General features: G+C 41.3%; 2 protein-coding genes across 6 annotated transcripts; both read right to left on the reverse strand.

Annotated features, from left to right (window-relative positions):
- Positions 1-10,267: 10,267 nt before the first annotated feature.
- PLEKHO1 (pleckstrin homology domain containing O1) lies at positions 10,268-18,703 on the reverse strand. Of its 3 annotated transcripts, XM_040461316.1 has the most exons (6): positions 18,561-18,703; positions 17,836-17,982; positions 13,507-13,647; positions 12,656-12,760; positions 12,186-12,287; positions 10,294-11,082 (listed from the first exon to the last, which is right to left on the reverse strand). In XM_040461316.1, exons 1-6 carry the CDS (start codon positions 18,585-18,587, stop codon positions 10,378-10,380), a joined length of 1,227 nt encoding a protein of 408 aa, XP_040317250.1. In that variant the 5' UTR covers positions 18,588-18,703; the 3' UTR covers positions 10,294-10,377. The 3 variants fall into 3 exon arrangements, with proteins under 3 accessions (XP_040317251.1, XP_040317252.1, XP_040317250.1); XM_040461317.1 differs by lacking the exons at positions 13,507-13,647; positions 17,836-17,982; positions 18,561-18,703 and having other exon boundaries at positions 10,268-11,082; positions 12,186-12,371; positions 12,656-12,759; XM_040461318.1 differs by lacking the exons at positions 13,507-13,647; positions 17,836-17,982; positions 18,561-18,703 and having other exon boundaries at positions 10,268-11,082; positions 12,186-12,366; positions 12,656-12,757.
- A 5,474-nt stretch (positions 18,704-24,177) lies between these two features.
- VPS45 (vacuolar protein sorting 45 homolog) lies at positions 24,178-91,299 on the reverse strand. 3 transcript variants are annotated; one of them, XM_040461226.1, is made up of 15 exons: positions 91,103-91,296; positions 90,330-90,464; positions 87,357-87,417; positions 84,344-84,423; positions 82,740-82,808; positions 82,485-82,622; positions 81,943-82,053; positions 79,525-79,659; positions 78,836-78,949; positions 78,272-78,439; positions 68,879-69,037; positions 68,568-68,675; positions 67,628-67,749; positions 50,699-50,830; positions 24,178-24,832 (listed from the first exon to the last, which is right to left on the reverse strand). In XM_040461226.1, the coding sequence occupies exons 1-15, from the start codon at positions 91,193-91,195 to the stop codon at positions 24,745-24,747; spliced, it is 1,713 nt and encodes a 570-aa protein (XP_040317160.1). In that variant the 5' UTR covers positions 91,196-91,296; the 3' UTR covers positions 24,178-24,744. The 3 variants fall into 3 exon arrangements, with proteins under 3 accessions (XP_040317160.1, XP_040317162.1, XP_040317161.1); XM_040461228.1 differs by lacking the exon at positions 24,178-24,832 and adding an exon at positions 34,945-35,859 and having other exon boundaries at positions 91,103-91,298; XM_040461227.1 differs by lacking the exon at positions 24,178-24,832 and adding an exon at positions 38,147-40,375 and having other exon boundaries at positions 91,103-91,299.
- Positions 91,300-104,831: the final 13,532 nt, after the last annotated feature.

The raw sequence follows: 104,831 nt of genomic DNA on the forward strand, positions 1-104,831 counted from the left end.
TGTGTGTGTGTGTGTGTGTGTGTGTGTGTGTGTGTGTGTGTGTGTGTGTTTATCCTTAATTTGGGTATCATCTCTGTTCTATTTTCCACACAGGGTTAATTCTTAAGATCAATAAATAAAGTATGTAAAAGAATATGCTATTTAAAAACTGATGGGCTGTCAAGATATAGCAACATCATTACAATGGAAGTAAATGGTGTGGATGAATATAGCAGAGGTTTGCGTGGGACTTTAATCATTCATTCGTTGCACAAATGTTGCATTAAATATTGTGTGCAGCGCACTGGGAGAGAACAGTGAACAAGTCAAGATCCTAGGCAAAAGAGGCAAATAATTAGACTGTGGTAATTGTTGAAGGAATTGAAGGGAGCAAATAGTAATGTGACATGCTCCATGGAGCAAGTCGTCTGAAGGGGTGCTCCCCCTGGAAGAGACAGAGTGACCAGTAAAGAGATCTCAGGGGAGCTGACATTTGAATAAAGATTTTAAGGAAGAGAACTAAAATGTTTTCTAAGTAGAAGGAATAGCAGGGGCAAAGGGCCTGAGGTGGGAAGAAGATTGGTGTGTTTGATGAATAGGAAGGAGCTCTGTGCGGCTGGATCAGGATAACATAAGGTGGGAGGTGTGCATGGGTCAGATGACAAAGGGCTTTATTTTCCAGGGAAAGGAGTTTGGATTCTTATTGGATTTTCATTTTAAGAGTGTTGTGAAGCTTGGACGATTTTAAGTAGGCAAATTACAAGAATTGCAGGGGCGCCTGGGTGGCTTAGTCGGTTAAACATCTGACTTTGGCTCAGGTCACGATCTCACAGTTTTGTGAGTTCCAGCCTGGCATTTGGCTCACTGCTGTCAGTGCAGAGTCTGCTTCGGATCCTCTCTCTCCCCCTCTCTCTGCCCCTGCCCTGCTTGTTCTCTCCCTCTCTCAAAAACAAATAAATAAACATTTAAAAATAAGTAAGTAAATAAAAGCCTTCCTTTAAAAAAAAGTTACAAGGGTTGCTTCCCCAGTTTCTGAATGGGGAAGAGTCGAAGCAGAGACAGAGGTCATCAGGAGACCATGCAGTTATTTGGACGATGACGGCCTGGCAGGGGAGAGATAGAGAAATGGTCAAATACTAGATATGCTTTTAAGGTAGAGCCAAAAGACTTGCACATAGATTGTTGCACATGTTGCACATGTTGGCGCTGGGGAGGTCAAGAGGAAGAAAGGTATGTTGGTTGGGTCCTCTAGGAAGTAGATGCTGAGGAGTGGGGAGTGTAAGAGCTGTAAGGAGGGGGTGTGCCTATGATAGGAAAGGGGAGAGGAAGCAGGCTTGGCAGGGAGAGCCTTGGTCTGAAATGCAGATGAAAGCTTGGGCAACCCACTGGGAACCCCAGAGCAAAGATTCTCAAGAGAGGAGTTCCCATTGGGCAGAAATGTTCAGGCCCTCACCACCCCTCACTCTGCTGTTAGTCATGGGGGGGGGGGGTGTGCCAGGAGGGGCGTGCCCTGGCTTGAAAACTGAGACCAAGCCTGAAGCTTCCAGCAGCTGAGGGCTGATAGCTGACTGCCCTTCCTGCAGCTGCTCAGCAAGCTCTTTCCTGAAGGCACATCTAAGCAGGGCACCTCCATGGCCACCACAGTCCATCCCTTGTACTGTGTGGACCCACTTTCCAGACACATACGAGGGGTAGTCCTTCATCCTAGTGAGCTCTCTTCCTAAAGGGACCTAGAAAAGGATGGCTTAACCAGAGGCTGTTGCTGTGGTGGGTCTTGGGCTGCAGCTGGTAATTTATTATCTTTCTCCTCCATTATCCACCGTCATCTCGGCTGGTGTTGATGGCTTACCTGGTGGAGTCACCCTAACCCTGATTCTCGAGGCGGTCTGAGCCCCTGATAACCTCACCCTTCATGCGCTGTGCTGTGCTTGCCATTCACATCACAATTAGACAACAGAGCGCCAAGAGGTGCCCATGTGGATCACCTGAGTTCCATAGGTATTCCCGCCCCAGGTGTCGCAGCATTCCACCTCCTTCTGCTGATCAGTCTTGATATCCCTGTCTCAGTTCCCACTCAAAGCCACAACCTTGTGTGTCACCCAGGATATAGACTGGAGCAGTATTCCTAAGTGTCGAACATGTTGTTTCCAGAACGAAGAGGTCCACCAGGTACCGGGCATGTAAGATGCAGCAGTTTCTTTATAGGGGATGTCCTAGCATGCCTCTGACCACTGGATCCCCCAAACTACTGATGGGGGAGACCCCTAGAATCCTCATAGAGTTTATACCCCACCCTCTTGAGTGAATGTGTCTTACCAAGGCCTCCAGGTGTTAACCACCTGTTGCCCGTTCTCTACAATCAGCACAATGTTATTGATGCAGTGGATCAATGTGATGTTCTCTAGGATGTCCACGTGGTCCAGATCTTTCCTGAATAGATCATGACATAGATTGGGAGAGCTGTTACAGCCTGGGGGAAAAACTAAATGAATGTTGTTGTTCAGTCTGTGCGAGGGCTGTTTCTGGTCCTCTTTCCTGACTGAGATGAAGAAGAACGCAGATGTTAAATCCCTGGCCACATGTCTTGTGCTTTGAAGCCATGTTTATATGCTCTAGCAATGAGACCACATCCAGCACAGTGGCTGCAATCAGGGCTTGAATTGAGTTGGCTGTAGTCTACTGTCACTCTCCAGGATCCATTTCTTTTCTGCAGGAGCCAGACTGGCAAATTAACCAGAGGTATGATAGAGACCACTATCCTTTGAGATCCTTACGGGTGGTGCTGATCTGTCTTTCCTCTCTAACGGGATATATATTTTTTAAATTGAAGTATAGTTGACACACAATGTTATATTAGTTCCAGTGTACGACATGGTGATTTGAATGTATGCTATGCTTACTACAAGTGTAGCTACCATCTCTTACCATACAACACTATTATAATACATACCATTGACTACATTCCCTATGCATACCTTTCATCCTTGTGAGCTATTCATTCATAATTGGAAGCCTGTACCCACCCACCCCCACTCCCCTTCACCCATTTTGCCCATCTCCCCCACTCTCTTCCTCTGTGGTAACCACCAGTTTGTTCTGGGATATTGTTTTTTATTTGCCATCATGCTTTGAAAGTATGTGAGTGGGGAGAGAGGCACAATTTCAGAAGCTTCCCCACTGTGATAGCTCTTACAGTTTATTTTGAGAGAGAGAGTGTGCATGAGCTGGGGAGGGGCAAGGAGAGAGAGAGAGAATCCCAAGCAGGCTCTGCACTGCCAGCGTGGAGCCTGATGCAGGGCTGATGTAGGGCTTGACTGTGAGATCCTGCTCTGAGCCAGATCATGGCCTGAGCTGAAATCGAGAGTTGGATGCTTAATGGACTGAGCCACCCAGGCCTCCCCCCTCATCCCACCCCCCGTGACAGCTCTTACAGAAACCAATGACCCAATAATGTAGGGGCTTTCCTAACAGCCAAATATATCAATTGCAGTTACACATTCAGAAACTGGGGCAATGACCACCAGGTGGGGCCATGGGCCCACGGAGCACCTTGAGATGGATGTCAGCCAGGACTCCATTTTGACTGGGCCCATAGTCCATCACTCTAGTGAGGGTCCACAATGACATTTCAGGTCTCGAAATACCAGTATCATTTCAGACCTTATGTTGTACTGGATATTCCCTCTCCCCTAGTTTACAGTCACTGAAGTAAATGCCTGTAAGTCCCTTTGAGAGAAGGACTGGTGGAATTAGCACAATACATACTTGCTGTAGGGTCCTTCCTCCTGGGGTGGGGGTGGGGGGGTGGTGTGTGTGTGTTCAGCCACTTTTTCATTCAATAGATTTCAGGTCTGAAAACTATTTCAGGTGTAGGAACTGGGCAAGAGATCATGGCATTTTTAAAGTGTCTTTAAAAATTTTTATATTTAACTGAGGTTAACATATATAATAAATATATAATAAAATTTATCATCCATTTTTAAGCGTGCAGTTCAGTAGTGTTAAGCATATTCACAATGTTGTGCAACCCAGCTCTAGAACTTTTTCTTCTTGCAATACTGAAACTCTGTCCCCATCAAACAACTCCCCATTTCCCCCTTCCCCCAGCCCCTGGAAACCACCAGTCTACTTTCTGTTTCTATGAATTTGACTACTTTAGATACCTCATGTAAGGGGAATCATACGGTATTTTTTTTTGTCTGACTTAGCTCATGTAGCATAATGTCCTCGAGGTTCATTCATGTAAGTATATGACAGATTTCCTTCCATTTTAAGGCGGAATACTATTTCATTATATGTATATAGCACATTTTGCTTAGCCATTCATCCTTTGATGGACACTTGAGTTACTTCTATCTCTGACCCATTGTGAATAATGCTACTATAAATGTGGGTGAGCAGATATCTCTTCAATATCTAGCTTCAGTTCTTTTCGATATATATCAGGAGTGGGATTGCTAGATCATGTGATAATTCTTTTTTTTTTTTTTTTTTAAGGAACCGCCATATTGTTTTCTATAGTCGGACACACCATTTTACATTCTTACCAACAGTGCACAGGGTTTCAATTCCTCCAGTTTCTTCTGGCTGGAGACTGTTCCTGTCTCTTTATGATTTCCCCCTCAAAATTTGCTTGAAAACTGGTTCCTTTGTTAGTTCCTTTCTCTTTCAATACCTTATCATTTACAGCTAAGAAAAGCATATTGGTATTGTCAACATTCTCCTTGGAAATCCCCTTAGCCACCTCCAACAACTTCATTAGGTACATTTTCTATTTTCCAAGTACCACAGATGATGGTTTCATAAATTATTCCACCACTACATAACACAGGTGACCCTTTCTCAGAGCATCCAACAACAATTTCATCCCTGTTCATCCAGCCTCTACTAATAGTCTTTTTGCTGCCTGCCCTTATAGCCTCTGTCTGTTCCCTGGTCCCAATGCCAATGCCATGTGTTTTAGGTTTTAATTATGATGGTATCCCACTTCTGCATACCAATTTCTGTTTCCATATCTACTGCTGAATAACAAACCACTTCCAAACTTAGTGGCTTCAGACAACAATGATTTATCAACTTCTCACAATTCTGTGGATTGACTGGAAGGTTGGCCGTCTGGTCTTGCATCATGTGCTACATTTAGCCAGTGTTTGTGTGGAGGCTTGGATGTTGGGATGATTCCATGTGGTTTCAGGACCTCTTTCCCCATTGGTCTCACATCCTTGAGCTAGCCCAAGCTTCTTGCATGCAGCTGAATTTTAAGAAGCCCAGGCTTCTTACATGCAGTGAGGGAACTGCAAGACTCTTAGGGTCTAAGCTTTGGAACTTACACAATGGCACATTCCATCGGTGAGATCAAGGCAAACCCAGATTCAAATGGCAGTTGGAGAAATCTTGAGCGGAGGATGGTAAACTCACATTGCAAAAGAGCATGGAGGAAGGCTGATTCACCAAGAACCATTGTTTAAAGATCTTCCACATTTATGTTAAGTTTAAGATGCCTGTAGACACTGAAGTAGAGATGTCAGATGGGCACGTGGCTGTAAGTGCCTTTATTTCAGAGGCGGGTTCGGGCCTGGAAGGTAAATCTGGGAGTCCTCCACATATAGACATGCTGCTTCTGTGGGTTGTCCTGCCCACCAAGTACCTGGTTCCTGCATAAATCTGGACTGTAGATGAGGCGGGGTGTGAGCCGAGTGTAGCCCACTGCAGCCAAAGCTGGGTGGAGGCTGGGGGAAGAGACACCTGTTCTTGAAGTGACTCCAAGTCCCCTTACCACTTGGGCAGAGCCTTGTCCTTCCCTTCCCATCTCAACAGAGCCACAAGTGCCAGGGATGGGGTTGGGACAACTGGCCCGCATGCAGAGGACATAGGACAGGGAACCTTCCTACTGCCCTGTTTTGCCACCTAAAGAAAGGAACCCAGGGAACGAGGGCCACATTGCCCTCCATCTTTTTTCCTGTGGTGCTGAGGTTGCTGCCAGGTCGGAAAGCTGCAAAAGCAACCGGATTCTACCACTTCTATTTCTTCTTATTCTTCCTCTAGAAGACAGTAAGTTGGGCATCATCGCCATACTTCGTTAACCCAAACCTGATCGCCTTTGTTTTACCCTATTCCGTGTTTCTTGGGAGGAAGGAACTGTTTGCTCTCATTGTTTTCATATCTGGAAGAAGGAGCAAGAGTGAGGTGGAATCTAGCATTTCTGAAAGAAAGAGGGGATTTCAGAGTTACTGCAAACCAGCAGGAAAGATAGGGGAGACAACCCCAACTTGTCCGAAGTAAAGAGGAAGAGGGATGATGAGTTGGAGATGGGTGCAGGCCCAAGATTCCAGTGCTACCCGCCCTTCTGAGTTCCTGGGCTCCGTATTGTCTTTCAGAGAAAGAAAACTGCCAACTGCCTGCCGTATGGCCCTGCACCAACCTCCACCCTACTGATCACTTAAGAGGAGATGGGAATCTGTATTCTTCCCAACTTCAATGCAGTTTTCTGCACGTTTGTCAACTCTCCAAGATCCTATTTTTAAACTGGTCCTGCTAATCTTTGCCTTCTCCCCTGCCTGCTTCCAAAGCCAGGGTTGAGTTGGGGTGGGGGTGAGGCGCCTACAAGAGTTTCTGGCTCCACCCCTCATTTCCTGGGCTGAGCTGGGTTGCACTAATTGACCTCAAGGGTCTCAGCTGTGCTAAGCTGGGTGTTTGTTATATCTCGTTAGGCTTGTAATTAGTGCAGAAAATCTAGGTCAGAGGCAACTGGTTGGAGTGATGGTCTCAGGGGGGTGTGAATAAAGGCGGGGAATAGCAAACAGGTTCCTCCTTCTGTGTGTGTGTGTGTGGGGGGGGTGGTGGGTGAGCCGGGGACAGAGAGCCGTAGGGCTGGTGTCATCCACACGGAAGAAGGGACACAGGGTCTTGTGCAGAAAGGTGCTCAAACTCTAGGGTGTGTGCGTGTGCTGGTGTGTGTGTGTGTGTGTGTGTGTGTGTTTGCTCCCGCATTTACTTGGGTTTCTTTCCAACCTCTCCTTATATGGTGTGGCTCCAGAGCAGGCTGGAGATTGGCTGTCGCGGTTAGGAGCCTGGGAGCTGGGAAGAAAGGAGGAAGAGAAGCGAGCCGATCGGGGGGAATGGAGTGAGAAGGGGAGGAGGCTGGAGCCAAGCTTGGGGGTTACAGACTGGGGCTAGGTCTGCTTGCCTGAGAGGTGTAGAAAAGGGAGAGATCTGGGGTGGGGGGACTGGTTTTTAGGGGAGGCTGAGGGGTAACATACTGTTGACACAGGGGCTGGGAGAGAGGGCAAGAGCTGTTTCCCTGGGGTCAGAGCTCCAGGCTGGGCATGGCATGGTTTCCAAAGGCTTGGAGTAGGAGTTAGAGAAACTCATGGGGTGGTCTCTTCTCACCCTAAACATCCTATAGCTATGTGAAAGAGCATGCACAGGAACCCATCAACTCTTCAGGTGGACACCTCAGACGTTTTCCTCCTGTTCCCCAAATCCCTACTTAAGTGAATGGAGAAGAACAGGCAGAGTTGAGGGGAATGTCACCGAAATATGAAATGGCATTTGGTTCTTCGCCTGTCTTTACTCCTTACTCGGCTTCGACACTGTCCTGGATTTCCTCACCGCCCCATCCTAGGACATCCCAAAAGATTCTCCCTTTTCCAGTTCATTTGTGCAAGAAAAGATGTAGCACACTTGATGGAGGAGAGAAGGGGAGGAACAAGAAATACACATCCTGGAGAATGTTGGCGACCGTGTAACGAGCAAGTTGGCTCACATCCCCTACTCCGTCTACCCGGTTACCCCAGAACCCAGCAATTGGGAGGGAATGGGAGCAATTCGGCAGGCAAAGAAGTTGGGATGACGGAATGAATGAGGGGAGAGAGGTCCTGGGAGAGGGGGAGCTAGGGTCCCAGCTGTTGTCCTCCTGTCCTTCTGCCTGTGCTCGCTCTGGGTTAAGAGACCTTGCTAGTGCCCACCTTCAGGGTGTGCTTTAAGCTGGTTTTCTAATGGGAAGGCCAGCTTGATGCCAATCTCTGCAGTTCCTGAAGACAGGAGGTCTAGCTTTCCCCCTCTTATCTCCAGCCTTACACAGTCCCTGGCACTCTCCCCTTGAAGAAAGGGTGTGGGCACCGTGTGTGGACTCAGCTGATTTACTAGAACAAAGTGACAGTGATCCACCCCATGCCCCAGGCCTCGTTCCAACTGTCTGCTAGCCCTCGTGTGCATAGCCTGAGGAGTCGTTTCACTAATAGCAGCAGCTGCAGCCACAGTGACCATTTGCTCAGGGCCAGTGGCCTACAGGCATTTTCCACGTAATGTGCGGTCTTTGCCTGTCCCACAATAACTCTCCATTTTGCAGATGAGGAAACTGACCCTCAGAAAGTTTAATGCCTTGCCCAGGGCATCATGACTGAAAAGTCAGAATTGGAACCCCAGATCTGTCTGGTTCCAAAGCTGGGCTTGATTTTACTACCTTGTGGCCTGGAGACCGCAGGAGCCCAGTGTCTGGCTCTTAGTCTCCTGGGGGCCCTGATCTTTCTTTTCTGCTCTCCTCACCTGTCATTCTCCTCCCAGTGTCCCCCTCTGTGCTCTAGCCCCCCTGGGAGCCACAGGTAATTGGCATGTTGGGATATACATGTCCTTCTCGCTCTTGTCTTTTTCTTCATTATGAGGGAGCAATAAGGAAGAAAAAGAGGAAAAATACTGGTAAGATAAAATTAATACAAAGGTGGGACCTACACAAAGAAAGTAAATTTTCCTGATTTGACAATCGGTAGGTCTGCTGAGTTTAGGAGAGGAAGGCCTGTTTGGAGGAAGGCAGGTCCGCAGACGGATTTCCTCCCATGCTATCCAGGGAGATCTTGGGGACGACATTCAGGTGGTGCTCTGGTGCACTGTCCCTCACTCAAGTAGGATACACGTTCCTCAGGGAAGAGACTGGTTGAGAGATGTACAGGCTAGATCTAGGGAAAATCTTCAGGATCACATGGTGCAGGGCTAGAAGCAAGAACTTCTCTTCCACAGAGACCATTTAACTTGGAGACAGTCCCCCATCATGCTTACTTGGGATATAGGAGGAACAAATCCCAGAGCAGAAGAATGGGAATTGAAGGGTCTGTGTTCCACCCAGAGGACTCTCCTTTTCTCCTTCCTACCCCATTTTCCTGAATGTCCCAACGGGGCAGACTCATCGCCAAGACCGACAGGCAGTCTGTCCCCGTGTTACCCCGTCTTCCTTCTCACCCCCAGAGAGGCTCTAGGTCTTGGAGGCCAGAGATGTAGGGAAGAGGGGCTAGCAAGGGGCACATATACCTCAAAGTGGTTTCTAACCCCTCTACTTGATTCATGAAGCTCTGTCCCCTTCTTGTCAAAAACCACTCTTGCCTTCCCAAGTCTTCTCTGGACCCAGTCACTGTTGCTAACTTGATCTTAGGGACTTGAAAAGGAAAGCAGCAAAATACAAGGAGCGTGTGGAATCTACCATTAAGAATGCAGGGGGGCCTGGCCAGGAGGGTGGTGGCATGAGCATAAAGATGTTTTGCCAAAGTTGGGGCTTGATGAGTGTTGGAAGACAGGTTTGAGGAAGGAGAGGGAGAGGCTACGGAAGCCCTAGCTTGGCCAAAAAGAGGAACACGGGCATGCTTTTGGTTTTCCCCTCAATCCTGCCCAGCTCGCATTGCAAATCAGTTTCATTCTTAGTGGGGTTCTTCTGTGGGGTCAGCTGTCCCTAGTTCCCCTGAACTGGGCCCCCCTCACCAAAAGGCCAAACCAATGCCATCTGCCCAGCACTGGATCTTTGAGTCAGTAGTGGGAAGGCTGTGGGAGATTAAAAGGAGAAACCCGGCAAGAGATCCAGACAGCTCAATGTCATTCAGAGGCTATGAGGCAAGAAGCTGGTGTCTGGCGGGATCCCCCACACCCTGATCAGGGCTGGGGCAGATGTCACTTCTGTGTGCACACACAGGTGGCAATGGCTTCCCTATCCCTAGGGCTAGAGCTGGGTAGCTGACATGCCACCCTCCGATAGAAAACTGGGAATGGGACATAGGAGAAAAACCCTTCCCCCAAACTCAGGTGCTTACACATGTCCTCGGGAGCAGGCATTCCCCTCCATGCCTCAGAGGGGTGGTGTGTGTGGATGGCCAGACTATGCCCGTATCCCCCTCTATCTCTCCTCTAGGTGAAAGCTTTTTAACATTGCTGTAGGGGTCACCTCCTCAAACCTGAGGCAATTTAGGTGTCAGAGAGACAGGGACAGGGAAGGAAAGGAGGGTGGGAAGAGGACTGGGCATCAGCATGCGCAACGAGTTTCTTTTTTTCAACTGAGGTAAATAAAAAAGCTTTATCCTGCAACACTCGGAGATGAGTCTGTGCACCCCCCAAGTCCCAGCCACCGTCCCCCTGCCTTCACATCAGGCTCTTGCGGTACTGACTGTGCTGAGTGGCTGGTGTGAGGTGGGGGCCGGGGGCCTGAAGGTCCATCTGTCTGTACAGGTCCCTCAGCTCCCTGACCTCCTGCAGCACCCTCTTCGCCTGGCTCCAATTGGACGAGGCCTCTCCAAGCAGCCGCTCGGTCTCCAGCAGCCTCTGCTCGGACTCCGAATCGGGAGGGGACCGAGGGGGGTCCTTGGCCTTTCGCTTTCCATCTCCCAGTCCCTGAACCTCTGCCAGCAGCTCCTGAGTCTTCTCCAGTTTCCTGGCTACCAGGTCCTGGATCCGGGACAGCTGCCCCGGATGGGGTGGAATGAAGGCCGGGGGTTCCTCGGCCCACAGCTGGGGGGTGCGGGCGGGGGCGGCGTCCCGCTGAGACAGGATCTCCTCCAAAGAAGCGCAGCGGCCTTTCTCCGTGGGGGTCAACTTCTTGGGTGCCTGGGGGGTGTAGGTGGCCCCTCTGTCTGGCTTGTCCCAAGCTCGGGGTAGGCCGCTTGCTCGGTCTGAGGAGGGCTGGATACGGTCAGAGTCTGCTCTCCGCCGGCTGCCTGCCAGCGGGGCCACAGACTTGTCCAGGTCAACCCGGAAGCTCTCGGCACAAGAGGTGGGTTCCTCGGGAGAAGGGTCTTCCTCCTGGATCAGGTCCAAGGTCAGCATCCCATCCGAGGTAGAGGTGGAAGCCTGGAGGGGAGAGGGCGGGAATGAAGGGGAAGAATTGCCAGCAGTGGGCCCTTCGGGACTGACTGGGAGAGAGATGCAAACTGGTCACTTCCCTCCTCGACATGCCTTCCCTGGATGAGAAGCACGCCATCCTCACCAAGCCCTTGGGCTTTTTTACTTTTTCTTACTCCCTTGATGGTGGTTTGAACCTTTCTCTCATTTTTCTGTGATCTAAAGTAGCTTCTGCTGGTTTCCCCTATTCTCCGCTTTACTATGAGTTTCCTGAAGAGTGTCTTTCTCCTCTGTCTAGCGGACTCTAAGCATCGAACTGGGTCTGACACACTCAGGATACTCCACACAGCAAGTTAACTGTCCTCCTCCACCTGTACCCTCAGAGCCACGCACCTCAACTGCTTCTGCTCCTGACAACTCTGAGCCCCTTGCCTTAAAACAAAACTTGTTCTATTTCCAGAATACTGTAATAAAAAAACTGACAGGGGTGTTCGGTACCTCACGTGAATTGATACATAAATTGCTTCAATCCTTCCTCACAGCGACCCTTCAAGGCGGGCACGATTACCGTTCCGCTTTACCGGCGGTGACGTGCAGCTTCAGGGAATCACACAGAGAGAGCAAAGCACAAAGATAGGCCCCAACCCAGTTCTGCCCGGTTCTACTATACCCGGCTGGCTCTCTCCCTAGAGACCGAAGGCTCAGACAGGGAAAGGAACCACACTTTGTGTGTTACAGTGGTTCACGGTGAGCCTTCCTCCTGGAGACGACTGCAGTGCTTAATGCTGTCACCCACCACAACAGCCAGCCGCTGAGTGGTCGCTTACATTCCCTGGAACAGCATTCACCTCTTCTACTCCTTCACTTTCCTTGTGGGTATATCTCATTTCCCCACAAAGGATGAAATGAGGGCAAGGACTTTTGAACTCACAGTAGGTGCTAAATATTTTTGATATGGAGGAATCAGGCAGGGGGATGGGTAGAGGGACTGCCCCAGCCTTTGACCTTGGTACCACAAATGCCTCTGGTGGGCGGTCTCAGGTACCATCATGTCTGACATAGATGTGGAACCGGCCCTTCCACAACTTTTACTTTCTTACAATCTTACGTACCACGGCCATTAGGTGTCCCCGCGTTGGGGGGCGGCGGGAGTGTTGGATTTTTGCCCTGTCTCGAGTGGGGTGGGCGAGATAGCTGTCTTCCTCGACGGTGACCTGAAGAGATGCACTGTGAGTCATGGGTGCTCTTCAGAGACTCTGTCCTGACCCAGCAGCCCCTGAGGCGGGCACCTGCCTGGACTGGGAAATAAACCCACCCCATTAACTGCTTCTGAGAAGATCCAAGGGCAAGGCATTTACCGCACATGCGGGGCCTCTGGGGCTGGCCCCATGCATCACAAAGCAGGGAAAGAGGAGTTGTGGCAGAGGGACTTAGAAGGTAGGAGAATGGGGTTTTTAAAGGGAGCTAAAGAAGTGTAGCTGGTGGGGGGAAACATGTAAGGGGGGGCCGCCCTGTAATCTCCCCCTTTAGTGAGTCATTGCCTCTGCGCCGGTGTTCCTCCCCTCCGGATGAGCCCCCTGACCTCATCCAAGATACGGTTCTTGGCTCGGGTGATAGCGGAGTTGAGGGCATTGATCCACAATTCCTTCTCTTCTGGACTAACTGCCAGGAAGATGAGGCTGGGAGCCTGTGGGGGGAGACATTCGTGGTTCAGCCAGGGCTTTGCGGTTGGTGCCTCACTATGACAGTGAAGAAGTTACTGTCTCATTCCCTCAGACCCAGCTCCTAGAAGGAGAGGCCTTCTGCTTCTGGAGTCATCCATAACCTAAGGAAACCGGCCTTTCTTCCTAGAAGGGGCCACAGCTTAGAGGTTGCTTTAGAAATGACCAGGGAAGAGTTAAGAAGGGTAATGGATACTAATATGGTGCTGGAGAGAATGAGAGGAGGTTCGGTAAAGCACAGGTACCAAAGTAAAGATCTTTAAAGGTTTGAGTAAACAGAATGTGACAGGAACTTCCCTGAGGTCCCTCAGACAAGAGAAACTAGATTCAGAACTTCAACCACCCATCAGGGTACAGGGAAAAGTGATTTTCTCCCAAGAGATGTATGCGTGTGCGTGTGTGCATGCATGCGTGTGTCTGTGTGAGAGAGAAAGAGGGGAGAGAGAGAGAGAGAGAGAGAGAGAGAGAGAGAGAGAGAATGAGAGGAGAGAGAGATATGATCTTTGTGGTCGGACAGTTTAAAGGCTGGCTTGCCTGGGGGGGAGGAAATGGCCAGGATATTCTGGGGTTAAATAACAAAAGTTGGCAGGAGAGCAAGTCCAGGCCTCTGAACCTGGAGTGGAGAGGGAGAACCCGCAGAGGGAAGGGTTTCTCCCCTGCCCCCTACACACAAGCGGGCTGAGGTTCCCGGGGCGGAACATACGGGACATACCGTGTTGCCGGGCTGCTTGGAGTGGGCAAGAGTAAACTTGCTATGATTTTTCTTGCTCCTGCTCTTGGATTTCCGGAGCTCTTCGCACTTCTCATAGTCACTCAGGTCAAATACCTCTTGAATATTTTTCTCATCTTTTACCTAGGGGAGGGTTAGAGGGGAGGTGCTGAGGAGAAAATTACTTGGTGCCTCCCCAGAGTGTTAGTTTAGCCCTAACTTGGGAAGCAGAAGCCTGAGGAGAAGGGAGGGATGACAGGACAGGGGGCTGTCCTACCCATGGCCCGCTCGAAGGCCTTGCCCCGACTCCTCAGGCGGGCTTCTGTTTAAACCCCTTATCGGCACTCTCTTCAGCTAAGCTACTGTTTCCGGAGCCCCACGATGTCTCTTTTCACTCTGACCCTGTTTTGTCCTTCAAGACACGGCTTAGACGGCTAGTAGGTTAATCCTATCATCCTGAAGAAAGCAAGACCTGGATAGACGTGGATGCTGATCATCCAGAGGGAGGAGAGACCAGCAGGGCCAGCATCAGGGCATGTCTGGAGGCAAAGGCCGCCTCTGGGCGCCCCCATCTTATTAAACATTTGCACTGCTGCTTTAGTACCTGACCTGACTCCCTCCTCAGATCTACACTATTCTAGAGTCATCTACCTCATTCCTTTCAGGAGCTTCAGCACCACAGAAACAGAGTTCCCCTGTGTTCAGTTTGTTGAGTTTGTTCAGACATGCTGAACAATACACCTGTAGTTAACCCTCCTTCTTCCCTCCAAGGTACTCTGACAACCCAACCTAGCCCCTGCAGGCCTCAAAAGCCATTTAAATCATCCACCTCTGGGCACCTGGGTGGCTCAGTCAGTTAAGCGTCTGATTTCGGCTCAAGTCATGATCTCATAGTTGCTGAGCTCTGTGCTGCCAGCTCGGAGGCTGGGGCCTGCTCCTGATTCTCTGTCTCCCTCTCTCTTTGCCCCTTTCCTCTGCTTATGTGCTCTCTCTCTCTCTCAAATTAAGTAAATAAGACATTAAAAAACAATCCTCTACCTCTCTCCAGACAAAGATGCACTTATACTGTCCCTGGAGGGTGAAATTTGACTTGTATTCTGCTACTTCTTGCCATGGTTCCAATTTGAGAGCCTAAGCCCCTTACTGCCAGGCAGTTCTTGTGTCTAAACGTAGCCTTTCCTGCATGTGGTATCTATCTGGCACCCTGGTTCTACCCTTAGCAGCTGTAGCCAGCATTTGGCTCTGAACTCTCTTGCGGAAGGTCTAATCAGAGACCACAATCCTATCCGTATCCTCTGACCCAACTAGCCTTTGCAGAGTGCCACAAATTCCAGTAACATTTCTGCCAAGGTCTGTTTTATTTTTTCATTATTAAAAAAAAATGTTTATTTATTTTGAGAGACAGCAAGTGAGCAGGGGAGGGGCAGAGAGAGAGAGGGAGAGAGAGATGTCAATGCAGGCCCTGAGCTGCCAGCACGGGAGCCCGACTTGGGCCTCAAACTTATGAATCGTGAGATCATGGCCTGAGCTAAAATCAAGAGTTGGGACACTTAACTGACTGACCCACCCAGGAGCCCCAAAGTCTGTTTTAAGACTTGCTGAAGGCTAAGCGGCTGACGCAGAGGAGGGGGGCTAATTGCACGGCCTCATTCGGGTCAGTGACTGCTCGAATATCCGTCTGTTTCCCCTGGCACAGGGCTGTCCCTTTCCCAGGGCTCCCTGGCTTTGGGCTGGGAAGTGATCAGAGGCCTGGGGGGTTGTGGATGGAAGTGAAGAAGATGTCAGCAAGGGGATCCGAGAACAATTCCCAGAAACACGGGGCGGGGAGGCAGGGTGATGCATCAGGTCACCTGCCCTCCCTCCTCAGATTGGAGGCTATCAGCAGAGACCAGAAGCCCTGGAGAGGAAAGTGCTGGGTGTGTACATGCAACCAGGGAAGGAGAGTTACTTGTTCTGTTTCCCTTACAGGAAGGGGAGAAGGGAAGGGCAGGAACACGGCCGACAAGGAGCTCCAGGAAGCAGGGGACAGTGACAGGGGTCGGGCCCTGACAAGGCAGGGGTTCCCAGGGAAGATGGGTAACTCCAAGGCCCTTGTTCTCTGCTGTACGGTTTTTCCTCTGTCAAGTTCCCAAAGCCTCATTTATAATTTCCCATCTTCCAGAGTGAACCTTTCTTTTCCCTGGAGCCTGCAGAAAGGGATTTTTCCCTTGCCAAAACAGATGCCCTGAACCCAGTCTCCTCTACCATGAGATCTCCTGAAGATCTAGTTCCTGTTGCTCTACATCAACCCCATGATCATAAGGTGCCCTTTGACTGAGAATGAGGAAAATGATTAATAACAACAAATACAGAAGGATTTCTTGGTGCAGGCAGTTGTGGGAGATCCTGCCTTTATGATAAGTAACGAAAAAAAAAAGACCACTGAAAAATCAAGAGGAGAGGGTTAAGAATATTTGTGCACTAACACATAGGTTACAAACATTATACTTTGCATTTCAAACACAAATCTTGAATCTCTTAGCTCCGGAGCTCATGGGAAGTGGACAGAATAGAGCCTAGAGTCCTGGGTCAGCTTCACCCTCAGCCCAGGCCCGTCGTGGCACGGACGGGCTCCCAAGAAGAGAGGTGACAGTTGGCTGGTTCCCACTTCTCCTGTGCCTTTCTCAGCAGGAGCAGTGGGCCCCGTGACCAGTCAGATGCTCCTGACTCACAGGACACCAGGCATGGGAGGCTGAGGTCATTCCATCCTTCCCCCTGTCTCCGTACTCCTTCCTCCACACACAAGAAACAAGTATGCTCTTTTCCCCCCAGACTCTGTTCTTGGGACGAACATAAACAAGAAAAAAAAATGTCTTCTTTCTTCTACCCCTTTCACTGGTCTCATGGTTCCCCTCTGACGTGTAGGAAGTTCTCTCTGACTGCTCACCAGAGTTTCCTGCCATTATGAAGTTTGAGGAAGACAGGAGATACACTTTGACACTTGCTTCTTAGTATTATTTTTTAAACTGGAAAGCCAGCCAATTGTGGAAAAACCTTCTATAGGATTTGGGATTGGGTAGAAGTGGCCCTTAAAAATAAATCCTGCAATCAAATTCTTCTCTCACCTCCCTCCATCACCAAGTTCCTGGCTTAGTGTAAACAGTAAGGCTGAAACACCCTGAAGGGGATGTCTCTCTCTGGCCCTGACACAGCTTCGTTCTTCCCTACTTGCCTAGGTAGATGTTCTGTTCGGATGAATACTTTCCCTAGGACTGTGCGTGTGGCTGTTTCAATACCATAAAAGGATTTATTTACCTAAATATAGTCTGCAGAAAGCAGAAGAGGTTAGAACTCAGGGTGGACTCCCAGGAGCCTCCGGGGGTTAGGGAACACAGGATTGGGGGAGAAAGGGCCCATCCTACCAGGGGCGCAGGGGACAGTCTCCCAGGCTAGGCTGACACAGTCTCAGAAGGTAGGGGCTGGAATGACTTCTAACTCATGGAGGGGCAATTCAGTTTCTCAAGTGGTACGGGTCTCTCGAATTATAGAGATAAAAAAGAGTCTGGATTCAATGATCTGGTCTCAGGTTCCGAATGTGGACTGTGGGCTTCATTTTAACTCTGCAGAGACTTACAGGAGTTCGTGACTCCATTTGTCTCCTTTCCGATACAAATGGGGGAAGTTGGGAATGGTGGAGAATACGTTCCTTGGTTCCTTGCCTTTTTTTCCCTTTAAATGGATTAGGAAGCATACTGGCTAGGAACCTTGGCTTCAACAGAAACAACTATACTCACAGATACTCTACCTGAGGTCATGTGAGGATGACCCAGGGCTGTGCATGTTTTCTGTGATTGGGACAGCTGCACTGGTGAGATGACCTGCGTAGACCTTCCTTCTAGAGACAGGAAAAGAGGAGGCTAGCTGGCTTAGGGTTGAGGGGGACAGGAAGGGGTGGAGGAGAAGCTGAATAGAGTTTTTCAGCAGCAATAGCAGAGAAAAAAAAAACCTACCTTCAGCCAGCTGCCAGGACGGGGTGGGGGCAACAGGGGACACTTAGAACTTTTGGGACCTCTTGCGAGGGGGGTTATTGTCATTGCCAGAAAGGTGTTTGCAAAGAAAATTCATTAAATAAGATGCACACTCAACTTCGAATTCCAACCCGGGTCTTCTAGAGAAGGGGTGACCTTTCTCTGCAGATCTGATGGGGGTAGAGACCAACCGAATTGCTGAACTTGCTTTTGGAACAAAATGGGGGTTGAGGGCAGGGGGAGGACGGAGATAGGGAAGTCCCCTGTGGAGGGACAAAACGGGGAATATGAGAAAACGGGGACAGAGGTGGTAAAGGGCACCTACCTCCTTCTCAGAGATGTACAGCTGGTCCCCCTTCAGCACCACATAGCGGTTTTTCCAAATCTCCCTGAAAATCCCTTTCCCGCAGAATTTCCGGACCCAGCCGACCTTCTCCGGAGGTGCGGACGGATGGTTTCCATCCTGAGGCCCCTGCCCCCGGGCAAGAGCAGAACCGTCCGGTTAGGGGGCTATCGCTTTTCCCTCCTCTCGTTCCGTCCCTCGCGACCCCCCTCGGCTCCCCTCGCCCCTTGTTTCCCGCGACCGCCCCCTCCCCCCACCCCCTCCCCAGGCTGGACTCAGGGCGCCCAACGTTCGCTCCCCACTTCTCGGCAGGTCTGCGCTCGGGGCAACTCTCTCCCCCACAGCCGCCCTCCCTCGTCCCCCAGATAAACAACTCCAAGTGCGAGAGCGGGGGGCCAGGGCCCAGCCTGGGCGGAGGGCGGCCTCGGGATCGCCGCCGGGCCCCCCGCCCCCGCCCGCAGCCTCGGGCCCCGCCGCGCGGGGAGAAACGGCGTTTCATTTTCTCTCTCATTGTCTCCTCGCCGCCGCAGAGCGCACGCAGGCGGCGGCCGGGAGCCCAGGGGAGGGGGCGCCGTGGGGGGGGGGGGGGGCGGCGGGAGGAAAGTGAGCCAAGTCCGCGCCCCCGAGCCGAGTCCCCGCACGGAAGCCCCCGGGGCGGCGGGGCCGGGGCCCTCGGGGCGGTGGGTGGCGGGCGCGGGCGCACTCACCCTCTTGGCGGAATTGTTCTTCTTCATCGTTCCGGGTGGGCGCGGGCGCGGGGGAAGGGGCGGCTGGCGGAGCTGCCCCCGGCGCCGCCGCCGCTCCGCCCTCCCTCTCCCGGACGCTCCCCTTCTTTGTAGCTCCGGTTACACTAGAGGCCGGCCTCCCTCGCACTCGCACACACACGCACGCCCGCTCCCCGCCCCCCGGCGCCCTCCATCCCGGCGCCCACGCGGCCCGGGCCCCCGCGCGCCCCCGCCGCCTGCTCCCCGGCCCGGCCCGCGCCCCGCCGTTCCATCCGCCGGCCCGCTGACGTTGCGAGTTCAGAATAAAGGGCGAATCGCGGAGCCGGAGATGGTGCGCTCCCCCACCCCCCCTCCTTTGTTTCTGACTCGCTGAGGGTGAAGAAGACGGACCCAAACCCAGCCGGAGAGCGGCTCCCCGGGGAGGGGGGGGGCGCGGGACCCACGCTCGCACCTGCGGCCCGAGCGAGAGGTGGGGCCCGGGAGACCCCCACCCGCACCCCCCACCCCGCCGGACCTGCCCGGACAGACCGCGGAGGCAGCCGGAGCGGATAATAGGGAGAGGTTTAGGAAGACCGAGATAACCCAGATCGAGATTGGCTCCCTCCCAAACATAAAACAAAAACAAGAGCGGGAACTGGCATCTGGAATTCACGCTCCTTAGGTGGCAGAGATAGTGGCCTGGGTAGGTCAGACGTTGGGGAAAAGTTTTACGTTCCGGGAGCACGGGGGTATCGATGTGTAGGGGGACGCGTTGGGAGTGGAATTAATATTAATGCACAATTCTGCCCGTTTACAAAGCCTCGGGCCTTCTTTGAGCCTAAGGATGAAGTGGATAGAATGATCTCCATTGCACACAGAGAAAAGTGAGACTCAGGATGGCTCAGGGATGTGCAGACACACATGCTAATTCCTGGCAGGAAGAGATTTCTCTGTCTCCAAAGCCATTGTCCAGAATATCATGTGGCTTTAAATGTAAGCTCCGGGGGAGGCTTAAACTTCCTACGACCCTGGGTATCTCTTCCCGCCGCACTGACATGTAAACATCCCATCAGAGTCCAGTGGAGGGAAGGGCTCAATGCCCAGAAGATGCTCTGATGACTGGGGGAATGGCTGCTGATGCCTCCTACACCAGATCTGCTTCAGAGCTTGCAGACCAACATCTTAGTAACTTCATTCCTCCCCACTCGCCCCCCCCCCCCCCACGTATTTAAGGGGAGGAGGCAAGTCAGGAGACCCAGGTTTGGGCACTAGTTTCATCATCACCAGTTTGTGGCCTTAGGTCAAGTGACCGAATTTCTTTAGGCCTCTGTGCCTCCATGTATTAAAAGGTGAGGGATGAACCGCCACTTCCATCAACAAGCAAAGGGGACTATCAGAGGTGACCTGTGAAAGTCCTATGAAAATATGCAAGTGTTGCCCTCTAGGGTCAATTATTGAATAATAACAAGCAGACACATCTCCTGGTGTAGGGTAGACACGCAATAACCACTAAATGAATACGAATCCCCGGCACACAGGAGCAGGGAAAAGGAAGAACTCTTTTTCCGGAGATGTCTCCAGATAAAAGGAAGTATTGGCCAATTTTGTGGTTTGAGGAATGGGGTGGGCTCAGCTTTTTCTGGCATCTGTCAAATGAACGGGCTTCTCTCTTTTTCTGGCACCCTCCTTTCCTCCTAATCCAACAATATTCCTCTTAACCTCTTTTCATTTACCATACTAATTGATTCCTCTATTTTAGGCTGATAAAGAAATTTATCCTTGCAAAATGCTCTTGTACATCATTTCTTTAAATCTTTAGTGCCACCTTGTGAGGTATATAGAATAAATATTATTCCCACTTGGAAAATGAGTAAACTGCTCAGCGAATCAATCGGCTTGCCCAAGTTTACCCAGCATGTTACTGGCTAAATGGATTAGAATCCAGGTTTTCTGACTCCAGCCTACCATTTAGGCTTTGTACACACACACACCACACCATATACACACACAGTCCCTCTCCCCTTCCCACCATCTGTATTTCTCAAGAATAAGAATCCAGGGGTGTCTTCATAATGAGGAAGCAAAATGTCCCAGCGTACTAGCCTGCACGATCGTTTAGGGCTTGCTGGCCAGATGGATCAGAGCAGTCTGAATTCAGAGTTTAAATAGATTCTGGTGTATGGGAAACATGTAATTCATGACTTTCCCTATCTTCCTTCTTTCCCCTCCTTTTAGTCAACAAATATTTGAGTGTCTTCTCTATGCACGGTAGCGGGGTCCTTGTGTATGGCATCAGGCAGGTGCTGGAGCCTTGTGGAACATCAGGCAGAGGGACTGCTCGGAAATCAAAACCCTCCAAAGTAATTTTCAGATTCCAGAACAGATGCATGTGGGCTGGAGAACCTTTCTTGCCTATTTGCTCCTTAAGATGTTACATAAATCTCTGGGCTTCTTCCCCCACCACTAACCTGCATTGCTGTACTGCCTCATGTTATCCTGCCCCTGCCTTCCCACAGTTTTGTCTCCCCTGGTCCTATTATGCACACCTCTTCCCCTGTGCCATACTCTTCCGGGGCCTGTTCTCCAACTGGCTTCTCTCCCACCAGGTGATCCTCATGCCACCTGAATTGGGATCTATTGGGATCTATGACTTAGGACTGTTTCCAAAGACCAGTTCTTAAGTGACAAATCTCAGAGTGAGAACTTATGGGCTCTTTTGCACATTTTCATAGCGCTGTGTCTTCAGTGAGCTTGACACCGCCATACACATAAACCACAAAAATACGTTAATTTCTCTTTTTGGAGATAAGATACTGGGAGGACCTGTGATGGGGTTACCCCACTAACAGCATCACCATGGATAAGATACAACTGCCAGTTTTTATTCTTCAGTTGACTTTTTTTTTTTAAGTTCATTTATTTTGAGAGAGAGAGAGAGAGAAAGTGTGGGTAGGGGCAGAGAGAGAGAGAGAGAGAGAGAGAGAGTGTCCCAAGCAAGGTCTGCACTGTCAGCCAGGAACCTAATGTGGGGATCAAACTCATGAACCATTAGATCATGACCTGAGCTGAAGTCGGATGCTTAACGGACTGAGCCACCCAGGCTTTGGTTGACTGTTTTATAAGCCAGTCCACTTGAGGGAGGAATAAAGGAGCTCTCACCAGTGAGGATTTGTGAGTTGCTGCCTGCAAGTTTACTGGGCAAAAACTGTCATCCAAACAGTTTTTCGCCTAAAAGCAGAGCCTCGTCTTTTGTAGAGTAACTGGGACATTTGACTAGGGCATTTCAATCTGTGGAGGAGAGGGCATCAAAAGCACATGAGACTTTAACTAAAATGCTGTTTTTTAAATGGTAAAAATGAAAGGCCACTAATAATGTGATCAGCTCTGTAAATCTTAAATAAAAATTTAAGTCTTTCATCCTCAATAAATACCAGGGGCGCCTGGGTGGCTCAGTTGGTTAAGCGTCCGACTTCGGCTCAGGTCATGATCTCGCGGTTCGTGGGTTCCAGCCCCGCGTCAGGCTCTGTGCTGACAGCTCAGAGCCTGGAGTCTGCTTTGGATTCTGTGTCTCCCTCTCTCTCTGCCCCTTCCCTGCTTGCACTCTCTCTCTCAAAAATAAACATTAAAAAAAAAAAGAAATGCCAACTTCTGGCATCAAACATCCTGAAGTTAAGGCTCTGTCTCTTTCTCTCTTTTTTAAAAATTGTTTATTTATTTATTTTTGAGAGAGAGATATCATGACCTGAGCCAAAGGCAGACGGTTAACCAACTGAGCCGCCCAGGAGCCCCTGTAAGGCTCTTTTCTTAGACTTGGCATTGTCAGCTGGGTAGCAGAATGGGAGCGGGCAAATACTCAGGGCAATGGTCTAAGAAAAGTCTCCGTTCTTACTCTTCTTATTCCAAAGAGTTATCTCGCCTCGAGGAAGGGAAGCACAGGTCTTCCAGCTTGGAGGGAGGGTTCTGTTTATTCGAAAAGACTGTGTAACTTGTAACATGCTGCATTTAAAATACTGTCTTCCCCAAATGTCATATGACTTCACTCATAGGAGGACTTTAAGACACAGAACAGATGAATACAAGGGAAGGGAAGCAAAAATAATATAAAGACAGGGAGGGGAACAAAACCTAAGACTCTTAAATATGGAGGACAGGGGCGCCTGGGTGGCGCAGTCGGTTAAGCGTCCGACTTCAGCCAGGTCACGATCTCGCAGTCCGTGAGTTCGAGCCCCGCGTCGGGCTCTGGGCTGATGGCTCAGAGCCTGGAGCCTGTTTCAGATTCTGTGTCTCCCTCTCTCTCTGCCCCTCCCCCGTTCATGCTCTCTCTCTGTCCCAAAAATAAAATAAAACGTTGAAAAAAAAAATTAAAAAAAAAAAAATGGAGGACAAACAGAGGGTTACTGGAGGGATTGTGGGAGGGGGGATGGGCTAAATGGGGAAGGGGCACTAAGGAATCTACTCTTGAAATCACTGTTGCACTATATGCTAATTTGGATGTAAATTAAAAAAAATAAAAAATAAAAAATAAAATAAAATACTGTCTCCCCAAGTGAAGGCTATCTCCCTTTTTTTAGGATTATAAAAATTGGAAAAGTAGAAAAAAGTACCTAAAGTGACCCACCAAAAAAAAAAAAAAAAAAAAAAAGAAAAGAAAAGAGAAGTAAGACCTAGCTCTGAGCTATACTACAGCCAAAAGCCTTAGGGCTTCACATGACTGGAAGTTAAAGAAACAATGATGAAAAGGGGGGAGGAGGAATGGGAAAAGGGGGATGGATGGAATGACCTTTATTTTTCCTTTTATTTCTTGAGTTGCTGATTAGTGCAGTGGGAGGGTTGACAGGAATCCAAACTTTTTATGTAGTGATTTTGTAGCCCCAAGTTGGAGATAGGAATCAGTCTTACTGTCCTATTCGTAGTCAAATTTCATTTAGTGTTTACAATGTTCTAAGTGCTTTATATGTATTATCTCATCTAATCCTCACGATCCTATGAGGTAGTTTATCACTTTTACATATATATCATATATATTTATATTTATATTTATATTTATATTTATATATCATCCCCAAAGTCTGATAATTGTGACAGATTTGAGCCTAGGGTATCTGAGGCTAGAGAATATTTTCGGTTCCACATGAAAGGTTAAAAAACATATAAAGGGCCTACAGAGAGCCAGAGAGGGATTGTGCTGTGTTTTTGCTATGATCTGAGGATGCCGTAATCTGGCATTAGTGACATCAGCTTCCACTGTTTTCAAGAGAACTGAAATTGACACCAGAAATTATGAATCTGCCTTGACATTAATTTTTGGAAGTTTATTTATTTAGAGAGAGAAACAGAGCATGCGTGCGGGGGAGGGGCAGAGAGAGAGGGGAGAGAGAATCCCAAGCAGGGTCCACACTGTCAGCGCAAGAGCCCGATGTGGGGCTTGAACCCACAAACTGTGAGATCATGACCTGAGCCAAAGCCAAGAGCTGGATACTTAATCACCTGAGCGTTGACATAGTTTAAATATCCTCTGGATAGAAGCGATGCCTTCTCTCTGTTTGGTGTAAAGCCAACTCATGCCTCATCTTGCGAATTCCCATAAACCCCATTAACCCCAAAGAAATAAAAACTTGTATCTTTTCACAAAATGGATTTTTATTGTAGTCATACATGGTTTCTCAGTGCCACAGAAAATTGCAGTGTAGGAACAATTTTTGGATGGCTTTCTACAGAAACATGATGAGTTTTCAAAAATGAGGTGTGCAGGAATGTGGTTAATGAAAAGTAAAAGGGGTCAAGAGAAGGGAGGATGTGTAGCGTGTGCATCAAATAGTTTACTTTTTAAACCCCTCTGAGCTCTGATAACCCTTTACTCAAGTGAGATCCCAACAAAATTCATCAGAAACCAAAGTGATTGTGCTGTCAAATACAAGGAATATATCTGTTTATTTGATAAGGAAACCATGGGAAAGGTGGGTCAGGACCGGCACAGAGTTCTTCTCAACTTGTCCCTGGGATGTGGGTGTCTGTGCCTACAGTTCAGGAGTGAGCAGGCTACCTGGAGGTGGGTTATAAGGACAAGCGTGAAACCCAAGGCTCTCCTCCAACACCTGCGGCCAGTGGGGAAAGCCTGCAGGGAGGTTGAGGGCGAGCTGCGCCGGCCTCCTCGCCCTGCGCCTCCTCTCCCCGCGCCGGTTCAGGTTCACCGTCTGCTTGTGGACCTCGCTGTAACTTGAGAGCTCTCCTTGCTTCTGCTGTGCAGTCCGGAAGCCAGAACTTCCTCTAGGAAACTGACCGGTAGACTTGAGGTTACTCAAAGGGGGAAAAGGAAAAGCATCTCCAAATTAGAAGATCTTGCCCGTGACTTGTGACTGGATGAAGGAGATCGTGAAGAGTATGCAAGGATTACTGTCCTGGTGTGCGGGGCACTCAGACATCCGGGCTAGGAGAGCCCTCCCTCGGTGCTCCTCCCCGGGGATCTCATGGGGTTTTTTAGCACTAAATCTGCAAGATCTGGTAAGGCTAAAACTTCCCGTTTGAAATTTCTAGTTAGGAACCCAGGAGTTTTAAGGGCAAGGCTACTGTATTAACTGAGAACCACGTTCCATCGAGCACCTCTTATCTGTACTCTCGAAATGGCTTCAGAACTTGGACTGTGTCCCTTCAGTCTCCTCCTCAGCCAGTGTCCTCTGCAAAGTGGCACTAGAATTCATTTTCTAAAATACAGACGATATCCTATTGCATATTTTTGCCTCTTCCACTTGAAGACCTTTCTTTTGCTTACAGAATGACACATAAGTTAAAACTTGAGGCCCTTCACATTGTGTCCTTGTGATAACTCATACTTGTATTTATTGTGTTCTGAGAACTGTTTTAAGCCATACGTGCATGTGTACGTATGTGTGAAATAGACGCTATTATCCTTATTTAAAAGATGACAAAATCAAGCTATGGAGAGGTGAAGTGATTTTCCAAGGTCACCACAGCCAGTAAGTGGCTTAGCTGTGACTCAAACCCAGGCTCTGGAACCTGCGCCCTCGGGCCCCACATATACTGCCACTGGATTGTTCCCTTGCTCGTCTGACTCCACTTCCCACCCTGCGGCCCCGGGAGCGCCCCAACACTTGCTGTCCCCTAAACACCTCATGTGCGTTCCCACCTGTTTGCTCTTAGGTCCTGTGTCCAAAATGCTAGACAGCCCTTCTCTGTCTGACGAAATCCTTTATATATTTTTTTAATGTTTATTTTTGAGAGAGGGAAAGAGAGAGACAGAGCACTAGTGGGGGAGGGGCAGAGAGAGAGGGAGACACAGAATCCGAAGCAGGCTCCAGGCTCCGGGCTGTCAGCACAGAGCCTGATGCGGGGCTCAAACCCACGAACCATGAGATCATGACCTGAGCTGAAGTCGCACACTCAACTGACTGAGCTACCCAGGTGCCCCTGATGAAATCCTTTAAGGCTAAGGATTAAAAGCCACCTTTTCTGTGAAGCCTTCTCAAACTCCTCCATGCTGGACGGATCCCTCCCACGGCTCTAATCACTTTCTGGTGCTATTTTAGCTCTGTATGATTATTCCGTAGGTACTCCTCGGTTATTTCTGTCACACTAGGCTGTGAGGTGCTTAGGGTGGGTCTGAGACTTCTTCGATCTCCAAGGTGGATCTCCAGCGCTCACTCAGCACAGATGCTGACTTCTAGCAGGGACCCAATAAAGGTATACTGAATAAGTGAATTCATCTGAATGGCTCCTGTTGGCAAAAGAGCCTTTGCTGTGATATAGGAGCTCTGGGGGCGGTATTTTTAAGTGCCACACTCACGCTCAGGAGACAGACCTGTAGCAGAGGGTTGGAGGGGTGATGGCCAGGTCCCTTATTATTACCAGTGTTTTGCAGTTTTAGACCTGGCAGATTTGGCACTTGGAGGATTTAAATGAAAACTCCTTTGCAAAAGAAAAAAAAAAAGATGAAGTAGAGGGAAAGGAGTAGAAGCTAAATTCATTTATTCCGCTACTGAAATATGGGCACGTCTGTCTGGACTGGTTTTCTGGCCAGTAGGACTGGAGACACGTGGAGGACAGAAAACAAGTGTCAGGAAACGAAGCAGCACTGCTTTCTTGAAAGACAGCACAAGAAGTCTTTGGTCAGTGATGGTTAAGAATGAAACAAACCTGCTGGGAAACCCTACGGGAATTCAGCGGTGACCTTTATTTGCTTCCCTTCAGACTCTGCTACCGGTGCAAAGAAAAGAAGTAACTTAACTGAAATTATACGTAATGATCCTCCTCTGCGTATCAATAAGACCCCACATTTTTGACTGCAAAGAGAAAATACTATTTATATTTGCCAAGTCTAATTTTATTTCCTAGGGCCATTGTGACTTTTAAAAAGTATCTATTTGAGGACTTTGATGAGTCACTGCGGAATGCTTAAAAAATTATGGGCGGTGAACATATTGGTATCTATACCCCAAATTTAGACTATGTTTATGAAAAACAACAAAAGAAGGATTTTTCTTTCCTAGCTTTGTTTTAAATCAATTTCGCTTACAAAGCAAACTAAAAAGTCCCCTTCTCCTGTGGTACTATAATCTAATTCAATTCAGCTCAGTTCAATTCAATTTAACAAGTGTTTTACTGAGCATCCGTTATGAGGTAGGTGTTGAGCTGGGTGTACAAAGGATCACTTGTTAGGGTTCTTTTTTTTTTTATTTATTTTTTTTATTTTTGAGACAGAGAGAGACAGAGCATGAACGGGGGAGGGTCAGAGAGAAAGGGAGACACAGAATCTGAAACAGGCTCCAGGCTCTGAGCGGTCAGCACAGAGCCTGACGCGGGGCTCGAACTCACGGACCGCGAGATCATGACCTGAGCCAAAGTCGGCCGCTTAACCGACTGAGCCACCCAGGCGCCCGTTTAACCGACTGAGCCACCCAAGCACCCCACTTGTTAGGATTCTTACCTTTAAGGGACTGTCCGAGACAGATACAGTCACAATTCAATGTGAGACAAGATATAAACAAAGAAGGTTCCAGAAGCTAACCCAGGAGGTTAATGCTACTGCTCGTCTTGGTTTGTGCTGTCATGATTCCCAACTCTATGGGAAGAAGCAAGGTGGGCAGTAAAAGGCCCCGATTTTAAAGTCAACCTCAAGAAAGGCTTGCATCGCACATTGAGAAAAGAGTTTCTTCACTTTCTAGTCTTTGGTAAGGAACTAAAGACTAACACTTATAGGATTTTAGATTTTCATTACTAAAGTAATTTCGTTGAACAACTGTGTTCTTAAAGCTATATAGCAAGACTATCACCTACATCTTCCTCTTTTTTCACTATATTCCACAGGTAGAAATTATATGGGATTTTTTTTTTCTTTTTCTTTTGAGAGAGAGAGAGAGAGAGCATGAGTAGGGGAGAGGGGCAGCGGGAGAGGGAGGGAGAGGGAGAGAGAGAGAGAGAGAGAGAGAGAGAGAGAGACTCTTAAGCAAGCTTCCACTCTCAGCCTGGAACCTGATGCGGGGGTCGATCCCATGACCTGAGCTGAACTCAAGCTCAAATGACTGAGCCACCAGGGTGCCCTTATATGAGTTTCTTAATAATAAGAAAACCAAAGACACCAAAGGAAGCTAGAATCAAATGTGAAGGGGAATAATGAAACAAAATGAATGGAATTTATGGGAAGCAGGAACCTAGAAAAGGACTTTCTGGAAAATAATGAGAAAAAAACTTGAAATGTTTGCCTTAATGGAGTAATAATCTTCTAATTACAGCCAAACACTAGAGATGCTGGAATATAGGAGTGGGTCAGAGAGAAGGATGTGACGGAGCATTTAATAGCCCAGAACACTGAAAAGTCTTCTCATTTTCCACTGCTTACAGCGCTCAGAGCTGCTCTGATATCTTGTACCTCTTTGCTTTTGCACATTCTATTCCCTCTGCCTGGAGGACTGCCCATCTGTGTCATACTTTATCTGAACTATGCATCTTTTACAACTCAACTCTCTTATTATCAATCCTCTAGGAATTCATTTGTCTACATGTCTTTTTTCCACTGAAGTCTATAAGCTTTTTGAGGACACGATACATGAACACATTCTTTTGGTAAAAGTTTTAAATGGTACACATAGAGCTCAGGTCTTCCTGGATTCATCTCTTCCCCATTACTCTTTCCAGAGGACAATTTGATTAGCAAATATTTGTTAAGTGCCTACTATATGCCAGGCCCTGTTGTGGAAGCTGTGAATATAGCAATAACCAAAGTAAAAAAGTTCTCTCATGGAATTTACATTCCAATAAGGGAAGGGGAAGATAAAGGAAGTTAATAAGTAAAATACAATAATAATAACACAACAAAAATAATCATGGTGAACTCCTAACACTGTAGGTGAGGTTCTGTTCTGATGAGATAAAAACTATCCCACTTTACAAAGCAACTGAGGCACAGAGAAGCCTAGGTCCTACATCTTGAGAGTGACAGAGTTGGGATACAAACCTAGGCAATCTGGCTTCAGAGTTTATTCTTGTAAGCAGGATGCAGTGGTCTGGGGTATGTCAGATCAAGAAAGCGCGATGGGGAAAAATAAAGCAGGTTTGAAAGAGAGGTGGAGGTGGTGTTGGTGGTGTGAGATCTTAAATCCTGTGGTCAAGGAAGGCCTCACTGAGAAACTGATATTTGAGCCATGACCTGAATGAAGCAACAGAGAAGATTATCTGGGGAAAGAGCAAGTGCAAAGGAACCAAGGCCGCGTGTGCTGGGGACCAGAGAGGAGGCCAGTGTGGCTGGAAGTCTGGGTAGTGAGAGAGGAGACAGGAGATGGATGGGAGTAGAAGATGAGATCACGTGAGGCCTGGTAGCTTGCTGTAAGGATTTTGATTTTTACTTTGAGTAAGAAAGAAAACATCTGGAAGTTGTTTATTTATTTATTTTGAGGGGGTGCGGGGGGGGGGGGAGATTCCTAAGGAGGCTCCACGCTGTCAGCGCACAGCCCGATGTGGGGCTCGAACTCATGCATGGTGAGATGGTGACCTGAGCCAAAATCAAGAGTTGGATGCTTAACCAACTGAGTCACTCAGGCACCTCACATCTGGAGGTTTTTGTGCAGAGATGTGACATGCCCTGAATTACGAATTTTCACAGGGTCACTCTAGTGATACAGAGAAGGTGAGGCAGTTGTAACAATCCAGGTAGAAAATGATGGTGGCATGGACCAGGGCAGTAGTAGTAAGAGCGTGTCAGATTCTAGACACACTTGGAAGCAAAGGATTGTAAGATTTACTGATGAATCAGGATGCAGGTGTGAGAGAAAGAGGGGAGTTGAGGAAACACCCAGGTTTTTGGCCTAAGCATACTAGTAGAAGGATGGTATACAATTAACTGAGGTGGCAAGTCTGAGGGAGGGTTAGGTTTAGAAAGATATATCAGAAGCGTGGTCTTGATCATGTTACATATGGATAATTAGACACTCAAACCGAAGTGTCAAGTAGACAGCTGAATATACAAATCTGGAGTTTGGGGAAGAAGTTCAGACTAGAAACAGTGGTTCTCAATGGGGAAGGGGGGGCAGAGAGGTGTCATTTTATCCCCAGGGGATATCTGGCAATGTTTGGAAACATTTTTGGTTGTCGTAACTGGTGCGCTCTGGCATCCAGAGGCTAGCGACATTGCTGAACATCCCACTGTGCACAGGACAGTTCACTACGACAAAGAATTATCTGGTCCCCAACATTGATAGTGCTGAGGCAGAAACTCTGGACTTGACATACACATTTGGGAGTCTGTAGCAGAGAGACTTTAAAGCCATGAGCCTGGAGAAGACTGCCAAGGGAGTGGGTACAGAGGAGAAGACTAAGGACATCTAAGCACTAAGGAAGTCTAAGAACAGTGTTCTAGGGGTTCCAAAAATAGGAAAAATGAACAAAACTGACAGAGCAGGAATGGCCAGCGAGACAGGAAGACCGGGAGACTACAGTTTCTGGAAGCTAAGGGATAAAGGTGTTTCCAAGTGAAGGGACTATTAACTGTGTCAAATGATGTTGACAGGTCAAGTAAAATGAGCGCTAAAAGTTGACTCTGGGTTTAGCCATGCGGAGGTCCCTAGAGACCACAGTGGGAGCAATTCTGGAGAGTGATGGGGGTGAAAAACTGAACAGAGTGAGGTTTAGAAGAATATGTGGGTTCAAGAGAATATGTCAGGAGAGGAATCAGGGACAGTGACTATAAAGAGTTCTTCAAGAATTGTGCTACAAAAGAGAACAGAGAAATGATACGGGACCTGGAAAGAGATAGGAGGCTACTGGAGGGTTTTTAAGGGTGGGGGAAAGTCAGTAAGTTTCTATGAATGATCCACTAGAGTGGGAAAAACTGATTGAGGAGAGAGGAGCCAGTTTCGAGTCATATCCTGGAGTAGGTGAGGGATAAGACCGGGTGCCTATGAGGGGGGCTGAGCTAGGCTAGGAACACTGGTCCCAGGGGACAGGACAGATGGAACTAGCGGGGGAGGGGCAGAGAGAGAGAGAGAGAGAGAGAGAGAGAATGAATCTGAAGCAGGCTCTGCGGCATGCCCAGTCAGTGTGAGCTTGACAATGCGGGGCTTGATCCCACAACCTGAGCAGAAATCAAGAGTGTGACGCTCAACTGACTGAGCCACCCAGGCGCCCTGGAGGCAGTATTTTCTTTAAAAATTTTACTGTTTATTTATTTTTGAAAGAGAGAGAGAGAGAGAGACAGAGACAGAGACAGAGAGACAGAGAGAGAGCATGCAGGAAGAGGTGGAGAGAGAGGGAGACACAGAATCTGGAGCAGGCTCCAGGCTCCGAGCTGACAGCACAGAGCCCGACACGGGGCTCAAACTCACAAACCATGAGATCGTGACCTGAGCTGAAGTTGGACACTTAACCTGTTGAGCCACCCAGGCGCCCAATAAACTAAGTTTATTTTCTAAACTTAGTTGGCTATAGAATCCTTTTTTAGTGGAATACCTATCAATACTAAACAAATGCCAAACACATTTTCTATAGGACAGACCTTGGGAAACACTGAATTAAGACAAAATATTTCCTTGATTATAACCACTTCCACTGAGGAATTGACACTTTCTTACAAACAATGTAACTGCCTATTAAAAAACAGCTTCTCCTTCCCAGTTCCCACCTTAGCACTAGACACCTGACTTATGGGGAAAAAGAACTAAAACCCTAAAAGCAAAGCAAAAGAAAACAAATAAACAGGAGCCCTTGGCTTTATTTTCTCACTGAGAAGAAAGAGGACAAAAGCCACCAGTGGGATTCTGCCTGTAGCCAGCATTGTGCGTATATCATTCACTGGAGGGCTGTGTGAGGAGAAAGGACTACCGTTGGAGTCCACAGGGCAGAAAACAGACTCCTCAGGGACACAACTGCCTGTAATATCAGTTATACAGGGGCCTGAAAGGAGGTTATCAACCGAAAACCAAAAGAGCTAGAGATACACTTTCTCACCACTGGGAACATTCAAAACCACATCAATTTCTCAAAGCAACCACAACTACAGGAGTAGAATGGTGACCACCACAAAAAAATACAAGAAGCAAAGCCCCAAATAACCTGCCTGCAGCAAGCATGGCTGTGGAAGGCTCTGTGCTGGCCTATTAATTACACAGGTGCTGACTCTGGGAGCCTCAAAGGGGACATTTTAAGTGAGCACAAACGGAACCTGAGCTACTAAACATTTTTGTCCTCACAGACCACAACACAAAGGTCATCTGGCAGCTGGGCTACTACCTTCATAGTAAATTTTATCACTGCCCTGGTGTATTCCTACTTGGGATAATAACAGAATTCTGCTCTTGAAGGGTTTCAAAACAAGTGATTGAAGTATGGGTGATGGCAGAGGTGGTTGATGATGAATATCCAGAGTTCCCCAAATAGAAGAGCAGTTAACAGTAGCAGCAGCAGCAAGTAACAGCTATTGACTGCTTCCCCCACGCCAGATTCTCCTGCAAGCATTTCATATATGTTCTATTATCCGTTCATCACCACAGTGATGTGAAAGAGCCATTATGGACCTCCATTTTACAGCTGAGACACTGAGGCACAAAAAGGTTAAATAATTTGCATAAAGTCATATAAGTGGACACATGGCAAAACTGGGATTTAAGAAGGTAGTCTTGGCACTGGAGTCCATGCTCTTAACTGCTAGGCGAAACTGCCTTTTTTTTTTTTTTTTTTTTTTTTTTTTTTAAGAGAGGGAGCATGCCTCAGTGGGGCAAAGGGGCAAAGGGAGAGACAGAATCTTAAGCAGGTTCCACGCTCAACGTGGAGCCCCACGCGGAGTCCAACTGGGATCATGACCTGAGCTGAAATCAAGAGTCTGAGTCACCCAGGAACCCCTGTACTGTCTTTTAAAAGATGATGGGGCGCCTGGGTGGCGCAGTCGGTTAAGCGTCCGACTTCAGCCAGGTCATGATCTCACGGTCCGTGAGTTCGAGCCCCGCGTCAGGCTCTGGACTGATGGCTCAGAGCCTGGAGCCTGTTTCCGATTCTGTGTCTCCCTCTCTCTCTGCCCCTCCCCCGTTCATGCTCTGTCTCTCTCTGTCCCAAAAAAAAAAAAACAAAAAACAAAAAACAAAAAAACGTTGGGAAAAAAAGATGAAAGGTACCAAAAAGTGATGTGTAAATCACAGGTCCCATTCAACCCCAGAGGCTCTAATGACAATCCCTGTGAAAGAACAGGTCTCTTGGTGGATACATCACTCAGCTGGGGAAGGTAACAGTTTTGGCAGAGGAAAGACAACTCAGGGCTGTGGTGACAATAATCAACTACTTGAGTATTTAATAATCTCAGTGACATCAAATTGATAACTTTTAAGAATCTGTAGAACATTTCAGGATTTTTTATCATAAAAAACAGAACTGTAGATCATAAGGGTGCCTGGGTGGCTCAGTCAGTTAAGCATCCGACTCTTGATCATGATCAAGGTCGTGATCTCACGGTTCTTGAGATCGAGCCCCACATCAAGATCTGCGCTGACAGCCTGGAGTCTGCCTGGGATTCTCTCTCTCCCTCTCTCTTTCTAAAAATGAATAAATAAACTTGAAAAAAAAGAAATGTAGATAATATATGAAGTAAACAGGTCACTTTTGTGTCACTACACAGAGTTAGAAGTTTTGAACTTTTCCTTCTATTTTTAACTTTCTATTGTTTAACCCAACAAATCCCGAAACAAATATGCAAATACAGATTGGGTCTTACACACTACACAAAAAGGCATATCCTATAGACTTGTAAATGACGAGAACATTTTTCTAAAATGCAACATCCTGACTATAAGAAACAGAAACTATTCAAACAAGCTTATGTAAAAGAAAAAGGTGTATTAGATGGCGTGGGGCTGGGGGTAAGCTGAAGCGATGGGAGGGAGAAGGGGGTCAGTATCTCCCTCTGACTCTCTTGTCTCTATTTGTGTCTCTCTCATTTATTGGTTTCTCAACTTCACAACGTTTATCTGCTTCTTTCTTCTTTCTCTGATTTGAGTTGAAGTTTTTTTTTTTAACCAACCTCCATACAAATTGATGATTTTTGATAGTTTTTTTTTTTTTTTTTTTCAAGCAGGCTCCTCATCCAACATGGGGCTTGAACTCCCGACCCTGAGATCGAGAGACTGAGCCAGCCAGGCATTCCAAGAATTGAAGATTTTTAAGTTTAGTTTTAAGAATCAAGTGCACCTAACCTCAGTGTTGCATGGACATGATGTGAAGGTTAAACTGGTAATAAAATCTTTGTGGCAGGAAAATTAGTAATTTAGCATCTTAAAAATATTTGGGGTGCCTGGGTGGCTCAGTCGGTTGGTCATCCGTCTTCATCTCAGGTCGTGATCTCATGGCCTGTGAATTTGAGCCCCATGATGGGGTCTGTGCTGACAGCCCAGAGCCTGGAGCCTGCTTCAGATTCTGTGTCTCCCTCTCTCTCTGCCCCTGCCCCTCTCACACACTTTCTCTCTCACTCTCAAAAATAAATAAGCACTAAAAAATTTTTTTTTAAAATATTTATGTTCTGTGACTCTTGATCTCAGGGTTGTGAATTCAAGCCCCATGGTGGGTGTACAGCTTACTAAAAAAAAAAGTAAAAACAAACAAAAAAAAAGTTTATGCTCTTGGAGGCAGTAATTTCACCTTAACATTGCTAGCAGTGCATGAATCTAGGATCACACAAATTTGAACTTGATTTACAGGTTTGCACTTCCTTGTTGTATGACCTAAGGCAAATTATTTCATTTCTCCATGTTCTTGTTTCTTCATTTTAAAATTGAAATCACAACACTGCCTCTTGGATCACAAAGATTAAATGAGATAATATATGTAATGAAGTCACCAGACTGTCTGGCATCTAGTATATGCTCAATTATTATCCCAAGTGAACGACTGGACAAGTATATAAGGATACATATAAAATAATGTTTATTATAGCATTAATATGATTGAAAAATTATAAACAATTAATACTAAACAATTTTATCCACCACTGTAACACAACACTGTAGTCTTAAGATAGCTCCTGGAATACAGTAGGCACTCAATAAGTGCTGAATGAACAAAAAAGGGTTGGTTGAATAAATTGGGGCAAAATCAGACAACAGAATACTATTCAGTCACTCTAAAAATGACATATGTTGGAATTTTCATTGAAAGTACATGTATAGTACAGTCCTTTTGTTTAAAAATATATGTGCGTACATTAATAGAAAAAGGTCCAAAAGGCTATACATACATCAAGATGTTGACATTTCCTATGGTGGGACTGTGGCAGTATGGATATTTTTATTATCTTATTTTTGCTTAGCTGTATTAAATTTTTTTCCTACGAGTATTATGCATTGATTTTGCAGTGAAAAGCTATTTTTAATTTTAAAAATATATGTTCCAAATGCACAAATAAATTGGAACCAAGAGACAGACCTAGATTTGAATCTTGGTTAAATCCAGTTTTTTCAAAAAGCATCTTATTATTCATTTATATGCTTATTTTTCCCATTGGACATCGAAATCCTTAAAAATATGGAACATGTCTCCATGTTTGTCTCTTTGTAGCGCCTTTCACAAAACCTTACACGTTATCAGTGCTCAATAAATGCTTGTCAGTGACAGGCAATACACCCCACCACAGCTCTTGCAATGGTGTTTAATGCGTTGGTCACAGCAGCAAAGTAACTCCCTCTAGAATCTCTACGGAGATGGTGATGGTTCCAACACTTTTAAAAAACTGATCCTGAAATGCCCATAAGTGAACAAGAGTGTCCTCTGGATTCCTCTTCCTTTGAAATGCAAATTCTGTTACAGGATCCTAATTTTTCTGTAAATAATTCAGAGATCGAACCAACTTGTGGTTACAGGAGAAGGTCCAAGTTTCTAGTGTTACTTGTTTAGGTAGAAATCTATAAAGTACCTGTTGAAGATATTAATCAGCCCCCTCCCAGCTTCACGTTTATTTACAGAAATCCAAAATGCCAAATGTTTTCTAGGCCCTAAAACGTACTCTCTGCAAAAAAAAGTACTCTCTGCACTGTAACTTACTTACTCTGTCAGGATTATATTATTACCAACCCTTAAATTATCATCTTAGGTAGTGATGAAACTAATAAGAGTTATAACTAGTTAATCAAGTTAACCATTTTTTATTCAAAGAGCAACACTGTCTTAAATCTCATTCTTAATTATTCCTCACTTTCGTACTATTTTTTCCCCTGCTTTGGTTTACAACATATCTTAGTAGGCAGAAAGCTTCACATATTTGTGAATTTGGTAAAAACAAATTCTGCCTACTTTATAAGTGATATTTATAAGCAAGGGATTAGAAAAATCATAGCTAGATAAATCTTAAAATATTATTTCAGCTGAGTGCTTAGTTGTCCAGACTGGAAACACACCATCTGAGTTCAATTCCAGCTTTGTCGCCTATTAGGTCTATATGACTTTGGATAAGGTTTTCACTTCTCTAAAACCTCAATCCCATCTGGAAAATGAAGTTGATGATAATAAAAATATCTATCTCGTTGGGTCGTTACGAGAATTAAACAAAACTGAATGGATAAAGCAGTACTATCCAACAGAAATGTAAAGCAAGTTACAAATGTGAACTGCTACGGGATTCTAAATGTTCTATGACTATATTAGAAAGGTAAAAAGGAAGGTGAGATTAATTTTAATAGCATATTTGGCTTAACCCATATATCCAAAACATTATCAACATCAAAACATTATTAATGAGATTATTTTACATTTCTTGTTTGGTATTAAGTCTTTGCAATTTGATGTATATTTCATATCGGCAGCACACCTCAAATCAGACCAGCCACATTTCAGGCGCTCAGTAGCTACATGTGACTAGTAGCTATCTTCCTGGATAGCACAGGTATAATGTGCTATCTAGCACATACTTTGGCTAAATAAATTTAATTCTTGGTATCATCATAACTCCCTTTTTAGGAATTGCTATGGATTTTTCTCCAAGTATGTGAATCATAACACTAGCTAATATTGGGTGGTTCCGGAACAATGGCGTTAAAAAACATTGAATTACATGGTCAGAAAACTATTCCTTCTAAAATTACTTTTTCATCTTTCTGACCATATCGAGAAAAAAGTGTCAGTTTGATACTACAAAACTTTGTTTTTAAAATTTAAATTTCTTATTGATATATAATTCACAGACACGAAATGTACCAATTTTTATTTTTTAATTTTTTTTTCAACGTTTATTTATTTTTGGGACAGAGAGAGACAGAGCATGAACGGGCGAGGGGCAGAGAGAGAGGGAGACACAGAATCGGAAACAGGCTCCAGGCCCTGAGCCATCAGCCCAGAGCCCGACGCGGGGCTCGAACTCACGGACCGCGAGATCGTGACCTGGCTGAAGTCGGACGCTTAACCGACTGCGCCACCCAGGCGCCCCAAAATGTACCAATTTTAAGGGTGTTGTTTGATGATTTTGACAAATGGATACAGTTGTGTAACCACTTCCCTAATCAAGATACAAAACATTTCTATCACCTGGGCCAGGGCTTCTTAAAAGCCAGGAAAACTAGTGCAACCTCAACAACAAGAGCCCTGCAGTCAACCCTGTATCTTTGAATACATACAGATTGCTTTCCGGAAAAGTTCTACCAATGTATATCTCTAAGCAATACTGAAACAGCCTCACTGCACACTTACCTTAAGGAAATAATCCGAGATGGGACAAGGGTTTCTCAATACACAAGATGTTTATTGCCATATTACTTATATCAAATAAAAATTGTAAACAATCTAAATATCTAATAGTAATGGTTAAAGATATATTCTTAAAACTGAAATTATATAGCCATTAAGATTATTTTAAATAATTTTTAATAACATGGGAAAGTGTTCTCAATATAATTAAAAGTAAGAAAACAAGTAGAAAACTGTATAGACAATATGGTCCTAATTATGTCAAAAACAAAACAAAACTCAAAGAACTTTAGGTAAAGAAAAAACCAAAGGGAATATGCCAAAATACTAACAGTGGTTAATTCTAACTGTGGTGTTATGAAAGGTTTTTACTTTAATACTTGAGTTTTTCATTATAATGAGAATGAACTACTTGGTGGAGGGAGCCTATTTTTATTTGTCTTTAATAGTTAGAAAATAGTTGAAAAATGGGACCATTAATTATTCTGCAGGCATATAGCTAATGAGGGTTTAACTGAATCCGGTAGCATTACAGAGAACCTACTATGTGTAGTCGTTATTATCAGATTGAAAGGGAATTTGGCTGTAAAGGGATTGTTGATCTGGGGTCACCTTCTAGCAGGATACGTCTTCCTCCTTGTTAAAATTCTTAAGTAGTAAACTGACAGCACTGGAGACTACCGTGCTCTCTTCACAGAAGTTCAAGTGGGGTTCAGGCAAGGGCAGCACTTTGGCTAATACATCTACGTAGCTTCCCCGTTCCCCTCCACTTCTATCCTGAATTCCGAGAAGACAAAGGGATTTCTTCTACTGAGAGAACAATTCCATCCGTATGGATCTGGTTCTTGGCCTCTCAGCTCACACGGCTAACTTAAAGTGTCAATTGCGGCCGGCAGGGACTAGAACTCTTTAATATTGATTGACTTGTGAAGTGATAAGGCAAGCCAGCTCAAATCCCTAACCAAGATGCTCATTTATTTGCAAGGTAGGATCATGTGCATTAGAAACACAAGAACAACAGATCAGTCTATTGTAGGTGAATAAATAATGGGTATGGTTCATTTAAATACACCTAGGAATTTGCATTTTTCTATTAACACATGTTTATTTTGAACATTTAAGAGAAATAATACCTCTCTTGAGCATATTAGCTTTTAAGCATATTAGCCAGGGTGATCCTGATAAAATATCAGATGTCACGGTTCTGCTTAAAAATCTACAAAACACATAAAAACTTGTACCTAAATGTTTATAGCAGCACTGTTTATAACAGCCAAAAGGTGGAAATAGCTCAAATGTTCATCACTGACAAACGGATAAACAAAATACAGTATAGGCATACAATGTAGTGTATGCAGCATTAAAAAGGAAGGAAGTATCAGTATAGGCTACAACATGGAAAACATTATACTAAGTAAAAGAAGCCAGTCGCAAAAGGCAATATATATTATATGGTTCCCTTTACATGAAAAGCTCAGAACAGGGAAATCTACAGAAACAGAAAGTAGATTAGTGGTTGCTTAGGCCTGGCGGGGAGAGGGGTTCTTTCTAAGGTCATGAAAATGTTCTAAAGTTGACTGTGGCTAATGGTTGCACATATCTGTGAATACACCCAAACGATTGAATTGTATACTTTAAAGGGATGAATTGTATGGTTCATACGTTATAGTTCAATAGAACTGTGAAGAAAACCCAAACCCTTCAATGCTAACTTACAGTGCAAACCAGTGCTCGAGACAGTGGACAAGACCTCCCCTGTCAGGTTCCAGATTCCTCTCTGACAGCACATTTCCTTCTCCTTTCCTCAGCCTCTCCTGTCTCCTCAGACACACTGCATGACTGTGCCTTAGGACACTAGCTCTGCTGTGCCCGAAATGTTCTTCCCTCCACCTATTTGGTTCACTCCCTCAACCCCTTCAAGTCTTTCCTCAAATCTCTTAATGTGGCCTTTTCTGACACCATGCTGAGGAGGGTAACTTACCTCCCACAGCCCCCATACAATACCAATTGCCCTTTACCTTGCTTTGCTTTTTTTCTCCCATAGTATTTGTCACCTGATTTACTATCAAGTTTACTTATTAAGTTTATTGTTTATTTCTGTCTCCCTCTGCATTAAAATGTAACTTTCACGAGGGCTAGGATCTTTATGTTATTCACGGAAGTATCTCCCATGCTCATTTACTGAGCTGAATTTATTTGCTGAATGAGTGAGTGAACTATGAACTTTATGCTGTTCTCATGTGTTCAATATATATTTATTTATGAATTCTAGAACTCTCAACTAGGGCAGTAAGACTTCTGACTGTTCCACACAGATGTTGGTGAAGATCTCGGTTGTGCTATGGAACAACTCATGTCATACACAATTCCTAGAAGTTGAAATTTTGACCCCCACCCACTCCCCGACCAGCAATTGAGGGTATATTAGGTCAGTATGACTAATGAGACAAATGAAGAAGGAAGTTGGTAGTGGTGGTGGTGGGGGGGGGGTATTAATTCCATAAGAAGGGAAAACACTGAGACAGGAGACCACAGTGTATACACTGCAAACCTGCATGGACCCCAGGGACACAACGGACTAACCATTCAGGAAAAGCACACCTGTGTGTGTTCAGATCTCTGCTAAATCCACTACCCAGATCCTTTTTAGGGCAGGTTCTCTGCAAAGAAGCATGAAAATTATGCCTTTAAAGAGGTCCCTGTGACCGGTTAGTATCTTTTTTTTTCTTTGTATTTCATTATGCACAAAAAAGAGAAGGGAAAGTAAATCAAAATTCATATTAAACTTCATATGGCTATGGAGAGGAGATAATATTGACTGCCTCTCTTTATCTGGAGGCAATTTTATTAAGAATGTTGCTAAGGAGATAATTAGCTTCTGCAAAATTCCTTGGTGTCTTAGCAGCAAATACACGCCTTCTATTTTAAATGGTGTTTAAATCAGGGCGCCTGGGTGGCTCAGTCAGTTAAGCAACCAACTCTTGATTTCAGTTCAGGCCATGATCTCACCATTCATGGGATAAAGCCTTGTGTGTTGGGCTCTGCACTGAATGTGGAGCCTGCTTGGGATTCTCTCTCTCCCATTTTCTCTGTCCTTCCCTGACTCTCACTCTCTCTCTCAAAGTAAATAGATAAACTTAACAAAAAGTTTGTTTAATCTTTTAAACAAGATTTAAATCTTGTTTAAACCCAGACAAAGATGATCACAATTACACTTAGAGCAGGACCTATAGAAACAAACCCTGTAACTACAGAAGGCTGTGGAACTCTGCTTCACTGTAACCAGTACTTGAATCATCGAAAAATGTTGTCACAAAAGAATTGTTTTAAAGAAAGAAGATGCTTATATACTACATTAACAAAATGAAAGATAAAAAATGATATGATCAGATCACTTCACTAGATACAGAAAAAGCATTTGACAAAATTCAACATCCATTTTAGATAAAAATTCTTAACAAAGTGGGTACAGTGGGAATGTACTTCAACATACATAGTAAAGGTCATCTATGACAAGCCCACACCCAACATCACAGTTAACGGCGAAAAGCTGAAAAGCTTTTCCTCTAAGATCAGGAACAAGACAAGGATGTCCACTTTCACCACTTTTATTCAATATAGTATTGGAAATCCCTGCCAGAACAATTAAGCAAGAAAAAAAAAAAAGGCATTCAAATTGGAAAGTCAGAAGTAAAACTGTCACTTTTTGCAGATGACATGATATTATTTACAGAAAACCTAAAGACTCTACCAAAAAAATATTAGAATAATTCAGTGAAGTTGTAGGTTACAAAATCAATAAAAAGAAATCTATTGCATATCTATTCACTAATAATGAACTATCAGAAAGAGAAATTAAAAAAACAATCCCATTTACAGTTATATCAAAAAGAATAAAATACCTAGGAATAAATTTAAGGAAGGAGGTGAAAAGACCTGTACATTGAAAACTATAAGACATTGATGAGAGAAAATGAAGACATAAATAAACGGAAAGATATTCCATACTCATGGATTAAAAGAATTAATATCATTAAAATATCTACACTACCCAAAGCAATCTACAGATTTAATGCAATCCTCATCAAAACTCCAATGACATTTTTCATAGAAATAGAATAAAAAAATTTGTAACCACAAAAGACCTTGAATAACCAAAGCAATCTTAGGAAAGAAAAGAGCTGGAGACAATGTGCTCCCTGATTTCAAAATATATTACAAGGCTATAGTAATCAAAATAGTATGGTAGTAACACAAATGGATCAATGGAACAGACCAGAGAGTCCAGAAATAAACTCTTGCATATATGGCCAATTAATTTATGGCAAAGGAGGCAAGAATATACAACGGGGAAAGGATAGTCTCTTCAGTAAATGCTGTTGGGAAAACTGGACAGCCACATGCAAAAGGATGAAACTAGACCACTATCTTATACCACACACAAAAATAAACTCAAAATGGATTAAAGACATGAATATAAGATCTAAAGCCATGGGGCACCAGGATGGCTCAGTTGGTTAAGTGTCCGACCCTTTTTTTTTTTTTTTTTTAACATTTATTTATTTTTTGAGAGACAGAGAAAGACAGAGCAGGAGCAGGGGAGGGGCAGAGAGAGAGGGAGACACAGAATCCAAAACAGGCTCCAGGCTCTGAATGTCAGCACAGAGCCCAATGTGGGACTTGAACTCATGAACTGTGAGATCATGACTTGAGCCGAAGTCGGACACTTAACCTACTGAACCACCCAGGTGCCCCAGTGTCCGACTCTTAATTTTGGCTCAGGTCATGATCTCATGGCCTCAGTCATGAGATGGAGCCCTGCATTTGGCTCTGTGCTGGGTGTGGAGCCTGCTTAAGATTCTCTCTCCTCTCCTTCTGCTCCTCCCCTGCCCACATGGACACATGCATGTGCACTCTATCTAAAAAAAAAAATAATAAAATAAAAAAATTTAAAAAAAGATCTGAAACCATAAAACTCCTATAAGAAAACATAAGCAGTAAGCTCCCTGACATTGGTCTTGATGATAATTTTTTGGATTTGATACCAAAAGCAAAGGCAAGAAAAAAAAAATAAACAAGTGAGACTGTATCAAACTAAAAAAGCTTCTATACAGCAAAGGAAGTCATCAACAAAATGAAAAACCTACTGAATTGAGAAAATATTTGCAAATCATACATCCAAAAAGGGGTTAATATCCAAAATTCATAAAGAACTCATATAACTCAATGAAAAAAACAAACAATTCAATTAGGGGTGCCTGGGTGACTCAGATTGGTTAAGCAATCTGACTGCAGCTCAGGTCATGATCCATGGTTCATGGGTTCAAGCCCATGTTGGGTTCTGTGCTGACAGCCCAGAGCCTTGAGCCTGCTTTGGATTCTGTGCCTCCCTCTCTCTCTGCCCCTATCCCACTCATTCATTCTCTCTCTCAAAAATAAATAAACATTAAAAAAAATAATTTGATTAAAAAATGGGCAGAGGATTTGAATAAACATATTTCCAAAGAAGTCATACTGAAGGCCAACAGGTACATGAAAAGATGTTCAACATCAGTAGTCATCAGGGAAATGCAAATCAAAACCAGGATGAGCCATTACCTCACACCTGTTAGAATGGCTATTATCAAAAAGGCAAAAAATAACCAGTGTTGGCAAGGATGTGGAGAAAAGGAATTCTTTTTTTTTTTTTTTTTTTTTTTTAATTTTTTTTTCAACGTTTATTTTATTTTTGGGACAGAGAGAGACAGAGCATGAACGGGGGAGGGGCAGAGAGAGAGGGAGACACAGAATTGGAAACAGGCTCCAGGCTCCGAGCCATCAGCCCAGAGCCCGATGCGGGGCTCGAACTCACGGACCGCGAGATCCTGACCTGGCTGAAGTCAGGCGCTTAACCGACTGCGCCACCCAGGCGCCCCGAAAAGGAATTCTTATGTACTGTTGAGGGAATGTAAACTGTTGTAGTCTCTATGGAATAGAATATGGAGGTTCCTCAAAAAATTCAAACTAGAACTACCATATGATCCAGCAATTCCACTTCTGGGTATTTATGTAAAGAAAACAAAAACACTAGCTCAAAAAGATATACACACCCCCACGTTTGTTGGAGAATTACTTTCTTTTTTAAAAAAATATTGATTTATTTTGAGAGAGAGAGCATGTGTGCAGGCAGAGACAGAGAGGGAAAGAGAGAATTCCAAGCAGGTTCCATGCTGTCAGCACAGAACCGGGCTTGGGGCTCGATCTCATGAACCATGAGATCATGACCTGAACCCAAATCAAGAGTCAGATGCTTAACCAACTGAGCCATCTAGGCACCCTGCAGAATTATTTTCAATAGCCAAGATAAGAAAACAACCTAAGGGTCCATCCATAGACGGATGGATAAAGAGAATGTGGTGCATATCTATACAATGAAATAATAGCCATAAAAAAAAAAGGAAACTTGCCATTTGTGAAAATATAGCTGGATCTTGAGGGCATTATGCTAAGTGAAATAAACCAGACAGAGAAAGACAAATGTTGTATGATCTCACTTATATGTAGACTCTAAACAAAGCAAAACAAAATAAAACAAAACCAAGCTCACAGATACAGAGAAAAGATTGGTAGTTGCCAGAGGCAGTGGGTGGAGGGGTGGGTGAGATGGGTGAAGGGAGTTGAAAGGTGCAAAACTCATTTTATAAAATAAGTAAATCAGGGGGATATAATGTAAAGTCTGGAAACTCTAGTTAATAATACTACATTGTATATTTGAAAGTTGCGAAGAGAGTAAACCTTAAATGTTTCCCATCACAACAAAAAGCATTTTTTGTAACTATATATGCTGATGGATGTTAACTAGACTTACTGTGGTGATCATTTTGTAAAGTACATGCTGTATACTTGAAGCTAATATAATGTTATATATCAATTATACCTCCATTAAAAAAAAGGTACTTGAGGAACTGCAACTTAAATTATAACTTTTTTAAAAAACTTTGGTGTTTCAGAGTTTATTTATTTATTTTGAGAGAGAGAGAGAGGCAGAGGGAGAGGGAGAGAGAGAGAATCCCAAGCAGGCTCTGCAGTGTCAGCACAGAGCCCAATGCGGGGCTTGAACTCATGAACTGTGAGATTATAACCTGGGTCAAAATCAAGGGTTGTACGCTTAACTGACTGAGCCACAGAGGCACCCGTAAATTATAACTTTGAATGGCAAGTTGAATTTCAGATTCAACTAATGTATATCTCCATTTAAAGTCTTAATGTCTTGGGGTGCCTGGGTGGCTCAGTCAGTTAAGCATCTGACTTCAGCTCAGGTCATGATCTCATGGTTTGTGGGTTCAAGCCCCACATCAGGCTCCACACTGACAGCTCAGAGCTGGAGGCTGCTTCAGATTCTGTGTCTCCCTCTCTATCTGCCCCTTCCCTGCTTGTGCTCTGTCTCTCTCTGTCTCTCAGCAATAAATGTTAAAAAAAAGTTAAAAAAAATCTTGATGTCTTTTAGAAATAGAAGGTATCCCAGGATGAAGATTATTAAAATTGCTACATGAGAGATAAGGTTACATGTAATTTTCTAGGATGCAGGAGATCATTTTTGACCTACTTACCATTACATTAAGTATCTTGGCCCAAATCATAAACTAGTAAGTGGTGGTATCTGACTACAGAATAAACCTCTATTGATCTAAGGTTTTACTTAAGAGATCAGGGAAATCAAGTGACCTGTATCCCAGAAATATCCTGCAATACGCATTTCCCACTCTAGAGGGATAGTAGTTCCTCTATCAGCACATCACACTCCCAGCTATGAGACATGATTTCTTTCCTGTTTATTGAGACATCTATTAATCCATAGCCTTGTGGGGTAGCCCATACCACATTTTACATGATTCCAAGTATAAAAGGAGGGCATTCATCACTCACATCTAAAAGTATACTATTTCCTGATCACTACAATCTCTTAAAATAGTACTTCTGTGCCGTTGAACTCTTAGGGTCAATGCTGTGTGTCACTTATTTCTTTGGACTCTTCCTTAAGAAATAACCCCCATATTACATAGGGAATTGCATAATACACCCCTTCATAAAAATTAAACCCCCACAATTTACAGAAACAAATTATTAAACTTACTCTCCCCCAAATGAAGGTTTTATTGCCAGCTCACAGCAGCCCTACTATATCCAGTTATGAAACTGATTTAAAAAAATATTAACCTTTCCACTTACTGAGAGTCCAAGATTTCAAAATATATTAAGAGATGTGGACTTATGCAACATGCTTAGCAATACCCAAGGTAGCCCACGTTCATCATGAAAATGGAGCCTTTCCACTAAAAGCTGAAGCTAAGTTGCTTTTGATTATTTAGGTCTTTATGATAATTGATCTCTGAAATACAAATTCCACTATCTTTTTACTGATAATGATAAATTTCACGATCTATTAACTAGAGGTTATATATTTATGAAATATATATGATAAAAACCTGATTGATGATTTTATCATTTTATAAATGATAAAAACCTGATTTTGGATCATTTTTGTATTGCAAACATTAATTTTTTTTCCAGGTTGGTAGTTACCATAGTAACTCCCTCCTTCTTAAAAAGTTTCATTGGTTAGGGCCAGCAAACAATCCTGTTCAAGATTTTAATGAACCTTCTATTGCTGAGGCTATTAGCTCAAACATAATTCAGTGTACTGCTTAGCATACTGTTAGGTCAGACGAGGAAATACCAAACCTGGCTAGTTGGAAGACTCTAATATAAAGCTTTTGTAAAAATGCCCCACTTTCTTATTTTTACATAAAAGATTATTTGCTCAGGAACTAGAAAGTATTTTAGGTTATAGAATTAATGTGATTAAAGAAAAATGAGGAATTTGAAAACATGAGGGAAGAAGAAATTAACAAAATATCAAGAAAATTTGAAAAAGAAGCAAAAAGAACTTATAGACATAAAAATATAACCTTTGAAGTTAAAACCTGAATGGACAAATTAAAATAAACACAGATTAGACACAGATGAAGAGAGAATTATTGAAATGGAATACTGATCTGAAAAATTACACAGATCTGCAGCACAGAGAGATATGAATTGACAATATAAATGAAAGGTTAAGAGACAAAACATATCTCATAGGAGTTCCAGAAGGATGGAACAGAGGAAACAGAAAAGCAGCAATGTTAAAAGAAATAATGACTAGAAATTTTCCAATAATTTTGCCAAACATGAGTTTTCATGCCAACTACTATAAATATAAATTCACATTTAGATACATAATACTGAAACAAGAACATCAAAGACAATCTTAAAAGAATCAGAGAATATATTGCCTACAACCCAAAAAAATAATTATATTGAAAGGAGACTTAACAGCAACAATTAAAAATAATATTCCATTTCTTCTGACTTTTAAGTGCTGAGAGTAAATTATCAACCTGGATTTCTAAGCTTAATAAACTAAGATATTTTTATACAAAAAATCAAACTGACTAGTAGCTAAAAGAACTACTAAAGGATTTTTAAAAATGTTTTTAATTTTATATTTGAGAGAGAGAGAGAGAGAGAGAGAGCATAAGCAGGGGAGACAGACTCTGAAGCAGGCTCCAGGCTCTGAGCTGTCAGCACAGAGTCTGACGCGGGGCTCAAACCCAAGAGCAGTGAGATCATGACCTGAGCCAGAGTCGGATGCTTAACCCACTGAGCCACCCAGGTGCCCCAAGGATGTTTTTAATAAGAAGAAAATTGGATTAGAAAGAAGGAGCAGAGTGAAAAAGCTAGTGTTGGGGGGCAGGGGAAGCAAATACATAATGACAACTGAAAAATAATGATGATGATTAACCAAATTAATCATAATTATAAAAACAAGATGGAACCAAAATGCTAACTATGATAGCTTGTCAGTTGGGAGGAAGCTGATCAGAGATCCTTCTGATCATTCCAAGATCCTTGTATTATTTGTGAGAAAGGCAGAAATAGATTACTTTTAACCTGTTTCTTCATTCATTCAACAAATATCTTTTAAGGGCAGGTAAAACTAATCTGCGGTGATAGAAGTCAAAATAGTGATTACTTTGTGAGAGTTGTGACAAGGAGGGGACGTGAGGCATAAGGGAGACTTCTGGAGATGCTGGTAACATTCTACGACTTGGTTTGGGTAGTAGTGACATAGTTGTATTCACTTTGTCATATTTCATTGAGCTGTCTGCTTATCATTCATACGCTTCTCTGTATGTAATGAAGTATGCAAGTATATATTTCTATAAATTATAAAAGGAAACTACCGCACAATTTACTACAAAATAAAATTTTGATGGATTATAAAGCTATAACTTTAAATGCAAGTCTTAAAAATGGAAAAAATAGAGGTTAGCATTTACATAATTTTGGCTGGGAAAGAACTAAGAACGGCACCAAAGGCAGAAATCACTGGTAGTTTTGACTACATAAAAGTAAAAATAGGGGTGCCTGGGTGGCGCAGTCGGTTAAGCGTCCGACTTCAGCCAGGTCATGATCTCGCGGTCCGTGAGTTCGAGCCCCGCGTCAGGCTCTGGGCTGATGGCTTAGAGCCTGGAGCCTGTTTCTGATTCTGTGTCTCCCTCTCTCTCTGCCCCTCCCCCGTTCATGCTCTGTCTCTCTCTGTCCCAAAAATAAATAAAAACGTTGAAAAAAAATTAAAAAAAAAATAATAAAAAATTTTATACAAAATACTGTGAATACTATCAAACGGATCATCAAACAAGAAAAAAGATTTGCTAAAATATGTAACAAATGGTCAATATCCTTAATTATACAGATATAATTAATAAAAATCATTGGCAAAAAATAACCAAATTGTAAAATGGGCAAAGAATATGAACTGGGCAAGTAAATAAACTTAAAAAAAAAAAAAAAGGAGTGCCTGGGTGGCTCAGTCAGTTAAGCATCTGACTCTTGGTTTCAGCTTAGGTCATGATCACACAGTTCATGAGTTTGAGCCCCACGTTGGACTCCGCACTGATAGCGAGAAGACAGTTTGGGATTCTCTCTCCTACTCTCTCTGCCTCCCCCCACCCCCCACACCTGTGTGTGCACACTTGTATGTGCTCTCTCTCTCTCTCTCTCTCAATAAATAAATAAACTTAAAAAAAAATATGAACTAGCAATTCAAAAAGAGCTATATAAATGGCCAGTAAGCTCTAGAAAACTGACAAAGCAGTTAAGTAATTTGCCTAAACAGTAAGAGGGAAAGTCAGGATTCAAACTCTGGTAATCTTATCTTTCAATTAATATTTGTTTAATGAATGAATGATTATATACTTAACACTAAAAGATGTATACATCATAGACTACAAAATTCAGGTCATAAAACAGAATGTATAAGATATCCCTTTCTGCTGATACACTCACATAAATCAGGCTCAGAAAAAAAAAGATCTCACCAGAGTGACTCAGTTGGTTAAGCATCCGACTCTTGGTTTCAGCTCAGGTTATGATCTTGTGAGTTTAAGCCCTGCATTGGGATTCTTTCCCTCTGCCTGCCCTTCCCCCACTCATGCTTTCTCTCTCTCTCTCTCTCTCTCTCTCTCTCTCTCTCTCTCTCTCTCTTAGAATAAATAAATAAACTTAATTCACAAAAAAAAAAAGCATGCTGGAAAGATCAAGGTGTAACAATGGTTAGATTATGGAAGCTTTTTTTTCTCTTTATATTTTCTGAATGAAAAGAATTTCAGAATAAATACATATTACTTCCATGATAAAGGGGAAAAGTTATGTTAAAAGGCCAAACAGCAATACAAACAAAAAAGAACACAAACACCTCTAAATGACTCCTGATGTATTCCATGTGTTCCTGGCTCAGCATGGACAGATCTCTCAGTGCCCCATCATTAAATTCAACTATCATACCACGGTTCTCCATCTCCTCCTATCTTTCCTACTCTTAGTTTTTTGTTTTTTAAAGTTTATTTATTTAAGAGAGAGAGTGAGAGAGCGTACACAAGAGGGAGGAGGGGCAGAGAGACAGTAGAGAGAATCCCAAGTAGGCTCTGCCCTGTTAGCATGAGCCCAAGGTAGGGCTTGATTTCAAAACCTGTGAGATCATGACCTGAGCCAAAATCAAGAGTCGGATACTTACTTGGCTGAGCCACCCAGGTGCCTCTCCTACCCTTAGTTTCCAAATTAATCTTCCTAAAATACTGTGACTCTCTTGTAATTTCTATTGCTTAAATACTTTCAATGATTCTTCATTTTCATTCTCAGCCTGGAATTCAAGGCCTTTCACAATTATAGCATTCAGTCAACGTTTTCACTTATTGTGCACATTCCAGCTGGTTGACTATTTGCTCTTCTTTTCCTATGCATGTTGCCTACAGCTTCTGTAACTTGTTCATGTGGTTAACTCTGCCTAGAATGTATTCTTCCTCTTCGTGTCCATTTTCTACCCATGGCTCAGCTTATGCACTATCTTCTCCATGAAATATTTGCTAATTTTTCTTAGTCACACTGAGAAGCCATGGCTCTTTAGTCTGTCTCTCCAGGCACTTACTTTGTTATTTTTTTCATGTTCTATCTTTCCTAACAGACAATGACTTCCTTGAAGTAGGATCTGTATCTTATTTATCTTTGTATTCTTCTTACTACTTATTGAATAAATGTAATTAATAAACAAAATAGAAAAACTCATGGAATTCAATATGATTATGCTTTAGTATTTTCAAAGTACCAGTCTGTGGCTATTAGATTTCTCCTTTTTTGAACATAAGAAATATAAAGTGTTAACAGTACAGGCTAGTCCTTATACTCTAGGTCCCTTGAACTAATTAAGTGATTTATGAACCTAATGGGAGTATAGATCCTTCATTTCACACCAAGTCTAAATTGCTAAATTGCTCTATGAACTGTTGCATCTTGGTCTAGAGCAGTTTACTCAACATTGACCTTACCTTTCCTACATAAAAGGAATTTAAGTTTTATTCTCTAGGAAGGGGAACAGAGTTGTAGGATGGAATGTTCTCCCTTACCTTTTTGTGTTATGCACTGTGGTTCCTCCCAGGACAATCCTCACTCCAGGAGTGGTACGGTTCAGGTTATAAACTGTTAGAGCCTCTTCATAGGTGGCTCCTCCAATTATAAACACAACGATATCCTGAGGTCTGCAATAATGAAGAAAAGTCAGTATCATAGGATAAGAGGGGAAAAAGGCAAAGATTTGTTGTTACTATGATATGCACAGTTTTAATTTCTAAATCTTTCATTTTTGGTGGAAGAAGCAGAATTAAAGCAGAATAGAATAAAAGGCTTAAAAAAAGTTTTAATTATCTGAAATTGGCAGGAAACAGAGCAGGAAATGCTGAATAGTGATTTGCTTTCTGTTTATGAGCGGATGTCTTATAATTTCTGTGCTGTGGATTTCAGAATAGCACAATAGTGTTTGCTAGAACCAAATGTAGAAATATTCTTTTATATTCAAGAGGCTTCAGAGTACTTCACTGTGACATGATATCAATATAGCAGTAATTTATGCTTGTACTACACAACTCCTTTCGTATATAAGCCCTTTATCAAATACTTAGTACAGTGTCATTACAATGGCCTCTGTCCAAGGACCTTAAAGTATTTTGGAAAGTACCGGTATATTAGGATGTTCCCATAAGATGGAAACTAGAAACATTTAGTATTTTGAGTGTAAAAAGAGATTGGGACACATAAATAATGACACTTCTAGGAAATCTACCTCTTTGTAAAATCTTTGTTCTTGAATCCTTTGAAAAACCAAGGAAAAAAAAAAAAAAAAAAAAACAACAACCCTGAAAACAAACAAATGAAAAACTCTTGCGTCTGGTTTTGATACTGGAGATACTGACACATCAACTCAGTCACTTGCCTCACTTATCCACTGTGTGGGTAGCACAGTGCAGTTTTATGTGTTCCAACCTTTATCAGAATGGCTTATAACAAAGTAAGTGGACCTCGGTGGGGAGGGGGGAAAAAAGTAAGGACCTCCTATTGGTCCCTTCTGTAGATACTCACAAGAAGGAGACCATATCATTCCAAAACTGTTAAAGTTTGCCTTGTTTTTTCTCATGCCATCAAAAGAAGATACAATTACTTAATTTTAGTAGGCAAGTAATTTTATTAAATGACTTAACTGCACATTATTTAAAACTACATCAAGCAGAAGCATCCATTTGGAGGTTATAGCACAAAATTAAACAGAAACATCTTTAATCATATGTGCTTATGTATAAATCATGAAAAAGAGGACCTACATTTCCTTTCTGTTCATCTCTTTCTTTTCTTCTTCTTTTTTTTAATTTTTTTTTCAACGTTTATTTATTTTTGGGACAGAGAGAGACAGAGCATGAACGGGGGAGGGGCAGAGAGAGAGGGAGACACAGAATCGGAAACAGGCTCCAGGCTCTGAGCCATCAGCCCAGAGCCCGACGCGGGGCTCGAACTCAAGGACCGCGAGATCGTGACCTGGCTGAAGTCGGACGCTTAACCGACTGCGCCACCCAGGCGCCCCTTTTTAAATTTTTTTTTAATGTTTATTTATTTTTGAGACAGAGAGAGACAGAGCATGAACGAGGGAGGGGCAGAGAGAGAGGGAGAGGGAGACACAGAATCGGAAGCAGGCTCCAGGCTCTGAGCCGTCAGCCCAGAGCCCGACACGGGGCTCGAACTCACGGACCGCGAGATCGTGACCTGAGCTGAAGTCGGCCGCTTAACCGACTGAGCCACCCAGGCGCCCCACTGTTCATCTCTTTCTAAAACACCATGAAGGAATTAGCTGAGAGAGTATTTATTCTTATGGCACTTCATGGAAACAGAATCAGATATTATGACCATAATTTAAAATGTTCTGAGAATCTGAATTGCAGAGATACCCACTAAGAGGCTCCAGATGATGAAAAGGTAGTTGTTTTGCAACTAATTAGGTAGAGAGTCAATCATGACATTTCTGTGTGAACTTGGAACTTAAAATCATGCCTTTAAATACTAAATTTACTTTTTAAGACAAAATAAACTTCATTTAAGTCTACTTACCTGAAACAATGTACTTAGCACTACAACGCTTTAGGAGTTACTTGCTATTATATATTCTATAATCGTTTTTGTTATTTTAAAATATGCTATTTTAACCTAGATAAATGTTTGCATATGGTATAAAACACAAAAAGGAATACTATAAAAAAAGTGAGTTTCCTCCCTGCCACAGTGCTCTCACACTTCAATTTGTGTAGAGGCAAACACTACTACTTGAATCTTCTGTGTTCTTTCATAGATATTATCTATGGTATATATGCAAATATACACACATATACATATTCACATACATATATACACACACTACATATATATGTATATATATTTATAGCACACACACATAAATAAAAGCATTTTATGTGCACAGTTCTGCTCCTTGCCCTTATCTTGGATCTAGTGTGCATTTTATTTTGTTATTATTTTTTAAAGCTTATTCATTTACTTGGAGAGAGAGCGAGCACGAGCAGGGGAGGGGCAGAGAGGGAGAAGAGAGAGAATCCCAAGCAGGCTCCGTGCTGTCAGTGCAGAGCCCGATGTGGGGCTCGGTCCCACAAACCATGAGATCATGACCCGAGCCCAAATCAAAGAGTCAGACGCTTTGTCAATTGAGCCACCTAGGCACCCTTTAGTATGCATTTTAAACTTTGGTAGATGTCACCAAGCTGCTCCACAGATGTCATTCCACCAGCAACTCAGGAAAGTGTCTATTTCTCCACAACCTTTCAAGTACCGTGTATTATCAAGGCTTTTGATCCTTTTTTTTTTTTTTAATTTTATTTTAGAGAGTGTATGTGAGCAGGGGAAAGGGTCAGAGGGAGAGAGAGAAAGAAAAAGAAAGAGAATCTCAAGCAGGCTCCACGCTTAGTGCAAAGCCTGACATGGAGCTTGATCCCATGACCTGGGATCGACCTGAGCTGAAATCAAGAGTTGGACACTTAACCGACTGAGCCACCCAGGCTGCCCAGTCCTTCTAAGTTGATTAAGTTGATCACTTGTTCCTCCTCAATATACTTTCTTCACTTGGTTTCCAGGGCATCACATTCTTGGTTTTCTTCTTACTTCATTAGTTGCTATTTTTCAGTGTTCCTCGATGGCTTCACCTCATCTCCTTGACCTCTTAATGGTGGAATGCCCAGAGCCCAGTCACTAGTCCTCCTTTCTTCTTCATCTACACTTACTCTCCAGATCTACTTTGCCCAGTGTAGTTACCACTAGCCACATATGGCTATTTAAATTAATTAAAATAAAATAAGGGTGCCTGGGTGGATCTGTGGGTTAAGTGTCTGACTCTTTGATTTTTGGCTCAGGTCACGATCTCATGGTTTGTGAGATCGAGCTCCATATTGGGCTCTGCACTGACAGCAAGGAACTTGCTTGGGATTCTCTCTCTCCCTTTCTGCCCCTCCCCCACTCACACGTGCTCTCTCAAAATAAATAAACATTTAAAAATTAATTAAAATAAAATAAAATAAAATAAAATAAAATAGTCAGGGAGCACCTGGGTGGCTCAGCTGGTTAAGCATCTGACTCTTGGTTTTGGCTCAGATCATGATCTCACAGTCGTGAAATCAAGCCCTGTATGGGGCTCTGCGCTGAGCATGGAGCCTTCTTAAGATTCTCTTCTTCCCTCTCCCTCTACTCCTCTCCTGCTTGTTCTCTCTTTCTAAAAAAATAATCGGGGGCACCTGGGAGGCTCAGTTGGCTAAACGTCCGACTTCAGCTCAGGTCGTGATCTCACAGTGTGTGAGTTCGAACCCCGTGTTGGGATCTGTGCTGACAGCTCAGAGCCTGGAGCCTGCTTTGGATTCTGTGTTTCCCTCTCTCTCTGCCCCTCCCCTGCTCGTGCTCAGTCTCTCTCTCTCTCTCTCTCTCAAAAATAAATAAAAAAATTAAAAAATCAATCAATCAATCAATTAATATTTAGTTCTTCAACAGAACTAGTCACATTTCAAGTACTCAACAGTCACATGTGGCTAATGACTACCTTACAGGACAGCACAGAGCACATTTCCATCACTGTAGAAAGTTCTATTGAGCCTACTGATTATCCCTAGATGATCACACCCAAGTTGTATGGTTTCTAAATACATGTCTCTGCTGATGACTCCCAAATCTCTGTCTCCAGCCCAGACAGACCTCTCTCCTAAATGCCAGCCTTAAATATCTATTTACTTGACACTTCTACTTGGATGTTTAACAAATTTCTCAACTCAAATGTTCAAATTCCTAACCTCCCCCAAGCTTGTTTCACCTATAGCTTTCCCCATCTTAGTTGACGGCCAGTCTATTCTTTCAGTTGCTTAGGACAAAAACTGGATTCATCCTAACTCCCCTGTTATGGCTGGAATGAAGCAGATAAATTAGAGACATAGTGAGAGAAAGAGAGGGAGAAGTAAGCATGGACCAGACAATGGAAGGCCTTGAGTCTTCTAGGCCATGGGGGAGTCACTGAAGGGTTTTAACAGGTACCTTGATCCTTTTTTGAAGGACAATTTTGGCAGTTGTGTGAGAATGGACTGGGGGATGCAGGTAGGAAAAACTGGGAAACAAAAGGCTATTGTAAGACTTCTAGAAAGACATGGTGAAAAATGGAACTAAAGAAATACCAGGAGTGTAGAGAGAGACTGGATATAGAAGACACAAAAAATGAGGACTCTTCAGAATTTGGTCAATGATTAAATGTGGAGGATGAGGATAAAGGGAGAGGACATTATATGTTTAAGTTTTCTGGTTTTGGTGACTAGGTATAGTGGTTTAGGTTTGAGAAAGCAAGCAGCACTGATTTACCGAAAATAAGACAAAAACATGTATTGGAGATACCTGTGGAGCATCCCAACAGAGACGTCCACTAAACATCTATCTGGACATTTAGGCCTAGTGATTTCCCTGAATACAAGTGGCAGCTGAAGCCATGGGAATAGAGTTCTTTTTTTTTCTTTTAACTTTTGAAGAAAGTTGATTTATTTTGAGAGAGAGGGAGAGAAAGAGAGAGAGGGATAGAGCGTGTGAGAGGGGAAGGGCAGAGAGTGAGGGAGATAGACAATCCCAAGCAAGCCTTGCGCTGTCAGCGCAGAGCCAGACATGGGGCTCGATCCCACGAACTGTAAGATCATGACCTGAGCTGTAACAAAGAGCTGGACGCTTAACCGACTGATTCATCCAGGAGCGAGGAGTTCTACCTAAGGAGGTCGTGTAGTATGAGAAGAGAACCCAAAGACAGAGCTTTGGGGAATCTTTAACATCTACAGGCTAAGCAAGATGAATAGCCAGCAAAGGTAACTGAGAAACTATCAGAAAAGTAGGAGGAGAACCAGAAGGGAGTGGCCAATGGACAAGTGACTTTCAAGAAGAACAGAATGGTTAACAGTGTCAAATGCACAGTGGGTAAGTAAGGTGAGGACTGAAAGAGACCGCGGTGCATGCTGCTGTGATGTGCATTTGTAAGAAAAGTCTTAGTGTATTATTTTGGAGTAAGAACCCAGGCTGCATGGATTGAAGAAGTGAAGACAGTGATTTCATTCAAGAAGCCTGGCAGTGAAAGGAAGGAGACAGAGAAGAACGCAGGCTCAAGGGTTTTAGAATTATTGCTTGTTTAATAGGAGAAACCCGAGTATGCTCATAGTCTGTGGGAAAGTAGTTAGACAAGGAGAAGCTGAAAATATAGGAGGGAGGGAAAGAGAAGGAGGGAATCAACACAGGAAGGTCTCAGGAGATGACAGGAGTCTAAGACAAGAGTGTTGACAGAGTGATTAGCTCCAAATAGGAAAAAAGGATGTATTTCCGTTAGAGTGGAGGAAGGACATAAAGGTAGGGATATGTAAATAAGTTTATAAAAATGGGGGCTAGACACTGAGGGAGTTAATGTCTGACAGATTCAATTTTTTTCTCTAGGAAACACTGCTGGGCTCTGGGGTGGATTAGGTGATTTGTAGAGAATGGAAAACATTCAAAACTGATGTGGAGAATGAGACAAAGAGAGAGAATAAAGGGTACATAAAAGTTTGAGTATCTTTCATGTTTAAAAGACACTTTTAAAAGTTTGGTTGGCTCAGTTGGCTGAGCGTCTGACTTTGGTTCAGGTCATGATCTCTCAGTTCATGAGTTCAAGCCCCCCATCTGGCTCTGTGCTGACAGATTTGGATTCTGTGTCTCCATCTCGCACTCTACCCCTCCCCTCTCTCTCTCTCTCAAAAAATGAATAAACGTTAAAAGAATTTTTAAAAAAAGTTTGAGTGTCCTGGAAGGCCCAAGTGAGTTTAGAAGTAATGAATTTGTAGTGGCACTAAGCTATAATTTGTGTTATTTCCTCTAGTATCACAAAGAAGTAGATACCAGCCTTTAGGCTAAGTTATTAATCCAGTATTAATCTAGTGCTTTAGGCTGTAGGGAAAGAGGTTCTTTGTAAACTTGCAGGAAAGCATTACCTGAATCACTAAAATTCTCTATACCATCAAGGTTTTTTCCGTCAAGTCCTTGCCTCCAGTTACTGGCCAGCTTTTTCTTGTGGAGAAAGGCCATTTGCTTAAGAAATGCTGTATGATTATGACAGTAGTATTTTTTCACCAAGTATGATTAGCTTTTAATTATTTGGGGACTGAATATTCAGGCAAAATACAGGTTCTCTTCTTTTTCTCCAACTGACATGGGCTGTTTCAGTTCGGACTAATACTTCTACAGAAGGGGAACATGAACAGCTAAAACTCAAGTTTAGTTCTTGTCAGATCTTTAGGAAAGATTTTTTTCTTTAATTTGTTTTATTATTTTGAGAGAGAGAGAGAGAGAGAGAGAGAGAGCGCACGCATGTACATACATGGGGGAGGGACAGAGAGAGAGGGGGAGAGTCAATCCCAAGCAGGCTCCATGCTGTCAGCGGAGAGTCTGATGAGGGGCTCAATCTCATGAACAGTGAGATCATGACATGAGCTGAAATCAAGAGTTGGACAAATCGATTTCTTAAGGGGATCAAATAAGCTACAGTTGGCTATAATTTTAAATATGGACAGGAATCTCTGTAACCTTTATCATAGCATTACCCTCATGGATATATGCAATTTCTTTTTAACACCAAACTATGAAGGATATAAGTTTCTAATTCTTCCCACTATATTGATTCAAGAAGTACCAATGAGCTGAGATAATAATGGCTTCCCAAATACAGTCATTACTGGTTTAATATTCATTAAAGGAAGTGAAGAATTAGTTCTGTGGAGGAAAAAAATCCAGTGTTGGAAGAATGTGCCATCAAGGAGACAGAAGACATTCTGTCAATTGTTTGGTCTATGTTGTAACCATCTGAGGTCAGCCTAGGTAGAAAATGGGGAAAAAAGCAGTTACACTGTTCGGAGAAGTAATAAAATCCTCAAAGCTGAAATGAAATTCCATTCTCAAAAAAAATGAGTATTTTTTTACAGTGAGACTCTTTACATTGAGGGACAATTCTAGACCTGTTATGCAGTTTATCTTGAGTAAATACTCATGAATTGCACAGATTATTTCATTAAGAAGAAGGGAAGGAAGTTTCTCCCTTGCAGGGAGAAGAACCAGACAGGAACACTTCTGTTTTGAGCTTCTGATCTGATAAGTCAATTTAAAAAGCAGCTGGGCAGACTAATGAGGATCATCCTGGAAAATATTTGTTGATTTTCTATAGCTTCCCTCTATTTACCTCAAGAGTACACATCTGTCTCTTATGGAAAAGAAAGGCGAGAACTGAGAAGGAATAAAGTCAAGCAGACTCCGAGTAGAGTCTGAGAATTCCACCCTTTAGCCTGACAATTTCAGGGTGCCAGAGTATTTTCGTGTTACTGGAGAGGGAAGAAATGTCAACAGACAGTACCTGTGGGTGTAGGTTATATTAACATAAGGACAAAACTTAGATACAGGGATAGACTCTTACAGTCTGACTTAATTGTGTACTTAAAAAAGATGACTATGTCACATTTGGTTATGAAAACATTAATAAATGTTTTCCTGAGCCTCCTACTACTTATTCAAACTGGCTTAAGGAGGAACATCAACGGAAAAAAAAAAAAATCCCTGACATTTTCCTTTTCATTCCTTTCCCTGGTGAATTTTAAAAGTAGATGTTCTGATGGGGCCAACAGTAAAATACACGACAAATCATTTTTATATGATGGTTAGAGCTAAGTGGAATACACAGGTTCAATTCTTTGTACACATCTTGCTGTGCTCTGTAATTCACCATAGCAACCAAAAGCATTAATTAATGCCGGCAACAAACATTAGAATAAACAGCAGTCAGTTCATGCTGTATATAGATATACAAGGATACCTTGAGAACTCAACCAATTTACACCTTATTTTATTAGAAAAATAAACAGGGGCGCCTGGGTGGCGCAGTCGGTTAGGCGTCCGACTTCAGCCAGGTCACGATCTCGCGGTCCGTGAGTTCGAGCCCCGCGTCAGGCTCTGGGCTGATGGCTCGGAGCCTGGAGCCTGTTTCCGATTCTGTGTCTCCCTCTCTCTCTGCCCCTCCCCCGTTCATGCTCTGTCTCTCTCTGTCCCAAAAATAAACAAACGTTGAAAAAAAAAATTAAAAAAAAAAAAAAGAAAAATAAACAAAAAATTCTCACATATAGTATTTCTGGAAATCATTACTTCCATACATGAATAAGCTGAGTAGAAAAACTTAAACTTTTGGGGCGCCTGGGTGGCGCAGTCGGTTAAGCGTCCGACTTCAGCCAGGTCACGATCTCGCGGTCCGTGAGTTCGAGCCCCGCGTCAGGCTCTGGGCTGATGGCTCAGAGCCTGGAGCCTGTTTCCGATTCTGTGTCTCCCTCTCTCTCTGCCCCTCCCCCGTTCATGCTCTGTCTCTCTCTGTCCCAAAAATAAATAAAAGTTGAAAAAAAAAAAAAGAAAAACTTAAACTTTTAAGAGGCAATATTTTATTTACTTTGTGGACCACTGTGTTTATGGCTAAAATTTAATTTTTTGAATACACTTACAGATAGTAAAGATCTTATGAGCATTTACTGGAAAAAAGGCCAATGTTAAAGGACTGCTGCCTTTATAGAAACAAAAATAAACTGCTACAACAAGATTCTACTAAATTTGTGTAAACGTGAAAAAGTACTTCCGTTTTGAATTGACTATGGAATGCATGACCAGATAGCTCCATTTTCTCACCAAATGTTTAAGTTGCTTGTTTTTATCAGGGACAAGAAGCAATTCTGGAGTGAGAAGGAAAAATGAGCCTGTTAAATAGGCTATGTGGGAGTCCCATCTGCAGAAGAAAGATCAAAACTCAATTTGTAGATATGGCTATACTGCCAAACAGGTAAACCATGAATTTAATAGCTAAGGGCTAAAACATTTCTACAAGCGTTCCTGGTTTTGCAAAAAAGTTGTATTCTTGCCACATCTCCTTTGATACTTTCTAATAACAACAAAACCAAGGAGCTCTATCATGATGAGACTTAACTTACATAAAGATGACTAAAATCAATGACTCTTCTCAATGTGATGATCCAAGACAGTGGCTACAACTGAGAATGAGGCCAAGTGGAGGCAAAATACTGTGGACAGTTGATGGCAAACTGTAAAAATCTCAATTTTCTGGGAACATCAACAAATTTTATCCTTTAGTTTAAATTTTCCAACTGTAAATCTTGTCATTTCAACTGTTTTAAATGCCTACATAATAAATTTGACAACATCTATTGGACACCTATTTGTAAAGCACTGTGTTAAATATTGTGAAAAACCCAATATTAATAAAACATAGTTTTTACTTCAAGATTATGATACCTAATGCAATATCTAATGGGAAAGATAGATATGTATACATCTAACTACTGTCTCAACATCCAGAGGTAACCACTATTAACATTTTCTTGTTAATTCTTCAAGAAATATTTACTATATACATAAGCATATATATTACATACATATTATGCATGCCTGTAGCGAAGCAGACTTGTTTATATACACATACGTATATAATCACATTTATGCTTAGATATGTTTTTTTACACAAAAGGGATATTATAGCATCTTGTTTTTCTATCCAATGTATCTTAGAAAGTTTTTGTATTACCCCAAGAAGAGTTAACACCATTTTTTAAGAACACATAGCACTGTACTACAATTTAGGTAACAAGTCCTCTACTGATGGATATTTAGCTTGTTTCTGTTTTTCCTTTTTTAAAAGTTTATTATTTTTGAGAGAGAGCGAGTGAGTAGGAGAGGGGCAGAGAGAGAGGGGGACAGAAGATCAGAAGCGGGCTCTGTGCTGACAGCAGAGAGCCTGATGCGGGCTCGAACTCATGAACTGCGAGATCAACACCTGAGCTAAATTCCAACACTTAACTGACTTGAGCCATCCAGGCGCCCCTTGTTTTTGTTTTTGTTTTTTTCCCTTAAATTATTACAAATAATGTTTTGGTAACTATCCTTGTTTATAGGTGTTTGTGTACTTGCACAATATATCTACATGGAATTGTTCAGTAGGTCTTTTTTTTTTTTTTTTTTTGTTTTTGAGACAATGCAAGAGACAGAGTGCAATCAGTGGAGGGGCAGACAGAGGGAAACAAAGAATTTGAAGCAGGCTCCAGGCTCTGAGCTGTCAGCCCAGAGCATGACACGGGGCTCGAACTCACAAACCGTGAGATCATGACCTGAGCCGAGTCGGATGCTTAACCGACTGAGCCACTCAGGCGCCCCTTCAGTAGGTCTTTTTAAGGCCTCTGTAGTCTTCCTTCTGTTAAGTGGGGCCAGAAAGTGACATAGGGATCTTCTGCGCCCTCCTCTGTTGTTGTGTAACCAACTTCCCTGCCTTCTTCAATGTTTCCGTTGACCTAGAGGCTCATGATACAGTTGCAGTGTTTTCTCCTGACCTCTTTTCTTGGTCACTGTCTTATTCCCTAAAGACTTTAGCTCTGATTTATTGTCCTCCTTCTCACTGTTGTTCCTTTCAGGATTTTCAGTGACTTTCACATCAATGTGGATTACTCATCTTCTATCCTGGTCTCCTCATCCAGGATGATCTGTTCTTCCATCCCACATTACCAACATCCATGATTATACACTTGATCTTAACCAAAAGGCTGAGAAGTGATCCAACATCCATGATTATAACACAAACTTTTTCACTACAAATATGTGCACTGTGAAATCTTGAATCCAAGATCTGTTTCTCCAATAATTACCTCCTTAACTTCTAATTCACTTATACTAATACTTCAACTATAATAATTCTTTGACGTCATCAATACCTCCAATCCACTCAACAATACTTTATTCACCATCCAATAACCTCCTTCTGTTTTCAGTTCCCCAAATCCTGGTTGGGCCCAGCTATCACCCTTATCCTCATTTATTTATTTAAACTTTATTTTTTAAATTTACATCCAAATTAGTTAGCATATAGTGCAACAATGATTTCAGGAGTAGATTCCCTAATGCCCCCTACCCATTTAGCCCATTCCCCCTCCCACAACCCCTCCAGTAACCCTCTGTTTGTTCTCCATATTTATGAGTCTCTTCTGTTTTGTCCCCCTCCCTGTTTTTATACTGTTTTTGCTTCCCTTCCCTTATGTTCATCTGTTCTGTGTCTTAAAGTCCTCATATGAGTGAAGTCATATGATATTTGTCTTTCTCTGACTAATTTCGCTTAGCATAATACCCTCTAGTTCCATCCACGTAGTTGCAAATGGCAAGATTTCATTCTTTTTGATTGCCGAGTAATACTCCATTGTGTGTGTGTGTGTGTGTGTGTGTGTGTGTGTGTGTGTGTGTATCACATCTTCTTTATCCATGCATCCATCGATGGACATTTGGGCTCTTTCCATACTTTGGCTATTGTTGATAGTGCTGCTATAAACATGGGGGTGCCTGTGTCCCTTTGAAACAGCACACCTGTATCCCTTGGATAAATACCTATAGTGCAATTGCTGGGTCATAGGGTGGTTCTATTTTTAATTTTTTGAGGAATCTCCATACTGTTTTCTAGAGTGGCTGCACCAGCTTACATTTCTACTAGCAATGCAAAAGAGATCCTCTTTCTCTGCATCCTCACCAACATCTGTTGTTGCCTGAGTTGTTAACATTAGCCATTCTGACACGTGTGAGGTGGTATGTCATTGTGGTTTTGATTTGTATTTCCCTGATGATGAGTGATGTTGAGCATTTTTTCATGGTCTTCTTTGGAGAAGTGTCTATTCATGTCTTTTTTTTTTTTTTTTTTCTATTCATGTCTTCTACCAATTTCTTCATTGGATTATTTGGTTTTTGGGTGTTGAGTTTGAGAAGTTCTTTATAGATTTTGGATATTAACCCTTTATCCAATATGTCATTTGCAAATATCTTCTCCCATTCTGTAAGTTATCTTTTAGTTTTGCTGATTGTTCCATTGCTGTTCAGAAGCTTTTTATTTTGATGAGGTTCCAATAGTTCATTTTTGCTTTTGTTTCCCTTTCCTCTGGAGATGTGTTGAGTAAGAAGTTGCTGCTGCCAAGATCAAAGAGGTTTTTGCCTGTTTTCTCCTCAAGGATTTTAATGGCTTCCTGTCTTACACTTAGGTCTTTCATCCATTTTGAGTTTATTTTTGTGTATGGTGTAAGAAAGTGGTCTAGGTTCATTCTTCTGCATGTCGCTGTCCAGTTTTCCCAGCACCACTTGCTGAAGAGACTGTCTTTATTCCACTGGATATTCCTTCCTGCTTTGTCAAAGATTAGTTGGCCATATGTTTCTGGGTAGCCTTATCCTCATTTAATCTAGTATAGCCAAAAGTTGCTGGAGAAAACCACTGGGCTCATGGGCTCTATTTTATTTTATTAAAAAAAATTTTTTTAATGCTTATTTATTTTTGGGAGAGACAGAGCATGAGCAGGGCAGGGGGAGGAGCAGAGAGAGAGACACACACAGAATCCGAAGCAGGTTCCAGGCTCTGAGCTGTCAGCACAGAGCTGGACGCGGGGCTCGAACTCACAAACCGTGAGATCGTGACCTGAGCTGAAGTTGGATGCTTAACCCACTGAGCCACCCAGGCACCCCTCATGGACTCTATTTTAAATTAATGACCACAAAACTCTAATGGGCACTCAATTTGGCTAGAAGTCCTACTTACATTTCCCTAGTAAATTTTATTCCTATCCTGCAAGTTGAGTTTCACAGTATTTTCTTTTTACCCACTACCTCAGCTGATCACCTGACATCATGTTTTCCTGAGAAAATACAAGCAATCAGATAAGCTGGCCCCATATTCTCACCATCAAAACTGCTTAGAAGAAAAAAAGTACCTCTGCTTCCAAAGGCTCCTCTGCTTATGCTCTGGATTCCCTATAGGCTTCATTTCAGCTCTTCCTCTTTCTCTTCTGTATTTTCTACTTTGCTTAGGATAATTCTTTTTTTTTTTTTTTTTAATGTTTATTTATTTTTGACAGAGAGAGAGAGACGGAGTGCGAGCAGGGAAGGGGCAGAGAGAGAGGGAGACATAAAGAATCCGAAGCATCTCCAGGCTCTGAGCTGTCAGCACAGAGCCTGACGCGGGGCTCAAACTCATGGACCATGAGATCATGACCTGAACCAAAGTTGGCCGCTTCACTGACTGAGCCACCCAGGCGTACCTCTTTAGAATAATTCTTATCAGATTCTAATCTCATTAGGAATGCTCTAGCTCTCTTACCCTTGAGCCCACACTCTCTCCTAGCTACCATCTACATTTCTCTGACACCTTCATGAAAAAAATTTTTAAAAGTGTTATATACATTTGTTATCTCTATTTTACCTTATATCCCGTAACCCTAATTAGGTTTCCAAGCTCACTGAAACTGGGGAATAGGTCCCCAAAGACCTTCTTCATGTTGCCAAATCTGATGGATTCTTCACTGTTTTTAGCTTTACCTCTTCAGAAGACTAGACTTGGGTTACCACTTACTTCTTGGTCTTTATGACACCATGCTCTCCTGGTTTTCCTTCTACCTTTCTGTCTCCTCCTCAGTGTCCATTTCTGGCTCCACGTCTTCCACTCAATGCTCAGTCCTGGACTCTCTTCTTTTCTCTTTCTATGTTCTCTCCCTAAGTGATCTTATATATATTATATCCTGTAGCTTTAAATATTACCAAAACCCTGTTGACTCCCAATTTGGTATCTAACATTTCATCTTGGTTATCTAATTGGCATCTGCAACTTAACAACTTGATTCCCCCCAAAACCTAAGAGTTATTCCTGACTTCTCTTTTACCTTGTCCCATCAATCTACTCCATTAAGTAAGTCCATTGAGTCTCTCTCCCAGCCTCCTATCCAAACCTCTTTCACTCCTTACATGGACTATTAAAACTGCCTCCTAAGTAGTCTCCCTGCTTCTATTTTTGCCTTCAAAAATCTGTTCTCAAAAAAAAATCCATTCTCATACAAGGTGATCTTTAATAAGTAATTCAGTTCATGTCACTTACATGCTAAGCTCTTCAACAGTTCCCTATGACACTTAAAATTTAAAACCCCTCTTAACCAGGGCCTATAAGACCCTATGTCAAGTAGCCCCCATTTATTTTTTCCACTTTTTTCCCCCTTCCTCGCTTTGCTCCAACCATACTGGGCTTCATTCTGTTCTATCAACTTGCCAAGTTCTCTCTTCGAGGCCTTTGCTCTGACATTCCCTCTGCTTGGGATGCTTTTTCTCCTAATCATTTTGTGATTAGCTCTGTCTTATAATTCAAAGTTAATCTTAAATATCATTGCCTCAGAGAGGTTCTCTCCATCTAAAGCAGCCCTCCTCACCTCTACAAAGTTACTTTGTAGTTTATTACCCTATTCATTTCCGTAGCACTTGTCTCATTCAAATTATATTCTTTATTTGTTTACTGTCTCTGGCATGTAAGTTCCTTAAGGGCAGGTAACTTGTCTTTCCTGTCACTTCTATTTCCCCAGCATTTACAACAGTTTTTGACATATTGAAGGCACTCAATAAATATTTGTTACATAAAAGGATGGAGCAATTGAATTATTAACTGTATTTGTATATAGGTAATAGTGACAAATGCTAACAGAGGCTGACAACTCAGAAAGGTGCATTTTGTTGGCAGAACATCATTCTGAGCTTTGTTTGGAAGTGAATCACCCAAATTAGAAAGGTTTGCTGTTATGAACTAATCATACACAATATACTGTTCTGGTGGTATATGGTGTCCCTTTAACAATAAGTAGCTAATTGCTTGTTTGATAATTCTTTTTCTTTTTTAATTTTTTAAAACATTTATTTACTTTTGAGAGAAAGAGAGAGAGACAGAGCCTGAGCAGGGGAGGGGCAGAGAGAGAGGGAGACAGAGAATCTGAAGCAAGCTCCAGGCTCTGAGCTGTCAGCACAGAGACCGATGCAGGGCTCAAATTCATGAACCATGAGATCATGGCCTGAGACGAGGTCAGAGGCTTTACTGACTGAGCACCCAGGCGCTCCTGTTTGATAATTCTTATATGAAATTCATTAAAAAAGTAGTATTTTTACTTTTATCATATTAATTAGAAAGCTATTTAATAGAGTTATACTGTTTTTCTTTTTTGAGAGAGTGAGAGTGCACATGAGTGGGGGAAGGGAGAGGGAGAGAGAGAATCTTAAATTCTATTTTTAATTTAATTTTATATAAAAAATGTTTATTTATTTTGAGAAAGAGACAGAGCAAGAGCGAGCATGCCTGCATGGGAGGGAGGGGAAGACAGAATCTCAAGCAGGCTCTGCACTGTCAGCATAGAGCCCAACGAAGGGCTCGATCCCAGGAACCATGAAATCATGGCCCAAGCCGAAGTCTAGGGTCAGATGCTTAACCAACTGAGCCACCCAGGCACCAGAGTTATACTGTTTTTCAGAAAGCCTCTAAGATAGGTGAATAGCTTTAGGCTGGTTTTCATTCTTTCCGCTTAGCTGACAGTTCTACATCTTGATGTCAAGGTCCTTAAACATTTTATCTGAATGAATGTACGGTTTGAATTTAGGCCCAGATATTCTGCCTCTCAACCTTGGATTTTTTTAAAAAGATTTTTTTTCTGTTGTTACCAAATTACAGTTTTTATTTTAAAGGAACAAAATGGAAAAAGAATACATTTTATCATATAAAAGAGTTATCTATGTACCTCAAAACATTCTTCTCCTTTCAGAAGTTTATTGTATTTATAAAACACTATTCTTCCAAGACTCTTAGATTATGATTAGCTAAAATAACAGAAGAATTCTATCAATAGTAACAATTCTCACATCAATCTATCCAATAGGGTTCCATTACATATATCAGGCTCTTTATAACATGAAGTTCCAATAGAAAAAATATACAAGAATATAATTTCTAACAACGTAGACTTTGTGTATATTTCAAATTTCAGGTTGGTCTAAGTAAGTTGTTCTGGAGTTTTGTTTTTATTAAAACTAACAAACCACTGGATTAAAACTGGTTCCTTCAGTTAATACCCCCAAAGCAAGCCATCCTTTTCTTCTATGTAACAAATGGCCTTTGCTAATTAGATCTGTTTGTATGCTGGCCACATGTGGCAAAGTCCAGTCCTCCCCCAAAATAGTAACAACCTGCTCTGGATGGCAATCAAGTCGCAAATCTATTTTTGGCTTTAATGTTTGAAAGTCCAAATGTGAAATGCCATGGAACTGAACCTTAAATGGCATAAGTGAAGTCATCTGATATGAAAGGACAGAATACAAGTATTTGGGGTACTCGAAAACACCTGTTTCTTTGTTCCGAAAGAAATAATGTTTCAGGCCTAGCAAGTGAATTTATAGCTAACTTGGACACACATAAAACCAAAATGAATCTCAGAACTGAAACAACAAGGGAGGAGGAGTGGCACAATATAATCTTAATTGTAGTCTCTTACATCACTCTACATTTCCTATTTTCTTAGTGTTTATGGTCTTTATTTTGAATATCTTGGTTGTCTTACCTGTCTCTGAGTGTGTTGGGGCCTAGATAAGGGTACAGGTTTTCCTTAAGCTTTCCTTTGATGAGATGGTCCAGGGTCTCATGTAGGAAAGGTTGATGTTGAGTATACACATTTTCTACTCCCTAAGACAGGGAAAGATGGTTCTTATATCATTTTTGGGAAATGTGTAATATAAGAGTTAATAATACTCATCAGAAAAGGACATGCATTCAATAGGTTTTTCATGGGATAGATTCAAATAGGAATTTTAGAAGAATGCTATGGTTAAATCATTAAAAAATTTCTTTTCATCAATCAGAAATGTTCCAATCTCATAAAAATACTGTAATTTAAACCTAGCTATTAAAGAAGAATTTAAAAAATGGAATGGCTTAAATCCTTTATCATCTCTTCAGTGAATCTCATCCTTTTGTGAAAATGTTATATGACAGGTAGAGCAAATAAAAGGAAAACACGTTTTCCTTTCTAGAAACACTCAGGAAAACGGAAACATTTCAGGAAACCTAAGAAAGGCTTGCAGATTAAAACTAATTTGTTCCCATCTTAAGAAAATGGTTTAGTATTCTTAAAAGATCTACAATTGTTTCCTTTATCTTTAACTTCGTTCAAAGAAAAGATACCAAACAAACCTTGAATTATAAACAAATGGAGTAAAATGGCCATGACTAACAGAACTGTCTGTCTTTTTACTCTTGGGTATTTCCTAGAAATATTTCGTTATTCCCTATTTGGCTGTTTGGTCCAATGCTGATGCTGCTCCAATATAGAAAGTATTTGAAGAAAAGGCTTTCAGGAGGATGTCTGCTTTAATTTCATTAAATTGACACAGTACTAAGTCAGCAACAATCCTGAAGTTGCTTTGAAGATTGTATTTATTTGCTCTCAGCTGTAGGGGCTTCAACGGTTTCTCCTTTAGGAAAGCCCAGAGGACATGCCATACCTTCAATCCTTTGAGGAACTGTTTGGTAATAGCCACAGCGTCTTTGGGGCTGAAGAGGTCACTTCCTCTGACCCGTTTACCGCCATATTCAACTATTGCAGACACAAGCTATAAGGAGAAAAAAGAGAAACTATCTCTTACTGCTTGGGGATGAGGAGACCCATTTCATAAGAAAATACCTTTATTAAGGAAATGAGGACATGAGAGGACAGAATTATACATTTTTGTTAAGTAAAACAGTGTAATTCTCCTCTGTCAGAGCTAAGAATGTTACTACCTATTTGGTGGGATTAACATACAGATTTGGTTACCTTTCGATACTTCTCAGAAACACCTTTATTCCTGAGGTCCATCATTAGTCCTGGCAGGCTGTTGCTGCTGTGTCGCTCATAATGTAGAGCATAAAGCATCACTAGGCGGGCAGCGTCAAACTCTGTCACTTTGGGGTTCTGCAGGAGCCTCTTTACATTCTGAAAAAAGAGAGAGCTGACATTTATCTCCCCTTCACTTAATGCAGGTGTAATATCTTAGATCTAATAACTATTGAATGGCAGTGATGCATCTGAGTTTATGACTAAGATTACCACTATGGCAATGTACAGGTCTAGGTTCAGCCATTGTTTCAACTACAGAAAATTAAATGCCTTTGCCTAAGATATGAAGCAAATAAGAAAAAAATTCCCACTGTAATTGCTTTAGGACAATAGTGAATTGAACAATGGATGGTTCTTCCTTTCTTTCCTTTGATGAGTTGATCTGTGGTCTCAGGTAGGAAGGGTTGCAGTTTCCTTGCTGAAACAAGGAACACACATTACTTGTACCATTTCAGTCAATACAGCTCACAAAGGAACTGACCCGGTGACTTGAACAAGTATGGCCTAGTGTTAGTGATTGACCAGTGACATGGAGATGAGTAGGGGGACTGGGCTTAATCTCCAAGAAGCATCAGATGAACACTATGTCTCAACATGGCTTTCAGATATACAAGTATGTAGAGCACGGGATCTTTAAACGGAACACTTAGGATTTTAAGAGTGCAGGTACTGACAGCAAAGGGAGCTCAACAAAGTCATTTAGATTTTGCTGATGCTCACATTAAGGGACTTCCCTATAGTATCTATTTATATTTATTATGCAGCAGAATAAATTAATCCAGGCCGATAAATGCTTTGTGATCTCCCTCTAAGCATAAGGCACTATGCCAGGCACTGGAGGGGATACAGAGATGAGCTAGACCCAGTTTCTGTCCTCAGTGAGTTCAGACAAGGAGGTGGAGGGGAATGAAACACTTATAGCCTATTCTGCTACGGAGCATTTTCTTGAAAGCACCTTAACTCTATGAGATCATTAAAATATGGGAATAGTGTCAGTTTAACACAGAAGGCATATTGCTTTATGGGTAGTTTTTTGAGTGTTTTAATATTAAGAAAGGAATAGGGACAAGTTTCCTCTTTAAAGACACTATGTTAAGAAAAGGATGTAAATCCTACACAAGTGTTTTCTGCAAGAAGTAGCTGGTTTGTAGCTTTAAGACTGCTGTACATTCCACTGTATTAAGCTATCTGGGGAAAGGGCAAGCGCAAATGAAAAGGATGCAAAGATATTTCTCTGAGTTAAAAAGCAAACAAAACAACAGCCCCAAACTGACAGATATCCTCATATTATATTTTTAATTTTGGTTCAACTAGTTTGTATGAGAAACAAAAGTTTTTGTAACCTTACATCGTGAAGACTAAATCATGAACCCCAGTAATAAGGAAAGCTACAAAGGATGGGCTGAGTGTATTTATAGGTGCAAATGCCTGTGGAGATTTAATCGTGCTAATATTTTTATTAGGATTGTTATTGTTTTTATTAGGGCTTTGATTACAAAGTTATATAGATTTTTTTAGTTATGCAGATTTTAAGTGACCTGCTTATAACCCTATTTTCCCAGAACACTTGGTTATTTTTATTTTTTTAAGTTTATTTTTGAGAGAGAGAGAGAGAGAGAGAGAGAGAAAGTGTGAGTAGGGGAGGGACAGAGTGAGAGGAGAGAGGGAATCCGAAGCAGGTTCTGTGCTGGCAGTGCATAGCCTGATGTGGGGCTTGATCCCATGAACTGTGAGATCATGATTTGAACCAAAATCAAGTGTTGGACACTTAACTGACTGAGCTGCTCAGGTGCCCCAACTGGTTTATTTTTAGTACATGATTTTGCACAGTGGGAGGTTTTTCTGTTATAATACAGAAACAGATATAAAAAGCAAAACAAGAAACAGAAACTGAGAATCAGCGCAATGGGGGGGAAGGGGACACAAAGTGACGAAAAGTACATCTGCTTGCTGAAAAATCAAGAAAGACTTCATGAAGGAGGTGACATTTGCCAAAGGCCTTAAACAATCAGTAAGTGTTGGAATTAGTCTGAGAGACTAAAAGAGGAGATGCTCTTAATGGGAATAAGGAAATCAGAGAAAGAAATGGGTTGGGTTGAAAATCTGGCAAAAGCTTTGATGGGCACTGGGTTCTGAGGACATAGCAACATCCAAATGGAACTTTACAACTTATGAGATGCTTTCACATACCTTATCTTTTTAATACTTCACAACAACCAGGTCTAATGTTTAAGAACTCTTCTGTTCACACCAAAGAGGGACTGTGATGACACGGGGGATCTCCCAGGTGTCTCCCAAGTAGAATGTTCTCTGGGGAGGATCCCTATTGTTGCTTTTCTGTGTGAAGATTTCACTAGCATCATCTTCAAGGGATCAAAAGGGAAGAAATTTCTCTTCTGTAGACTTAAACCCTGCAGCCATAAGAATTTCCTTGTTTTTTTTTTCTTTTGTGGTACCCTTTCCAGAGCTGTCACAGAATACAGACTACTTAGAATATCTGTTCAAATTTGCCACTAGTTTCTACCATACTACGAAGACATTTCAGAGTACAAATTACCATCAAGTAAGAATAGTCAATTTCATATATATCTCAATCAACTTAGCATAAGCTTAAAACATCCATCTGCGATCTCTGTTGTCACTTTTCTCATAGGCCAATGTTTCACTCTGTGCCCTTGCAGTCACTGTCTTTTTACCTTAAATCTTCTTAATTTATATACCCTTCAGCAAATCTGAGACACTCAAGTAACTATAAAACCACAGAACTGGTATGGGACAGAGACTGCAGCAATCAGCCTGTACCCTTCCCACTTGCTCCCTTTCTAATTACTTTCACTTGCATCCTGACTCTTGGCTCTTTCCCATTAAAGAATCCACTTCTCTTCCCTGAGATCTGGTGCTGGTATTTAGAGTTCCTGGCTTGACTCTTAGTTCTCCCTTGAGGACATGGGCCAGAATCTGATGCAGGATGACTTGAGTAGACTACTTTGTTTACTTTTGAGCCCTTAGGATGCAACCCATGACTCAGGTCAGTGTTCCAGCTAGACTTATCTATTTCCTCATGAGAAGAAACCTGTAGGTACAAGCTCTTTCCTCTCTTTCAGCTGTGTAAGTCCTTGAAGAAGCAGGGCCTTTTTGTCTGCCTGGATCCCAGGTTACCCTTTGACTTAATTTTGAACTATTTCACTCATGGCTACTTGACTCATCAACTTGACTGACAGTGGCATACACTATACTGAGATTCCAGGGTACTAACCAGAGAAGAGGAGAAAACATTCTGAGAGACTTCTAATTACATAGAAGGTTATCTGCTACATGGTGGTATTTATATGCTGGAAATACGAGTGAATTACATAATGAACTTCTGGTTTCTCTTTTCTTATTAAATTTTCCATAAGTCTTGAGACTTTCAAGAGAGAAAAGTATACATCACATAATAACAATGGCTGAGTAACGAGAGAAACAGAAAACTATTGTCCCCTTAAGAAGACAGGATTCAAACATAAAATTCACTGAATTCTAACATTCATACAGGTTTAATGAAGGAATAGGAAAAGAAAAGCAAAAGCACTATCTCTGAAGGTCAAGTTTCAAAAAGTAGCTAATGTTCACTCAAAAAAAAATCAATTAAAAAACAATTCTTCTTTTCTGATATTTAAAGATCCTTCCCATTGTTTGGGGCTACTTTTCCATTTTCTTCCACCAAAACTAGGATGACATAACACAACGAGAAAAGTTTTTATAATGACATAGCTACATGTTAAACCACTGTACAAATCACAGATGAAGTCAACAACTAAAAATAGTCCTTAATTTCTGCTTCAATTTAACCGAAAGAGTAAGAACTCTACCTTGTTATCTCTTTTTTCATCTTAAATCTACTCAATTTCTATACTTTTCAGCAAATCTGAGATACTCAAGTAACTATAAAACTACAAAACTGTAGTAAAATTGTCAATGAATACCATTATAAGCCAGCAGATTAGAATGGCAAGATGAAATTGGCAGAAGCCTTCAACATGCTGATATGATAAAAAAAAAAAAAAAGAGTCTAATCTGTTTGAGAGAACAGTGTTGTGGGACTATAAAGAACTTATTCAGGAAAAACGATAGAAAGTAGGCAGGACCCAATTCCAGTGATTGGTAATACATCTGAGTCAGTATTCTTTTTTTTAATATCTAGTCAATATAAAAATTAGCTTTTGCTGTTCCACACTGTTTCTGAAACACTAGTTAAATGTTGGTTTATACAGAAAAAGATAATTTTTATTCTTAATTGGTGAAAGTAAAATTGTCACCTCAAGGTGTCCCAAACAATTTTCTTATGATTTTAATGAGAAGCAGAAAAACCCTTCTGCAATCAGGGAGAGATCTGAGGTGATGAGTAGACTAGAAAACATGTCCTGGATACCACAAAGAAAATAGAATGTGTCATCAGATAATAATACTGATAATCATGACAGTTACCACTTACTAAATGTTGTAAGTACCAGGTACAATATTAAGTGCTTTATATGTACTAGCTCACTGAACCCTCAGAAAAATCTTTAAAGTAAGCACTGTGATTTTTTCCTCAGTTTACAGACAAAAAGACTAAGCCTTAGAGTGGTTATCATTTTCAAACCCAAGCCATCAAAGTCCTAAGCTCTTAGCCACTACTCTATACTGCTTCAAACAGAACTGTCCTCTTCATATTTCTAACAAGCATTTATTGAGTCTTTATACCAGTAATAGGATGATTTGAGATCTCTTACCCAAGGTCAGGAAAGAAGGATATAAAATAGTTCCTCCTTCTTTTTTTTTTTTTTTTTAATTTTTTAACGTTTATTTATTATGGAGAGATAGACACAGAGCACAAGCAGGGGAGGGGTAGAGAGAGGGGGAGACATAGAATTCGAAGTAGGTACCAGGCTCTGAGCTGTCAGCACAGAGCCCGACGTGGGTCTTGATCTCACAAACTGCAAGATCATGACCCAAGCCAAAGTTGGTCGCCCAACCAATTAAGCCATCCAGGTGCCCTGACTAGTTCCTCCTTCTAAATGAAAGCTATGATATGAGACATGGAGTTGGAGGACTGCTTACTTTCTGAAGATGTTTCTCTTCATGGCATGAAAATAAATCTTCCTCACTAATCAAATGAGTCTTTACTGAGGCTATGGATATGTTTCAATGATGTACATTACAGTTTGGTTCCAGTGAAAATTCTTCTAAATCAAATTTTTGTTAGCCTGTAGGATGACTGGTTAGAAGTGGAAGCAATTTATAGATTAATTTTTAGCAATATATGAATTTTTTTCCTTCACTATGATATAGTTACTATTCAATAAAGCAAACCCCATTCTACTCAAAAACCTCAATTCATTGCTTCATGATGTATTATTGTCCAAGGTCAAGCCAAGGAATGCTATAACCCATCTAGGGGTCAGGCCCCTGGCATCTACTCATTACCAAACAAAAGCTCCCTTCATAGACTATTTAAATCATGTTGCCAAAGAAATCTTTTATGGTGGAGGAGTCCAAATCAATTGCTCACTGTAAAACCCTAACAACATGGGCAGGAAAACCTTCAAAGGATAACTTTTTAAGATATAAAGTGGACCACAAATGGAATTCATATTTTAAAGTATCTATTTTTATCTCTTAAAGTGAACAAGAAATAAGATTTCAGGCAAGGAATTCTAGTAACCTTGTCCAACTGCTTTCCATATGGTAGAGAGATACAAATAAAGATACTAAAACTGGCTAGTGATTAAGTTTGGTTCTATTGTTTCAAAGAGAAAAATAAAATGATAAAGAAACAGAAGGAAATTTATTTATTAAATTTTTTTTTTAATTTGAGAGAGAGCATGCATGAGTGGGGAGAGGGGCAGAGGGGAAAGGGGGGAGAGAGAAAGAAAGAGAGAGAGAGAGAGAGAGAGAGAGAGAGAATGAATGTTAAGCAGGCTCCATGCTCGGCATGGAATCCAACACTGGGCTCAATCCCATGACCCTAGCTGAAGTCAAGATCATGAAGTCAAGATCATGACCTGAGCTGAAGTCAAGAGTTGGACACTCAACCAATTGAGCTACTCAGGTGCCCCAAGAAACAGAAGGAAATTTAAATTTAATTACAGGACAAAATTTTGTTTTTATTTAATGAGAGAAGAAAATTCATTTTATTGAGAAAAATAAGAAGTTTTCATAGGAATACTTCTATTAGACCCACAAAACAACTGTGAAGTATTATTAGTAGTATTGCTTAAAGTAAAGAAGTTGGTCAAGTTAAATAGATTGTGATACATCTTTATGAAGGAATACTGTTTAGTGATTAAAAAGAGAATGAGGGGAGCCTGGGTGGCTCAGTCGGTTGGGTGGCCGACTTTGGCTCAGGTCACGATCTAGCGGTCCATGGGTTTGAGCCCCGCATCGGGCTCTGTGCTGACAGCTCAGAGCCTGGAACCTGTTTCGGATTCTGTGTCTCCCTCTCTCTGACCCTCCCCCGTTCATGCTCTGTCTCTCTCTGTCTCAAAAATAAATAAACGTTAAAAAAAATTTTTTTTTAATAAATAAATAAAAAGAGAATGAGTCTCCGAGATACGTGGTTAAGTGAAAAAGTAAAATGCAAAACTATGTGTACAGTATGATATCATTTGAATTTAACAAAGAGAGAGATACACTCACTCATGCAGACTTGCATCCACAGAACAACTGTAAGGGTGTATGTGAGGCTGGTAACTGACTCAGTTTTTACTACACTCCTTTTGGTGAACCAAGTACTTATATTATCTATTTAAGAATTAGAATTTAATACAATTTAAAAAATAATAAAGCCAGCCTAAAAGTTCTTTGAAAGGATTTAAGCGATAAAATTCAAAGTGATGACAGAAGTACTTTTCATAAATATAAAGCAAATAGCATCATTATGATTTTCAAAATGATGGTGTTTTTAGAGGAAATCTTAATAAACACTAAAAAGTAACAACTATAAATCCCAGTAAAGACTTTGCTATAACTAAAGCAACCACAGGTGGATGGATTTCTTTGTTCTGGTTGTACCATATGTTTAAAACATGCTTAGAGAAGAAGAAACAACATTTACAAAGCACCTATCATATGTGAAGGATTTTGCATATTTCACTGAATCCTGGTACAAATCTAAAAGTTTCAAATCTTTATCCCTGAGGCTTGGGAAAAATAAGTAATTTCCTCAAAAAAAACCTCTGGTATGTAGAGACAGAATAAAAGCCAGGATGGTCTGGCTCCAAAGCCTGTGTTGTTTCCATTATACCACACTGGCTTTATTTTATAAAGTTGAATTGCAGCCGGGAAAGAGAGAGACTAAGTTATAGAATACAGGGCACTATAAATAAGGAAATGTACTTCTTATGGGGAGTGCCTTAGAAATGGCCATCTCCCTAAGGACTCTCATTCCCAAGTGACTTATTGCCAGTGATACCACATTGTCATTTCTCAGGAGCCTTGGAATTATTGGATTAGTTCTGTCTTGTTATCCTTATATCCGATCTGTCGCTAAATTGTTGTTTTGTCCCTTTGAATTGTCTCTCAGATTTGCCCTTACTGTACATTTTTAGTACTATCACTATGAGTCTACCAGCCTAACTTGTTTTTTTTTTTTTTTTTTTACCTCCAAAGCATCCTTACTAGATTAAATTTCCTAAAATACTGCTTTCATCATATCGACTTTCTACAAATGACCCCACAATGGATGTCTTTGCTTATCTCAGCAAGTGCAAATTCCTCTTACAGGCTTCTTCATAAACTGGTTCCTGTGTACCAATCCAATTTTATCTCCTATTTCTCTTCCACACCCACTCTCACACTGCTTATTACTTTTTTGCATACTTCTGCATCTTTGCTTTTCTGTTAACCCTGAATGAAACCCTCCTCCAGATTCTGTTCATTCTTGATGGTCCATCTTAATATCATCTTCTCTAAGGAACTGTTCTCAATAACCTCAATCTTATTATAGTCAGCATCACAATTTTGACTTAATTAAATATTACCTTAAAACACTAAGCGTTTCTTGTGTTTTAGTTTTGTCCCTTCAACAATGCTGCAAATTTCTTAAGGCCAGGGTCTGATTATGTCCCTTTTTTTCTAAAATCCTCTGGTAACTCTCAACATTTTAAGATTAAAGCCCCATCTTCTTTCAGTGGCCATAATCGGGCCCCAGTCTTTCTGGCTTATCTAAGACCACTCCTCATCTTGTACCTTGCACTAGCTACATTGAATTATTCTCTGTTCCCTTAACCCACCCCCCCTCGCCCCCCGCCATCTCCATGCCTGCATTATCTCTGCTAAGAATTTCCCCTCTTGTCTCTGGTTGGTACACTTCTACTCTGTTTGGTGCACTCCTACTTATTTGTCCAGACCCAATCTAATGTCATCTTCTTTAAGAAGCCTCATCCTTAGGGAAAACAGTTGTTCTTCCTCTGTATTTCCATATCCTTTTGTAACTACCTCTAGTATAACAGCACTTATCATATGGTAATTCCTGGTTTAAATTTCCTTCTCCCCTACTATCATGTGAGCTCTTTGAGGAAAAGTATGGTATCTTTTTCCTCTTCGTACCTCTGGATCCTTATAGCACTATGTACACGCAGCAGGCATTCACATGTTTATGGACTGAAGAGCAAGTGTTCAATAATAAAAAACTTAGATAATACATTTTGATATATATTGCATCTTTAAATCTTCCTTACAACATTGTGAGATAAATATCATTTACAGATGAGGAAACTGGCTCAGAAAATAAGCCAACAGCTCCAGGTCACAAAGCCAGTAAGTGGCAAATGGCCAAAATCCAGATCTTCTGATTTTGGTCTAGAATTCTTTCTAGTAGCCTAGGATGCCCTCCTAAATACTCATTAACTGCCTGAACCCTCTGCTACTGCACATTATTCTTCTCCTGTGGCTCTTGTATCTAAAATCAAATTAATCTGTGTTTTTTTTTTTAATTTTTTAATTTTTTTTTTTCCAACGTTTATTTATTTTTGCGACAGAGAGAGACAGAGCATGAACGGGGGAGGGGCAGAGAGAGAGGGAGACACAGAATCGGAAACAGGCTCCAGGCTCTGAGCCATCAGCCCAGAGCCTGACGCGGGGCTCGAACTCCCGGACCGAGAGATCGTGACCTGGCTGAAGTCGGACGCTTAACCGACTGTGCCACCCAGGCGCCCCTAATTAATCTGTGTTCTTGTCTCAACTCCTTGTTAGACAATAAATTCCACGTTAGTGAAGAAGGATTACTTTTGCCTTTGTATCTCTTGTTCTGCCTGGCACAGTGCCTTACACACAGTAGGTGCTCATCAAATTGGACTGAATAGATACCTGGAGAGCACTAGAATGGTCATTCTGACAGGCCAGTTCTTGCTCAACTTCTGAAACCTCCAGCAGATTCCGCTCACTGACCAACCGAGACAGCTCTCCAACCACTGTCACATGCTTTGATACCGTCCCAGACATCTTCTTAAACTGTGGGTAATTCTCAACAAAGGCCTGCCATGGGAAAGACATCAATTGGGGGTTCTGTTATTTGACTGAGGATAGACATGTATGAAGAAGGGAAAAAATAAGCAGGAATTGTTCTGCCCAGACTAAGGCATCTACCAATCACATGGTATTTTGTTTATGCTTAAGAAGATAAGAACTGGTATATGTCAATACACTGACTCTTTAAATAGTCCAAATGTGACTGAAGAATGGAAAAAAGTACATGGCTTGTTATGAAGTTTTCACTATACTGTTTCCTAAAGAGAAATAGTACAGAAAATTATTTCAAACCAAACAAATGAATGTAGGCAGAAATCAGACTGAGAATATTCTAGAAATATTGCTTACATGAATAGTTCCAAAGTCTTGCATGTTAGTCATCCATGAACATGTTCAATTTACCTTCATGTCTGCTATTGATTCTAGTTTTTGCTGTTCTTTTGGTTTCTTCTTCTGAAAGTCTTCCATGAGATTCTTTATATTGCTACCAATCTCAGCAAAGTTCAGGTACATATTCTGTGAAAAAGGAAGTTGGAAACAGTTCCAGCAATGAGTCTGACTTCCAGATCATTTAAAAGAAGTGAGAAATGGAAACCAATTTGACAATAAATTTCATATATTGAAAAAATAAATAAATAAATAAATAAAATAAAAGAAGTGAGAAAGAATCCCAAAGACAGAATTGAAAGGCAAGAAAATTCCATTATAATGACCAAATCTGGACACTGGCCAGGACACGGGTGATGAATGCCATTACTATTCTCACAAAGGGCTACAGAAGGGAAGGAAGTAAATAAATCGGGTTCTAATTCTGAGAGTATAAAACTAAATATGTGATTTCTATGGGAAAAAAACTGTTAAAGGGTCAGAATCCAAATCTTCTGCCTTCTCTTGAGATGCAGTTTATCTACAGGATGCCTCAACAACCTTCCCCATGAAATCCCATACCTGTTTTCATTCGAACAAGTCAACACCAGCCTTCTTACATAAAAATAATGAAAAACAACGAAAAAAAATTTTAACCTACATTAGTCAACACCGGCCTTCTTACAGAAAAATAATGAAAAACAATGAAAAAAATTTTAACCTACATTAGCATAGAATTCATCGTTTTCAGCAGATAGGACCACCTCTCTTAAGTCTTTACTGATCCCCGGCACTCTGGAAAGATCAATCCGATTGTTGTTTATGCCCAGTAGTTCATGGACCATGGCCTGATATGTCCACTAAATGAAGAAGTAGGACAGAAAAATTGGTAACTGGTAAAACATGGAAATAGCAAATGTTCAGGAAAACAAATAAAAACTGGTAACATTCTTAGCAACTAGTCTTCTTTACACAGAGGCTCTTTATTTAGTTCAAGTTTTATTAATACTTTGTGTTATACTAAGCATTAAGACTTACTGTAGTTGGTTAAACTAAAAGTCAAAATACTTTTAGAGTTTACACTTTTGGAAGAGGGGCAGAGAGATTAATATTCCTGATAGAAAGAAAACAAATTAGATCTATCATTAGCTCTACTTTTTGCCCGTGAATTAAGAGTATATTTTTGGCTTCACAGATAGGGCTATATTGGTACTGCAGTTACAAGCTGTACCATTTCCTGTACGCTTCTGTGGTTTTCTGCAGCATGAGAAGTGTGTTCTTGCAGATCTGAGTGGTGCTATATTTATCCTGGGAACACTAATATTATCAGAAAAAAACCTTGTAAGTTGATCAAAACACACATATTCAGAAGCTTGCCTCTGTATCCATTTTATTTCCTATTTTTCCTTAACATGAATTGTGAAGAAGGATTGGTTTCCATTCTTACAAAATGTGAACTTATTTGGCAAAAATGGAAAGGAGAAACTCCAAATTTTGCCTTCTCACCATTTATGGAGAATGGGTTACTTTTAGTCCTAGGTCCTTTAGACAAAACTAAGTATTTTCCAGCCAATTACTCTCTAACTCTAGAATCTAAATGCTAGAAAGATTTATACATTTCATCTTAAGCAATATAGATTTATTAAGAAAGAACTTAAGAGGTTATAAAAAAAGGTGCTTAATTTCCGAAAATATTTGCCAAATGAATCCTTAAAAAAGCAAGTTTCATTGGGGTATGTAAATTCAGTACAACAAAATGTTTATGCTTCCATAGGCAGCATCCTGTGCATGCGTCTACCATTAGCACTTACTCTATAATTAAAATTATCAGTTGGAGCACCTGGGTGGCTCAGTCGGTTAAGTGTCCTGAGCTGTAGGTTAAAGTTGGGCCTATATTGTCAAGGCTCTTAGACGCCAAGTTCAGGAGTCTGTATTTAAGCCAGTAGGCAAATGGGAAGCAATGAAGATTTTTGAGTCAAGAGTAAAAAGATCAGAACTGTGCTTTAGGAAAATAATTTAAGGGACGCCTGGGTGGTTCAGTTGGTTAAGCATCCAATTCTTGATTTCGGCTCAGGTCATGATCTTACTGTTTTGTTGGTTCAAGCCCTGCATTGGACTCCGTGCTGGCAGTGGAGCCTGCTTGGGATTCTCTCCCTTCCTCTGCCCCTTCCCCACTTGTGCTCGCTAGCACACGTGCTCTCTCTCTCTACATATAAATAAATAAATAAATAAATAAATAAATAAATAAAGTAATTTAACAACACTGTGGAATATATTAGAGTGGGAAGAAATTAAAAGTGGAGAATCAAGCCCCTTCTGTTTCAGCAATCTTGGAGCCTGTGAAGGCCTGCTGGGAACAGGATTCCTAAAATGATAAATATGCCTGGAAGGCTATGGTCCAATGCCATTTTTGCTGACCATAAGCAGGGTCTCCAGAACCAGAGGGAGCATACAGCTCTTCTTAAAACTGAAGGTGTTTATGCTCAGAATGAAACTGAATTCTATCTAGGCAAGAGATGTACTTATGTGTACCAAGAAAAGAACAACACAGTGACTCCTGGTGGCGAAACGAAGAAAACCAGAGTAATCTAGGAAAAGGTAGCTCCTATTCAAGGAAACAGCAGCATGGTTCATGTCAATTCCAAAGCAACCTACCTGCTAAGGCCATTGGACACAGAATCCATGTGATTCTGTATCCTCAAGGACTTAAACTTACTGAAAAGTAAATAAATAAAAGTGTATATCTGTTTTCTTATAAAAAAGGAAAATAAGAAATAAGAGTGAGGAATCAAGTAGATGACTATTTCAGTAATCTTATAAAAGATTAAGGGTTTATGACAAGGTGACAGCAGTATGAATGGGAAATTGCAGACAGACACTGGAAAAGTAGAATCTACAGAACCTAGAAGTTGCCTTGATTAGAGGTGAAGGTGGTGGTAGAAAGGGACAGAAAGGATAAAGCAGAAGAAAGAATCGAAGATGACCGTGGTTGATACCAAAATTATAGGAAATACAAGGCAAAAAAAAGAAAAGCTGAAAATAAGGAGGAGAATACATGGATGACATTGTTCATTTCCACATTGGCATTTTGATGAATACCACATGAAATTGTACTTGTATTATGCTAATAAAGGGTTCTGCACCTGGTTTAGCAATGGGGTGATGGCATCATCGCAACGATCTAAAATAAGCAGCAACGGAGGAACCTCAGTCCGCCGGAATTCAAACAGTTCATATTCTTTAGTTATTACTTGCTGTGGATGAGACAGAAAGATGATTTGGTCAACCAATTAGTTACAGACAGAGATGATATAAACATAAAATTAATATATAAAATACACATTTAACAACAGTTCTTTGCATCTTCATAGGCTTTCCAGAAAAGGATTCAAAAGCTTGACAACGTCTGGTAGCGTCCTGTTTATGAGGTTAGTATTTAAAACTCTATTTTACCAATGGCTTAACTGGATCAAAATAGGTTAAATAGCTTGCAAATTTTTTTTGAGTTAAGCCTAAGAATCTCAGCTCTAATTTGTTGCTTTTGGTTTTTTATTACAAATATCTACCTCTTTGCCAGTAAACCTAACATATCACCTCATTGGTTATAGATAAACTATTCCTATAGTTTCTGAAATATGATAAGGAAATGAATGGTCTTTGGAACTGGGGATAGAAAAAGCCATACCTTAACACATTCTGCAAGTCTCTTTGCTGACTCTGATGAAAGCTGATAACGAATCATGGGACACTTCTTCAGAGATAGAAGGAGAGCCGTCAGTCCTTGAGTTGTTCTGGATAGCTGGGCTGGATCCCAATTTCGACCCTTTTTGTTAAAAATATATTATCAGAGAAAATATTTGAATTTTTTCTTACAAGTCCAATTACTTGCTGAATTAACTCCCACCTGATAAACTTATTTTTTTATCCTTTCATTCCATACCTGGCAGCAACCCAAAATATTCAGGGAAAACAAATGTGGATTCACAGCAATGTAATCACCATAAAATTCCTGCAAAGGAAGCACAAGATCAGTCATTTGTTTCATAAATTCCAACTGATGATAAAGTAACATTTTCATATGTAATATAATACTATGTGATATAATAAAATTTGAGCAAATGCAGGGGGAGCAATGTGGGGGAATAAAATAATTATAAAATAGTAGCAATAATAATAAATCTTTTAAAAAACAAAAAACAAAGTTGTAGAAGTATAAATATTACATTTCTGGAGACTTCTGTGCACATTTATCAATTAGTAAAATTAAGACACTGCTATAGGATATACAATGTCACACACAGATGAAAAAGAACTTTGCTGTTCAGTGTATTCTTTTTTTTTTTTTTTTAATCCAGTGTATTCTCATGAGGCAGAACATGATTTAAAATAGGTCATTCTTGGGGCTCCTGGGTGGCTGAGTCGGTTGAGTGTCCGACTTTGGCTCACGTCATGATCTCACGGCTCGTGGGTTCGAGACCCGTGTTGGGCTCTGTGCTGGCAGCTTGGAGCCTGGAGCTTGCTTCGGATTCTTTGTCTCCCTCTCTGTCTGCCCCTAACCCACTCGCATCCTGTTTCCCTCTCTCTCAAAGATAAATAAACATTAAAAAAAATTTTTTTTAATAAAAAAATAAAAATAAAATAGGTCATTCTTTTTCATTCCTTTACCACCTAGCACATCCTTCTGAAAATCCAAAACTCATTTATTTGCTGCCCTATTCTTTGTTTAGGTGATAAATGTATTCAAACATTTGTGATAAATGTATCCAAGAACACTAAAGCGTTTAAGTAAAAGGTAACATGGTATGTTCTAATGCCACGTATTCTATACCATGCAGAATAAATATTTAGAAGTTACCAAGTTTTAACCTAATGACAAAAGTATGCTTTTTACCTCCCAGACAGAGCAAGATAATCACAAACAGAACTTTAACAAACCTCACTCACATCCTTTACTTTCTATTCTTTTCCAATCAGACACAGCCCTGTAGATGAACATTCTTATAACGTGGTTCATAAAACTAGAAGATATATCTGACCCTGTCCCCAACCCTATGAAACCCTCCTTATCCATGCAATAGGATCCAATACCAGTGCAATCTCCTTATTTGCACTGATTCCTCTAATTTTGTTTTCCCTCAATTTGATATCTCTTACAAACTTTCTAAATATGAGAATAGTTTGATGCAATGCACATTTATTGTGTCTGATCAACAGCCTCCCTTGAGACAGCACTTTTCTTATTTTAGATGCAAATCTTTAAAAAGGGCCAATATGGGGTGCCTGGGTGGCGCAGTCGGTTGAGCGTCCGACTTCAGCCAGGTCACGATCTCGCGGTCCGGGAGTTCGAGCCCCGCGTCAGGCTCTGGGCTGATGGCTCAGAGCCTGGAGCCTGTTTCCAATTCTGTGTCTCCCTCTCTCTCTGCCCCTCCCCTGTTCATGCTGTGTCTCTCTCTGTCCCAAAAATAAATAAATGTTGAAAAAAAAATTAAAAAAAAAAAAAAAGGGCCAATAACAAGAGATGTGTTAGAGGACCAATACGTTTACCTGAACCTCAGCCACGACTTCCTGTTCATCAGCTTCAGCTAATGACTTCACATCACTCTTGCTGATCACATTACTGAAATCTGAAACAGACATATGAGTTGTGGCTGATTCAAAGGAGATCACCTCTGCTGCAATTAGACGTAAATGGGCTTGACAGTTAAAGCCTAATGACTAAGTGAAGTTTGGTATACATTGTGGTATATGTCAAAGTCAACCACCTTCAAATTGAAATGAGTAGCACAAATATGTTTAAATCCATAAGTCCATAATAATACTTAAAAAAAAAAAAAGACCACTATGTAGGCATTGGAGGATAGCAGGAAGCAAGTCCTTAATATTGAAAATAACAAATAATGGAAAGAAGTGCGTCTTCTTCCCTCAAATACAAACTGTACCACCAGAGAGAAAGACGAGGGGAAATTCCTCTTTATGGAAATATTCCAACTAAAAAACAAAGAAAAAATGATAATGATAGAATTAAAACATCATCATTTTTATCAACCACTAATGAATCAATGATGGACCTGGGCACTGAGCACCAACTGCCGCTGATATCACAGTAAGAGATAACCATCGAAAGCACACAACACTGACTATCAAATATTCTTGCCAAAAAGAAATCAAATCTAAACCTAATTAAGCCTCTATATCCAGGTACCAATTTACAAAACTGGAGGATAGAGGAATATTTTAAACTGCAAAGAATTTGTTAAACCACCCCATGGGGATACAATCGCCAAGATGCAGGCTGTCAGAAACTTTAACAGAACAATGTAGTTTCTTCAATAATAAATTGCCGGGGGGGGGGTGGGTGGGGGGGTGGGAAGAGGCGGGGAGAGAGACAGAGAGAGAGAGAGAGAGAGAGAGAGAGATAAAGAGGAAGAGAGAGAACATCTAAAGAAGATTAAAGAAACTGAAACAACATATCAACCAATAGATATGTGTGGATCTTACTATGATCCTAATTCAAATACAAAAACAGTGGGGGAAAAATAAGAGAGTTTGAAATTTGAACAATGAATGAGTATTTGAAAACAGGAATCATTTGTCATTATTGGGAATAATAATGGTATCTTTAAAAATGAGTCCTTATCTTTTAGAGATGCACACTGAAATATTTAGGGATGACATATGTCTTATATCTCCTTCAAAATACCATTGGTGTGGAAGTAGGTGGCAGCACCATAGCTAAAACAAGACAGGCTGTGGCAAAGCAATGTTTGAAACTGGGGGATGGGTACACTGGAATTTATTATATTATTGTCTACTTCTGTATATAGTTGAAAACTTCCATAATAGAAATAGTTTTTATTTAAATAAAGGAAGGGAGGAGCCTATCATACAAGATGTTTAGTAGACATAAAAATGCAAAAATGAAATTATAAAAAAATGAGATGAGGGGTGGCTGGGTGGCTCCATCAGTTAAGCATCCAACTCTTGGGTTTTGGCTCAGGTCATGATCTCATAGTTTGTGAGTTCAAGCCCTGCATCGGGTTCTGTGCTGACAGCGAGGAGACTGCTTGGGATTCCCTCTCTGCCTCTCTCTGTCCCTCCCTCACTCATGTTCTTTCTCTCAAAATAAAAAAAGAACGAGGAGACTAGGCAGTAGATTTATTATTGGTTATTAGTCTTAACTGCTGTATCAAAGAACTCTTTAGAGGAAAAGGGAGCCTTTCATCTTGTGACCTACTCAATTTTTAACTGAGAGACATGACAAGAGTGACTCCATTAGGTGTCTGCTTAAATTCAGCAATACAGGGAATCTCTCTCATATACATATATATGTCATTGAGTACAAGTTTCTACACTTTCCTAAGTATCTGGCTTATAGTCACTCTAGAAAACATTTAGCAGTTTCTCTTTTTTTAATTTCTTTTTAATTTTTATTTTTAAATTTCTTTTTTATTTTACTTATTTATTTTTAGTGTTTATTTATTGTTGAGACAGAGAGAGACAGAGCATGAGCCGGGAAGGGGCAGAGAGAGAGGGAGACACAGAATCTGAAGCAGGCTCCAGGCTCTGAGCTGTCAGCACAGAGCCTGATGCAGGGCTCAAACCCATGAACCCGTGAGATCGTGACCTGAGCCAAAGTCAGATGCTTAACCCACTGACCTACCCAGGTGCCCCACAAATATTAATTTTTGGTACCATTATTTATTGTTGCATATTGTTGCATATCGTTACATAGAAAGTATGTATATCTTAGAGTATAATCTAAACCCTAAAAAGCCTTCAAGCAAGCTTTAAAATTTCTCAAATGTCCTACATACTGAGAATTAAGTTTTGTCTTTGTTTTGGAAATGGCACCAGATAAACTATACCTACTAATCCTATAAGGATCAATAATGACATCTAGAGGAGAATGGATGTAACTTCTAAAGCAGAATGTATTACATAAAAAAATAAAAAATCATATAAAATGTATATAACTGCAAACCTAATTTATTTCCACGACTGTACCCTCCCCAAACTCCCCCCCACAAATTATGTACATAAGAGGTATCTACTGAATAACTTGTTCTTTCAACCATTACATAAAGTAGCAAGAAGTGTTATGCTTTCATCTGGTATGTAAAATAAATCTTTGCTTTTCCAACACACTCAAGTATATCCTCCCTCCAAGTAATTCAGCTTCTGTGCCTCAGTTCATGAAAGTACAAAATAGGGAATAAGTGTACCCTTTCTTCTTCTTCTTCTTTTTTTTTTTTTTTTTTTTTTTGCAGAGGTGGGATGTGAAATTTGGCTACTTACAACTTTTGCCTTGCAAAGAATCTTGAAAGGCAAAGGAAAACTTAAAAAATAATTTTACCTAATCAATGATGAAAAAAGTCACGCTCAGCTTTCTAAAATAGAATGTTAGCCATAAGACTTTTAATACTTTGAAAGGACATTAAAAAAATCAGACTTATATAGAGATGGATTCACTTAACTTATTGATGATATGAAGCACCTAACAGGAAAAAACTATCTAGGATACAGTTACATGATTGAATAGGTGAAATAATATACTTACAAATAAAATATATACTGTATTTTGGTCTCCGGAGCTCTTGAATCAGATAATCCACATTCTCCTAGAAAGGAAAAAATAAATAAACAAATAATATATGAGGAGAACTCATATATTTAAGTAAAAAATTAATAAATATCATCCATTGATTTATTTTAGTATCTAGTGAAAATCTGTGTGCTGAGGTCTAGATTAAGTGTTTGTATATTGCAGGGGTGAGGGCTGGCAGTGAAAAAGAGATACGTTAAGTATTCAGGAATCAACTATAACATTAACTAGCTGTATTACCTTGGCCAAATTAAGATTTAAAAATATTAAAAACACAGGGATGCCTGGGTAGCTCAGTCGGTTAAGCATCCAACTTCAGCTCAGGTCATGATCTCACAGTTTGTGAGTTTGAACCTTGCATCAGGCTCTCTGCCCTCAGCACAGAGCCCGCTTTGGATCCTCTGTCTCCCTCTCTCTCTACCCCTCCCCTGCTCGCGTTCTGTCTCCCAAAAATAAATAAAACATTAAAAAAATATTAAAAACACAAATGTGGAACTACAACATAAAATTGATAGTAATTCTGCAAATTTGCCTCAGGCTGCTGGCCTGTAAATTATTCATCCAATAAAAATTCTTAAAAAAAATTTTTTTAATGTTTATTTTTGAGAGACAGAGACAGAGACAGAGCATGAGCAGGGGAGGGGTAGACAGAGAGAGAGGGAGACCCAGAATCTAAAAGCAGACTCCAGGCTCTGAGGTGTCAGCACAAAGTCCGACACGGGGCTCAAACCCACAAGCTGTGAGATCATGACCTGAGCTGAAGTCAGGACGTTCAACTTACTAAGCCACCAGGCGCCCCCTAATCAAAATTCTTATATAGACTATCAAAATGTAGCTAATTCTTTAAAAACCAACATTCAAGAGAAAATATACTTAATTGTATTACTTTGGCTTTTAACTTATTGGGACCTAAGATTGTACAACTGTAATGTTTGTGAAGTATTTGCACACAGTAGGCTAAGACTACTATTTAAAAATAAATATGAAATCTAGAAGTAAACATAAGAATTCCAATTACTTAAGATCATAATGCAGGTTTTTAATCTATTGTCGATAGAAATTTAACTATTAACAAGTTAAATTTCAATATGAATTTAGTCCCCAATCTAGACATGATATAAAATAGTATTGAATGTTTAAAAAATCACACATTTCTTTAAAGAATTAAAAATAAAGTAAGCAATGCACATTACTTGTTAAATGGGAAAAAGGTTTTTAAAATTGTCGTTTAGATTAAAAAATACATTGAAAGTTAACTCTATAATTTTAAGGATAAATCATTTTTAGTTTGAGAGAGTATATATATATATATAGCTGTGAAAGAGGTTTTCTCACGAAAAATCTTAGGAAATGGACTAGATGATCTCTAAGATCCCTCTCAGCACCAAAATTTCAAAAGACCTACAAATGTGAAACAACTAGAAATGACTATAATACAGTATTAAAGCATTCATTCATTCAGGAACTGTTTATTGAGGTCCACTATGTAGCAGGCACTGGAGACATAGCAGTGTGAAAAAACAGATATCACCTCTGTTCTCATGGAGCTTACTGCTGGTAGGTAAGACAGATATTAATCACACAAACCATATGAAACTTAGACTATGACAAGCAATAGGGAGAAGATGGTGCTGTAACTGCTTGTAAGAGGGGGGTTTGGCTTGGTCAGCAAAACCAGGGAAGACTTTCTGGAAGAAGTGAGTAAGATCCAGGTTGAAAGAAGAGTCTGTTCAAAAGTCCTGTGGCATGACAGAATAAAGTGAACTGAAAGATTAATGTATCTAAGAGCAAAAGGGGGAGTGGTTTGAAATGAGGCTGTACAAATGACAGGAACTAGACCATACAGAACCACAATTAAGGAGTTTTGTGTTTAGCATAAAAACAATGAAAAGTCATTCAAGGATTTCAAGTGGGGATGACATGAGCAGATTTGTATTTCAGAAAGTACATAATATACAAGCATGGTAAAACAGCTCATTGGAGTTGGCGAACATGAATATAAAGAAAATATACAGGGGCGCCTGGATGGCTCAGTCAGTGAAGTGTTTGACTTCAGCTCAGGTCATGATCTCACAGTTCGTGAGTTCAAGCTCCGCGTCAGACTCTGTGCTGACAGCTTGGAGCCTGGAGCCTCCTTCAGATTCTATGTCTCCCTCTCTCTCTGCCCCTCCCCTGCTCACACTCTCTCTCTCTGACTCTCTCTCTCAAAAATAAATATTGAAAAAAAAAAAGGGAAATATACAAAATAAGCCTGGAATAGTACAGGATTTTTACAGGAGGACTCAAGCTAGATTTATATGATGATGAATGAAGATGGACAGAAGGCTAAAGAACAAATGGAGAATTAGGGGAGGGGAACAAATAGAGAACAGGAATGAGCATGTAGAGGGATGATAAAAAGGCCTAGTTGGCCGTAGTGGAGGAGCAGAGATTGGACACAGGAGGCTGTATACATAAGGGCAGACCAAACCAGCTAAAGGAGGATTTCAAGGACGGAGCTACTAGATATTGATTTAATCATGGAAGTAAAAGTGAGCCATTATATGTTCCTGTGCATAGAGGCAAATAAAATGATACAGACTCAAGATACTGGTGTAGGTATATAAGCGTGCAAGATTAAGTGGCAATGGTGTTCAGTGTAATAGGTATGGAGGTTAATCCAGGAATTAATCCAGGAAGTGATGTGCGTCTCTGGCAGGATAGTGGCTCTGGAAGTGTCTGAGAACCTAAAAGGCATCTTGGAGGAAAAACGGGCTATAAGGAGTGAACTGAGATGTGGAAAGGAGAAAAGTCAAGGTTATAACTCTGATGAAGCCGGTTAAATATGATGCCACAAATGACGATAATACAAATTTATTTTGCCTTCTTAATGCTTTCAGATCATAGTGTTCTGTATTTAGGCAGATGACAGCTCAGTTTATGTAGTACCTTCGTAGGTCGAAGAAAACAAATTGCTTTCAGATGTTTCATGATCTCTCGATTTTGAGAATCAATGCGTTCAAAAAGGTACACTTCTTTCTGAAGAATCTCTGATTGTGTGTATACCATACTCACAATGCCAGTCTGTGAAGAAAAAGAATCAACTAATATTATGCTAGTTAGAAATAATATAAACAAGCAACAATACTTAAGACTTAAACAATTATTTTTCATTAATACTTAGCTGGATAACTTAAATACTAACATATGTAATAACACTTACTGAGCATCCAAAACATATAGGTAAGGTACCAGGATGAACAACATATTCTCTCTGAACACAATCCATACATTTCCAAAACAAAAAATTTTCCCCATCACCTTAGAGAGTTTTTTAGAAAAATAATTCTGCGACCAACAAATAATAACCTGTCATCTCAGCTTGAGCACTAATAGCTTTATTTTAAAAACACAACGCTGAGTGGAAATAAAAGTCTTCCAAGTGCTCTGTCTCACATATTATTTCTTGCCAGAGACATTTAGAAAAGGATTCCTGACTCCAATAAATTGTTCCGGGTTACAAGAAGAAATCTCTGGTAGTAGATGGTAGAGCCATTTAGACCGAAAACCTACTAGACAAGCTTTATACCACCTTTCAGTTCCATCCAGAACTGACCCTCGTTTCAAAACCTTTCATAAATACTAAATCCTACAGCGGAGTGGGAGTAGCTATCGTAAGGGAGGGAGGGTTCCCTCACAAATACTGAGCAAAGCAAACTCACCGTCTCTTTATCCATGAGAAGTACTTTCATACCCGGTCCGCTGTCCTCTATCATTTTGGAAACGTACTGCTTCACAGCAAAAACCACGTTCATGGTAGCGAATTGACAGGTTAGCCCCACAGCCCTTCCCGCCCCCTTTTTTCTGGCTAAACTAACCCCCGGCCTTTTGGCCGGGTCTCGGTGGCTTCCTCCCCGCCCGGCTTCGGCTTCCGGAAGTCCGGGCAACGGCGGTGCTGGGAGTTGTAGTTCCGCTGCGCGGCGCGGGCGATGCAACCTCCCGGCGGAACGGAAAAATCCCGCTGAGACCCCTGGGCTGCGACGCTCGGCAGTGATTCGCCGCCACCCACCGCCAGCCTAGAGGTGTGTGAGGCCTGGACTCGGACCTGCCGGCCGTGGTTCCAGGGTGCCCCGGCTGCGGCCGCAAGCCTCTCTTGCTGGCTTGGGGAGAGGGTAGCCCCTCGCGTGGTGGAGGAACTTGGCGTAAGGCTGGCTTGGAGGCAAGAACAGCGGAGTGTGGCCGTGGTCGCCGTTTGCCACGAATATTTTCCTGGGGGCAGTGAAGGATTAAGGGAAGAGAGATGGCGTAATGCGCCCGGCCGATCGGGAAGGTTTGCAAAGTAATGGCCGAAGTTCGTCCTCCCCGGCTTCACCGTGTCTTTAACAAGACGAGGACAGCACTCTAGCAAAGTGAGGCCCGACTTGGTTTTCCGAAGAGTGAGGAGCACGTGAAATTGAATATTTGTTGAATGAAGGAACAAAAGGAATGCCCTTGAGGGATGTTTTAGGACAGGCCTCAGATCCTCCCGGAGGGCCTGGAGCTGAGTCGGCCGCGGGGACTGGCAGCACGGGCGAGCGACCCCAGGTTCGGCACCCTGGGGGATTGGACTCTGCGTGCTCCTGCTCGAGCGGGGAGTGAGGGACCTGTGACGCTGACACTGCGGGCAGGAGCCTAGTTAACAGTCAGAAATGGGTAGGGGGTACGTATGCACTAGGGCTACAGCAAAGTGGCGTGGGGATTGTAAGGGAAAACACATTTTGATTTAAGAAACAAAAACTTAGCAGCAAAATGAATCTTAAAGCCATCAACTTCTAAACGTCTGCAATTGTGTTTATACTCCAAAGGTCTTCTCTTTATCATGCCATTTCTCGAAAAGGAGGGAAAATGTTAGTTCTCCCCCCGCACCTTTACGTTGGGGAATTGAAAAATCAGGAAGATAATAAGAAACAAGAATCTACAACTATAATTGCTTCTCAATATTTCCATTAAAATAATGACCATTGTTGGGGTCTGTTTAATCAATAGTTTCAACATTACCAAATCAATCATTTCTTTCGTTATATTTTAAGAAGGATTCAATTACAACTAGACCCAGAGCACGTTAACATTAATCTGGCTATTAAGATTACTTTATAAAACTTTATATCGGATAATCAAATCCTTTCAGGGAGATGGGAAGCCACTTGAAATATCCTAGATGTTTGTCACTTCTGAAATTGTGAAGAATGTGTCTTATTTTCTTTTCAACTTTTCTACCGTGTAAATAAAACTTCCCATTGGGCTTTTATCCATTTTTTAGTTATGTTTTGAAAGAAAAGTTAAAATGAAAATGTGAACTTTAAAGGGATACAAATGAGAAAAACCTAACATATGAAAATTCTATTTATTAATTTAAAATATTACTTAAAAACTTAAATACATTAAATATTTAAAATACATTACAATTTAAAATATAGAAAACAGTGAACCAGTGAAACACCTGCAAATCTTGTAAGTTAATCAGTGTTTGAAAATTCACCACTTTCCTGTGTCCCTTGGTTTTTGTTTTTTCTTACCTATAATTTAGACTTCAGTATAAGATTGTTTTCCATTTTATACATTTTTTTTAGAAGAAACAAGGAAAGTCTTGTCTATGAAATTTGTGCTTTATTAGGCAGTAGTCAATCTGGAGGCAATACAGGGCAAGAAACTGCATTCTTTATTTATAGTTGGACAATTCTAACATTTTAAAGGAGATGGAAAATGCCTATTTTGACAAGGCTTAGCAATTCATTCCATTGCCCAGGAAGTTCCATGATATCAGTGGCACTGTTATTTTGTACATTGATAAGATATGGAATGTAAACATTTTGTACCAAAGTTGTGATGTATTTAAAGGATGCTGTGATAGTCCTAAAGTTTGAGAGCCTATTCCCTTTCTGAAGAAAACTACAAAAGCCATTTTAAATGTCTCCAGATTAAGAACTTTGTATCTCTCTCTAAAATTAGGACTGGTTGGGGCGCCTGGGTGGCGCAGTCGGTTAAGCGTCCGACTTCAGCCAGGTCACGATCTCGCGGTCCGTGAGTTCGAGCCCCGCGTCAGGCTCTGGGCTGATGGCTCAGAGCCTGGAGCCTGTTTCCGATTCTGTGTCTTCCTCTCTCTCTGCCCCTCCCCTGTTCATGCTCTGTCTCTCTCTGTCCCAAAAATAAATAAACATTGAAAAAAAAATTTAAAATTAGGACTGGCACCAATGATAAAGTCCAAACTCTTGCTTTGAGACTCATCCAGGATATACCCAGAGTAATTTGTTTGGTTGTAGGCAAGACACAGCAAATTCAGAAGCCAATATGAAGTGCCTTACTTATTTCTTTGTTTAAATTTACAGTGTAAGTAAACTGTAATAACAAATATTTTCAATAATAAAGGCTTCTCAATTAAAAAATCATGACATTCTTCAATTATGATTGCATTAATTATAAAAGTTTCTAATGTGATTACTTAAAAGTTACTTTTGCTTAGGTCCAAGAAATCAATGCTTTAAGGGTACAAAACAGGAAGTTAAAAAATACTGTATTTACATTTGTACATTTTGTGTAGACTTGTAAATATGTGTGTAAGTGAAATAAACAGGAATGATTACCTGAATAATTACATGTGCTCCAACTTTCTACAAAGTGTAATGTAATGTAATAATAAAATAATATAGAGGTTTAACTACCCATTTGATATTTAATTAAAATCATGTTTTTCCTGCAGAAGAACTCAAAGTTTGATATAAGACAAAGGATATGTAAATAAGCTTCAGTATAATTATAATTAATTGTATGGCTAACTCTTAGTTATCTTAGATTACTAATTATCTACTATTGTTCTTTGTTGCTGTGTGTTAACATTTCCCCAACAAGCCCTGGATAGGAGAGAAGTAAAGATGAAATTCAGTGAGACTTAGGTATTAGATTTCCTACTTGTTAGCAATTGAAAAAGTATTTGGAGAAAGAATGACAGTATTGCCCAGTGTCAGACAACTAGTCCCTGTGCAGTGTTCTTTAACCTCTAACCATCTTCTCATCTGATAAATGGTAATGATTTACTTTAGGAAATTGTGAGAACTTAATGAAATAATGTGCAGAAAAAAAGTGTCTGGTACATACTAAATGCTCAGTAAGTATCAGCTTTAATTATTTGAAATCAAAAGGTAAACATACCTTTTAGCTTATTTTTTTACATAAGATGTATTTTATTCCCCTTTGACAAGAAAATTTTTAAATGTGGTCAGTTTCAGAATTTGTAAATGACAGCTTCCAAATATAATTTCCATAATAAGTTTATCTTGCATTATCATAAAGTAATAGAAGTGTTGATGGGAAGAATTGGGCTGCTCTTTCATAATTTGTAAACCATACAATTTTCACAGAGAGAAAACTTAGGAAAAATATGCTTCAAGTTACTTAGTGATTACCCCACTTCAAATCAAACAGCATTTGTTAAGTTTTTGTCACAGTTGGTAGTTTAGTACTGAACTTTATGGCAGCAAAAACATTGAATTGCTTTAAATCATTAAGTAAAAATTATGTGCACGGAGAGTCCTGTCTGCACATTGAGTAGTTTGCATGGTTTCACCTTTCTGATGGTGATGTTAACTTTGATCACTTGGTTAGTGGTCTCTGCTGGGTTTCTCCACTGTAAAATTATTTTTCTCCTTGTAATTAATAAATATGTGGAAATAGATAAAGGGAATTAAGAGGTAAAAACTTCCAGTTATAAATAAGTCATGGAGATGAAAAGTACAGCATAAAGAATATAGTTCATAATAACGTAATCGTGTACGGTGACAGATGGTGACGACACATCATTATGAGCATTAGTAATGTAGAGAATTGTCGAATCAATATGTTGTACACCTGAAACTAATATAACATTGTATGTCAGTTATGCTTCGATGAAAAAAATCTAGGGGTGCCTGAGTGGCTCAGTCAATTAAGCGTCCAACTTTGGCTCAGGTCATGATCTATCTCAGCTGGTGAGATCGAGCCCCGAGCCCCTGTCAGGCTCCCGCTCTCAGCGCTCTCAGCGTAAAGCCTGCTTCAAATCCCCCCCTCTCTCTGCCCCTCCCCTGCTTGCTCTCTCTCAAAGATAAATAAATAAATAAACATAAGTAAATAAATAAATACCTGCGGTTTTAAGCAGACTTCTTAGAAATTCAAATTCAAAATAAAGTCTTTTCATTATCTTTTTATGTTATTTTTTAAATTTTATTTTTTTATTTTATAAAATACGTAAACCTTACATTTCCCCCCAAACTCCTCTTCCTGCCTTCCAAATGTTCTGTCTTCAGGCAAAAAATAAAGTCTTTTTAAAAACATCTATACTTGAAGCAAAAATAAAAATATATGGAGAGATGTCATGATGTGTTGCAAGTGTCCCATTTCTCCTCATACTTGTCATACCTGCTTATTTTAACTGGAATCCATGGACAGTTCTTGCCTGCAAACATTGGTGTTTACCTGATGGTAATTACTTTCCTCATTTCTTCTACGGTTATTGTTTGGAATTCTGTAAAAAAGAGCTATACTCCCCCCCTCCATTTATTTATTCAATCACTTATTTATGTCAGACTCATGGATATTTAAGAAAATGACTTTTTTTAAAATTTACATCCAAGTTAGCATATAGTGAAACAATGATTTCAGGAGTAGATTGCTTAATGCCCCTTACCCATTTGGCTCATCCCCCCTCCCACAACCCCTCCAGTAACCCTCTGTTTGTTCTCCATATTTAAGAGTCTCTTATGTTTTGTCCCCCTCCCCGTTTTTGTTTTTGTTTTTTAATGTTTATTTATTTTTGAGACAGAGAGAGACAGAGCATGAACGGGGGAGGGTCAGAGAGAAAGGGAGACACAGAATCCGAAACAGGCTCCAGGCTCTGAGCTGTCAGCACAGAGCTCAACGTGGGGCTTGAACTCACTGACCGCGAGATCATGACCTGAGCCGACGACGGATGCTTAACAGACAGCCACCCAGGCGCCCCTCCCCCTTCCTGTTTTTATATTATTTTTGCTTCCCTTCCCTTGTGTTCATCTGCTCTGCATCTTAAAGTCCTCATATGAGTGAAATCATATATTTGTCTTTCTCTGACTAATTTCGCTTAGCATAATACCCTCTAGTTCCATCCACATAGTTGCAAATGGAGAAAATTACTTTTAAGTAATAGGAAGGATATATAGAACTTGAGAGTGCAGGCTCTGGAATTGGACAACCTGGACTCGATTCTGCTGAACACTAGTTGCAGGACTCTGGCAAGTTACATAGCCCTTCCAGGACTCAGTTTCTTCATTCGTAGACAGGAGAAGGTAATACCTACCTTAGGTTGGAGTGAGCATGAAGTGAGTTAATACGTGCAGTTGTTAGCCTAACTTTAGTTACTTTTTCCTAGCAAATATTTTGCACTGTGTTTACTGTTTATAAATTTCCCCACCTACAAACTGAATATAAAAATACTTGACACACAGATGGTAACCATGCTTGTGGTGAGCATAGTGTAAGGTACAGACTTGTTGAATCACTGTGTCGTATACCTGTCAACGATGCTTCAATTTAAAAAAAAGGGAGAACACCAGAGAAGGAAGAAATGAAGGTGAAATAGCAATAAACAAACAAATACATTGTCATGTGCTTGCTCTCCTGAGATATTATTAAAATTCACAAAACGAATTTAAAAGTGTACTGTTAAGAAGGTGCATAATAAGTTCTTATTTTAAAAAATGATTGAGCCAGAATATTGTAGGGTCTCTTTTATAATCATGATTCTGTTCTTGGATTACAGTGGTTAGAAATGTAAATGACCAGGGGTGCTTGGGTGGCTCAGTCAGTTAAGCAGCCTGACTTCGGCTCAGGTCATGATCTCACACTCTGTGAGTTTGAGCCCGCATCAGGCTCTGTGCTGACAACACAGAGCCTGGAGTCTGCTTTGGATTCTGTGTCTTCCTCTCTCTCTGCCCCTCTCGCACTCATGCTCTCTCTCTTGCTCTCAAAAATAAATAAACATAAAAAATTAAAAAAAAAAGTAAATGACCATGAAATGTGATGAAATTATTAAAAAAAATTTTTTTTTAACATTTATTCATTTTTGAGAGACAGAGCTTGCACAGGGGAGGGGCAGAGAGAGAGGGAGACACAGGATCAGAAGCAGGCTCCAGGCTCTGAGTTGTCAGCCTAGAGCCCGGCGTGAGGCTCAAACCCATGAACTGGGGGATGATGACTTGAGCCAAAGTCAGCCGCTTAACCAACTGAGCCACCCAGATGCCCCGAAATCATTTTCAACATTTTAGATGTTTCAAGACAATAAGCAAGCCATGTGAAGTAAATACCAGAAAATGCATGTTCTTATAAATCCTTAAATTTCATTAGTGGTAAAGGAATTTTAATTATATTTTTTATATTGAAATAATTCCTTTAGAGATGGCTCATTATTGACTTGATCAAGCATTTGATTAGGATTACTTGTTTTTCTTCACTAGAAAGAATATTTGATATTGAAAAAATAAGATAAAAAATATTTTGTTTGCACATCTTTCTATTAGAAACAAATGAAATTTAATGTAGGAGGTTGTTCAAGATTTATTTTTTTTTAATGTTTATTTTTGAGAGAGAGAGAGAGAGAGACAGAGCGTGAGTGGGGGAGGGGGAGACACACACACACACACACACACACACACACACACACACAGAATCTGAAGCAGGCTCCAGGCTCTGAGCTGTCTGCACGGATCCAGGCTTGGGTCTCGAACTCAGGAACTGCGAGATCATGACCTGAGCTGAAGTTGTACACTTAACTGACTGAGCCACCAAGGTGCCCCAAGATGTCTCTTAATAATATTAATAAATAAAAGCAAACATCTTTGTGCTTTTACTATGTGCCGAGACCTTTACAAATATCTCAGTCAATTTTTGCAATTTTCCTTTGAGGTATTGTCTAGATATTACAGATAAACTGAGGTTCAGAGAAGTTAAATAACTTTTCTAAGGTGACACAGCAGCAAATTGAAAGAAATACTTCTTTTTCTGTGGGTATTTTACCATATTTCTTTGTACATGTCCTTTCCGCACATCCTTTTTAGGAAGTGGATTATCATGTCTTCGAGGATAGAGGTTGTTTTTTTCCCATCCTTTTCACCTAGTGCAGTCCTGTGCACAGAAATTACCCAATAAATATTTCATGTTGGTAATACTCATCACTGGACTAACTTCGACAATGGCATGTTAAATAAAGTGTAGAGTTTTACATGGACAGTCCAAACAAAGAGATCAAGGTACTTATCCAGATGATTTATGCCAATAATTTTATTGAATGATACGGAATAAATTCTGGGAAAGATATCATGGGTTTTCTTTTTAAATTCCCAAGTACATTACAAGGATGTAGACTTAAACGTTCTGGCACTCTAATCACAAATGACATGAATTTTGTTTTTTTCTAGCTGCTAGCTGTGATTAAAGAGAATGAACTTCATAAAATTGTTGATTAAGTACTTGAGTAAGCATCAGTTTTCAAAAAGTGTTTAATTTAGCTTTGAATTTTTTCAGTACTCAGACAGAGGGCGCCCTTGGACCACCAAGAAGGTATCAAGAACTAAAGCAGCTTTTTGACCTTGCATGATGGCTCACTAAGTAATGGTTACGTGATTGAAGGAAAATATATTGTTTTGGTCAAAATAGATTACAAAGTGCTTTGGTATTGAGTTCCATCTGGTTTTGGCTTTATATCTTATTGAAAGATTTGCAAACATTTACCGCTTTCCAATTTTTTCATTTCTTAAGGAACTAGACAAAAGTAATTGCTATAGGGTTCAAATCAACAAGCATTCAATTTGGGAGATTTGTTTAATAAATATAAAGTCATATCTAAATTTGAAGGCTGGAAAAGTGATTACAACTTCTCTTCATGTCTGATTGCAACTGACAGTAAATCTGTCAATATGAATATGTATGTGTTAGGCTATGTGCTGAGTACTTTCTGTGCATTATTCTGATAACAACTCAATGACGTAAGTAGTGCTGTTACCCTCTTTTTGAAAATGAGAAAATTGAAGCCTAGAGAGGTTAAGAAGATTTCCATCAAGAAGTGACAAAACTGGAATTTGAACCTGGAGGTTCACCAGCATCCATACTTACAGCCAGAATACTATATTGCAAATGACAGTTTCCCCTATTCATGGCACAAAATATACAACTAATGGTGAAATTGTTTTTTTTCCTTTAATTTCCAGTAATTATTGAAAGAATACAGCAACATCGAGACTCACCATGGTCTAATTTAGGAATAATTTTGGGAAATCAGACTCTTTATTTCCTGGTGATATAGTCATTTAAATTCAGATGCTATAGACTGACTCAATTCCTGGGAACACTCAAGTTTGCCATGATAGAATGCAAAGAACACTGAATTGAGAGCCAGGTAATCTGATGTATAGTATATTTTACTACTAATATCTGGGTGAGCTTCAGAAACTATTTTAGGGGTGCCTGGGTGGCTCAGTCAGTTAAGCATCTGACTTACGCTCTGGTCACGATCTCGCGGTTTGTGGGTTCAAGCCCTGCATCTGGCTCTGTGCTGACAGTGCAGAGCCTGGAGCCTGCTTCGGATTCTGTGTCTTCCTCTCTCTCTTTGCCCCTCCCCTGCTTGCACTCTGTCTCTCAAAATTGAATAGATGTTAAAAAGAAAAAAAAAAAGAAATGATTTTAGCTCATTAGACCTCTGTCTTTCAAATGAGGGGAATCGGCTAGAAAACCTCAGTTCATAAATCTCTGAGTTTTAGATTTTAATGTGGAAATCATCTTCTTTGTTTTATATCTGCATATGGTATATATCTTGTTCAATTTCTGGGAGCAGTATATTCATATAAATCTAATAATGCTATGCATCTGCCTTAGCACTGGTATGGAGCCCCCTACCCCCACCCCCCACGGTGTAAGGCATCTATGGAGGCACTTAGTTCTCAGCACTGGTTACTAGAGGTTTTGTGGAGGGTATTCATTCTTTCAACCAGCACTTATTGAACACCTACTGTGTGCTAGCTATGGAAATATAACATTGAGCAAAACAGACAAATTTCCTTATTTTATGAAGTTTACCATCTTAGGACAATCAGACAAAGAAAATACATAAAATTTATGGTAATTAGATGATGATTCTATAGAGGAAAACAAAATGGCTTTATCCAGATGATAACCTTTTTAAAAAAGAGATGGGGAGTATAGGCATGTGTAAGATTTGTAGTTATACACAGGATGGTCAGAGAATCATTGACTGAAAAGTAGACATCGAGCAAAACCCTGAAGGGGGTGAGAGGAATAACATACGTGGTATCTAAGTGAAGAACCTTCCAAATAAAAGGAGGAGCGGTTGCAAAACCCCTGAGGTGGGAGTGGCCTGTTGGTCAAAGCGCTAAGTGGACAGTGTAGCTGGAGCTGAGGCGTGGGGGGCAAAGTAGATAATGGGGAACAGTGTGTGCAGGACCCTACGGGGAGGGCACTGTTTTTTATTTTGAATGAGCTGTAAGTCACTGGAGAGCTTCACAGAGAGGATTGATGTGGCTGTTGGGTTGGGAATAAACTGCAGAGGGCAAAGGTAAAAAGGGAGACTAGTTAGGAGTATTTACATTAACCCAGGTGAGAGATGGGAGGCCTTAGCCAGGCAGATGGAGAAGGTGGGGGAGGGATTCTAGAGACTGAGGCAGCATTAGCTGAGAGTTTGGATGAAGGATATGTGGCAGGGGAGTCCCAGCAAGATGCCAGGTTTTTAGCCTGAACAACCGGCAGGATGAAGCTGCCATTAACTGAGGAAAAGCAGCCTTTACCCCTTCCAATCCCGCTGTTAGTGCATGACACATATGCCACACACCTAAAATGCTACAATAGCCAAGGTTTAGCTTCTTCCTTTCCCCATCCATCCTGCGCGCTGTAGGAACTAACAATAGGTTGTTTGGACTGGGGAAAAGCGAAGGCTACATCAATATTCAAAGGTTAAACATACTTTGCATGTATTGTTTTTCTGTAATAGGGATGTGCCTTTGTATTTGATTGGTTTTGAAGTTGTTTTTTAAAGTGTATTTATTTATTTATTTATTTAGAGAGCTAGAGGGCAAGCAGGGGAGCAGCAGAGAGGGAGACAGAATGCCAGGCAGGCTCTGCGATGTCAGCACAGAGCCAGATGCAGGGTTTGAACTCTCCAACTGTAAGATCATGACCTGAGCCAAAGTCAAGAGTCAGATGCTCAACCGATTGAGCCACCCAGGCGCCCCTGAAGTTGTTTTCAATGGTTCGATACACTCGGAATAGAACTACAGACATTATTTCCTCTGCTTTATTAAAAATGCTTGTAATGTTAATTATATTACCTTATATTTCTTTGTAATTGATGTTTATACCTTCTGTAGGATAAATATAAAGCCTTTTTGTTCACATTTATATATTCTTGAGGACTTGCTGTAGGATTGCAGGAAGTTTAAAAATTAGCAGTGGAGTGGATTTGTATTATTACTCTGATCTTAATGTTGTAACATACTGATTATGCAAGATATATAATTAGTTTGTTTTTGTTATTTAACATGCAGGACTTAACAACACAAACTGGGGGTGGTATAGGGTACAAGAAGGAAACAAGTAATCACTATCTGATTAAAACATTTAATTCTGATATTAGCCAAATTCTCTATAAAATTCGCAATGCCTTTTTTTCTCCGTTGCCAAAAATCTCCCTCAACCTTGGTATGTGTCTGCTGAATAGTATTTCTAATTTTAAGAGTTTAGTCTAAAAACAAAGTGTAGGCTGTCTGAGTGGCTCACTCGGTTGATTGAGTGTCCAACTCTTGACTGCAGCTCAGGTCATGATTCCAGGGTTGTGGGATTGAGCTCTGTGTTGGTCTCTGTGCTGAGTATGAAGCCTGCTTAAGAGTCTCTCTCTCCTTCTGCCCCTCTCCCCAGCTTGTGCTCTCTCTTTCTCTAAAATAAAAACAAATAAAGTGTTACCTTTTTTTTCAATGAGAATTTGAAATCTGAATCTAAAAATCCTTGTTATCACTGATCCCCTTGGCACTACTAGGTAATTTTTCTGTTAAGGATATTGGCTACAGGGGCGCCTGGGTGGCTAGTCGGTTAAGCTTCCGACTTCAGCTCAGGTCCTGATCTCGAGGTCTGAGAGTTCAAGCCCCGCGTCGGGCTCTGTGCTGATAGCTCAGAGCCTGGAGCCTGCTTCAGATTCTGTGTCTCCCTCTCTGACCCTCCCCTGTTCATGCTCCGTCTCTCTCTGTCTCAAAAATAAATAAACGTTAAAAAAAATTTTTTTAAAGGATATTGGCTACAAAAATACTACATAAATATAGTGATATATAATTTATCTATTTTAATACTGAGTTTCCTCCCCCACCAATTTAAAGGCACACAACTGAAGAACCATTTCACAGGTTAATACATCTTGTCTCTCCTTCACATTTTAAACTCTCATTTTTTCACCTTTATAAAGATGGAAAGAGTAGAGGAGTGATTTTATAGACATTGCAATATTGGGTTGTTATAAATAGTTTTCTTTGTCGCATTTCCTTGACTTTCATGTAAGCAATGAATGAGTTTGGTCACTGCACACCTGATTTTGATAAGTTTTGTGTTTTTAACTCTTAGAATGGGTTAGCCATCACATACATGTGCAAAAATATGATCTAACTAAACCTTTAACAACTCTCAAATTTGAAAAAATATAATTGTGTGAGATTTAATTTCTTCAGACCAATTTTTGTTATTTATTTAAGAAAATTTTTTTTCAACGTTTTTTATTTATTTTTGGGACAGAGAGAGAGACAGAGCATGAATGGGGGAGGGGCAGAGGGAGAGGGAGACACAGAATCGGAAACAGGCTCCAGGCTCTGAGCCATCAGCCCAGAGCCCGACGCGGGGCTCGAACCCATGGACCGCCAGATTGTGACCTGGCTGAAGTCAGACGCTTAACCGACTGCGCCACCCAGGTGCCCCCCAATTTTTTTTATTAAAAAAAAATTTTTTTTAACATTTATTTATTGTTGAGAGACAGAGAGATACAGAGAGTGAGCAGGGCAGGGGCAGAGAGAGCTGGAGACACAGAATCCGAAGCAGCTCCAGGCTCTGAGCTGTCAGCACAGAGCCCAACGCAGGGCTCAAACCCACAGACCGTGAGATCATGACCTGAGCTGAAGTCAGTCGCCCAACCAACTGAGCCACCCAGGTGCCCCTCTTCAGACCAATTTTTATATACATTGTTTTAAATCACCAAATGCACCTGGATCCTTCACTATGAAGAAATGGGCTTCTGGTATCATCTGGAAATGTTATAATGATTATAACTCTCATTGAGCTCATGAACCTAAAATTAGAGAATCTTAAGAATCCTATAAGTCAGAAGGGAATGTAGAAATTACCTGGTCTGATGTAAAAGTCTCTCTTCATCTCTGGCACAACATCATTCATTATTTCCTTAGATATGTGCAAATAGGAGTGATGTCACTAATTTATAAGAAAGCTATTCCATTTTTGAAGAGTTCAAATTGCTAAAAATCTATTCCTTATATTAGAGCTAAAATCTATCTCAGTCTACTTTTTACCCTTTGCCCTTGTCCTTTAAAAACTACATGAAATAGGGGCGCCTGGGTGGCTCAGTCGGTTAAGCATCCAGCTCTTGATTTTGGCTCAGATCATGATCTCACTGTTCATGGAATGGAGCCCCACATAAGGCTCTGAGCTGACAGTGTGGAACCTGCTTAGGATTCTCTCTCTCCCTCTCTCTCTGCCCCTCCCCCTACTCGTGCACACAGCTCTCTCTCTCTCAAAGTAAATAAATAAACTTAAAAAAATTATAGAAGCTATAGGAAATAAATTAAAAAAATTTTTAGGTGTGCCTGGGTGGCTCAGTTGGTTAAGCATCCGACTTCAGCTCAGGTCATGATCTCGCGGTTTGTGGGTTAGAGCCCTGCGTCGGGCTCTGTGCTGACAGCTCAGAGCCTGGAGCCTGCTTCTAATTCTGTGTCTCCTCTCTCTGTCCCTCCCCTGATCATGCTCTGTCTCTCTCTGTCTCTCAAAAATAAGTAAATGTAAAAAAAAATTTTAGTGCAAGCAGGGGAGGGGCAGAGAGAGAGGGAGACACAGAATCCAAAGCAGGCTCCAGGCCCTGAGCTGTCAGCATAGAGCCCGATGAGGGCCTCGAACCCACGAATCACGAGATCATGACCTGAGCCAAAGCCACATGCTTAACTGACTGAGCCACCCATGCGCCCCTATAGGAAGTAAATTTTAAGCATCTTTCATATCAGTAGCAACTTTCAGGTTCTTCCCACCAACTAATTTTTTCTCTAGCTTTGAACATCTTAGGTTTGTTCAATATTCTTTTTTTTTTTTTTTAACGTTTATTTATTATTTTTGGGACAGAGAGAGACAGAGCATGAACGGGGG

This window comes from Herpailurus yagouaroundi, unplaced genomic scaffold (genome assembly GCF_014898765.1).
Source record: "Herpailurus yagouaroundi ecotype Mexico unplaced genomic scaffold, PumYag 254, whole genome shotgun sequence".
NCBI lineage: Eukaryota > Metazoa > Chordata > Mammalia > Carnivora > Felidae > Herpailurus > Herpailurus yagouaroundi.

Coding starts and splice junctions, on each gene's coding strand:
- PLEKHO1 (XM_040461316.1), bottom strand. CDS start 18,587: ATGAAGAAGAACAATTCCGCCAAGAGG. Junction 13,648..17,835: donor TGTACATCTCTGAGAAGGAG/GTAGGTGCCCTT, acceptor ACCCTCCCCTAG/GTAAAAGATGAGAAAAATAT. Junction 12,288..12,655: donor AGAACCGTATCTTGGATGAG/GTCAGGGGGCTC, acceptor GCATCTCTTCAG/GTCACCGTCGAGGAAGACAG.
- VPS45 (XM_040461226.1), bottom strand. CDS start 91,195: ATGAACGTGGTTTTTGCTGTGAAGCAGTACGTTTCCAAAATGATAGAG. Junction 79,660..81,942: donor TCACCCCATTGCTAAACCAG/GTGCAGAACCCT, acceptor TTCTTCATTTAG/TGGACATATCAGGCCATGGT. Junction 50,831..67,627: donor CCCAACACACTCAGAGACAG/GTAAGACAACCA, acceptor TCATTATTGCAG/ACCTCAGGATATCGTTGTGT.